We start from the raw sequence: 144,179 nt of genomic DNA on the forward strand, positions 1-144,179 counted from the left end.
TAGTGGCAAAGCAAGCTGACATCGGACACGTTCAAGAGGAGTGGTGGCAAAAACATTTCAACTTTGACCATCTTTTTTGTTTGTTTCAGTAGGAAAGCAAACTGCCATCGTCCACCAACTATACAACAGTAGTGCCAAATCAAGCTGACATCGGCCGCTTTCAAGAGGGGAGGTGGCAAAACATTTCAAATTTGACCATAATTATTGTTTGTTTAATTATTAAAGCAAACTGCCATCGCCCAACTACTATACAACGGTTGTAGCAAATCAAGCTGACATCGGCCACGTTCAATAGGTGTGGTGGCAAAAACATTTCAACTTTGACCATAATTATTGTTTGTTTAATTATTAAAGCAAACTGCCATCGCCCAAATACTATACAACGGTAGTAGCAAATCAAGCTGCCATCGGCCACGTTCAGGAGGGGTGGTGGCAAAAGCATATCAACTTTGACCATATTTTTTTTAGTTCAGTAGCAAAGCAAAGTGCCGTCGTCCACCTACTGTACAACAGTAGTGGCAAATTAAGCTGCCATCGGCCTCGTTCAGGAGTGGTGGTGGCAAAACATATCAACTTTGACCATATTTTTTTTTCGTTCAGTAGCAAAGCAATCTGCCATCGACGCGTCCTATACAACAGTAGTGGCAAATTAAGCTGCCATCGGCCTCGTTCAGGAGGGGTGGTGGCAAAAACATATGAACTTTGACCATATTTTTTTTAGTTCAGTAGCAAAGCAAAGTGCCGTCGTCCACCTACTGTACAACAGTAGTGGCAAATTAAGCTGCCATCGGCCTCGTTCAGGAGTGGTGGTGGCAAAACATATCAACTTTGACCATATTTTTTTTTCGTTCAGTAGCAAAGCAAACTGCCATCGCCCACCTACTATACAACAGTAGTGGCAAATCAAGCTGCCATCGGCCGCTTTCAAGAGGGGTGGTGGCAAAACATTTCAAATTTGACCATATTTTTTTCGGTTCATTTGCAAAACAAACTGCCATCGCCCAACTACTATACAACGGTTGTAGCAAATCAAGCTGACATCGGCCACGTTCAATAGGTGTGGTGGCAAAAACATTTCAACTTTGACTATAATTATTGTTTGTTTAATTATTAAAGCAAACTGCCATCGCCCAAATACTATACAACGGTAGTAGCAAATCAAGCTGCCATCGGCCACGTTCAAGAGGGGTGGTGGCAAAAACATTTCAACTTTGACCATACTTATTTTGGTTCAGTAGCAAAGCAGACTGCCATCGGCCCCGTACTATACAACAGTAGTGGCTAATCAAGCTGCCATCGGCAACGTTTAGGAGGGGTGGCGGCAAAAACATAATAACTTTGAACATATTGTTTTTTTTTTGGTTCAGTAGCAAAGTAAACTGCCGTCGCCCACCTATTATTCAATAGTAGTGGCAAAGCAAGCTGACATCGGCCACGCTCAATAGGGGTGGTGGCAAAAACATATCAACTTTGACCATATTGTTTTTTCGGATCCGTAGGAAAGCAAACTGCCGTCGCCCACCTACTATTCAATAGTAGTGTCAGAGCAAGTTTACATCGGCCTCCTTCAAAAGGTGTTGTGGCAAAGGCATTTCATATTTGAGCATTTTTTTTTCGGTTCAAAGCAAACTGACATCAACCACGTACTATACAACAGTAGTGGCAAAGCAAGATGCTATCGGCCACGTTCAAGAGGTGTGGTAGCAAAAACATTTCAACTTCAACTATTTTTTTTTGGTTCAGTAGCAATGCAAACTGCCGTCGCCCATGCCCATGTACTACAAAATTGTGGTGGCAAAGCAAGCTAATATCGCTCACGTTCAAGAGGTGTGGTGGCAAAAACATTTAAAATTTAATCATTTTTCTTGGCTCAGTAGCAAAGTAAACTGCCATCGCCCACCTACTATACAACAGTAGTGGAAAATCAAGCTGTCATCGGCCCCGTACAGGAGGGGTGGTGGCAAAAACATTTCAACCTTGACCATATATTTTTTTCGGTTCAGTAGCAAAGCAATCTGCCATCGACGCGTCCTATACAACAGTAGTGGCAATTCAAGCCGCCATCGGCCACGTTCAGGAGGGGTGGCGGCAAAAATATATCAACTTTGACCATTTTGTTTTTTTTAGTTCAGTAGCAATGCAAACTGCCGTCGTCTACCAACTATTCAATACTAGTGGCAAAACAAGCTGCCACCGGCCACGTTCAATAGGGGTTGTGGCAAAAACATATCAAATTTGACCATATTGTTTTTTTTCGGTTCAGTAGCAAAGCAAACTGTCGTCGCCCACCTATTATTCAACAGTAGTGGCAAAGCAAGCTGACATCGGCCACATTCAATAGGGGGGGTGGCAAAAACATATCAACTTTGACCATACTGTTTTTTCTGATCCGTATAAAAGCAAACTGCCGTCGCCCAGCTACTATTCAATAGTAGTGTCAGAGCAAGTTGACATCAGCCTCCTTCAATAGGGGTGGTGGCAAAAACATATCAGCTTTGACCATACTGTTTTTTCGGATCCGTATAAAAGCAAACTGCCGTCGCCCACCTACTATTCAATAGTAGTGTCAGAGCAAGTTGACATCGGCCTCCTTCACTAGGGGTTGTGGCAAAAGCATTGCAAATTTGAGCATTTTTTTTCGCTTCAAAGCAAACTGCCATCGGCCCCGTACTATACAATAGTAGTGGCAAATCAAGCTGCCATCGGCAACGTTCAGGAGGGGTGGCGGCAAAAACATATCAACTTTGACCATATTTATTTTGGTTCAGTAGCAAAGCAAACTGCCATCGACCGCATAATATACAACAGTAGTGGCAAAGCAAGCTGTCATCGGCCCCGTACTATACAATAGTAGTGGCAAATCAAGCTGCCATCGGCAACGTTCAAGAGGAGTGGTGGCAAAAACATTTCAACTTTGGCCATAATTTTTGTTTATTTCAGTATCAAAGCAAGCTGCCGTGGTAAGTCTACTATACAATAGTAGTGGCAAAGAAAGCTGCCATCGATCACGTTCAAGAGGGGTGGTGGCAAAAACATTTCAAATTTGACCATTTTTTTTGGTTCATTAGCAAAGCAAACTGCCGTCGCCCACCTATTATTCAATAGTAGTGGCAAAGCAAGCTGACATCGGCCACGTTCAAGGGGTTTGGTGGCAAAAATATTTCAAATGTAATCATTTTTCTTGGCTCAGTAGCAAAGCAAACTGCCATCGCCCACATACTATACAACAGTAGTGCAAAATCATGCGGTCATCGGCCGCTTTCAGGACCGGTTGTGGCAAAAACATTTCAACTTTGACCATATTTATTTTGGTTCAGTAGCAAAGCAAACTGCCATCGACCTCGTACTATACAACAGTAGTGGCAAAGCAAGCTGTCATCGGCCACGTTCAAGAGGAGTGGTGGCAAAAACATTTCAACTTTGACCATAATTTTTGTTTGTTTCAGTATCAAAGCAAGCTGCCGTGGTAAATCTACTATACAATAGTAGTGGCAAAGCAAGCTGTCATCGGCGACGTTCAAGAGGATTGGTGGCAAAAATATTTCAACTTTGACCATAATTTTTGTTTGTTTCAGTATCAAAGCAAGCTGCCATCGTAAATCTACTATACAATAGTAGTAGCAAAGCAAGCTGCCACCGGCCACGTTCTAGAGGTGTGGTGGCAACAACATTTCAAATTTAATCATTTTTTTTGGCTCAGTAGCAATTCAAACTGTCGTCGCCCACCTACTATACAACAGTAGTGGCAATTCAAGCTGCCATCGGCCACGTTCAGGAGGGGTGTTGGCAAAAACTTATCAACTTTGACCATTTTTTTTTAGTTCAGTAGCAAAGCAAACTGCCGTCGTCCACCTATTATTCAATAGTAGTGGCAAAACAAGCTGCCATCGGCCACATTCAATAGGGGTGGTGGCAAAAGCATTTCAACTTTGACCACATTTTTTTTATTTCAGTAGCAAAGCAAACTGCCGTCGTCCATCTACTATACAACAGTAGTGGCAAATTAAGCTGCCATCGGCCTCGTTCAGGAGGGGTGGTGGCAAAAACTTATCAACTTTGACCATATTTTTTTTGGTTCAGTAGCAAAGCAAACTGCCGTCGTCCACCTACTATACAACAGTAGTGGCAAATTAAGTTGCCATCGGCCTCGTTCAGGAGGGGTGGTGGCAAAAACATATCAACTTTGACCATATTTTTGTTTAGTTCAGTAGCAAAGCAAACTGCCGTCGTCCACCTACTATTCAATAGTAGTGGCAATTCAAGCTGCCATCGGCCTCGTTCAAAAGAGGTAGTGGCAAAAACTTATCAACTTTTACCATATTTCTTTTTGGTTCAGTAGAAAAGCATACTGCCATCGGCCACCTACTATTCAATAGAAGTGGCAAAGCAAGCTGCCATCGGCCACGTACAGTAGGGGTATAGACAAAAACCTATCAACTTTGACCATATTGATTTTTTTTTCGGTTCAGCAGCAAAGCAAGCTGCCATAGACTACGTCCAAGGGGGGTGGTGGCAGAAACATTTCAACTTTGACCATATTTTTTTTGGTTCAGTAGCAAAGCAAACTGCCGTCATCCACCTACTATACAACAGTAGTGGCAAATTAAGCTGCCATCGGCCTCGTTCAGGAGGGGTGGTGGCAAAAACATATCAACTTTGACCATATTTCTTTTTAGTTCAGTAGCGAAGCAAACTGCCGTCGTCCACCTACTATTCAATAGTAGTGGCAATTCAAGCTGCCATCGGCCTCGTTCAAAAGGGGTAGTGGCAATAACTTATCAACTTTGACCATATTTCTTTTTGGTTCAGTAGAAAATCAAACTGCCATCGGCCACCTACTATTCAATAGAACTGGCAAAGCAAGCTGCCATCATCCACATTCAGGGGTGTGGTGTCAAAAACATATCAACTTTGACCATATTGTTTTTTTTTAGTTCAGTAGAAAAGCAAACTGCCTTCGTCTACCTACTATTCAATAGTAGTGGCAAAGCAAGCTGACATCGGCCACGTTTAATAGGGGTGGTGGCAAGAACATATCAGCTTAGACCAAATTTTTTTGTTTTGTTTCAGTAGCAAAGCAAACTGTCGTCGCCCACCTATTATTCAATAGTAGTGGCAAAGCAAGCTGACATCGGCAACGTTCAATAGGGGTGGTGGCAAAAACATATCAACTTTGACCATATTGTTTTTTCGGATCCGTAGAAAAGCAAACTGCCGTTGCCCACCTACTATTCAATAGGAATGTCAGAGCAAGTTGATATCGGCCACGTCCAAGAGGTGTGGTGGCAAAAACATTTCAAATTTAATCATTTTTTTGGCTCAGTAACAAAGCAAACTGTCGTCCTCCACCTACTATACAACAGTAGTGGCAAATTAAGCTGCCATCAGCCACGTTCAGGAGGGGTGGTGGCAAAAACATTTCAACTTTGACCATATTTTTTTTTGGTTCAGTAGCAAAGCAAACTGCCATCCTCCACATACTATACAACAGTAGTGGCAAATTAAGCTGCCATCGGCCTCGTTCAGGAGGGGTGTTGGTAAAAACATATCAATTTTGACCATATTTTTTTTAGTTCAGTAGCAAAGCAAACTGCTATCGCCCACCTACTATACAACAGTAGTGGAAAATCAAGCTGTCATCGGCCCCGTTCAGGAGGGTTGGTGGCAAAAACATATCTACTTTAACCATATTGTTTTTTTAGTTCGGTAGCAAAGCAAACTGCCGTCGCCCACCTACTATGCAATAGTAGTGGCAAAGCAAGCTGACATCGGCCACGTCCAAGAGGTGTGGTGGCAAAAACATTTCAACTTTGAACATCTTTTTTTTGGTTCAGTAGAAAAGCAATCTGCCATCGTCTACCTACTATACAACAGTAGTGGCAAAGCAAGCTGACATCGGCCACGTTCAAGAGGTTTGGTGGCAAAAACATATCAACATTGACCGTATTGTTTTTTTTTTTGGTTCAGTAGCAAAGCAAACTGCCGTCGCCCACCTACTATTCAATAGTAGTGGCAATTCAAGCTGCCGCCGGCCACGCTCAAAAGGGGTGGTATCAAAAACATTTCAACTTTGACCATATTTTTTTTGGTTCAGTAGCAAAGCAAACTGCCATCGCCCACCTACTATACAACAGTAGTGGAAAATTAAGTTGCCATCGGCCTCGTTCAGGAGGGGTGGTGGCAAAAACATATCAACTTTGACCATATTTTTTTTTAGTTCAGTAGAAAAGCAAACTGCCGTCGTCCACCTACTATTCAATAGTAGTGGCAAAACAAGCTTCCATCGGCCACGTTCAGTAGGGGTATAGGCAAAAACCTATCAACTTTGACCATAATGATTTTTTTTCGGTTCAGTAGCAAAGCAAGCTGCCATCGACCACGTCCAAGAGGTGTGGTGGCAAAAACATTTCAACTTTGAACATCTTTTGTTTTGGTTCAGTAGAAAAGCAAACTGCCATCGTCCACCTACTATTCAATAGTAGTGGCAAAACAAGCTTCCATCGGCCACGTTCAGTAGGGGTATAGGCAAAAACCTATCAACTTTGACCATATGGATTTTTTTTCGGTTCAGTAGCAAAGCAAACTGTCATCTCCCAAATACTATACAACAGTAGTGGCAAATCAAGCTGCCATCGGCCGCTTTCAAAAGGGGTGGTGGCAAAGACACTTCAACTTTGACCATATTTATTTTTGGTTCAGTAGAAAAGCAAACTGCCATCGGCCCCGTAATATACAACAGTAGTGGCAAATCAAGCTGCCATCGGCAACGTTCAGGAGGGGTGGCGGCAAAAACATATCAACTTTGAACATATTGTTTTTTTTTTGGTTCAGTAGCAAAGCAAACTGCCGTCGCCCACCTACTATTCAATAGTAGTGGCAAAACAAGCTGACACCGGCTACGTACAATAGGGGTGGTAGCAAAAACATATCAACTTTCACCATATTGTTTTTTCGGATCCGTAGAAAAGCAAACTGCCGTCGCCCACCTACTATTCAATAGTAGTGTCAGAGCAAGTTGACATCGGCCTCCTTCAATAGGGGTTGTGGCAAAAGCATTTCAAATTTGAGCATTTTTTTTTCGGTTCAAAGCAAACTGACATCCACCACGTACTCTAGAACAGTAGTGGCAAGGCAAGCTGCTATCGGCCACGTTCAAGAGGTGTGGTGGCAAAAACATTTCAACTTTGACTATTTTTTTTTTGGTTCAGTAACAATGCAGACAGCCGTCGCCCACGTTCTACAAAATAGTGGTGGCAAAGCAAGCTGATATCGCTCACGTTCAAGAGGTGTGGTGGCAAAAACCTTTCATCTTTGACCATATTTTTTTAGGTTCATTAGCAAAGCAATCTGCCATCGCCCACCTACTATACAACAGTAGTGGCAAATCAAGCTGCCATCGGCGGCTTTCAGGAGAGGTGGTGGCAAAAACATTTCAACTTTGACCATATCTATTTAAGTTCAGTAGCAAAGAAAACTGCCATCGACCTCGTACTATACAACAGTAGTGGCAAAGCAAGCTGTCATCGGCCACGTTCAAGAGGATTGGTGGACAAAAACATTTCAACTTTGACCTTAATTTTTGTTTGTTTCAGTATCAAAGCAAGCTGCCATCGTAAATCTACTATACAATAGTAGTAGCAAAGCAAGCTGCCACCCGCCACGTTCAAGAGGTGTGGTGGCAACAACATTTCAAATTTAATCTTTTTTTTGGCTCAGTAGCAATTCAAACTGTCGTCGCCCACCTACTATATAACAGTAGTGGCAATTCAAGCTGCCATCGGCCACGTTCAGGAGGGGTGGTGGCAAAAACATTTCAACTTTGACCATATTTTTTTTGGTTCAGTAGCAAAGCAAACTGCCGTCGTCCACCTACTATACAACAGTAGTGGCAAATTAAGCTGCCATCGGCTTCGTTCAGGAGGGTTGGTACCAAAAACATATCAATTTTGACCATATTCTTTTTTAGTTCAGTAGCAAAGCAAACTGCCGTCGCCCACCTACTATTCAATATTAGTGGCAATTCAAGCTGCCGCCGGCCACGCTCAAGAGGGGTGGTATCAAAAACATTTCAACTTTGACCATATTTTTTTTGGTTCAGTAGCAAAGCAAACTGCCATCGCCCACCTACTATACAACAGTAGTGGAAAATTAAGTTGCCATCGGCCTCGTTCAGGAGGGGTGGTGGCAAAAACATATCAACTTTGACCATATTTTTTTTTAGTTCAGTAGAAAAGCAAACTGCCGTCGTCCACCTACTACTCAATAGTAGTGGCAAAACAAGCTTCCATCGGCCACGTTCAAGAAGAGTGGTGGCAAAAACCTATCAACTTTGACCATATAGATTTTTTTTTCGGTTCAGTAGCAAAGCAAGCCGCCATCGACCACGTCCAAGGGGGTTGGTGGTAAAAACATTTCAACTTTGAACATATTTTTTTAGTACAATAGCAAAGCAAACTGCCGTCTTCCACCTACTATTCAATAGTAGTGGCAATGCAAGCTGACATAGGACAGGTTCAAGAAGATTGGTGACAAAAACATTTCAATTTTGACCATCTTTTTTGTTTGTTTCAGTAGCAAAGCAAACTGTCGTCGCCCACCTACTATGCAATAGTAGTGGCAAAGCAAGCTGACATCGGCCACGTCCAAGAGGTGTGGTGGCAAAAACATTTTAACTTTGAACATCTTTTTTTTTAGTTCAGTAGAAAAGCAAACTGCCATCGCCCACCTACTATATAACAGTAGTGGACAATCAAGCTGTCATCGGCCCCGTTCAGGAGGGGTGGTGGCAAAAACATATCAACTTTGACCATATTGTTTTTTTTTTGGTTCAGTAGCAAAGCAAATTGCCGTCTTCCACCTACTATTCAATAGTAGTAGCAAAGCAAGCTGACATCGGACACGTTCAAGAAGAGTGGTGGCAAAAACATTTCAATTTTGACCATCTTTTTTGTTTATTTCAGTAGCAAAGCAAACTGTCGTCGCCCACTTACTATGCAATAGTAGTGGCAAGGCAAGCTGACATGGGCCACGTTCAATAGGTTTGGTGGCAAAAACATTTCAAATTTATTAATTTTTTTTGGCTCAGTAGCAAAGCAAACTGCCATCGCCCACCTACTATATAACAGTAGTGGACAATCAAGCTGTCATCGGCCCCGTTCAGGAGGATTGGTGGCAAAAACATATCAACTTTGACCATATTTTTTTTTTGGGCTCAGTAGTAAAGCAAACTGCCGTCGCCCGCTTACTATTCAATTGAAGTGGCAAAGCAATCTGATATCGGACACGTTCAAGAGGAGGGGTGGCAAAATATTTCAACTTTGACCATCTGTTTTGTTTGTTTCAGTATCAAAGCAAACTGCCGTCGCCCACCTACTATGCAATAGAAGTGGCAAAACAAGCTGACATCGGAGACGTTCAAGAGGAGAGGTGGCAAAATCATTTCAACTTTGACCATTTTTTTTTTCGGTTCAGTAGCAAAGCAAACTGCCGTCGCCCAACTACTATTCAATAGTAGTGGCAAAACAAGCTTCCATCGGCCACGTTCAGTAGGGGTATAGGCAAAAACCTATCAACTTTGACCATAATGATTTTTTTTCGGTTCAGTAGCAAAGCAAGCTGCCATCGACCACGTCCAAGAGGTGTGGTGGCAAAAACATTTCAACTTTGAACATCTTTTGTTTTGGTTCAGTAGAAAAGCAAACTGCCATCGTCCACCTACTATTCAATAGTAGTGGCAAAACAAGCTTCCATCGGCCACGTTCAGTAGGGGTATAGGCAAAAACCTATCAACTTTGACCATATGGATTTTTTTTCGGTTCAGTAGCAAAGCAAACTGTCATCTCCCAAATACTATACAACAGTAGTGGCAAATCAAGCTGCCATCGGCCGCTTTCAAAAGGGGTGGTGGCAAAGACACTTCAACTTTGACCATATTTATTTTGGTTCAGTAGTAAAGCAAACTGCCATCGACCGCTTACTATACAACAGTAGTGGCAAAGCAAGCTGTTATCGGCCACGTTCAAGAGGAGTGGTGGCAAAAACATATCAACTTAGACCATATTGTTTTTTTCTTTGGTTCAGTAGCAAAGCAAACTGCCGTCGCCCACCTACTATTCAATAGAAGTGGCAAAGCAAGCTGACATCGGACACGTTAAAGAGGAGGGGTGGCAAAAACATTTCAATTTTGACCATTTTTTTTTCGGTTCAGTAGCAAAGCAAGCTGACATCGGACACGTTCAAGAAGAGTGTTGGCAAAAACATTTCAACTTTGACCATCTTTTTTTTTGTTTCAGTAGCAAAGCAAACTGTCGCCGCCCACCTACTATGCAATAGTAGTGGCAAAGCAAGCTGACATCGGCCACGTCCAAGAGGTGTGGTGGCAAAAACATTTCAACTTTGAACATCTTTTTTTTGGTTCAGTAGAAAAGCAAACTGCCATCGTCCACCTACTATACAACAGTAGTGGCAAGGCAAGCTGACATCGGCCATGTTCAAGAGGTTTGGTGGCAAAAACATTTCAAAATTATTAATTTTTTTTGGCTCAGTAGCAAAGCAAACTGCCATCGCCCACCTACTATATAACATTGGTGGAAAATCAAGCTGTCATCGGCCCCGTTCAGGAGGGGTGGTGGCAAAAACATATCAACTTTGACCATATTGTTTTTTTTTGGTTCAGTAGCAAAGCAAACTGCCGTCGCCCACCTACTATTCAATAGAAGTGGCAAAGCAAGCTGACATCGGCCAGGTTCAATAGGGGTGGTGGCAAAAACATATCAACTTTGAACAAATTGTTTTTTTAGTTCAGTAGCAAAGCAAACTGCCGTCGTCTACCTACTATTCAATAGTAGCGGCAAAGCAAGCTGACATCGGCCACGTTCAATAGGGGTGGTGGCAAATACATATCAACTTAGAAAAATTGTTTTTTTTTGGTTCAGTAGCAAAGCAAACTGTCGTCGCCCACCTATTATTCAATAGTAGTGGCAAAGCAAGCTGACATCGGCCACGTTCAATAGGGGTGGTTGCAAGAACATATCAACTTTGACCATATTGTTTTTCCAGATCCGTAGAAAAGCGAACTGCCGTCGCCCACCTACTATTCAATAGTAGTGTCAGATCAAGTTGATATCGGCCTCCTTCAATGGGGGTTGTGGCAAAAGCATTTCAAATTTGAGCATTTTTTTTCGTATCAAAGCGAATTGACATCGACCACGTACTATACAACAGTAGTGGCAAAGCAAGCTGCTATCGGCCACGTTCAAGAGGTGTGGTGGCAAAAACATTTCAACTTTGACTATTTTTTTTTCAGTAGCGATGAAAACTGCCGTCGCCCATGTACTACAAAATAGTGGTGGCAAAGCAAGCTGATATCGCTCACGTTCAAGAGGTGTTGTGGCAAAAACATTTCAACTTTGACCATATTTTTTTTCGGTTCAGTAGCAAAGCAAATTGCCATCGCCCACCTACTATACAACAGTAGTGGCAAATCAAGCTGCCATCGGCCGCTTTCAGGAGGAATGGTGTAAAAAACATTTCAAATTTGACCATATTTTTTTTGGTTCATTAGCAATGCAAACTGCAATCGCCCACCTACTATACAACTTTAGTAGCAAATTAAGCTGCCATCGGCCACGTTCAAGAGGGATGATGGCAAAAACATTACAACTTTGACCATATTTATTTTGGTTCAGTAGCAAAACAAACTGCCATCGGCCCCGTACTATACAACAGTAGTGGCAAATCAAGCTGCCATCGGCAACGCTCAGGAGGGGTGGCGGCAAAAACATATCAACTTTGAACATATTTTTTTTTAGTTCAGTAGCAAAGCAAACTGCCGTCATCTACCTTCTATTCAATAGTAGTGGCAAAGCAAGCTGACATCGGAAACGTTCAATAGGGGTGGTAGCAAAAATATATCAACATAGACCAATTTTTTTTTTGGTTCAGTAGTAAAGCAAACTGTCGTCGCCCACCTATTATTCAATAGTAGTGGCAAAGCAAGCTGACATCGGCCACGTTCAATAGGGGTGGTGGCAAAAATATATCAACTTTGACCATATTGTTTTTTCGGATCCGTAGAAAAGCAAACTGCCTTCGCCCACCTACTATTCAATAGTAGTGTCAGAGCAAGTTGACATCTGCCTCCTTCAATAGGGGTTGTGGCAAAAGCATTTCAAATTTGAGCATTTTTTTTTCGGTTCAAAGCAAACTGACATCGACCACGTACTATACAACACTAGTGGCAAAGCAAGCTGCTATCGGCAACGTTCAAGAGGTGTGGTGGCAAAAACATTTCAACTTTGACTATTTTTTTTGGTTCAGTAGCAATGCAAACTGCCGTCGCCCATGTACTACAAAATAGTTGTGGCAAAGCAAGCTGATATCGCTTACGTTCAAGAGGTGTGGTGGCAAAAATATTTCAACTTTGACCATATTTTTTTTTGGTTCAGTAGCAAAGCAAACTGCCATCGCCCACCTACTATACAACAGTAGTGGCAAATCAAGCTGCCATCGGCCGCTTTCAGGACGGGTGGTGGGAAAAACATTTCAAATTTGACCATATTTTTTTTGGTTCATTAGCAAAGCAAACTGTCATCGCCCACCTACTATACAACGGTAGTAGCAAATTAAGCTGCCATCGGCCACGTTCAAGAGGGATGGTGGCAAAAACATTTAAATTTTGACCATATTTATTTTGGTTCAGTACCAAAGCAAACTGCCATCGACCGCGTACTATTCAACAATAGCGGCAAAGCAAGCTGTCATCGGCCACGTACAAGAGGAGTGGTTTCAAAAACATTTCAACTTTGACCATAATTTTTGTTTGTTTCAGTATCAAAGCAAACTGCAGTGGTAAATCTACTATACAATAGTAGTGGCAATGCAAGCTGTCATCGGCCACGTTCAAGAGGTGTGGTGGCAAAAACATCTCAACTTTGAACATCTTTTGTTTTGGCTCAGTAGCAAAGCAAACTGCCATCGCCCACCTACTATACAACAGTAGTGGGAAATCAAGCTGTCATCGGCCCCGTTCAGGAGGGGTGGTGGCAAAAGCATATCAACTTTGACCATATTGTTTTTTTTTGGTTCAGTAGCAAAGCAAACTGCCGTCGCCCGCCTACTATTCAATAGAAGTGGCAAAGCAAGCTGACATCGGACACGTTCAAGAGGAGGAGTGGCAAAAATATTTCAACTTTGACCATTTTATTTTCGGTTCAGTAGCAAAGCAAACTGCCATCGCCCACCTACTATACAACAGTAGTGGCAAATCAAGCTGCCATCGGCCGCTTTTAAGAGGGGTGGTGGCAAAACATTTCAAATTTGACCATATTTTTTTTGGTTCATTTGCAAAGCAAACTGCCATCGCCCAACTACTATACAACGGTAGTAGCAAATCAAGCTGCCATCGGCCACGTTCAAGAGGGGTGGTGGCAAAACATTTCAACTTTGACCATATATTTTTTTCGGTTCAGTAGCAAAGCAATCTGCCCTCGACGCGTCCTATACAACAGTAGTGGCAAAGCAAGCTGTCATCGGCGACATTCAAGAGGAGTGGTGGCAAAAATATATCAACTTTGACCATATTGTTTCCTTTTTAGTTCAGTAGCAAAGCAAACTGCCGTCGTCTACCTACTATTCAATAGTAGTGGCAAAGCAAGCTGACATCGGCCACGTTCAATAGGGGTATTGGCAAACACATATCAACTTAGACCAAACTTTTTTTTTGGTTCAGTTGTAAAGCACACTGTCGTCGCCCACATATTATTCAATAGTAGTGGCAAAGCAAGCTGACATCGGCCACGTTCAATAGGGGTGGTGGCAAAAAATATCAACTTTGACCATATTGTTTTTTCGGATCCGTAGAAAAGCAAACTGCCTTCGCCCACCTACTATTCAATAGTAGTGTCAGAGCAAGTTGTCATCAGCCTCCTTCAGTAGGGGTTGTGGCAAAAGCATTTCAAATTTGAGCATTTTTTTTTCGGTTCAAGGCAAACTGACATCGACCACGTACTATGCAACAGTAGTGGCAATTCAAGCTGCCATCGGCCACGTTCAGGAGGGGTGGTGGCATAAATATATCAACTTTGACCATTTTTTTTAGTTCAGTAGCAAAGCAAACTGCCGTCATCCACCTACTATTCAATAGTAGTGGCAAAACAAGCTGCCATCGGCCACATTCAAGGAGGGTGGTGGCAAAAACATTTCAACTTTGACCATATTTTTTTTGTTTCAGTAGCAAAGCAAACTGCCGTCGTCCACCTACTATACAACAGTAGTGGCAAATTAACCTGCCATCGGCCCCGTTCAGGTGGTGTGGTGGCAAAAACATATCAACTTTGACCATATTTTTTTTTGGCTCAGTAGCAAAGCAAATTGCCGTCGCCCATCTATTATTCAATAGTAGTGGCAAATCAAGCTGGCATCGGCCACGTTCAATAGGGGTGGTGGCAAAAACATATCAACTTTGACCATATTGTTTTTTCGGTTCCGTAGAAAAGCAAACTGCTATCGGCCACCTACTACTCAATAGTAGTGTCAGAGCAAGTTGACATCGGCCTCCTTCAATAGGGGTTGTGGCAAAAGCATTTCAAAATTGAGCATTTTTTTTTCGGTTCAAAGCAAACTGACATCGACGACGTACTATACAATAGTAGTGGCAAAGCAAGCTGCTATCGGCCACGTTCAAGAGGTGTGGTGGCAAAAACATTTCAAATTTGACTATTTTTTTTTGGTTCAGTAGCAATGCAAACTGCCGTCGCTCATGTACTACAAAATAGTGGTGGCAAAGCAAGCTGATATCGCTCACGTTCACGAGGTGTGGTGGCAAAAACATTTTAACTTTGACCATTTTTTTTTTTTGGTTCAGTGGCAAAGCAAACTGCCATCGTCCACCTACTATTCAATAGTAGTGGCAAAACAAGCTTCCATCGGCCACGTTCAGTAGGGGTATAGGCAAAAACCTATCAACTTTGACCATAATGATTTTTTTTCGGTTCAGTAGCAAAGCAAGCTGCCATCGACCACGTCCAAGAGGTGTGGTGGCAAAAACATTTCAACTTTGAACATCTTTTTTTTTGGTTCAGTAGAAAAGCAAACTGCCATCGTCCACCTACTATTCAATAGTAGTGGCAAAACAAGCTTCCATCGGCCACGTTCAGTAGGGGTATAGGCAAAAACCTATCAACTTTGACCATATGGATTTTTTTTCGGTTCAGTAGCAAAGCAAACTGTCATCTCCCAAATACTATACAACAGTAGTGGCAAATCAAGCTGCCATCGGCCGCTTTCAAAAGGGGTGGTGGCAAAGACACTTCAACTTTGACCATATTTATTTTGGTTCAGTAGTAAAGCAAACTGCCATCGACCGCATACTATACAACAGTAGTGGCAAAGCAAGCTGTTATCGGCCACGTTCAAGAGGAGTGGTGGCAAAAACATATCAACTTAGACCATATTGTTTTTTTCTTTGGTTCAGTAGCAAAGCAAACTGCCGTCGCCCACCTACTATTCAATAGAAGTGGCAAAGCAAGCTGACATCGGACACGTTAAAGAGGAGGGGTGGCAAAAACATTTCAATTTTGACCATTTTTTTTTCGGTTCAGTAGCAAAGCAAGCTGACATCGGACACGTTCAAGAAGAGTATTGGCAAAAACATTTCATCTTTGACCATCTTTTTTTTTTTGTTTCAGTATCAAAGCAAACTGTCGCCGCCCACCTACTATGCAATAGTAGTGGCAAAGCAAGCTGACATCGGCCACGTCCAAGAGGTGTGGTGGCAAAAACATTTCAACTTTGAACATCTTTTTTTTTGGTTCAGTAGAAAAGCAAACTGCCATCGTCCACCTACTATACAACAGTAGTGGCAAGGCAAGCTGACATCGGCCTTGTTCAAGAGGTTTGGTGGCAAAAACATTTCAAAATTATTAATTTTTTTTGGCTCAGTAGCAAAGCAAACTGCCATCGCCCACCTACTATATAACTTTAGTGGAAAATCAAGCTGTCATCGGCCCCGTTCAGGAGGGGTGGTGGCAAAAACATATCAACTTTGACCATATTGTTTTTTTTTGGTTCAGTAGCAAAGCAAACTGCCGTCGCCCACCTACTATTCAATAGAAGTGGCAAAGCAAGCTGACATCGGACACGTTCAAGAGGAGGGGTGGCAAAAACATTTCAATTTTGACCATTTTTTTTTTCGGTTCAGTAGCAAAGCAAACTGCCATCTCCCACCTACTATATAACAATATTGGCAAATCAAGCTGCCATCGGACGCTTTCAAGAGGGGTGGTGGCAAAAACATTTCAAATTTGACCAAATTGTTTTTTTTTATTCAGCAGCAAAGCAAACTGTCGTCGCCCACCTATTATTCAATAGTAGTGGCAAAGCAAGCTGACATCGGCCAGGTTCAATAGGGGTGGTGGCAAAAACATATCAACTTTGAACAAATTGTTTTTTTTAGTTCAGTAGCAAAGCAAACTGCCGTCGTCTACCTACTATTCAATAGTAGCGGCAAAGCAAGCTGACATCGGCCACGTTCAATAGGGGTGGTGGCAAATACATATCAACTTAGAAAAATTGTTTTTTTTGGTTCAGTAGCAAAGCAAACTGTCGTCGCCCACCTATTATTCAATAGTAGTGGCAAAGCAAGCTGACATCGGCCACGTTCAATAGGGGTGGTGGCAAGAACATATCAACTTTGACCATATTGTTTTTTCAGATCCGTAGAAAAGCGAACTGCCGTCGCCCACCTACTATTCAATAGTAGTGTCAGATCAAGTTGATATCGGCCTCCTTCAATGGGGGTTGTGGCAAAAGCATTTCAAATTTGAGCATTTTTTTTCGTATCAAAGCGAATTGACATCGACCACGTACTATACAACAGTAGTGGCAAAGCAAGCTGCTATCGGCCACGTTCAAGAGGTGTGGTGGCAAAAACATTTCAACTTTGACTATTTTTTTTTCAGTAGCGATGAAAACTGCCGTCGCCCATGTACTACAAAATAGTGGTGGCAAAGCAAGCTGATATCGCTCACGTTCAAGAGGTGTTGTGGCAAAAACATTTCAACTTTGACCATATTTTTTTCGGTTCAGTAGCAAAGCAAATTGCCATCGCCCACCTACTATACAACAGTAGTGGCAAATCAAGCTGCCATCGGCCGCTTTCAGGAGGAATGGTGGGAAAAACATTTCAAATTTGACCATATTTTTTTGGTTCATTAGCAATGCAAACTGCATTCGCCCACCTACTATACAACGGTAGTAGCAAATTAAGCTGCCATCGGCCACGTTCAAGAGGGATGGTGGCAAAAACATTTCAACTTTGACCATATTTATTTTGGTTCAGTAGCAAAACAAACTGCCATCGGCCCCGTACTATACAACAGTAGTGGCAAATCAAGCTGCCATCGGCAACGCTCAGGAGGGGTGGCGGCAAAAACATATCAACTTTGAACATATTGTTTTTTTTTGGTTCAGTAGCAAAGCAAATTGCCGTCGCCCACCTACTATGCAATAGTAGTGGCAAAGCAAGCTGACATCGGCCACGTCCAAGAGGTGTGGTGGCAAAAACATTTCAACTTTGAACATCTTTTTTTTGGTTCAGTAGAAAAGCAAGCTGCCATCGTCCACCTACTATACAACAGTAGTGGCAAAGCAAGCTGACATCGGCCACGTTCAGTAGGGGTATAGGCAAAACCTATCAACTTTGACCATATTGATTTTTTTTTCGGATCAGTAGCAAAGCAAGCTGCCATCGACCACGTCCAAGGGGGGCGGTGGCAGAAACATTTCAACTTTGACCATATTTTTTTTAGTTCAGTAGCAAAGCAAACTGCCGTCTTCCACCTACTATTCAATAGTAGTGGCAAAGCAAGCTGACATCGGACACGTTCAAGAGGAGTAATGGCAAAAACATTTCATCTTTGACAATCTCATTTGTTTGTTTCAGTAGCAAAGCAAACTGCCGTCGCCCACATACTATGCAATAGTAGTGGCAAAGCAAGCTGACATCGGCCACGTCCAAGAGGTGTGGTGGCAAGAACATTTCAACTTTGAACATCTTTTTTTTTGGTTCAGTAGAAAAGCAAACTGCCATCGTCCACTTACTATGCAACAGTAGTGGCAAAGCAAGCTGACATCGACCACGTTCAAGAGGTTTGGTGGCAAAAACATTTCAAATTTAATAATTTTTTTTGGCTCAGTAGCAAAGCAAACTGCCATCGCCCACCTACTATACAACAGTAGTGGAAAATCAAGCTGTCATCCGCCCCGTTCAGGAGGGGTGGTGGCAAAAACATATCAACTTTGACCATATTGTTTTTTTTTTTGGTTCAGTAGCAAAGCAAACTGCCGTCGCCCACCTACTACTCAATAGAAGTGGCAAAGCAAGCTGACATCGGACACGTTCAAGAGGAGGGGTGGCAAAAACATTTCAACTTTGACCATATATTTTTTTCGGTTCAGTAGCAAAGCAATCTGCCATCGACGCGTCCTATACAACAGTAGTGGCAAAGCAAGCTGTCATCGGCGACATTCAAGAGGAGTGGTGGCAAAAACATTTCAACTTTGACCAAAATTTTTGTTTGTTTCAGTATTAAAGCAAACTGCCATCGCCCAACTACTATACAGTGGTAGTAGCAAATCAAACTGCCATCAGCCACTTTCAGGAGGGGTGGTGGCAAAAACATTTCAACTTTGACCATATATTTTTTTCGATTCAGTAGCAAAGCAATCTGCCATCGACGCGTCCTATACAACAGTAGTGGCAAAGCAAGCTGTCATCGGCGACATTCAAGAGGAGTGGTGGCAAAAATATATCAACTTTGACCATATTTTTTTTTAGTTCAGTAGCAAAGCAAACTGCCGTCATCTACCTTCTATTCAATAGTAGTGGCAAAGCAAGCTGACATCGGCCACGTTCAATAGGGGTGGTGGCAAAAACATATCAACATAGACCAATTTTTTTTTTTGGTTCAGTAGTAAAGCAAACTGTCGTCGCCCACCTACTATTCAATAGTAGTGTCAGAGCAAGCTGACATCGGCCACGTTCAATAGGGGTGGTGGCAAAAATATATCAACTTTGACCATATTGTTTTTTCGGATCCGTAGAAAAGCAAACTGCCTTCGCCCACCTACTATTCAATAGTAGTGTCAGAGCAAGTTGACATCTGCCTCCTTCAATAGGGGTTGTGGCAAAAGCATTTCAAATTTGAGCATTTTTTTTTCGGTTCAAAGCAAACTGACATCGACCACGTACTATACAACAGTAGTGGCAAAGCAAGCTGCTATCGGCAACGTTCAAGAGGTGTGGTGGCAAAAACATTTCAACTTTGACTATTTTTTTTGGTTCAGTAGCAATGCAAACTGCCGTCGCCCATGTACTACAAAATAGTGGTGGCAAAGCAAGCTGATATCGCTTACGTTCAAGAGGTGTGGTGGCAAAAATATTTCAACTTTGACCATATTTTTTTTTGGTTCAGTAGCAAAGCAAACTGCCATCGCCCACCTACTATACAACAGTAGTGGCAAATCAAGCTGCCATCGGCCGCTTTCAGGACGGGTGGTGGGAAAAACATTTCAAATTTGACCATTTTTTTTTTGGTTCATTAGCAAAGCAAACTGTCATCGCCCACCTACTATACAACGGTAGTAGCAAATTAAGCTGCCATCGGCCACGTTCAAGAGGGATGGTGGCAAAAACATTTAAATTTTGACCATATTTATTTTGGTTCTGTACCAAAGCAAACTGCCATCGACCGCGTACTATACAACAATAGCGGCAAAGCAAGCTGTCATCGGCGACATTCAAGAGGAGTGGTGGCAAAAATATATCAACTTTGACCATATTGTTTCCTTTTTAGTTCAGTAGCAAAGCAATCTGCCCTCGACGCGTCCTATACAACAGTAGTGGCAAAGCAAGCTGTCATCGGCGACATTCAAGAGGAGTGGTGGCAAAAATATATCAACTTTGACCATATTGTTTCCTTTTTAGTTCAGTAGCAAAGCAAACTGCCGTCGTCTACCTACTATTCAATAGTAGTGGCAAAGCAAGCTGACATCGGCCACGTTCAATAGGGGTATTGGCAAACACATATCAACTTAGACCAAACTTTTTTTTTGGTTCAGTTGTAAAGCACACTGTCGTCGCCCACATATTATTCAATAGTAGTGGCAAAGCAAGCTGACATCGGCCACGTTCAATAGGGGTGGTGGCAAAAAATATCAACTTTGACCATATTGTTTTTTCGGATCCGTAGAAAAGCAAACTGCCTTCGCCCACCTACTATTCAATAGTAGTGTCAGAGCAAGTTGACATCAGCCTCCTTCAGTAGGGGTTGTGGCAAAAGCATTTCAAATTTGAGCATTTTTTTTTCGGTTCAAGGCAAACTGACATCGACCACGTACTATGCAACAGTAGTGGCAATTCAAGCTGCCATCGGCCACGTTCAGGAGGGGTGGTGGCATAAATATATCAACTTTGACCATTTTTTTTAGTTCAGTAGCAAAGCAAACTGCCGTCATCCACCTACTATTCAATAGTAGTGGCAAAACAAGCTGCCATCGGCCACATTCAAGGAGGGTGGTGGCAAAAACATTTCAACTTTGACCATATTTTTTTTGTTTCAGTAGCAAAGCAAACTGCCGTCGTCCACCTACTATACAACAGTAGTGGCAAATTAACCTGCCATCGGCCCCGTTCAGGTGGTGTGGTGGCAAAAACATATCAACTTTGACCATATTTTTTTTTGGCTCAGTAGCAAAGCAAATTGCCGTCGCCCATCTATTATTCAATAGTAGTGGCAAATCAAGCTGGCATCGGCCACGTTCAATAGGGGTGGTGGCAAAAACATATCAACTTTGACCATATTGTTTTTTCGGTTCCGTAGAAAAGCAAACTGCTATCGGCCACCTACTACTCAATAGTAGTGTCAGAGCAAGTTGACATCGGCCTCCTTCAATAGGGGTTGTGGCAAAAGCATTTCAAAATTGAGCATTTTTTTTTTCGGTTCAAAGCAAACTGACATCGACGACGTACTATACAATAGTAGTGGCAAAGCAAGCTGCTATCGGCCACGTTCAAGAGGTGTGGTGGCAAAAACATTTCAAATTTGACTATTTTTTTTTGGTTCAGTAGCAATGCAAACTGCCGTCGCTCATGTACTACAAAATAGTGGTGGCAAAGCAAGCTGATATCGCTCACGTTCACGAGGTGTGGTGGCAAAAACATTTCAACTTTGACCATTTTTTTTTTTGGTTCAGTGGCAAAGCAAACTGCCATCGCCCACCTACTATACAACAGTAGTGGCAAATCAAGCTGCCATCGGCCGCTTTCAGGAGGGGTGGTGGGAAAAACATTTCAAATTTGACCATATTTCTTTTGGTTCATTAGCAAAGCAAACTGCAATCGCCCATCTACTATACAAGGGTCGTAGCAAATTAAGCTGCCATTGGCCACGTTCAAGAGGCATGGTGGCAAAAACATTTCAACTTTCACCATATTTATTTTGGTTCAGTACCAAAGCAAACTGCCATCGAACGCGTACTATACAACAGTAGTGGCAAAGCAAGCTGTCATCGGCCACGTACAAGAGGAGTGGTGGCAAAAACATTTCAACTTTGACCATAATTTTTGTTTGTTTCAGTATCAAAGCAAACTGCCGTGGTAAATCTACTATACAATAGTAGTGGCAATGCAAGCTGTCATCGGCCACGTTCAAGAGGATTGGTGGCTAAAACATTTCAACTTTGGCCATAAATTTTGTTTGTTTCAGTATCAAAGCAAGCTGCAGTTGTAAATCTACTATACAATAGTAGTAGCAAGGCAAGCTGCCACCGGCCACGTTCAAGAGGTGTGGTGGCAACAACATTTCAAATTTAATCATTTTTTTTTGGCTCAGTAACAATTCAAACTGTCGTCGCCCACCTACTATACAAGAGTAGTGGCAATTCAAGCTGCTATCGGCCACGTTCAGGAGGGGTGGTGACAAAAATATATCAACTTTGACCATTTTTTTTTAGTTCAGTAGCATAGCAAACTACCGTCGTCCACCTACTATTCAATAGTAGTGGTAAAACAAGCTGCCATCGGCCACATTCAAGGGGGGTGGTGGCAAAAACATTTCAACTTTGACCATATTTTTTTTGATTCAGTAGCAAAGCAAACTGCCGTCGTCCATCTACTATACAACAGTAGTGACAAATTAAGCTGCCATCGGCCCCGTTCAGGACCTGTGGTGGCAAAAACATATCAACTTTGACCATTTTATTTTTGGCTCAGTAGCAAAGCAAACTACCGTCGCCCACCTATTATTCAATAGTAGTGGCAAAGCAAGCTGGCATCGGCCACGTTCAATAGGGGTGGTGGCAAAACATATCAACTTTGACCATATTGTATTTTCGGTTCCGTAGAAAAGCAAACTGCCATCGGCCACCTACTATTCAATAGTAGTGTCAGAGCAAGTTGACATCGGCCTCCTTCAATAACGGTTGTGGCAAAAGCATTTAAAATTTGAGCATTTTTTTTCGGTTCAAAGCAAACTGACATCGACCACGTACTATACAACAGTAGTGACAAAGCAAGCTGCTATCGGCCACGTTCAAGAAGTGTGGTGGCAAAAACATTTCAACTTTGACTATTTTTTTTTGGTTCAGTAGCAATGCAAACTGCCGTCGCCCACGTACTACAAAATAGTGGTGGCAAAGCAAGCTGATATCGCTCACGTTCAAGAGGTGTGGTGGCAAAAACATTTCATCTTTGACCATATTTTTTTTTGGTTCATTAGCAAAGCAAACTGCAATCGCCCACCTACTATACAATAGTTGTGGCAAATCAAGCTGCCATCGGCCACGTTCTGGAGGGGTGGTGGCAAAAACATATCAACATTAACCATATTGTTTTTTAGTTCGGTAGCAAAGCAAACTGCCGTCGCCCTCCTACTATGCAATAGTAGTTGCAAAGCAAGCTGACATCGGCCAGGTCCAAGAGGTGTGGTGGCAAAAACATTTCAACTTTGAACATCTTTTTTTTGGTTCGGTAGAAGAGCAATCTGCCATCGTCCACATACTATACAACAGTAGTGGCAAAGCAAGCTGACATCGGCCACGTTCAAGGGGTTTGGTGGCAAAAATATTTCAAATGTAATCATTTTTCTTGGCTCAGTAGCAAAGCAAACTGCCATCGCCCACATACTGTACAACAGTAGTGCAAAATCATACGGTCATCGGCCGCTTTCAGGAGGGGTGGTGGCAAAAACATTTCATCTTTGACCATATTTTTTTTCGGTTCAGTAGCAAAGCAAACTGCCGTCGTCCACCTACTATACAACAGTAGTGGCAAATTAAGCTGCCATCGGCCCCGTTCAGGAGGTGTGGTGGCAAAAACATATCAACTTTGACCATTTTTTTTTTGGCTCAGTAGCAAAGCAAACTGCCGTCGCCCACCTATTATTCAATAGTAGTGGCAAAGCAAGCTGGCATCGGCCACGTTCAATAGGGGTGGTGGCAAAAACATATCAACTTTGACCATATTGTTTTTTCGGTTCCGTAGAAAAGCAAACTGCCATCGGCCACCTGCTATTCAATAGTAGTGTCAGAGCAAGTTGACATCGGCCTCCTTCAATAGCGGTTGTGGCAAAAGCATTTAAAATTTGAGCATTTTTTTCGGTTCAAAGCAAACTGACATCGACCACGTACTATACAACAGTAATGACAAAGCAAGCTGCTATCGGCCACGTTCAAGAGGTGTGGTGGCAAAACATTTCAACTTTGACTATTTCTTTTTGGTTCAGTAGCAATGCAAACTGCCGTCGCCCACGTACTACAAAATAGTGATGGCAAAGCAAGCTGATATCGCTCACGTTCAAGAGGTGTGGTGGCAAAAACATTTCAACTTTGACCATATTTTTTTTTGGTTCAGTAGCAAAGCAAACTGCCATCCTCCACATACTATACAACAGTAGTGGCAAATTAAGCTGCCATCGGCCTCGTTCAGGAGGGGTGTTGGCAAAAACATATCAATTTTGACCATATTTTTTTTAGTTCCGTAGCAAAGCAAACTGCTATCGCCCACCTACTATACAAGAGTAGTGGAAAATCAAGCCGTCATCGGCCCCGTTCAGGAGGGGTGGTGGCAAAAACATATCAATTTTGACCATATTTTTTTTAGTTCAGTAGCAAAGCAAACTGCCGTCGTCCACCTACTATACAACAGTAGTGGCAAATCAAGCTGCCATCGGCCACGCTCTGGAGGGGTGGTGGCAAAAACATATCTACTTTAACCATATTGTTTTTTAGTTCGGTAGCAAAGTAAACTGCCGTCGCCCACCTACTATGCAATAGTAGTGGCAAAGCAAGCTGACATCGGCCACGTCCAAGAGGTGTGGTGGCAAAAACATTTCAACTTTGAACATCTTTTTTTTGGTTCAGTAGAAAAGCAATCTGCCATCGTCCACCTACTATACAACAGTAGTGGCAAAGCAAGCTGACATCGGCCACGTTCAAGAGGTTTGGTGGCAAAAACATATCAACATTGACCGTATTGTTTTTTTTTTGGTTCAGTAGCAAAGCAAACTGCCGTCGTAAATCTACTATACAATAGTAGTAGCAAAGCAAGCTGCCACCGGCCTCGTTCAATAGGTGTGGTGGCAACAACATTTCAAATTTAATCATTTTTTTTGGCTCAGTAGCAATTCAAACTGTCGTCGCCCAACTACTATACAACGGTAGTGGAAAATCAAGCTGTCATCGGCCCCGTTCAGGAGGGGTGGTGGCAAAAACATATCAACTTTGACCGTATTGTTTTTTTTGGTTCAGTAGCAAAGCAAGCTGTCGTCGCCCACCTACTATTCAATAGAAGTGGCAAAGCAAGCTGACATCGGACTCGTTTAAGAGGAGGGGTGGCAAAAATATTTCAACTTTGACCATTTTTTTTCGGTTCAGTAGCAAAGCAAACTGCCATCGGCCCCGTACTATACAACAGTAGTGGCTAATCAAGCTGCCATCATCAACGTTCAGGAGGGGCGGCGGCAAAAATATATCAACTTTGAACATATTGTTGTTTTTTGGTTCAGTAGCAAAGCAAACTGCCGTCGCCCACCTATTATTCAATAGTAGTGGCAAAGCAAGCTGACATCGGCCATGTTCAATAGGGGTGGTGGCAAAAACATTTCAACTTTGACCATAATTTTTGTTTGTTTCAGTATTAAAGCAAACTGCCGTCTTAAATCTACTATACAACAGTAGTGTCAATTCAAGCTGCCATCGGCCACGTTCAGGAGGGGTGGCGGCAAAAATATATCAACTTTGACCATATTGTTTTTTTTTAGTTCAGTAGCAAAGCAAACTGCCGTCGTCTACCTACTATTCAATACTAGTGGCAAAACAAGCTGCCATCGGCCACGTTCAATAGGGGTTGTGTCAAAAACATATCAACTTTGACCATATTTATATTTGGATCAGTAGAAAAGCAAACTGCCATCGGCCCCGGACTATACAACAGTAGTGGCAAGTCAAGCTGCCATCGGCAAACTTCAGGAGGGGTGGCGGCAAAAACACATCAACTTTGAATATTTTTTTTTTGGTTCAGTAGCAAAGCAAACTGCCGTCGCCCACCTAGTATTCAATAGTAGTGGCAAAGCAAGCTGACATCGGCCACGTTCAATAGTGGTGGTGGCAAAAACATATCAACTTTGACCATATTGCTTTTTCGGATCCGTAGAAAAGCAAACTGCCGTCGCCCACCTACTATTCAATAGTAGTGTCAGAGCAAGTTGACATCGGCTTCCTTCAATAGGGGTTGTGGCAAAAGCATTTCAAATTTGAGCATTTTTTTTCGGTTCAAAGCAAACTGACATCGACCACGTACTACAAAATAGCATAGCAAGCGGATATCGCTCACGTTCAAGAGGTGTGGTGGCATAACATTTCACCTTTGGCCATATTTTTTTCTGTTAAGTAGCAAAGCAAACTGCCATCGCCCACATATTATACAAGAGTAGTGGCAAATCAAGCTGCCATCGGCCGCTTTCAGGAGGGGTGGTGGGAAAAACATTTCAAATTTGACCATATTTTTTTTGGTTCAATAGAAAAGAAAACTGCAGTCGCCCACCTACTATACAACGGTAGTAGCAAATTAAGCTGCCATCGGCCACGTTCAAGAGGGATGGTGGCAAAAACATTTCAACTTTGACCATATTTATTTTGGTTCAGTAGCAAAGCAAACTGCCATCGACTTCGTACTATAGAACAGTACAGGCAAAGCAAGCTGTCATCGGCCACGTTCAAGAGGAGTGGTGGCAAAAACATTTCAAATTTGACCATAATTTTTGTTTGTTTCAGTATCAAAGCAAGCTGCCGTGGTAAATCTACTATACAATAGTAGTGGCAAAGATAGCTGCCATCGATCACGTTCAAGAGGGGTGGTGGCAAAAACATATCAAGTTTGATCACATTGTTTTTTCGCCTCCGTAGAAAAGCAAACTGCCATAGCCCACCTAGAATACAATAGTAGTGGCAAATCAAGTTGCCATCGGCCACGTTCTGGAGGGGTGGTGGCAAAAACATATCAACTTTAACCATATTGTTTTTTTAGTTGGGTTCAAAGCAAACTGACATCGACCACGTACTATACTACAGTAGTGTCAGAGCAAGTTGACATCGGCCTCCTTCAATAGGGGTTGTGGCAAAAGCATTTCAAATTTGAGCATTTTTTTTCGGTTCAAAGCAAACTGACATCGACCACGTACTACAAAATAGTGGTGGCAAAGCAAGCTGCTATCGGCCATGTTCAAGAGGTGTGGTGGCAAAAACATTTCAACTTTGGCATTTTTTTTTGGTTCAGTAGCAATGCAAACTGCCGTCGCCCACGTACTTCAAAATAGTGGTGGCAAAGCAAGCTGATATCGCTCACGTTCAAGAGGTGTGGTGGCAAAACATTTCATCTTTGACCATATTTTTTTCGGTTAAGTAGCAAAGCAAACTGCCATCGCCCACATACTATACAAGAGTAGTGGCAAATTAAGCTGCCATCGGCCGCTTTCAGGAGGGGTGGTGGGAAAAACATTTCAAATTTGACCATATTTTTGTTGGTTCAGTAGCAAAGCAAACTGCCATCGACCGCGTACTATTCAACAGTAGTGGCAAAGCGAGCTGTCATCGGCCACGTTTAAGAGGATTGTTGGCAAAAACATTTCAACTTTGACCATAATTTTTGTTTGTTTCAGTATCAAAGTAAGCTACCGTCGTAAATCTACTATACAATAGTAGTAGCAAAGCAAGCTGCCAATGGCCACGTTCAAGAGGTGTGGTGGCAACAACATTTCAAATTTAATCATTTTTTTGGCTCAGTAGCAATTCAAACTGTCGTCGCCCACCTACTGTACAACAGTAGTGGCAATTCAAGCTGCCATCGGCCACGTTCAGAAGGGGTGGTGGCACAAACATATCAACTTTGACCATATTTTTTTTTGGTACAGTAGAAAATCAAACTGCCATCGGCCCCGTACTATACAACAGTAGTGGCAATTCAAGCTGCCATCGGCCACGTTCAGGAGAGGTGGCGGCAAAAATATATCAACTTTGACCATATTGTTTTTTTTTAGTTCAGTGGCAGAGCAAACTGCCTTCGTCTACCTACTATTTAATACTAGTGGCAAAACAAGCTGCCATCGGCCACGTTCAATAGGTGTTGTGGCAAAAACATATCAACTTTGACCATATTTCTTTTTGGTTCAGTAGAAAAGCAAACTGCCATCGGCCCCGTACTATACAACAGTAGTGGCAATTCAAGCTGCCATCATCAACGTTCAGGAGGGGTGGCGTCAAAAACCTATCAAATTTGAACATATTGATTTTTTTGGATCAGTAGCAAAGCAAACTGCCGTCGCCCTCCTATTATTCAATAGTAGTGGCAAAGCAAGCTGACATCGGACACGTTCAATAGGGGTGGTGGCAAACACATATCAACTTTGACCATATTGTTTTTTCGGATCCGTAGAAAAGCAAACTGCCGTCGCCCACCTACTATGCAATAGTAGTGTCAGAGCAAGTTGACATCGGCCTCCTTCAATAGGGGTTGTGGCAAAAGCATTTCAAATTTGAGCATATTTTTTCGGTTCAAAGCAAACTGACATCGACCACGTACTATACAACAGTAGTGGCAAAGCAAGCTGCTATCGGCCACGTTCAAGAGGTGTGGTGGCAAAAACATTTCAACTTTGACCATATTTTCTTTGGTTTATTAGCAATGCAAACTACCGTCGTCCACCTACTATAAAACAGTAGTGGCAAATTAAGTTGCCATCGGCCTCGTTCAGGAGGGGTGATGGCAAAAACATATCAACTTTGACCATATTTTTTTTTAGTTCAGTAGCAAAGCAAACTGCCGTCGTCCAACTACTATTCAATAGTAGTGGCAATTCAAGCTGCCATCGGGTACGTTCAAAAGGGGTAGTGGCAAAAACTTATCAACTTTGACCATATTTCTTTTGGTTCATTAGCAAAGCAAACAGCAATCGCCCACCTACTATACAACGGTAGTAGCAAATTAAGCTGCCATCGGCCACGTTCAAGAGGAGTGGTGGCAAAAACAATTCAACTTTGACCATATTTATTTTGGTTCAGTAGCAAAGCAAACTGCCGTCGACCGCCTACTATACAACAGTAGTGGCAAAGCAAGCTGTCATCGGTCACGTTCAAGAGGGGTGGTGGCAAAAACATTTCAAATTTGATAATTTTTTTTTTTGGTTCATTAGCAAAGCAAACTGACGTCGCCCACCTTTTATTCAATAGTAGAGGCAAAGCAAGCTGGCATCGGTCACGTCCAATAGGGGTGGTTGCAAAAACATATCAAGTTTGACCATATTGTTTTTTCGGGTCCGTAGAAAAGCAACCTGCCATCGCCCACCTACAATACAATAGTAGTGGCAAATCAAGCTGCCATCGGCCACGTTCTGGAGGGGTGGTGGCTAAAACATAGCAACTTTAACCATATTGTTTTATTAGTTCGGTAGCAAAGCAAACTGCCGTCGTCCACCTACTATTCAATAGTTGTGGCAAAACAAGCTGCCACCGGCCACGTTCAAGGGGGGTGGTGGCAAAAGCATTTCAACTTTGACCATATTTTTTTTGGTTCAGTAGCAAAGCAAACTGCCATCGCCCACCTACTATACAACAGCAGTGGAATATCAAGCTGTCATCGGCCCCGTTCAGGAGGGTTGGTGGCAAAAACATATCAACTTTGACCATATCATTTTTTTTGGCTCAGTAGTAAAGCAAACTACCGTCGCCCACCTACTATTCAATTGAATTGGCAAAGCAATCTGCTATCGGAAACGTTCAAGAGGAGGGGTGGCAGAAATATTTCAACTTTGACCATCTTTTTTATTTGTTTCAGTATCAAAGCAAACTACCATCGCCCACCTACTATTCAATAGTAGTGTCAGAGCAAGTTGACATCGGCCTCCTTCAATAGGGGTTGTGGCAAAAGCATTTCAAATTTGAGCATTTTTTTTTCGGTTCAAAGCAAACTGACATCGACCACGTACTATACAACAGTAGTGGCAAAACAAGCTGCCATCGGCCACGTTCAAGGGGGATGGTGGCAAAAACATTTCAACTTTGACTATTTTTTTTTGGTTCAGTAGCAATGCAAGCTGCCGTCGCCCACGTACTACAAAATAGTGGTGGCAAAGCAAGCTGATATCACTCACGTAAAAGAGGTGTGGTGGCAAAAACATTTCAAATTTGACCATATTTTTTTTCGGTTCAGTAGCAAAGCAAACTGCAATCGCCCACCTACTATACAACAGTAGTAGAAAATCAAGCTGTCATCGGCCCTGTTCAGGAGGTGTGGTGGCAAAAACATATCAACTTTGACCATATTTTTTTTTTTTGGCTCGGTAGCAAAGCAAACTGCGGCCGCCCACCTATTATTCAATAGTAGTGGCAAAGCAAGCTGACATCGGCCACGTTCAACAGGGGTGGTGGCAAAAACATATAAACTTTAACCATATTGTTTTTTTAGTTCGGTAGCAAAGCAAACTGCCGTCGCCCACCTACTATGCAATAGTAGTGGCAAAGCAAGCTGACATCGGCCACGTCCAAGAGTGTGGTGGCAAAAATATTTCAAGTTTGAGCATCATTTTTTTTGGTTCAGTAGAAAAGCAATCTGCCATGGTCCACTTACTATACAATAGTAGTGGCAAAGCAAGCTGACATCGGCCCCGTTCAGGAGGTGTGGTGGCAAAAACATATCAACTTTGACCATATTATTTTTTTTTGGCTCAGTAGCAAAACAAACTGCCGTCGCCCACTTATTATTCAAGAGTAGTGGCTAAGCAAGCTGACATCGGCCACGTTCAATAGGTGTGGTGGCAAAAACATATCAAGTTTGACCATATAGTTTTTTTCGGCTCCGTAGAAAAGCAAACTGCCATCGCCCACCTACTATACAATAGTAGTGGCAAATCAAGCTGCCATCGGCCACGTTCTGGAGGGGTGGTGGCAAAAACATATCAACTTTAACCATATTGTTTTTTAGTTCGGTAGCAAAGAAAACTGCCGTCGTCCACCTACTATTCAATAGTAGTGGCAAAATCAAGCTGTCATCGGCTCCGTTCAGGAGGGGTGGTGGCAAAAACATATCAACTTTGACCATATTTTTTTTTGGCTCAGTAGTAAAGCAAACTGCCGTCGCCCGCTTACTATTCAATTGAAGTGGCAAAGCAATCTGATATCGGACATGTTCAAGATGAGGGGTGGCAAAATATTTCAACTTTGACCATCTGTTTTGTTTGTTTTAGTATCAAAGCAAACTGCAGTCTTCCACCTACTATTCAATAGTAGTGTCAGAGCAAGTTGACACCGGCCTCCTTCAATAGGGGTTGTGGCAAAAGCATTTCTAATTTGAGCATTTTTTTTCGGTTCAAAGCAAACTGATATCGACCACGTACTATACAACAGTAGTGGCAAAACGAGCTGCCATCGGCCACGTTCAAGGGGGGTGGTGGCAAAAACATTTCAACTTTTACCATATTTTTTGTTTGTTTCAGTATCAAAGCAAATTGCCGTCGCCCACCTACTATTCAATAGTAGTGGCAAAGCAAGCTGACATCGGACACGTTCAAGAAGAGTGGTGGCAAAAACATATCAACTTTGACCATATTGTTTTCTTCTTTGGTTCAGTAGCAAAGCAAACTGCCGTCGCCCAACTACTATTCAATAGTAGTGGCAAAACAAGCTTCCATCGGCCACGTTCAGTAGGGGTATAATCAAAAACCTATCAACTTTGACCATATTGATTTTTTTTTTCGGTTCAGTAGCAAAGCAAGCTGCCATCGACCATGTCCAAGGGGGGTGGTGGTAAAAACATTTCAACTTTAACCATTTTTTTTTAGTACAGTAGCAAAGCAAACTGCCGTCTTCCACCTACTATTCAATAGTAGTGACAAAGCAAGCTGACATCGGACACGATCAAGAGGAGTGGTGGCAAAAACATTTCAACTTTGACCATAATTTTTGTTTGTTTCAGTATCAAAGCAAGCTGCCGTGGTAAATCTACTATACAATAGTAGTGGCAAAGCAAGCTGTCATCGGCGACGTTCAAGAGGATTGGTGGCAAAAATATTTCAACTTTGAACATCTTTTTTGTTTGTTTCAGTAGCAAAGCAAACTGCCGTCGTAAATCTACTATACAACAGTAGTGGCAATTCAAGCTGCCATCGGTCACGTTCAGGAGGGGTGGCGGCAAAAACATATCAACTTTGAACATATTGTTTTTTTTTTGGTTCAGTAGCAAAGCAAACTGCCGTCGCCCACCTACTATTCAATAGTAGTGGCAAAACAAGCTGACATCGGCTACGTACAATAGGGGTGGTGGCAAAAACATATCAACTTTGACCATATTGTTTTTTCGGATCCGTAGAAAAGCAAACTGCCGTCGCCCACCTACTATTCAATAGTAGTGTCAGAGCAAGTTGACATCGGCCTCCTTCAATAGGGGTTGTGGCAAAAGCATTTCAAATTTGAGCATTTTTTTTTTCGGTTCAAAGCAAACTGACATCCACCACGTACTATAGAACAGTAGTGGCAAGGCAAGCTGCTATCGGCCACGTTCAAGAGGTGTGGTGGCAAAAACATTTCAACTTTGACTATTTTTTTTTGGTTCAGTAACAATGCAGAGAGCCGTCCCCCACGTACTACGAAATAGTGGTGGCAAAGCAAGCTGATATCGCTCACGTTCAAGGGGGGTGGTGGCAAAAACATTTCAACTTTGACCATATTTTTTTAGGTTCAGTAGCAAAGCAAACTGCCATCGCCCACCTACTATACAACAGTAGTGGAAAATCAAGCTGTCATCGGCCCCGTTCAGGAGGGTTGGTGGCAAAAACATATCAACTTTGACCATATCATTTTTCTTTTGGCTCAGTAGTAAAGCAAACTGCCGTCGCCCACCTACTATTCAATTGAATTGGCAAAGCAATCTGATATCGGACACGTTCAAGAGGAGGGGTGGCGGAAATATTTCAACTTTGACAATCTTTTTTGTTTGTTTCAGTATCAAAGCAAACTACCATCGCCCACCTACTATTCAATAGTAGTGTCAGAGCAAGTTGACATCGGCCTCCTTCAATAGGGCTGGTGGCAAAAACATATCAGCTTTGACCATACTGTTTTTCGGATCCGTATAAAAGCAAACTGCCGTCGCCCACACCTACTATTCAATAGTAGTGTCAGAGCAAGTTGACATCGGCCTCCTTCAATAGGGGTTGTGGCAAAAGCATTGCAAATTTGAGCATTTTTTTTCGGTTCAAAGCAAACTGACATCGACCACGTACTATACAACAGTAGTGGCAAGACAAGCTGCCATCGGCCACGTTCAAGGGGGATGGTGGCAAAAACATTTCAACTTTGACCATATCTTTTTTGGTTCACTAGCGAAGCAAACTGCCATCGACGCGTCCTATACAACAGTAGTGGCAATTCAAGCTGCCATCGGCAACGTTCAGGAGGGATTGTGGCAAAAACATATCAACTTTGATCATATTGTTTTTTTTTGGTTCAGTAGCAAAGCAAACTGTCGTCGCCCACCTATTATTCAATAGTAGAGGCAAAGCAAGCTGACATCGGCCACATTCAATAGGGGTGGTGGCAAAAACATATCAACTTTGACCATATTGTTTTTTTTTAGTTCAGTAGCAATGCAAACTGCCGTCGTCTACCTACTATTCAATACTAGTGGCAAAACAAGCTGCCACCGGCCACGTTCAATAGGTGTTGTGGCAAAAACATATCAACTTTGACCATATTGTTTTTTTTTTGGTTCAGTAGCAAAGCAAACTGTCGTCGCCCACCTATTATTCAATAGTAGTGGCAAAGCAAGCTGACATCGGCCACATTCAATAGGGGTGGTGGCAAAAACATATCAACTTTGGCCATATTGTTTTTTCGGATCCGTATAAAAGCAAACTGCCGTCCCCACCTACTATTCAATAGTAGTGTCAGAGCAAGTTGACATCGGCCTCCTTCAATAGAGGTGGTGGCAAAAACATATCAGCTTTGAAAATACTGTTTTTTCGGATCCGTATAAAAGCAAACTGCCGTCGCCCACCTACTATTCAATAGTAGTGTCAGAGCAAGTTGACATCGGCCTCCTTCAATAGGGGTTGTGGCAAAAGCATTTCAAATTTGAGCATTTTTTTTCGCTTCAAAGCAAACTGACATCGACCACGTACTATACAACAGTAGTGGAAAAGCAAGCTGCTATCGGCCACGTTCAAGAGGTGTGGTGGCAAAAACATTTCAACTTTGACTAATTTTTTTTGGTTCAGTAGCAATGCAAGCTGCCGTCGCCCATGTACTACAAAATAGTGGTGGCAAAGCAAGCTGATATCGCTCACGTTCAAGAGGTGTGGTGGCAAAACATTTCAACTTTGACCATAATTTTTGTTTGTTTCAGTATCAAAGCAAGATGCCGTCGTAAATCTACTATACAATAGTAGTAGCAAAGCAAGCTGCCATCGGCCGCTTTCAGGAGGGGTGGTGGGAAAAACATTTCAAATTTGACCATATTTTTTTGGTTCATTAGCAAAGCAAACTGCAATCGCCCACCTACTATACAACGGTAGTAGCAAATTAAGCTGCCATCGGCCACGTTCAAGAGGGATGGTGGCAAAACCATTTCAACTTTGACCATATTTATTTTGGTTCAGTAGCAAAGCAAATTGCCATCGACCGCGTACTGTACAACAGTAGTGGTAAAACAAGCTGTCATCGGCCACGTTCAAGAGGAGTGGTGGCAAAAACATTTCAACTTTGACCATAATTTTTGTTTGTTTCAGTATCAAAGCAAGCTGCCGTCGTAAATCTACTACACAATAATAGTAGCAAAGCAAGCTGCCACCGGCCACGTTCAAGAGGTGTGGTGGCAAAAACATTTCAAATTTAATCATTTTTTTTGGCTCAGTAGCAATTGAAACTGTCGTCGCCCACCTACTATACAACAGTAGTGGCAATTCAAGCTGCCATCGGCCACGTTCATGAGGGATGGTGGCAAAAATATATCAACTTGGACAATTTTTTTTTAGTTCAGTAGCAAAGCAAACTGCCGTCGTCCAACTACTATTCAAAAGTAGTGGCAAAATAAGCTGCCATCGGCCACATGCAAGGGGGGTGGTGGCAAAAACATTTCAACTTTAACCATATTTTTTTTGGTTCAGTAGCGAAGCAAACTGCCGTCGTCCACCTACTATACAGCAGTAGTGGCAAATTAAGCTGCCATCGGCCTCGTTCAGGAGGGGTGGTGGCAAAAACTTATTAACTTTGACCATATTTTTTTTAGTTCAGTAGCAAAGTAAACTACCGTCGTCCACCTACTATTCAATAGTAGTGGCAATTCAAGCTGCCATCGGCCACGTTCAGGAGGGGTGGTGGCAAAATCATTTCAACTTTGACCATATTTCTTTTGGTTCAGTAGCAAAGCAAACTGCCGTCGTCCACCTACTATACAACAGTAGTGGCAAATTAATCTGCCATCGGCCTGGTTCAGGAGGGATGGTGGCAAAAACATATCAAATTTGACCATATTTTTTTTTAGTTCAGTAGCAAAGCAAACTGCCGTCGCCCACCTACTATGCAATAGTAGTGGCAAAGCAAGCTGACATCGGCCACGTCCAAGAGGTGTGGTGGCAAAAACATTTCAACTTTGAACATCTTTTTTTTGGTTCAGTAGAAAAGCAATCTGCCATCGTCCACCTACTATACAACAGTAGTGGCAAAGCAAGCTGACATCGGCCACGTTCAATAGGTTTGGTGTCAAAAACATTTCAAATTTAATCATTTTTTTTGGCTCAGTAGCAAAGCAAACTGCCATCGCCCATCTACTATACAACAGTAGTGGAAAATCAATCTGTCATCGGCCCCGTTCAGGAGGTGTGGCGGCAAAAACATATCAACTTTGACCATTTTTTTTTTTTTGGCTCAGTAGAAAAGCAAACTGCCGTCGCCCACCTATTATTCAACAGTAGTGGCAAAGCAGGCTGACATCGGCCCCGTTCAGGAGGTGTGGTGGCAAAAACATATCAACTTTGACCATATAATTTTTTTTTGGCTCAGTAGCAAAGCAAACTGCCGTCGCCCACCTATTATTCAATAGTAGTGGCAAAGCAAGCTGACATCGGCCACGTCAAAGAAGTGTGGTGGCAAAAACCTTTCAACCTTGACCATATATTTTTTTCGGTTCAGTAGCAAAGCAATCTGCCATCGACGCGTCCTATACAACAGTAGTGGCAAAGCAAGCTGTCATCGGCGACATTCAAGAGTAGTGGTGGCAAAAACATTTCAAATTTGACCATAATTTTTGTTTGTTTCAGTATTAAAGCAAACTGCCGTCGTAAATCTACTATACAACTGTAGTGGCAATTCAAGCTGCCATCGGCCACGTTCAGGAGGGGTGGCGGCAAAAATATATCAGCTTTGACCATATTGTTTTTTTTTAGTTCAGTAGCAAAGCAAACTGCCGTCGACTATCTACTATTCAATACTAGTGGCAAAACAAGCTGCCATCGGCCACGTCCAATAGGGGTTGTGGCAAAAACATATCAACTTTGACCATATTCCTTTTTGGTTCAGTAGAAAAGCAAATTGCCATCGGCCCCGTACTATACAACAGTAGTGGCAAAGCAAGCTGTCATCGGCCATGTTCAAGGGGAGTGGTGGCAAAAACATTTCAACTTTGACCATAATTTATGTTTATTTCAGTATCAAAGCAAACTGCCGTGATAAATCTACTATACAATAGTAGTAGCAAAGCAAGCTGCCACCGGCCACGTTCAAGAGCTGTGTTGGCAAAAACCTTTCATCTTTGACCATATTTTTTTTCGGTTCAGTAGCAAAGCAAACTGTCATCGTCCACCCACTATACAACAGTAGTGGCAAATCAAGCTGCCATCGGCGGCTTTCAGGAGGGCTTTTGGCAAAAACATTTCAACTTTGGCCATATTTATTTTGGTTCAGTAGCAAAGCAAACTGCCATCGACCCCGTACTGTACAACAGTAGTGGCAAAGCAAGCTGTCATCGGCCAAGTTCAAGAGGATTGGTGGCAAAAATATTTCAACTTTGAACATATTTTTTGTTTGTTTCAGTATTAAAGCAAGCTGCCATCGTAAATCTACTATACAATAGTAGTAGCAAAGCAAGCTGCCACCGGCCACGTTCAAGAGGTGTGGTGGCAACAACATTTCAAATTTAATCATTTTTTTTGGCTCAGTAGCAATTCAAACTGTCGTCGCCCACCTACTATTCAATAGTAGTGGCAATTCAAGCTGCCATCGGTCACGTTCAGGAGGTGTGGTGGCAAAAACATATCAACTTTGACCATTTTTTTTAGTTCCGTAGCAAAGCAAACTGCCGTCGTCCACCTACTATTCAATAGTAGTGGCAAAACAAGCTGCCATCGGCCACATTCAAGGGGGGTGGTGGCAAAAACATTTCAACTTTGACCATATTTTTTTTGGTTCAGTAGCAAGGCAAATTGCCGTCGTCCACCTGCTATACAACAGTAGTGGCAAATTAAGTTGCCATAGGCCTCGTTCAGGAGGGGTGGTGGCAAAAACATATCAACTTTGACCATATTTTTTTTTAGTTCAGTCGCAAAACAAACTGCCGTCGTCCACCTACTATTCAATAGTAGTGGCAATTCAAGCTGCCACCGGCCACGTTCAAATGGGGTAGTGGCAAAAACTTATCAACTTTGACCATATTTCTTTTGGTTAATTAGCAAAGCAAACTGCAATCGCCCACCTACTATACAACGGTAGTAACAAATTAAGCTGCCATCGGCCACGTTCAAGAGGAGTGGTGGCAAAAACATTTCCACTTTGACCATATTTATTTTGCTTCAGTAGCAAAGCAAACTGCCATCGACCGCATACTATACAACAGTAGTGGCAAAGCAAGCTGTCATCGGCCAAGGCCAAGAGGAGTGGTGGCAAAAACATATCAACTTTGGCCATAATTTTTGTTTATTTCAGTATCAAAGCAAGCTGCCGTGGTAAGTCTACTATACAATAGTAGTGGCAAAGAAAGCTGCCATCGATCACGTTCAAGAGGGGTGGTGGCAAAAACATTTCAAATTTGACCATTTTTTTTGGTTCATTAGCAAAGCAAACTGCCGTCGCCCATCTATTATTCAATAATAGTGGCAAAGCAAGCTGACATCGGCCACGTTCAATAGGGGTGGTGGCAAAAACATATCAAGTTTGACCATATTGTTTTTTCGGCTCCGTAGAAAAGCAAACTGCCATCGCCCACCTACAATACAATAGTAGTGGCAAATCAAACTGCCATCGGCCACGTTCAGGAGGGGTGGTGGCAAAAACATATCAACTTTGACCATATTTTTTTTGATTCAGTAGCAAAGCAAACTGCCATCGCCCACCTACTATACAACAGTCATAGAAAATCAAGCTGTCATCGGCCCCGTTCAGGAGGGGTGGTGGCAAAAACATATCAACTTTGACCATATTATTTTTTTTGGGCTCAGTAGTAAAGCAAACTGCCGTCGCCCACCTACTATACAACGATAATGGCAAATTAAGCTGCCATCGGCCACGTTCAAGAGGGATGGTGGCAAGAACATTTCAACTTTGACCATATTTATTTTGGTTCAGTAGCAAAGCAAACTGCCATCGACCGCGTACTATACAACAGTAGTGGCAAAGCAAGCTGTCATCGGCCACGTTCAAGAGGAGTGGTGGCAAAAACATTTCAACTTTGACCATAATTTTTGTTTGTTTCAGTATCAAAGCAAACTGCCGTGATAAATCTACTATACAATATTAGTGGCAAAGCAAGCTGCCATCGGCCACGCTCAATAGGATTGGTGGCAAAAACATTTCAATTTTGATCATAATTTTTGTTTGTTTCAGTATCAAAGCAAACTGCCGTCGCCCACCTATTATTCAATAGTAGTGGCAAAGCAAGCTGACATCGGCCACGTTCAAAAGGGGTGGTGGCAAAAACATATCAAATTTGACCATATTGTTTTTTTCGGCTCCGTATAAAAGCAAACTGCCATCGCCCACCTACTATACAATAGTAGTGGCAAATCAAGCTGCCATCGGCCACGTTCTGTAGGGGTGGTGGCAAAAACATATCAACTTTAACCATATTGTTTTTTTAGTTCGGTAGCAAAGCAAACTGCCGTCGTCCACCTACTATTCAATAGTATTGGCAAAACAAGCTGCCATCGGCCACGTTCAAGGGGGGTGGTGGCAAAAACTTTTCAACTTTGACCATATTATTTTTGGTTCAGTAGCAAAGCAAACAGCCATCGCCCACCTACTATACAACAGTCATAGAAAATCAAGCTGTCATCGGCCCCGTTCAGGATGGGTGGTGGCAAAAACATATCAACTTTGACCATAATATTTTTTTTGGGCTCAGTAGCAAAGCAAACTGCCATTGACCGCGTACTATACAACAGTAGTGGCAAAGCAAGCTGCCATCGGCCACGCTCAAGAGGATTGGTGGCAAAAACATTTCAATTTTGATCATAATTTTTGTTTGTTTCAGTATCAAAGCAAGCTGCCGCCGTAAATCTACTATACAATAGTAGTAGCAAAGCAAGCTGCCACCGGCCACGTTCAAGAGGTGTTGTGACAACAACATTTCAAATTTAATCATTTTTTTTGGCTCAGTAGCAATTCAAACTGTCGTCGCCCACCTACTATACAATAGTAGTGGCAATTCAAGTTGCCATTGGCCATGTTCAGAAGGGGTGGTGGCAAAAATATATCAACTTTGACCATTTTTTTAGTTCAGTAGCAAAGCAAACTGCCGTCGTCCACCTACTATTCAATAGTAGTGGCAAAACAAGCTGCCATCGGCCACATTCAAGGGGTGTGGTGGCAAAAACATTTCAACTTTGACCGTATTTTTTTTGGTTCAGTAGCAAAGCAAACTGCCGTCGTCCACCTACTATACAACAGTAGTGGCAAATTAAACTGCCATCGGCCTAGTTCAGGAGGGGTGGTCTCAAAACATATCAATTTTGACCATATTTTTATTAGTTCAGTAGCAAAACAAACTGCCATCGCCCACCTACTATACAACAGTAGTAGAAAACCAATCTGTCATCAGCCCCGTTCAGGAGGTGTGGTGGCAAAAACATATCAACTTTGACCATTTTTTTTGGCACAGTAGCAAAGCAAACTGTCGTCGCCCACCTATTATTCAATAGTAGTGGCAAAGCAAGCTGTCATCGGCCACGTTCAATAGGGGTGGTGGCAAAAACATATCAAGTTTGACCATATTGTTTTTTTCGGCTCCGTAGAAAAGCAAACTGCCATCGCCCACCTACTATACAACAGTAGTGGCAAAGCAAGCTGACATCGGCCACGTTCAATAGGTTTGGTGGCAAAAACATTTCAAATTTAATCATTTTTTTTGGCTCAGTAGCAAAGCAAACTTCCATCGCCCACATACTATACAACAGTAGTGGAAAATCAAGTTGTCATCGGCCCCGTTCAGGAGGGGTGCTGGTAAAAATATTTCAACCTTGACCATATATTTTTTCGGTTCAGTAGCAAAGCAATCTGCCATCAAAGCGTCCTATACAACAGTAGTGGCAAAGCAAGCTGTCATAGGTGACATTCAAGAGTAGTGGTGGCAAAAACATTTCAACTTTGACCATAATTTTTGTTTGTTTCAGTATTAAAGCAAACTGCCGTTGTAAATCTACTATACAACAGTAGTGGCAATTCAAGCTGCCATCGGCCACGTTCAGGAGGGGTTACGGCAAAAATATATCAACTTTGACCATATTGTTTTTTTTTTAGTTCAGTAGCAAAGCAAACTGCCTTCGTCTACCTACTATTCAATATTAGTGGCAAAACAAGCTGCCATCGGCCACGTTCAATAGGGGTTGTGGCAAAAACATATCAACTTTGACCATATTCCTTTTTGGTTCAGTAGAAAAGCAAACTGCCATCGGCCCCGTACTATACAACAGTAGTGGCAATTCAAGCTGCCATCGGCAACGTTCAGGAGGGGTGGCGGCAAAAACCTATCAACTTTGAACAAATTGATTTTTTTGGATCAGTAGCAAAGCAAACTGCCGTCGCCCACCTATTATTCAATAGTAGTGGCAAAGCAAGCTGACATCGGCCACGTTCAATAGGGGTGGTGGCAAAAACATATCAACTTTGACCATATTGTTTTTTCGGATCCGTAGAAAAGCAAACTGCCGTCGCAAACCTACTATGCAATAGTAGTGTCAGAGCAAGTTGACATCGGCCTCCTTCAATAGGGGTTGTGGCAAAAGCATTTCAAATTTGAGCATTTTTTTTCGGTTCAAAGCAAACTGACATCGACCACGTACTATACAAGAGTAGTGGCAAAGCAAGCTGCTATCGGCCACGTTCAAGAGGTGTGGTGGCAAAAACATTTCAACTTTGACCATATTTTCTTTGGTTTATTAGCAATGCAAACTACCGTCGTCCACCTACTATAAAACAGTAGTGGCAAATTAAGTTGCCATCGGCCTCGATCAGGAGGGGTGATGGCAAAAACATATCAACTTTGACCATATTTTTTTTTAGTTCAGTAGCAAAGCAAACTGCCGTCGTCCACCTACTATTCAATAGTAGTGGCAATTCAAGCTGCCATCGGGTACGTTCAAAAGGGGAAGTGGCAAAAACTTATCAACTTTGACCATATTTCTTTTGGTTCATTAGCAAAGCAAACAGCAATCACCCACCTACTATACAACGGTAGTAGCAAATTAAGCTGCCATTGGCCACGTTCAAGAGGGGTGGTGGCAAAAACAATTCAACTTTGACCATATTTATTTTGGTTCAGTAGCAAAGCAAACTGCTATCGACCGCCTGCTATACAACAGTAGTGGCAAAGCAAGCTGTCATCGGCCACGTTCAAGAGGAGTGGTGGCAAAAACATTTCAACTTTTACCATAATTTATGTTTATTTCAGTATCAAAGCAAGCTGCCGTGGTAAATCTACTATACAATAGTAGTGGCAAAGAAAGCTGCCATCGGTCACGTTCAAGAGGGGTGGTGGCAAAAACATTTCAAATTTGATCATTTTTTTTGGTTCATTAGCAAAGCAAACTGCCGTCGCCCACCTATTATTCAATAGTAGAGGCAAAGCAAGCTGGCATCGGTCACGTCCAATAGGGGTGGTGGCAAAAACATATCAAGTTTGACCACATTGTTTTTTCGGGTCCGTAGAAAAGCAAACTGCCATCGCCCACCTACAATACAATAGTAGTGGCAAATCAAGCTGCCATCGGCCACGTTCTGGAGGAGTGGTGGCTAAAACATAGCAACTTTAACCATATTGTTTTATTAGTTCGGTAGCAAAGCAAACTGCCATCGTCCACCTACTATTCAATAGTTGTGGCAAAACAAGCTGCCATCGGCCACGTTCAAGGGGGGTGGTGGCAAAAACATTTCAACTTTGACCATATTTTTTTTGGTTCAGTAGCAAAGCAAACTGCCATCGCCCACCTACTATACAACAGTAGTGGAAAATCAAGCTGCCATCGGCCACGTTCAAGGGGGGTGGTGGCAAAAACATTTCAACTTTGACCATATTTTTTTTTGGTTCAGTAGTAAAGCAAACTGCCGTCGCCCACCTACTATTCAGTTGAATTGGCAAAGCAATCTGATATCGGACACGTTCAAGAGGAGGGGTGGCAGAAATATTTCAACTTTGACCATCTTTTTTGTTTGTTTCAGTATCAAAGCAAACTGCCATCGCCCACCTACTATTCAATAGTAGTGTCAGAGCAAGTTGACATCGGCCTCCTTCAATAGGGGTTGTGGCAAAAGCATTTCAAATTTGAGCATTTTTTTTCGGTTTAAAGCAAACTGACATCGACCACGTACTATACAACAGTAGTGGCAAAACAAGCTGCCATCGGCCACGTTCAAGGGGGATGGTGGCAAAAACATTTCAAATTTGACTATTTTTTTTGGTTCAGTAGCAATGCAAGCTGCCGTCGCCCACGTACTACAAAATAGTGGTGGCAAAGCAAGCTGATATCACTCACGTTCAAGAGGTGTGGTGGCAAAAACGTTTCAAATTTGACCATATTTTTTTTCGGTTCAGTAGCAAAGCAAACTGCCATCGCCCGCCTACTATACAACAGTAGTAGAAAATCAAGCTGTCATCGGCCCTGTTCAGGAGGTGTGGTGGCAAAAACATATCAACTTTGACCATATTATCTTTTTTTGGCTCGGTAGGAAAGCAAACTGCCGTCGCCCACTTATTATTCAATAGTAGTGGCAAAGCAAGCTGACATCGGCCACGTTCTGGAGGCGTGGTGGCAAAAACATATAAACTTTAACCATATTGTTTTTTTATTTCGGTAGCAAAGCAAACTGCCGTCGCCCACCTACTATGCAATAGTAGTGGCAAAGCAAGCTGACATCGGCCACGTCCAAGAGGTGTGGTGGCAAAAACATTTCAAGTTTGAGCATCTTTTTTTTTGGTTCAGTAGAAAAGCAATCTGCCATGGTCCACCTACTATACAGCAGTAGTGGCAAAGCAAGCTGACATCGGCCCCGTTCAGGAGGTGTGGTGGCAAAAACATATCAACTTTGACCATATTATTTTTTTTTTGGCTCAGTAGCAAAACAAACTGCCGTCGCGTACCTATTATTCAAGAGTAGTGGCAAAGCAAGCTGACATCGCCCACGTTCAATAGGGGTGGTGGCAAAAACATATCAAGTTTGACCATATAGTTTTTTTCGGCTCCGTAGAAAAGCAAACTGCCATCGCCCACCTACTATACAATAGTAGTGGCAAATCAAACTGCCATCGGCCACGTTCTGGAGGGGTGGTGGCAAAAACATATCAACTTTAACCATATTGTTTTTTAGTTCGGTAGCAAAGAAAACTGCCGTCGTCCACCTACTATTCAATAGTAATGGCAAAATCAAGCTGTCATCGGCCCCGTTCAGGAGGGGTGGTGGCAAAAACATATCAACTTTGACCATATTTTTTTTTTGGCTCAGTAGTAAAGCAAACTGCCGTCGCCCGCTTACTATTCAATTGATGTGGCAAAGCAATCTGATATCGGACACGTTCAAGATGAGGGGTGGCAAAATATTTCAACTTTGACCATCTGTTTTGTTTGTTTCAGTATCAAAGCAAACTGTAGTCTTCCACCTACTATTCAATAGTAGTGTCAGAGCAAGTTGACACCGGCCTCCTTCAATAGGGGTTGTGGCAAAAGCATTTCTAATTTGAGCATTTTTTTTCGGTTCAAAGCAAACTGACATCGACCACGTACTATACAACAGTAGTGGCAAAACAAGCTGCCATCGGCCACGTTCAAGGGGGGTGGTGGCAAAAACATTTCAACTTTTACCATATTTTTTGTTTGTTTCAGTATCAAAGCAAATTGCCATCGCCCACCTACTATTCAATAGTAGTGGCAAAGCAAGCTGACATCGGACACGTTCAAGAAGAGTGGTGGCAAAATCATTTCAACTTTGAACATCTTTTTTGTTTGTTTCAGTAGCAAAGCAAACTGCCGTCGTAAATCTACTATACAACAGTAGTGGCAATTCAAGCTGCCATCGGTCACGTTCAGGAGGGGTGGCGGCAAAAATATATCATCTTTGACCATTTTGTTTTTTTTAGTTCAGTAGCAAAGCAAACTGCCGTCGTCAACCTAATATTCAATACTAGTGGCAAAACAAGCTGCCATCGGCCACGTTCAATAGGGGTTGTGGCAAAAACATATCAACTTTGACCATATTTCTTTTTGGTTCAGTAGAAAAGCAAACTGCCATCGGCCCCGTACTATACAACAGTAGTGGCAAATCAAGCTGCCATCGGCAACGTTCAGGAGGGGTGGCGGCAAAAACATATCAACTTTGAACATATTGTTTTTTTTTTGGTTCAGTAGCAAAGCAAACTGCCGTCGCCCACCTACTATTCAATAGTAGTGTCAGAGCAAGTTGACATCGGCCTCCTTCAATAGGGGTTGTGGCAAAGGCATTTCAAATTTAAGCATTTTTTTTCGGTTCAAAGCAAACTGACATCCACCACGTACTATAGAACAGTAGTGGCAAGGCAAGCTGCTATCGGCCACGTTCAAGAGGTGTGGTGGCAAAAACATTTCAACTTTGACTATTTTTTTTTTGGTTCAGTAACAATGCAGACAGCCGTTGCCCGCGTACTACAAAATAGTGGTGGCAAAGCAAGCTGATATGGCTCACGTTCAAGAGGTGTGGTGGCAAAAACCTTTTATCTTTGACCATATTTTTTTTCGGTTCAGTAGCAAAGCAATCTGCTATCGCCCACCTACTATACAACAGTAGTGGCAAATCAAGCTGCCATCGGCGGCTTTCAGGAGGGGTGGTGGCAAAAACATTTCAACTTTGACCATATCTATTTAGGTTCAGTAGCAAAGAAAACTGCCATCGACCTCGTACTATACAACAGTAGTGGAAAAGCAAGCTGTCATCGGCCACGTTCAAGAGGAGTGGTGGCAAAAACATTTCAACTTTGACCATAATTGTTGTTTGTTTCAGTATCAAAGCAAGCTGCCGTGGTAAATCTACTATACAATAGTAGTGGCGGAGCAAGCTGTCATCGGCCACGTTCAAGAGGATTGGTGGCAAAAATATTTCAACTTTGACCATAATTTTTGTTTATTTCAGTATCAAAGCAAGCTGCCATCGTAAATCTACTATAAAATAGTAGTAGCAAAGCAAGCTGCCACCCGCCACGTTCAAGAGGTGTGGTGGCAACAACATTTCAAATTTAATCTTTTTTTTTGGCTCAGAAGCAATTCAAACTGTCGTCGCCCAAATACTATACAACAGTAGTGGCAATTCAAGCAGCCATCGGCCACGTTCAGGAGGGGTGGTGGCAAAAACATAACAACTTTGACCATTTTTTTTAGTTCAGTAGCAAAGCAAACTGCCGTCGTCCACCTACTATTCAATAGTAGTGGCAAAACAAGCTGCCATCGGCCACATTCAAGGGGGGTGGTGGCAAAAACATTTCAACTTTGACCATATTTTTTTGGTTCAGTAGCAAAGCAAACTGCCGTCGTCCACCTACGATACAACAGTAGTGGCAAATTAAGTTGCCATCGGCCTCGTTCAGGAGGGGTGGTGGCAAAAACATATCAACTTTGACCATATTTCTTTTTAATTCAGTAGAAAAGCAAACTGCCGTCGTCCACCTACTATTCAATAGTAGTGGTAATTCAAGCTGCCACCGGCCACGCTCAAAAGGGGTGGTGGCAAAAACATTTCAACTTTGACCATATTTATTTTGGTTCAGTAGCAAAGCAAACTGCCGTCGTCCACCTACTATACAACAGTAGTGGCAAATTAAGCTGCCATCGGCTTCGTTCAGGAGGGTTGGTGGCAAAAACATATCAATTTTGACCATATTTTTTTTTAGTTCAGTAGCAAAGCAAACTGCCCTCGTCCACATACTATTCAATAGTAGTGCCAATTCAAGCTGCCATCGGCCACGCTCAGGGGGGGTGGTGGCAAAAACATATCAACATTGACCATATTTTTTTTGGTTCAGTAGCAAAGCAAACTGCCGTCGTCCACCTACTATACAACAGTAGTGGCAAATTAAGTTGCCATCGGCCTCGTTCAGGAGGGGTGGTGGCAAAAACATATCAACTTTGACCATATTTCTTTTTAGTTCAGTAGAAAAGCAAACTGCCGTCGTCCACCTACTATTCAATAGTAGTGGCAATTCAAGCTGCCACCGGCCACGCTCAAAAGGGGTGGTGGCAAACACATTTCAACTTTGACCATATTTATTTTGGTTCAGTAGCAAAGCAAACTGCCATCGACCGCATACTATACAACAGTAGTGGCAAAGCAAGCTGTCATCGGCCACGTTCAAGAGGAGTGTTGGCAAAAACATATCAACTTTGACCATATTGTTTTCTTCTTTGGTTCAGTAGCAAAGCAAACTGCCGTCGCCCAACTACTATTCAATAGTAGTGGCAAAACAAGCTTCCATCGGCCACGTTCAGTAGGGGTATAGGCAAAAACTTATCAACTTTGACCGTATTGATTTTTTTTTTCGGTTCAGTAGCAAAGCAAGCTGCCATCGACCATGTCCAAGGGGGGTGGTGGTAAAAACATTTCAACTTTGACCATTTTTTTTTAGTACAGTAGCAAAGCAAACTGCCGTCTTCCACCTACTATTCAATAGTAGTGACAAAGCAAGCTGACATCGGACACGATCAAGAAGAGTGGTGGCAAAACATTTCAACTTTGAACATCTTTTTTTTTGGTTCAGTAGAAAATCAAACTGCCATCGTCCACCTACTATACAATAGTAGTGGCAAGGCAAGCTGACATCGGCCACGTTCAAGAGGTTTGGTGGCAAAAACATTTCTAATTTATTAATTTTTTTTTGGCTCAGTAGCAAAACAAACTGCCGTCGCCCACCTACTATACAATAGTAGTGGCAAATCAAGCTGCCATCGGCCACGTTCTGGAGGGGTGGTGGCAAAAACATATCAACTTTAACAATATTGTTTTTTAGTTCGGTAGCAAAGCAAACTGCCGTCGTTCACCTACTATTCAATAGTAGTGGCAAAATCAAGCTGCCTTCGGCCCCGTTCAGGAGGGGTGGTGGCAAAAACATATCAACTTTGACCATATTTTTTTTTTGGGGCTCAGTAGTAAAGCAAACTGCCGTCGCCCGCTTACTATTCAATTGAAGTGGCAAAGCAATCTGATATCGGACACTTTCAAGAGGAGGGGTGGCAAAATATTTCAACTTTGACCATCTGTTTTGTTTGTTTCAGTATCAAAGCAATCTGCCGTCGTCCACCTACTATTCAATAGTAGTGTCAGAGCAAGTTGACACCGGCCTCCTTCAATAGGGGTTGTGGCAAAAGCATTTCTAATTTGAGCATTTTTTTTCGGTTCAAAGCAAACTGACATCGACCACGTACTATACAACAGTAGTGGCAAAACAAGCTGCCATCGGCCACGTTCAAGGGGGGTGGTGGCAAAAACATTTCAACTTTTACCAAATTTTTTGTTTGTTTCAGTATCAAAGCAAATTGCCGTCTTCCACCTACTATTCAATAGTAGTGGCAAAGCAAGCTGGCATCGGACACGTTCAAGAAGAGTGGCAGCAAAAACATTTCAACTTTGAACATCTTTTTTGTTTGTTTCAGTAGCAAAGCAAACTGCCGTCGTAAATCTACTATACAACAGTAGTGGCAATTCAAGCTGCCATCGGTCACGTTCAGGAGGGGTGGCGGTAGAAATATATCCACTTTGACCATTTTGTTTTTTTTTTTAGTTCATTAGCAAAGCAAACTGCCGTCGTCTACCTACTATTCAATACTAGTGGCAAAACAAGCTGCCATCGGCCACGTTCAAGAGGTGTGGTGGCAACAACATTTCAAATTTAATCCTTTTTTTTGGCTCAGTAGCAATTCAAACTGTCGTCGCCCACCTACTATACAACAGTAGTGGCAATTCAAGCTGCCATCGGCCACCTTCAGGAGGGGTGGTGGCAAAAACATAACAACTTTGACCATTTTTTTTAGTTCAGTAGCAAAGCAAACTGCCGTCGTCCACCTACTATTCAATAGAAGTGGCAAAACAAGCTGCCATCGGCCACATTCAAGGGGGGTGGTGGCAAAAACATTTCAACTTTGACCATATTTTTTTTGGTTCAGTAGCAGAGCAAACTGCCGTCGTCCACCTACAGTAGTGGCAAATTAAGCTGCCATCGGCTTCGTTCAGGAGGGTTGGTACCAAAAACATATCAATTTTGACCATATTTTTTTTTAGTTCAGTAGCAAAGCAAACTGCCCTCGTCCACATACTATTCAATAGTAGTGGCATTTCAAGCTGCCATCGGCCACGTTCAGGAGGGGTGATGGCAAAAACATTTCAACTTTGACCATATTTTTTTTGGTTCAGTAGCAAAGCAAACTGCCGTCGTCCACCTACTATACAACAGTAGTGGCAAATTAAGTTGCCATCGGCCTCGTTCTGGAGGGGTGGTGGCAAAAACCTATCAACTTTGACCATATTTTTTTTAGTTCAGTAGAAAAGCAAACTGCCGTCGTCCACCTACTATTCAATAGTAGTGGCAACTCAAGCTGCCACCGGCCACGCTCAAAAGGGGTGGTGGCAAAAACATTTCAACTTTGACCATATTTATTTTGGTTCAGTAGCAAAGCAAACTGCCATCGACCGCATACTATACAACAGTAGTGGCAAAGCAAGCTGTCATCGGTCACGTTCAAGAGGAGTGTTGGCAAAAACATATCAACTTTGACCATATTGTTTTTTTCTTTGGTTCAGTAGCAAAGCAAACTGCCGTCGCCCACCTACTATTCAATAGTAGTGGCAATTCAAGCTGCCGCCGGCCACGCTCAAAAGGGGTGGTGGCAAAAACTTTTCAATTATGACCATATTTATTTTGGTTCAGTAGCAAAGCAAACTGCCATCGACCGCATACTATACAACAGTAGTGGCAAAGCAAGCTGTCATCGGCCACGTTCAAGAGGAGTGGTGGCAAAAACATTTCAATTTTGACCATTTTTTTTTCGGTTCAGTAGCAAAGCAAACTGCCGTCGCCCAACTACTATTCAATAGTAGTGGCAAAACAAGCTTCCATCGGCCACGTTCAGTAGGGGAATAGGCAAAAACCTATCAACTTTGACCATATTGATTTTTTTTCGGTTCAGTAGCAAAGCAAGCTGCCATCGACCACGTCCAAGGGGGGTGGTGATAAAAACATTTCAACATTGAACATATTTTTTTTAGTACAGTAGCAAAGCAAACTGCCGTCTTCCACCTACTATTGAATAGTAGTGGCAAAGCAAGCTGACATCGGACACGTTCAAGAAGAGTGGTGACAAAAACATTTCAATTTTGACCATCTTTTTTGTTTGTTTCAGTAGCAAAGCAAACTGCCGTCGTCCACCTACTATTCAATAGTAGTGGCAAAACAAGCTGCCATCGGCCACATTCAAGGGGGGTGGTGGCAAAAACATTTCAACTTTGACCATATTTTTTTGGTTCAGTAGCAAAGCAAACTGCCGTCGTCCACCTACGATACAACAGTAGTGGCAAATTAAGTTGCCATCGGCCTCGTTCAGGAGGGGTGGTGGCAAAAACATATCAACTTTGACCATATTTCTTTTTAATTCAGTAGAAAAGCAAACTGCCGTCGTCCACCTACTATTCAATAGTAGTGGTAATTCAAGCTGCCACCGGCCACGCTCAAAAGGGGTGGTGGCAAAAACATTTCAACTTTGACCATATTTATTTTGGTTCAGTAGCAAAGCAAACTGCCGTCGTCCACCTACTATACAACAGTAGTGGCAAATTAAGTTGCCATCGGCCTCGTTCAGGAGGGGTGGTGGCAAAAACATATCAACTTTGACCATATTTCTTTTTAGTTCAGTAGAAAAGCAAACTGCCGTCGTCCACCTACTATTCAATAGTAGTGGCAATTCAAGCTGCCACCGGCCACGCTCAAAAGGGGTGGTGGCAAACACATTTCAACTTTGACCATATTTATTTTGGTTCAGTAGCAAAGCAAACTGCCATCGACCGCATACTATATAACAGTAGTGGCAAAGCAAGCTGTCATCGGCCACGTTCAAGAGGAGTGTTGGCAAAAACATATCAACTTTGACCATATTGTTTTCTTCTTTGGTTCAGTAGCAAAGCAAACTGCCGTCGCCCAACTACTATTCAATAGTAGTGGCAAAACAAGCTTCCATCGGCCACGTTCAGTAGGGGTATAATCAAAAACCTATCAACTTTGACCATATTGATTTTTTTTTTCGGTTCAGTAGCAAAGCAAGCTGCCATCGACCATGTCCAAGGGGGGTGGTGGTAAAAACATTTCAACTTTAACCATTTTTTTTTAGTACAGTAGCAAAGCAAACTGCCGTCTTCCACCTACTATTCAATAGTAGTGACAAAGCAAGCTGACATCGGACACGATCAAGAAGAGTGGTGGCAAAACATTTCAACTTTGAACATCTTTTTTTTTGGTTCAGTAGAAAATCAAACTGCCATCGTCCACCTACTATACAATAGTAGTGGCAAGGCAAGCTGACATCGGCCACGTTCAAGAGGTTTGGTGGCAAAAACATTTCTAATTTATTAATTTTTTTTTGGCTCAGTAGCAAAACAAACTGCCGTCGCCCACCTACTATACAATAGTAGTGGCAAATCAAGCTGCCATCGGCCACGTTCTGGAGGGGTGGTGGCAAAAACATATCAACTTTAACAATATTGTTTTTTAGTTCGGTAGCAAAGCAAACTGCCGTCGTTCACCTACTATTCAATAGTAGTGGCAAAATCAAGCTGCCTTCGGCCCCGTTCAGGAGGGGTGGTGGCAAAAACATATCAACTTTGACCATATTTTTTTTTTGGGGCTCAGTAGTAATCTGATATCGGACACTTTCAAGAGGAGTGGTGGCAAAATATTTCAACTTTGACCATCTGTTTTGTTTGTTTCAGTATCAAAGCAATCTGCCGTCGTCCACCTACTATTCAATAGTAGTGTCAGAGCAAGTTGACACCGGCCTCCTTCAATAGGGGTTGTGGCAAAAGCATTTCTAATTTGAGCATTTTTTTTCGGTTCAAAGCAAACTGACATCGACCACGTACTATACAACAGTAGTGGCAAAACAAGCTGCCATCGGCCACGTTCAAGGGGGGTGGTGGCAAAAACATTTCAACTTTTACCAAATTTTTTGTTTGTTTCAGTATCAAAGCAAATTGCCGTCTTCCACCTACTATTCAATAGTAGTGGCAAAGCAAGCTGGCATCGGACACGTTCAAGAAGAGTGGCAGCAAAAACATTTCAACTTTGAACATCTTTTTTGTTTGTTTCAGTAGCAAAGCAAACTGCCGTCGTAAATCTACTATACAACAGTAGTGGCAATTCAAGCTGCCATCGGTCACGTTCAGGAGGGGTGGCGGTAAAAATATATCCACTTTGACCATTTTGTTTTTTTTTAGTTCATTAGCAAAGCAAACTGCCGTCGTCTACCTACTATTCAATACTAGTGGCAAAACAAGCTGCCATCGGCCACGTTCAAGAGGTGTGGTGGCAACAACATTTCAAATTTAATCCTTTTTTTTGGCTCAGTAGCAATTCAAACTGTCGTCGCCCACCTACTATACAACAGTAGTGGCAATTCAAGCTGCCATCGGCCACCTTCAGGAGGGGTGGTGGCAAAAACATAACAACTTTGACCATTTTTTTTAGTTCAGTAGCAAAGCAAACTGCCGTCGTCCACCTACTATTCAATAGAAGTGGCAAAACAAGCTGCCACCGGCCACATTCAAGGGGGGTGGTGGCAAAAACATTTCAACTTTGACCATATTTTTTTTGGTTCAGTAGCAAAGCAAACTGCCGTCGTCCACCTACTATACAACAGTAGTGGCAAATTAAGTTGCCATCGGCCTCGTTCTGGAGGGGTGGTGGCAAAAACATAACAACTTTGACCATTTTTTTTAGTTCAGTAGCAAAGCAAACTGCACTCGTCCACATACTATTCAATAGTAGTGGCATTTCAAGCTGCCATCGGCCACCTTCAGGAGGGGTGATGGCAAAAACATTTCAACTTTGACCATTTTTTTTAGTTCAGTAGCAAAGCAAACTGCACTCGTCCACATACTATTCAATAGTAGTGGCATTTCAAGCTGCCATCGGCCACGTTCAGGAGGGGTGATGGCAAAAACATTTCAACTTTGACCATATTTTTTTTGGTTCAGTAGCAAAGCAAACTGCCGTCGTCCACCTACTATACAACAGTAGTGGCAAATTAAGTTGCCATCGGCCTCGTTCTGGAGGGGTGGTGGCAAAAACCTATCAACTTTGACCATATTTTTTTTAGTTCAGTAGAAAAGCAAACTGCCGTCGTCCACCTACTATTCAATAGTAGTGGCAACTCAAGCTGCAACCGGCCACGCTCAAAAGGGGTGGTGGCAAAAACATTTCAACTTTGACCATATTTATTTTGGTTCAGTAGCAAAGCAAACTGCCATCGACCGCATACTATACAACAGTAGTGGCAAACCAAGCTGTCATCGGTCACGTTCAAAAGGAGTGTTGGCAAAAACATATCAACTTTGACCATATTGTTTTTTTCTTTGGTTCAGTAGCAAAGCAAACTGCCGTCGCCCACCTACTATTCAATAGTAGTGGCAATTCAAGCTGCCGCCGGCCACGCTCAAAAGGGGTGGTGGCAAAAACATTTCAATTATGACCATATTTATTTTGGTTCAGTAGCAAAGCAAACTGCCATCGACCGCATACTATACAACAGTAGTGGCAAAGCAAGCTGTCATCGGCCACGTTCAAGAGGAGTGGTGGCAAAAACATTTCAATTTTGACCATTTTTTTTTCGGTTCAGTAGCAAAGCAAACTGCCGTCGCCCAACTACTATTCAATAGTAGTGGCAAAACAAGCTTCCATCGGCCACGTTCAGTAGGGGAATAGGCAAAAACCTATCAACTTTGACCATATTGATTTTTTTTCGGTTCAGTAGCAAAGCAAGCTGCCATCGACCACGTCCAAGGGGGGTGGTGATAAAAACATTTCAACATTGAACATATTTTTTTTAGTACAGTAGCAAAGCAAACTGCCGTCTTCCACCTACTATTGAATAGTAGTGGCAAAGCAAGCTGACATCGGACACGTTCAAGAAGAGTGGTGACAAAAACATTTCAATTTTGACCATCTTTTTTGTTTGTTTCAGTAGCAAAGCAAACTGTCGTCGCCCACCTACTATGCAATAGTAGTGGCAAAGCAAGCTGACATCGGCCACGTCCAAGAGGTGTGGTGGCAAAAACATTTCAACTTTGAACATCTTTTTTTTTGGTTCAGTAGAAAAGCAAACTGCCATCGTCCACCTACTATACAATAGTAGTGGCAAGGCAAGCTGACATCGGCCACGTTCAAGAGGTTTGGTGGCAAAAACATTTCAAATTTATTAATTTTTTTTGGCTCAGTAGCAAAGCAAACTGCCATCGCCCACCTACTATATAACAGTAGTGGAAAATCAAGCTGTCATCGGCCCCGTTCAGGAGGGGTGGTGGCAAAAACATATCAACTTTGACCATATTGTTTTTTTTTTGGTTCAGTAGCAAAGCAAATTGCCGTCTTCCACATACTATTCAATAGTAGTAGCAAAGCAAACTGCCATCTCCCACCTACTGTACAACAGTAGTGGCAAATCAAGCTGCCATCGGCCTCTTTCAAGAAGGGTTGTGGCAAAACATTTCAAATTTGATCATATTTTTTTGGTTCATTTGCAAAGCAAACTGCCATCGCCCAACTACTATACAACGGTAGTAGCAAATCAAGCTGCCATCGGCCACGTTCAAGAGGGGTGGTGGCAAAAACATTTCAACTTTGACCATATATTTTTTTCGGTTCAGTAGCAAAGCAATCTGCCATCGACGCGTCCTATACAACAGTAGTGGCAAAGCAAGCTGTCATCGGCGACATTCAAGAGGAGTGGTGGCAAAAACATTTCAACTTTGACCATAATTTTTGTTTGTTTCAGTATTAAAGCAAACTGCCATCGCCCAACTACTATACAACGGTAGTAGCAAATCAAGCTGCCATCAGACACTTTCAGGAGGGGTGGTGGCAAAAACATTTCAACTTTGACCATATATTTTTTTCGATTCAGTAGCAAAGCAATCTGCCATCAACGCGTCCTATACAACAGTAGTGGCAAAGCAAGCTGTCATCGGCGACATTCAAGAGGAGTGGTGGCAAAAATATATCAACTTTGACCATATTTTTTTTTTTAGTTCAGTAGCAAAGCAAACTGCCGTCATCTACCTACTATTCAATAGTAGTGGCAAAGCAAGTTGACATCGGCCACGTTCAATAGGGGTGGTGGCAAAAACATATCAACATAGACCAAATTTTTTTTTTTTGGTTCAGTAGTAAAGCAAACTGTCGTCGCCCACCTATTATTCAATAGTAGTGGCAAAGCAAGCTGACATCGGCCACGTTCAATAGGGGTGGTGGCAAAAATATATCAACTTTGACCATATTTTTTTTTTCGGATCCGTAGAAAAGCAAACTGCCTTCGCCCACCTACTATTCAATAGTAGTGTCAGAGCAAGTTGACATCGGCCTCCTTCAATAGGGATTGTGGCAAAAGCATTTCAAATTTGAGCATTTTTTTTTCGGTTCAAAGCAAACTGACATCGACCACGTACTATACAACAGTAGTGGCAAAGCAAGCTGCTATCGGCCAAGTTCAAGAGGTGTGGTGGCAAAAACATTTCAACTTTGACTATTTTTTTTGGTTCAGTAGCAATGCAAACTGCCGTCGCCCGCCTATTCAATAGAAGCGACAAAGCAAGCTGACATCGGATACGTTCAAGAGGAGGGGTGGCAAAAACATTTCAACTTTGACCATTTTTTTTTTGGTTCAGTAGCAAAGCAAACTGCCATCGCCCACCTACTATACAACAGTAGTGGCAAATCAAGCTGCCATCGGCCGCTTTCAGGAGGGGTGGTGGGAAAAACATTTCAAATTTGACCATATTTTTTTTGGTTCATTAGCAAAGCAAACTGTCATCGCCCACCTACTATACAACGGTAGTAGCAAATTAAGCTGCCATCGGCCACGTTCAGGAGGGATGGTGGCAAAAACATTTAAACTTTGACCATATTTATTTTGGTTCAGTACCAAAGCAAACTGCCATCGACCGCGTACTATACAACGGTAGTAGCAAATTAAGCTGCCATCGGCCACTTTCAGGAGGAGTGGTGGCAAAAACATTTCAACTTTGACCATAATTTTTGTTTGTTTCAGTATCAAAGCAAACTGCCGTGGTAAATCTACTATACAATAGTAGTGGCAATGCAAGCTGTCATCGGCCACGTTCAAGAGGTGTGGTGGCAAAAACATCTCAACTTTGAACATCTTTTGTTTTGGCTCAGTAGCAAAGCAAACTGCCATCGCCCGCCTATTCAATAGAAGCGGCAAAGCAAGCTGACATCGGATACGTTCAAGAGGAGGGGTGGCAAAAATATTTCAACTTTGACCATTTTTTTTTCGGTTCAGTAGCAAAGCAAACTGCCATCGCCCACCTACTATACAACAGTAGTGGCAAATCAAGCTGCCATCGGCCGCTTTCAAGAGGGGTGGTGGCAAAACATTCCAAATTTGACCATATTTTTTTTGGTTCATCTGCAAAGCAAACTGCCATCGCCCAACTACTATACAACGGTAGTAGCAAATCAAGCTGCCATCGGCCACGTTCAAGAGGGGTGGTGGCAAAAACATTTCAACTTTGACCATATATTTTTTTCGGTTCAGTAGCAAAGCAATCTGCCGTCGACGCGTCCTATTCAATAGTAGTGGCAAAGCAAGCTGACATCGGCCACGTTCAATAGGGTTATTGGCAAAAACATATCAACTTAGACCAAATTTTTTTTTGGTTCAGTTGTAAAGCAAACTGTCGTCGCCCACCTATTATTCAATAGTAGTGGCAAAGCAAGCTGACATCGGCCACGTTTAATAGGGGTGGTGGCAACAACATTTCAAATTTAATCTTTTTTTTGGCTCAGTAGCAATTCAAACTGTCGTCGCCCACCTACTATACAAGAGTAGTGGCAATTCAAGCTGCTATCGGCCACGTTCAGGAGGGGTGGTGGCAAAAATATATCAATTTTGACCATTTTTTTTTAGTTCAGTTGCAAAGCAAACTGCCGTCGTCCACCTACTATTCAATAGTAGTGGCAAAACAAGCTGCCATCGGCCACATTCAAGGGGGGTGGTGGCAAAAACATTTCAACTTTGGCCATATTTTTTTTGATTCAGTAGCAAAGCAAACTGCCGTCGTCCATTTACTATACAACAGTAGTGGCAAATTAAGCTGCCATCGGCCCCGTTCAGGACCTGTGGTGGCAAAAACATATCAACTTTGACCCTTTTTTTTGCCTCAGTAGCAAAGCAAACTGCCGTCGCCCACCTATTATTCAATAGTAGTGGCAAAGCAAGCTGGCATCGGCCACATTCAATAGGGGTGGTGGCAAAAACATATCAACTTTGACCATATTGTTTTTTCGGTTCCGTAGAAAAGCAAACTGCCATCGGCCACCTACTATTCAATAGTAGTGTCAGAGCATGTTGACATCGGCCTCCTTCAATAGGGGTTGTGGCAAAAGAGCATTTTTTTTGGGTTCAAAGCAAACTGACATCGACCACGTACTATACAACAGTAGTGGCAAAGCAAGCTGCTATCGGCCACGTTCAAGAGGTGTGGTGGCAAAAACATTTCAACTTTGACTATTATTTTTGGTTCAGTAGCAATGCAAACTGCCATCTCCCACCTACTGTACAACAGTAGTGGCAAATCAAGCTGCCATCGGCCTCTTTCAAGAAGGGTTGTGGCAAAACATTTCAAATTTGATCATATTTTTTTGGTTCATTTGCAAAGCAAACTGCCATCGCCCAACTACTATACAACGGTAGTAGCAAATCAAGCTGCCATCGGCCACGTTCAAGAGGGGTGGTGGCAAAACATTTCAACTTTGACCATATATTTTTTTCGGTTCAGTAGCAAAGCAATCTGCCATCGACGCGTCCTATACAACAGTAGTGGCAAAGCAAGCTGTCATCGGCGACATTCAATAGGAGTGGTGGCAAAAACATTTCAACTTTGACCATAATTTTTGTTTGTTTCAGTATTAAAGCAAACTGCCATCGCCCAACTACTATACAACGGTAGTAGCAAATCAAGCTGCCATCAGACACTTTCAGGAGGGGTGGTGGCAAAAACATTTCAACTTTGACCATATATTTTTTTCGATTCAGTAGCAAAGCGATCTGCCATCAACGCGTCCTATACAACATTAGTGGCAAAGCAAGCTGTCATCGGCGACATTCAAGAGAAGTGGTGACAAAAATATATCAACTTTGACCATATTTTTTTTTTAGTTCAGTAGCAAAGCAAACTGCCGTCATCTACCTACTATTCAATAGTAGTGGCAAAGCAAGTTGACATCGGCCACGTTCAATAGGGGTGGTGGCAAAAACATATCAACATAGACCAAAATTTTTTTTTTGGTTCAGTAGTAAAGCAAACTGTCGTCGCCCACCTATTATTCAATAGTAGTGGCAAAGCAAGCTGACATCGGCCACGTTCAATAGGGGTGGTGGCAAAAATATATCAACTTTGACCATATTTTTTTTTTCGGATCCGTAGAAAAGCAAACTGCCTTCGCCCACCTACTATTCAATAGTAGTGTCAGAGCAAGATGACATCGGCCTCCTTCAGTAGGGGTTGTGGCAAAAGCATTTCAAATTTGAGCATTTTTTTTTCGGTTCAAAGCAAACTGACATCGACCACGTACTATACAACAGTAGTGGCAAAGCAAGCTGCTATCGGCCACGTTCAAGAGGTGTGGTGGCAAAAACATTTCAACTTTGACTATTTTTTTGGTTCAGTAGCAATGCAAACTGCCGTCGCCCGCCTATTCAATAGAAGCGGGAAAGCAAGCTGACATCGGATACGTTCAAGAGGAGGGGTGGCAAAAATATTTCAACTTTGACCATTTTTTTTTTGGTTCAGTAGCAAAGCAAACTGCCATCGCCCACCTACTATAGAACGGTAGTGGCAAATCAAGCTGCCATCGGCCGCTTTCAGGAGGGGTGGTGGGAAAAACATTTCAAATTTGACCATATTTTTTTTGGTTCATTAGCAAAGCAAACTGTCATCGCCCACCTACTATACAACAGGAGGGATGGTGGCAAAAAAATTTAAACTTTGACCATATTTATTTTGGTTCAGTACCAAAGCAAACTGCCATCGACCGCGTACTATACAACGGTAGTAGCAAATTAAGCTGCCATCGGCCACGTTCAGGAGGAGTGGTGGCAAAAACATTTCAACTTTGATCATAATTTTTGTTTGTTTCAGTATCAAAGCAAATTGCCGTGGTAAATCTACTATACAATAGTAGTGGCAATGCAAGCTGTCATCGGCCACGTTCAAGAGGTGTGGTGGCAAAAACATCTCAACTTTGAACATCTTTTGTTTTGGCTCAGTAGCAAAGCAAACTGCCGTCGTCCACCTACTATTCAATAGTAGTGGCAAAACAAGCTGCCATCGGCCACATTCAAGGGGGGTGGTGGCAAAAACATTTCAACTTTGACCATATTTTTTTGGTTCAGTAGCAAAGCAAACTGCCGTCGTCCACCTACGATACAACAGTAGTGGCAAATTAAGTTGCCATCGGCCTCGTTCAGGAGGGGTGGTGGCAAAAACATATCAACTTTGACCATATTTCTTTTTAATTCAGTAGAAAAGCAAACTGCCGTCGTCCACCTACTATTCAATAGTAGTGGTAATTCAAGCTGCCACCGGCCACGCTCAAAAGGGGTGGTGGCAAAAACATTTCAACTTTGACCATATTTATTTTGGTTCAGTAGCAAAGCAAACTGCCGTCGTCCACCTACTATACAACAGTAGTGGCAAATTAAGCTGCCATCGGCTTCGTTCAGGAGGGTTGGTGGCAAAAACATATCAATTTTGACCATATTTTTTTTTAGTTCAGTAGCAAAGCAAACTGCCCTCGTCCACATACTATTCAATAGTAGTGCCAATTCAAGCTGCCATCGGCCACGCTCAGGGGGGGTGGTGGCAAAAACATATCAACATTGACCATATTTTTTTTGGTTCAGTAGCAAAGCAAACTGCCGTCGTCCACCTACTATACAACAGTAGTGGCAAATTAAGTTGCCATCGGCCTCGTTCAGGAGGGGTGGTGGCAAAAACATATCAACTTTGACCATATTTCTTTTTAGTTCAGTAGAAAAGCAAACTGCCGTCGTCCACCTACTATTCAATAGTAGTGGCAATTCAAGCTGCCACCGGCCACGCTCAAAAGGGGTGGTGGCAAACACATTTCAACTTTGACCATATTTATTTTGGTTCAGTAGCAAAGCAAACTGCCATCGACCGCATACTATACAACAGTAGTGGCAAAGCAAGCTGTCATCGGCCACGTTCAAGAGGAGTGTTGGCAAAAACATATCAACTTTGACCATATTGTTTTCTTCTTTGGTTCAGTAGCAAAGCAAACTGCCGTCGCCCAACTACTATTCAATAGTAGTGGCAAAACAAGCTTCCATCGGCCACGTTCAGTAGGGGTATAGGCAAAAACTTATCAACTTTGACCATATTGATTTTTTTTTTCGGTTCAGTAGCAAAGCAAGCTGCCATCGACCATGTCCAAGGGGGGTGGTGGTAAAAACATTTCAACTTTGACCATTTTTTTTTAGTACAGTAGCAAAGCAAACTGCCGTCTTCCACCTACTATTCAATAGTAGTGACAAAGCAAGCTGACATCGGACACGATCAAGAAGAGTGGTGGCAAAACATTTCAACTTTGAACATCTTTTTTTTTGGTTCAGTAGAAAATCAAACTGCCATCGTCCACCTACTATACAATAGTAGTGGCAAGGCAAGCTGACATCGGCCACGTTCAAGAGGTTTGGTGGCAAAAACATTTCTAATTTATTAATTTTTTTTTGGCTCAGTAGCAAAACAAACTGCCGTCGCCCACCTACTATACAATAGTAGTGGCAAATCAAGCTGCCATCGGCCACGTTCTGGAGGGGTGGTGGCAAAAACATATCAACTTTAACAATATTGTTTTTTAGTTCGGTAGCAAAGCAAACTGCCGTCGTTCACCTACTATTCAATAGTAGTGGCAAAATCAAGCTGCCTTCGGCCCCGTTCAGGAGGGGTGGTGGCAAAAACATATCAACTTTGACCATATTTTTTTTTTGGGGCTCAGTAGTAAAGCAAACTGCCGTCGCCCGCTTACTATTCAATTGAAGTGGCAAAGCAATCTGATATCGGACACTTTCAAGAGGAGGGGTGGCAAAATATTTCAACTTTGACCATCTGTTTTGTTTGTTTCAGTATCAAAGCAATCTGCCGTCGTCCACCTACTATTCAATAGTAGTGTCAGAGCAAGTTGACACCGGCCTCCTTCAATAGGGGTTGTGGCAAAAGCATTTCTAATTTGAGCATTTTTTTTCGGTTCAAAGCAAACTGACATCGACCACGTACTATACAACAGTAGTGGCAAAACAAGCTGCCATCGGCCACGTTCAAGGGGGGTGGTGGCAAAAACATTTCAACTTTTACCAAATTTTTTGTTTGTTTCAGTATCAAAGCAAATTGCCGTCTTCCACCTACTATTCAATAGTAGTGGCAAAGCAAGCTGGCATCGGACACGTTCAAGAAGAGTGGCAGCAAAAACATTTCAACTTTGAACATCTTTTTTGTTTGTTTCAGTAGCAAAGCAAACTGCCGTCGTAAATCTACTATACAACAGTAGTGGCAATTCAAGCTGCCATCGGTCACGTTCAGGAGGGGTGGCGGTAGAAATATATCCACTTTGACCATTTTGTTTTTTTTTTAGTTCATTAGCAAAGCAAACTGCCGTCGTCTACCTACTATTCAATACTAGTGGCAAAACAAGCTGCCATCGGCCACGTTCAAGAGGTGTGGTGGCAACAACATTTCAAATTTAATCCTTTTTTTGGCTCAGTAGCAATTCAAACTGTCGTCGCCCACCTACTATACAACAGTAGTGGCAATTCAAGCTGCCATCGGCCACCTTCAGGAGGGGTGGTGGCAAAAACATAACAACTTTGACCATTTTTTTTAGTTCAGTAGCAAAGCAAACTGCCGTCGTCCACCTACTATTCAATAGAAGTGGCAAAACAAGCTGCCATCGGCCACATTCAAGGGGGGTGGTGGCAAAAACATTTCAACTTTGACCATATTTTTTTTGGTTCAGTAGCAGAGCAAACTGCCGTCGTCCACCTACAGTAGTGGCAAATTAAGCTGCCATCGGCTTCGTTCAGGAGGGTTGGTACCAAAAACATATCAATTTTGACCATATTTTTTTTTAGTTCAGTAGCAAAGCAAACTGCCCTCGTCCACATACTATTCAATAGTAGTGGCATTTCAAGCTGCCATCGGCCACGTTCAGGAGGGGTGATGGCAAAAACATTTCAACTTTGACCATATTTTTTTTGGTTCAGTAGCAAAGCAAACTGCCGTCGTCCACCTACTATACAACAGTAGTGGCAAATTAAGTTGCCATCGGCCTCGTTCTGGAGGGGTGGTGGCAAAAACCTATCAACTTTGACCATATTTTTTTTAGTTCAGTAGAAAAGCAAACTGCCGTCGTCCACCTACTATTCAATAGTAGTGGCAACTCAAGCTGCCACCGGCCACGCTCAAAAGGGGTGGTGGCAAAAACATTTCAACTTTGACCATATTTATTTTGGTTCAGTAGCAAAGCAAACTGCCATCGACCGCATACTATACAACAGTAGTGGCAAAGCAAGCTGTCATCGGTCACGTTCAAGAGGAGTGTTGGCAAAAACATATCAACTTTGACCATATTGTTTTTTTCTTTGGTTCAGTAGCAAAGCAAACTGCCGTCGCCCACCTACTATTCAATAGTAGTGGCAATTCAAGCTGCCGCCGGCCACGCTCAAAAGGGGTGGTGGCAAAAACTTTTCAATTATGACCATATTTATTTTGGTTCAGTAGCAAAGCAAACTGCCATCGACCGCATACTATACAACAGTAGTGGCAAAGCAAGCTGTCATCGGCCACGTTCAAGAGGAGTGGTGGCAAAAACATTTCAATTTTGACCATTTTTTTTTCGGTTCAGTAGCAAAGCAAACTGCCGTCGCCCAACTACTATTCAATAGTAGTGGCAAAACAAGCTTCCATCGGCCACGTTCAGTAGGGGAATAGGCAAAAACCTATCAACTTTGACCATATTGATTTTTTTTCGGTTCAGTAGCAAAGCAAGCTGCCATCGACCACGTCCAAGGGGGGTGGTGATAAAAACATTTCAACATTGAACATATTTTTTTTAGTACAGTAGCAAAGCAAACTGCCGTCTTCCACCTACTATTGAATAGTAGTGGCAAAGCAAGCTGACATCGGACACGTTCAAGAAGAGTGGTGACAAAAACATTTCAATTTTGACCATCTTTTTTGTTTGTTTCAGTAGCAAAGCAAACTGCCGTCGTCCACCTACTATTCAATAGTAGTGGCAAAACAAGCTGCCATCGGCCACATTCAAGGGGGGTGGTGGCAAAAACATTTCAACTTTGACCATATTTTTTTGGTTCAGTAGCAAAGCAAACTGCCGTCGTCCACCTACGATACAACAGTAGTGGCAAATTAAGTTGCCATCGGCCTCGTTCAGGAGGGGTGGTGGCAAAAACATATCAACTTTGACCATATTTCTTTTTAATTCAGTAGAAAAGCAAACTGCCGTCGTCCACCTACTATTCAATAGTAGTGGTAATTCAAGCTGCCACCGGCCACGCTCAAAAGGGGTGGTGGCAAAAACATTTCAACTTTGACCATATTTATTTTGGTTCAGTAGCAAAGCAAACTGCCGTCGTCCACCTACTATACAACAGTAGTGGCAAATTAAGTTGCCATCGGCCTCGTTCAGGAGGGGTGGTGGCAAAAACATATCAACTTTGACCATATTTCTTTTTAGTTCAGTAGAAAAGCAAACTGCCGTCGTCCACCTACTATTCAATAGTAGTGGCAATTCAAGCTGCCACCGGCCACGCTCAAAAGGGGTGGTGGCAAACACATTTCAACTTTGACCATATTTATTTTGGTTCAGTAGCAAAGCAAACTGCCATCGACCGCATACTATATAACAGTAGTGGCAAAGCAAGCTGTCATCGGCCACGTTCAAGAGGAGTGTTGGCAAAAACATATCAACTTTGACCATATTGTTTTCTTCTTTGGTTCAGTAGCAAAGCAAACTGCCGTCGCCCAACTACTATTCAATAGTAGTGGCAAAACAAGCTTCCATCGGCCACGTTCAGTAGGGGTATAATCAAAAACCTATCAACTTTGACCATATTGATTTTTTTTTTCGGTTCAGTAGCAAAGCAAGCTGCCATCGACCATGTCCAAGGGGGGTGGTGGTAAAAACATTTCAACTTTAACCATTTTTTTTTAGTACAGTAGCAAAGCAAACTGCCGTCTTCCACCTACTATTCAATAGTAGTGACAAAGCAAGCTGACATCGGACACGATCAAGAAGAGTGGTGGCAAAACATTTCAACTTTGAACATCTTTTTTTTTGGTTCAGTAGAAAATCAAACTGCCATCGTCCACCTACTATACAATAGTAGTGGCAAGGCAAGCTGACATCGGCCACGTTCAAGAGGTTTGGTGGCAAAAACATTTCTAATTTATTAATTTTTTTTTGGCTCAGTAGCAAAACAAACTGCCGTCGCCCACCTACTATACAATAGTAGTGGCAAATCAAGCTGCCATCGGCCACGTTCTGGAGGGGTGGTGGCAAAAACATATCAACTTTAACAATATTGTTTTTTAGTTCGGTAGCAAAGCAAACTGCCGTCGTTCACCTACTATTCAATAGTAGTGGCAAAATCAAGCTGCCTTCGGCCCCGTTCAGGAGGGGTGGTGGCAAAAACATATCAACTTTGACCATATTTTTTTTTTGGGGCTCAGTAGTAAAGCAAACTGCCGTCGCCCGCTTACTATTCAATTGAAGTGGCAAAGCAATCTGATATCGGACACTTTCAAGAGGAGGGGTGGCAAAATATTTCAACTTTGACCATCTGTTTTGTTTGTTTCAGTATCAAAGCAATCTGCCGTCGTCCACCTACTATTCAATAGTAGTGTCAGAGCAAGTTGACACCGGCCTCCTTCAATAGGGGTTGTGGCAAAAGCATTTCTAATTTGAGCATTTTTTTTCGGTTCAAAGCAAACTGACATCGACCACGTACTATACAACAGTAGTGGCAAAACAAGCTGCCATCGGCCACGTTCAAGGGGGGTGGTGGCAAAAACATTTCAACTTTTACCAAATTTTTTGTTTGTTTCAGTATCAAAGCAAATTGCCGTCTTCCACCTACTATTCAATAGTAGTGGCAAAGCAAGCTGGCATCGGACAGGTTCAAGAAGAGTGGCAGCAAAAACATTTCAACTTTGAACATCTTTTTTGTTTGTTTCAGTAGCAAAGCAAACTGCCGTCGTAAATCTACTATACAACAGTAGTGGCAATTCAAGCTGCCATCGGTCACGTTCAGGAGGGGTGGCGGTAAAAATATATCCACTTTGACCATTTTGTTTTTTTTTAGTTCATTAGCAAAGCAAACTGCCGTCGTCTACCTACTATTCAATACTAGTGGCAAAACAAGCTGCCATCGGCCACGTTCAAGAGGTGTGGTGGCAACAACATTTCAAATTTAATCCTTTTTTTTGGCTCAGTAGCAATTCAAACTGTCGTCGCCCACCTACTATACAACAGTAGTGGCAATTCAAGCTGCCATCGGCCACCTTCAGGAGGGGTGGTGGCAAAAACATAACAACTTTGACCATTTTTTTTAGTTCAGTAGCAAAGCAAACTGCCGTCGTCCACCTACTATTCAATAGAAGTGGCAAAACAAGCTGCCACCGGCCACATTCAAGGGGGGTGGTGGCAAAAACATTTCAACTTTGACCATATTTTTTTTGGTTCAGTAGCAAAGCAAACTGCCGTCGTCCACCTACTATACAACAGTAGTGGCAAATTAAGTTGCCATCGGCCTCGTTCTGGAGGGGTGGTGGCAAAAACATAACAACTTTGACCATTTTTTTTAGTTCAGTAGCAAAGCAAACTGCACTCGTCCACATACTATTCAATAGTAGTGGCATTTCAAGCTGCCATCGGCCACCTTCAGGAGGGGTGATGGCAAAAACATTTCAACTTTGACCATTTTTTTTAGTTCAGTAGCAAAGCAAACTGCACTCGTCCACATACTATTCAATAGTAGTGGCATTTCAAGCTGCCATCGGCCACGTTCAGGAGGGGTGATGGCAAAAACATTTCAACTTTGACCATATTTTTTTTGGTTCAGTAGCAAAGCAAACTGCCGTCGTCCACCTACTATACAACAGTAGTGGCAAATTAAGTTGCCATCGGCCTCGTTCTGGAGGGGTGGTGGCAAAAACCTATCAACTTTGACCATATTTTTTTTAGTTCAGTAGAAAAGCAAACTGCCGTCGTCCACCTACTATTCAATAGTAGTGGCAACTCAAGCTGCAACCGGCCACGCTCAAAAGGGGTGGTGGCAAAAACATTTCAACTTTGACCATATTTATTTTGGTTCAGTAGCAAAGCAAACTGCCATCGACCGCATACTATACAACAGTAGTGGCAAACCAAGCTGTCATCGGTCACGTTCAAAAGGAGTGTTGGCAAAAACATATCAACTTTGACCATATTGTTTTTTTCTTTGGTTCAGTAGCAAAGCAAACTGCCGTCGCCCACCTACTATTCAATAGTAGTGGCAATTCAAGCTGCCGCCGGCCACGCTCAAAAGGGGTGGTGGCAAAAACATTTCAATTATGACCATATTTATTTTGGTTCAGTAGCAAAGCAAACTGCCATCGACCGCATACTATACAACAGTAGTGGCAAATCAAGCTGTCATCGGCCACGTTCAAGAGGAGTGGTGGCAAAAACATTTCAATTTTGACCATTTTTTTTTCGGTTCAGTAGCAAAGCAAACTGCCGTCGCCCAACTACTATTCAATAGTAGTGGCAAAACAAGCTTCCATCGGCCACGTTCAGTAGGGGAATAGGCAAAAACCTATCAACTTTGACCATATTGATTTTTTTTCGGTTCAGTAGCAAAGCAAGCTGCCATCGACCACGTCCAAGGGGGGTGGTGATAAAAACATTTCAACATTGAACATATTTTTTTTAGTACAGTAGCAAAGCAAACTGCCGTCTTCCACCTACTATTGAATAGTAGTGGCAAAGCAAGCTGACATCGGACACGTTCAAGAAGAGTGGTGACAAAAACATTTCAATTTTGACCATCTTTTTTGTTTGTTTCAGTAGCAAAGCAAACTGTCGTCGCCCACCTACTATGCAATAGTAGTGGCAAAGCAAGCTGACATCGGCCACGTCCAAGAGGTGTGGTGGCAAAAACATTTCAACTTTGAACATCTTTTTTTTTGGTTCAGTAGAAAAGCAAACTGCCATCGTCCACCTACTATACAATAGTAGTGGCAAGGCAAGCTGACATCGGCCACGTTCAAGAGGTTTGGTGGCAAAAACATTTCAAATTTATTAATTTTTTTTGGCTCAGTAGCAAAGCAAACTGCCATCGCCCACCTACTATATAACAGTAGTGGAAAATCAAGCTGTCATCGGCCCCGTTCAGGAGGGGTGGTGGCAAAAACATATCAACTTTGACCATATTGTTTTTTTTTTGGTTCAGTAGCAAAGCAAATTGCCGTCTTCCACATACTATTCAATAGTAGTAGCAAAGCAAACTGCCATCTCCCACCTACTGTACAACAGTAGTGGCAAATCAAGCTGCCATCGGCCTCTTTCAAGAAGGGTTGTGGCAAAACATTTCAAATTTGATCATATTTTTTTGGTTCATTTGCAAAGCAAACTGCCATCGCCCAACTACTATACAACGGTAGTAGCAAATCAAGCTGCCATCGGCCACGTTCAAGAGGGGTGGTGGCAAAAACATTTCAACTTTGACCATATATTTTTTTCGGTTCAGTAGCAAAGCAATCTGCCATCGACGCGTCCTATACAACAGTAGTGGCAAAGCAAGCTGTCATCGGCGACATTCAAGAGGAGTGGTGGCAAAAACATTTCAACTTTGACCATAATTTTTGTTTGTTTCAGTATTAAAGCAAACTGCCATCGCCCAACTACTATACAACGGTAGTAGCAAATCAAGCTGCCATCAGACACTTTCAGGAGGGGTGGTGGCAAAAACATTTCAACTTTGACCATATATTTTTTTCGATTCAGTAGCAAAGCAATCTGCCATCAACGCGTCCTATACAACAGTAGTGGCAAAGCAAGCTGTCATCGGCGACATTCAAGAGGAGTGGTGGCAAAAATATATCAACTTTGACCATATTTTTTTTTTTAGTTCAGTAGCAAAGCAAACTGCCGTCATCTACCTACTATTCAATAGTAGTGGCAAAGCAAGTTGACATCGGCCACGTTCAATAGGAGTGGTGGCAAAAACATATCAACATAGACCAAATTTTTTTTTTTTGGTTCAGTAGTAAAGCAAACTGTCGTCGCCCACCTATTATTCAATAGTAGTGGCAAAGCAAGCTGACATCGGCCACGTTCAATAGGGGTGGTGGCAAAAATATATCAACTTTGACCATATTTTTTTTTTCGGATCCGTAGAAAAGCAAACTGCCTTCGCCCACCTACTATTCAATAGTAGTGTCAGAGCAAGTTGACATCGGCCTCCTTCAATAGGGATTGTGGCAAAAGCATTTCAAATTTGAGCATTTTTTTTTCGGTTCAAAGCAAACTGACATCGACCACGTACTATACAACAGTAGTGGCAAAGCAAGCTGCTATCGGCCAAGTTCAAGAGGTGTGGTGGCAAAAACATTTCAACTTTGACTATTTTTTTTGGTTCAGTAGCAATGCAAACTGCCGTCGCCCGCCTATTCAATAGAAGCGGCAAAGCAAGCTGACATCGGATACGTTCAAGAGGAGGGGTGGCAAAAACATTTCAACTTTGACCATTTTTTTTTTGGTTCAGTAGCAAAGCAAACTGCCATCGCCCACCTACTATACAACAGTAGTGGCAAATCAAGCTGCCATCGGCCGCTTTCAGGAGGGGTGGTGGGAAAAACATTTCAAATTTGACCATATTTTTTTTGGTTCATTAGCAAAGCAAACTGTCATCGCCCACCTACTATACAACGGTAGTAGCAAATTAAGCTGCCATCGGCCACGTTCAGGAGGGATGGTGGCAAAAACATTTAAACTTTGACCATATTTATTTTGGTTCAGTACCAAAGCAAACTGCCATCGACCGCGTACTATACAACGGTAGTAGCAAATTAAGCTGCCATCGGCCACTTTCAGGAGGAGTGGTGGCAAAAACATTTCAACTTTGACCATAATTTTTGTTTGTTTCAGTATCAAAGCAAACTGCCGTGGTAAATCTACTATACAATAGTAGTGGCAATGCAAGCTGTCATCGGCCACGTTCAAGAGGTGTGGTGGCAAAAACATCTCAACTTTGAACATCTTTTGTTTTGGCTCAGTAGCAAAGCAAACTGCCATCGCCCGCCTATTCAATAGAAGCGGCAAAGCAAGCTGACATCGGATACGTTCAAGAGGAGGGGTGGCAAAAATATTTCAACTTTGACCATTTTTTTTTCGGTTCAGTAGCAAAGCAAACTGCCATCGCCCACCTACTATACAACAGTAGTGGCAAATCAAGCTGCCATCGGCCGCTTTCAAGAGGGGTGGTGGCAAAACATTTCAAATTTGACCATATTTTTTTTGGTTCATTTGCAAAGCAAACTGCCATCGCCCAACTACTATACAACGGTAGTAGCAAATCAAGCTGCCATCGGCCACGTTCAAGAGGGGTGGTGGCAAAAACATTTCAACTTTGACCATATATTTTTTTCGGTTCAGTAGCAAAGCAATCTGCCGTCGACGCGTCCTATTCAATAGTAGTGGCAAAGCAAGCTGACATCGGCCACGTTCAATAGGGTTATTGGCAAAAACATATCAACTTAGACCAAATTTTTTTTTGGTTCAGTTGTAAAGCAAACTGTCGTCGCCCACCTATTATTCAATAGTAGTGGCAAAGCAAGCTGACATCGGCCACGTTTAATAGGGGTGGTGGCAACAACATTTCAAATTTAATCTTTTTTTTGGCTCAGTAGCAATTCAAACTGTCGTCGCCCACCTACTATACAAGAGTAGTGGCAATTCAAGCTGCTATCGGCCACGTTCAGGAGGGGTGGTGGCAAAAATATATCAATTTTGACCATTTTTTTTTAGTTCAGTTGCAAAGCAAACTGCCGTCGTCCACCTACTATTCAATAGTAGTGGCAAAACAAGCTGCCATCGGCCACATTCAAGGGGGGTGGTGGCAAAAACATTTCAACTTTGGCCATATTTTTTTTGATTCAGTAGCAAAGCAAACTGCCGTCGTCCATTTACTATACAACAGTAGTGGCAAATTAAGCTGCCATCGGCCCCGTTCAGGACCTGTGGTGGCAAAAACATATCAACTTTGACCCTTTTTTTTGCCTCAGTAGCAAAGCAAACTGCCGTCGCCCACCTATTATTCAATAGTAGTGGCAAAGCAAGCTGGCATCGGCCACATTCAATAGGGGTGGTGGCAAAAACATATCAACTTTGACCATATTGTTTTTTCGGTTCCGTAGAAAAGCAAACTGCCATCGGCCACCTACTATTCAATAGTAGTGTCAGAGCATGTTGACATCGGCCTCCTTCAATAGGGGTTGTGGCAAAAGAGCATTTTTTTTGGGTTCAAAGCAAACTGACATCGACCACGTACTATACAACAGTAGTGGCAAAGCAAGCTGCTATCGGCCACGTTCAAGAGGTGTGGTGGCAAAAACATTTCAACTTTGACTATTATTTTTGGTTCAGTAGCAATGCAAACTGCCATCTCCCACCTACTGTACAACAGTAGTGGCAAATCAAGCTGCCATCGGCCTCTTTCAAGAAGGGTTGTGGCAAAACATTTCAAATTTGATCATATTTTTTTGGTTCATTTGCAAAGCAAACTGCCATCGCCCAACTACTATACAACGGTAGTAGCAAATCAAGCTGCCATCGGCCACGTTCAAGAGGGGTGGTGGCAAAACATTTCAACTTTGACCATATATTTTTTTCGGTTCAGTAGCAAAGCAATCTGCCATCGACGCGTCCTATACAACAGTAGTGGCAAAGCAAGCTGTCATCGGCGACATTCAATAGGAGTGGTGGCAAAAACATTTCAACTTTGACCATAATTTTTGTTTGTTTCAGTATTAAAGCAAACTGCCATCGCCCAACTACTATACAACGGTAGTAGCAAATCAAGCTGCCATCAGACACTTTCAGGAGGGGTGGTGGCAAAAACATTTCAACTTTGACCATATATTTTTTTCGATTCAGTAGCAAAGCGATCTGCCATCAACGCGTCCTATACAACATTAGTGGCAAAGCAAGCTGTCATCGGCGACATTCAAGAGAAGTGGTGACAAAAATATATCAACTTTGACCATATTTTTTTTTTAGTTCAGTAGCAAAGCAAACTGCCGTCATCTACCTACTATTCAATAGTAGTGGCAAAGCAAGTTGACATCGGCCACGTTCAATAGGGGTGGTGGCAAAAACATATCAACATAGACCAAAATTTTTTTTTTGGTTCAGTAGTAAAGCAAACTGTCGTCGCCCACCTATTATTCAATAGTAGTGGCAAAGCAAGCTGACATCGGCCACGTTCAATAGGGGTGGTGGCAAAAATATATCAACTTTGACCATATTTTTTTTTTCGGATCCGTAGAAAAGCAAACTGCCTTCGCCCACCTACTATTCAATAGTAGTGTCAGAGCAAGATGACATCGGCCTCCTTCAGTAGGGGTTGTGGCAAAAGCATTTCAAATTTGAGCATTTTTTTTTCGGTTCAAAGCAAACTGACATCGACCACGTACTATACAACAGTAGTGGCAAAGCAAGCTGCTATCGGCCACGTTCAAGAGGTGTGGTGGCAAAAACATTTCAACTTTGACTATTTTTTTGGTTCAGTAGCAATGCAAACTGCCGTCGCCCGCCTATTCAATAGAAGCGGGAAAGCAAGCTGACATCGGATACGTTCAAGAGGAGGGGTGGCAAAAATATTTCAACTTTGACCATTTTTTTTTTTGGTTCAGTAGCAAAGCAAACTGCCATCGCCCACCTACTATAGAACGGTAGTGGCAAATCAAGCTGCCATCGGCCGCTTTCAGGAGGGGTGGTGGGAAAAACATTTCAAATTTGACCATATTTTTTTTGGTTCATTAGCAAAGCAAACTGTCATCGCCCACCTACTATACAACAGGAGGGATGGTGGCAAAAAAATTTAAACTTTGACCATATTTATTTTGGTTCAGTACCAAAGCAAACTGCCATCGACCGCGTACTATACAACGGTAGTAGCAAATTAAGCTGCCATCGGCCACGTTCAGGAGGAGTGGTGGCAAAAACATTTCAACTTTGATCATAATTTTTGTTTGTTTCAGTATCAAAGCAAATTGCCGTGGTAAATCTACTATACAATAGTAGTGGCAATGCAAGCTGTCATCGGCCACGTTCAAGAGGTGTGGTGGCAAAAACATCTCAACTTTGAACATCTTTTGTTTTGGCTCAGTAGCAAAGCAAACTGCCGTCGTCCACCTACTATTCAATAGTAGTGGCAAAACAAGCTGCCATCGGCCACATTCAAGGGGGGTGGTGGCAAAAACATTTCAACTTTGACCATATTTTTTTGGTTCAGTAGCAAAGCAAACTGCCGTCGTCCACCTACGATACAACAGTAGTGGCAAATTAAGTTGCCATCGGCCTCGTTCAGGAGGGGTGGTGGCAAAAACATATCAACTTTGACCATATTTCTTTTTAATTCAGTAGAAAAGCAAACTGCCGTCGTCCACCTACTATTCAATAGTAGTGGTAATTCAAGCTGCCACCGGCCACGCTCAAAAGGGGTGGTGGCAAAAACATTTCAACTTTGACCATATTTATTTTGGTTCAGTAGCAAAGCAAACTGCCGTCGTCCACCTACTATACAACAGTAGTGGCAAATTAAGCTGCCATCGGCTTCGTTCAGGAGGGTTGGTGGCAAAAACATATCAATTTTGACCATATTTTTTTTTAGTTCAGTAGCAAAGCAAACTGCCCTCGTCCACATACTATTCAATAGTAGTGCCAATTCAAGCTGCCATCGGCCACGCTCAGGGGGGGTGGTGGCAAAAACATATCAACATTGACCATATTTTTTTTGGTTCAGTAGCAAAGCAAACTGCCGTCGTCCACCTACTATACAACAGTAGTGGCAAATTAAGTTGCCATCGGCCTCGTTCAGGAGGGGTGGTGGCAAAAACATATCAACTTTGACCATATTTCTTTTTAGTTCAGTAGAAAAGCAAACTGCCGTCGTCCACCTACTATTCAATAGTAGTGGCAATTCAAGCTGCCACCGGCCACGCTCAAAAGGGGTGGTGGCAAACACATTTCAACTTTGACCATATTTATTTTGGTTCAGTAGCAAAGCAAACTGCCATCGACCGCATACTATACAACAGTAGTGGCAAAGCAAGCTGTCATCGGCCACGTTCAAGAGGAGTGTTGGCAAAAACATATCAACTTTGACCATATTGTTTTCTTCTTTGGTTCAGTAGCAAAGCAAACTGCCGTCGCCCAACTACTATTCAATAGTAGTGGCAAAACAAGCTTCCATCGGCCACGTTCAGTAGGGGTATAGGCAAAAACTTATCAACTTTGACCATATTGATTTTTTTTTTCGGTTCAGTAGCAAAGCAAGCTGCCATCGACCATGTCCAAGGGGGGTGGTGGTAAAAACATTTCAACTTTGACCATTTTTTTTTAGTACAGTAGCAAAGCAAACTGCCGTCTTCCACCTACTATTCAATAGTAGTGACAAAGCAAGCTGACATCGGACACGATCAAGAAGAGTGGTGGCAAAACATTTCAACTTTGAACATCTTTTTTTTTGGTTCAGTAGAAAATCAAACTGCCATCGTCCACCTACTATACAATAGTAGTGGCAAGGCAAGCTGACATCGGCCACGTTCAAGAGGTTTGGTGGCAAAAACATTTCTAATTTATTAATTTTTTTTTGGCTCAGTAGCAAAACAAACTGCCGTCGCCCACCTACTATACAATAGTAGTGGCAAATCAAGCTGCCATCGGCCACGTTCTGGAGGGGTGGTGGCAAAAACATATCAACTTTAACAATATTGTTTTTTAGTTCGGTAGCAAAGCAAACTGCCGTCGTTCACCTACTATTCAATAGTAGTGGCAAAATCAAGCTGCCTTCGGCCCCGTTCAGGAGGGGTGGTGGCAAAAACATATCAACTTTGACCATATTTTTTTTTTGGGGCTCAGTAGTAAAGCAAACTGCCGTCGCCCGCTTACTATTCAATTGAAGTGGCAAAGCAATCTGATATCGGACACTTTCAAGAGGAGGGGTGGCAAAATATTTCAACTTTGACCATCTGTTTTGTTTGTTTCAGTATCAAAGCAATCTGCCGTCGTCCACCTACTATTCAATAGTAGTGTCAGAGCAAGTTGACACCGGCCTCCTTCAATAGGGGTTGTGGCAAAAGCATTTCTAATTTGAGCATTTTTTTTCGGTTCAAAGCAAACTGACATCGACCACGTACTATACAACAGTAGTGGCAAAACAAGCTGCCATCGGCCACGTTCAAGGGGGGTGGTGGCAAAAACATTTCAACTTTTACCAAATTTTTTGTTTGTTTCAGTATCAAAGCAAATTGCCGTCTTCCACCTACTATTCAATAGTAGTGGCAAAGCAAGCTGGCATCGGACACGTTCAAGAAGAGTGGCAGCAAAAACATTTCAACTTTGAACATCTTTTTTGTTTGTTTCAGTAGCAAAGCAAACTGCCGTCGTAAATCTACTATACAACAGTAGTGGCAATTCAAGCTGCCATCGGTCACGTTCAGGAGGGGTGGCGGTAGAAATATATCCACTTTGACCATTTTGTTTTTTTTTTAGTTCATTAGCAAAGCAAACTGCCGTCGTCTACCTACTATTCAATACTAGTGGCAAAACAAGCTGCCATCGGCCACGTTCAAGAGGTGTGGTGGCAACAACATTTCAAATTTAATCCTTTTTTTTGGCTCAGTAGCAATTCAAACTGTCGTCGCCCACCTACTATACAACAGTAGTGGCAATTCAAGCTGCCATCGGCCACCTTCAGGAGGGGTGGTGGCAAAAACATAACAACTTTGACCATTTTTTTTAGTTCAGTAGCAAAGCAAACTGCCGTCGTCCACCTACTATTCAATAGAAGTGGCAAAACAAGCTGCCATCGGTCACATTCAAGGGGGGTGGTGGCAAAAACATTTCAACTTTGACCATATTTTTTTTGGTTCAGTAGCAGAGCAAACTGCCGTCGTCCACCTACAGTAGTGGCAAATTAAGCTGCCATCGGCTTCGTTCAGGAGGGTTGGTACCAAAAACATATCAATTTTGACCATATTTTTTTTTAGTTCAGTAGCAAAGCAAACTGCCCTCGTCCACATACTATTCAATAGTAGTGGCATTTCAAGCTGCCATCGGCCACGTTCAGGAGGGGTGATGGCAAAAACATTTCAACTTTGACCATATTTTTTTTGGTTCAGTAGCAAAGCAAACTGCCGTCGTCCACCTACTATACAACAGTAGTGGCAAATTAAGTTGCCATCGGCCTCGTTCTGGAGGGGTGGTGGCAAAAACCTATCAACTTTGACCATATTTTTTTTAGTTCAGTAGAAAAGCAAACTGCCGTCGTCCACCTACTATTCAATAGTAGTGGCAACTCAAGCTGCCACCGGCCACGCTCAAAAGGGGTGGTGGCAAAAACATTTCAACTTTGACCATATTTATTTTGGTTCAGTAGCAAAGCAAACTGCCATCGACCGCATACTATACAACAGTAGTGGCAAAGCAAGCTGTCATCGGTCACGTTCAAGAGGAGTGTTGGCAAAAACATATCAACTTTGACCATATTGTTTTTTTCTTTGGTTCAGTAGCAAAGCAAACTGCCGTCGCCCACCTACTATTCAATAGTAGTGGCAATTCAAGCTGCCGCCGGCCACGCTCAAAAGGGGTGGTGGCAAAAACTTTTCAATTATGACCATATTTATTTTGGTTCAGTAGCAAAGCAAACTGCCATCGACCGCATACTATACAACAGTAGTGGCAAAGCAAGCTGTCATCGGCCACGTTCAAGAGGAGTGGTGGCAAAAACATTTCAATTTTGACCATTTTTTTTTCGGTTCAGTAGCAAAGCAAACTGCCGTCGCCCAACTACTATTCAATAGTAGTGGCAAAACAAGCTTCCATCGGCCACGTTCAGTAGGGGAATAGGCAAAAACCTATCAACTTTGACCATATTGATTTTTTTTCGGTTCAGTAGCAAAGCAAGCTGCCATCGACCACGTCCAAGGGGGGTGGTGATAAAAACATTTCAACATTGAACATATTTTTTTTAGTACAGTAGCAAAGCAAACTGCCGTCTTCCACCTACTATTGAATAGTAGTGGCAAAGCAAGCTGACATCGGACACGTTCAAGAAGAGTGGTGACAAAAACATTTCAATTTTGACCATCTTTTTTGTTTGTTTCAGTAGCAAAGCAAACTGCCGTCGTCCACCTACTATTCAATAGTAGTGGCAAAACAAGCTGCCATCGGCCACATTCAAGGGGGGTGGTGGCAAAAACATTTCAACTTTGACCATATTTTTTTGGTTCAGTAGCAAAGCAAACTGCCGTCGTCCACCTACGATACAACAGTAGTGGCAAATTAAGTTGCCATCGGCCTCGTTCAGGAGGGGTGGTGGCAAAAACATATCAACTTTGACCATATTTCTTTTTAATTCAGTAGAAAAACAAACTGCCGTCGTCCACCTACTATTCAATAGTAGTGGCAACTCAAGCTGCAACCGGCCACGCTCAAAAGGGGTGGTGGCAAAAACATTTCAACTTTGACCATATTTATTTTGGTTCAGTAGCAAAGCAAACTGCCATCGACCGCATACTATACAACAGTAGTGGCAAACCAAGCTGTCATCGGTCACGTTCAAAAGGAGTGTTGGCAAAAACATATCAACTTTGACCATATTGTTTTTTTCTTTGGTTCAGTAGCAAAGCAAACTGCCGTCGCCCACCTACTATTCAATAGTAGTGGCAATTCAAGCTGCCGCCGGCCACGCTCAAAAGGGGTGGTGGCAAAAACATTTCAATTATGACCATATTTATTTTGGTTCAGTAGCAAAGCAAACTGCCATCGACCGCATACTATACAACAGTAGTGGCAAATCAAGCTGTCATCGGCCACGTTCAAGAGGAGTGGTGGCAAAAACATTTCAATTTTGACCATTTTTTTTTCGGTTCAGTAGCAAAGCAAACTGCCGTCGCCCAACTACTATTCAATAGTAGTGGCAAAACAAGCTTCCATCGGCCACGTTCAGTAGGGGAATAGGCAAAAACCTATCAACTTTGACCATATTGATTTTTTTTCGGTTCAGTAGCAAAGCAAGCTGCCATCGACCACGTCCAAGGGGGGTGGTGATAAAAACATTTCAACATTGAACATATTTTTTTTAGTACAGTAGCAAAGCAAACTGCCGTCTTCCACCTACTATTGAATAGTAGTGGCAAAGCAAGCTGACATCGGACACGTTCAAGAAGAGTGGTGACAAAAACATTTCAATTTTGACCATCTTTTTTGTTTGTTTCAGTAGCAAAGCAAACTGTCGTCGCCCACCTACTATGCAATAGTAGTGGCAAAGCAAGCTGACATCGGCCACGTCCAAGAGGTGTGGTGGCAAAAACATTTCAACTTTGAACATCTTTTTTTTTGGTTCAGTAGAAAAGCAAACTGCCATCGTCCACCTACTATACAATAGTAGTGGCAAGGCAAGCTGACATCGGCCACGTTCAAGAGGTTTGGTGGCAAAAACATTTCAAATTTATTAATTTTTTTTGGCTCAGTAGCAAAGCAAACTGCCATCGCCCACCTACTATATAACAGTAGTGGAAAATCAAGCTGTCATCGGCCCCGTTCAGGAGGGGTGGTGGCAAAAACATATCAACTTTGACCATATTGTTTTTTTTTTGGTTCAGTAGCAAAGCAAATTGCCGTCTTCCACATACTATTCAATAGTAGTAGCAAAGCAAACTGCCATCTCCCACCTACTGTACAACAGTAGTGGCAAATCAAGCTGCCATCGGCCTCTTTCAAGAAGGGTTGTGGCAAAACATTTCAAATTTGATCATATTTTTTTGGTTCATTTGCAAAGCAAACTGCCATCGCCCAACTACTATACAACGGTAGTAGCAAATCAAGCTGCCATCGGCCACGTTCAAGAGGGGTGGTGGCAAAAACATTTCAACTTTGACCATATATTTTTTTCGGTTCAGTAGCAAAGCAATCTGCCATCGACGCGTCCTATACAACAGTAGTGGCAAAGCAAGCTGTCATCGGCGACATTCAAGAGGAGTGGTGGCAAAAACATTTCAACTTTGACCATAATTTTTGTTTGTTTCAGTATTAAAGCAAACTGCCATCGCCCAACTACTATACAACGGTAGTAGCAAATCAAGCTGCCATCAGACACTTTCAGGAGGGGTGGTGGCAAAAACATTTCAACTTTGACCATATATTTTTTTCGATTCAGTAGCAAAGCAATCTGCCATCAACGCGTCCTATACAACAGTAGTGGCAAAGCAAGCTGTCATCGGCGACATTCAAGAGGAGTGGTGGCAAAAATATATCAACTTTGACCATATTTTTTTTTTTAGTTCAGTAGCAAAGCAAACTGCCGTCATCTACCTACTATTCAATAGTAGTGGCAAAGCAAGTTGACATCGGCCACGTTCAATAGGGGTGGTGGCAAAAACATATCAACATAGACCAAATTTTTTTTTTTTGGTTCAGTAGTAAAGCAAACTGTCGTCGCCCACCTATTATTCAATAGTAGTGGCAAAGCAAGCTGACATCGGCCACGTTCAATAGGGGTGGTGGCAAAAATATATCAACTTTGACCATATTTTTTTTTTCGGATCCGTAGAAAAGCAAACTGCCTTCGCCCACCTACTATTCAATAGTAGTGTCAGAGCAAGTTGACATCGGCCTCCTTCAATAGGGATTGTGGCAAAAGCATTTCAAATTTGAGCATTTTTTTTTCGGTTCAAAGCAAACTGACATCGACCACGTACTATACAACAGTAGTGGCAAAGCAAGCTGCTATCGGCCAAGTTCAAGAGGTGTGGTGGCAAAAACATTTCAACTTTGACTATTTTTTTTGGTTCAGTAGCAATGCAAACTGCCGTCGCCCGCCTATTCAATAGAAGCGGCAAAGCAAGCTGACATCGGATACGTTCAAGAGGAGGGGTGGCAAAAACATTTCAACTTTGACCATTTTTTTTTTGGTTCAGTAGCAAAGCAAACTGCCATCGCCCACCTACTATACAACAGTAGTGGCAAATCAAGCTGCCATCGGCCGCTTTCAGGAGGGGTGGTGGGAAAAACATTTCAAATTTGACCATATTTTTTTTGGTTCATTAGCAAAGCAAACTGTCATCGCCCACCTACTATACAACGGTAGTAGCAAATTAAGCTGCCATCGGCCACGTTCAGGAGGGATGGTGGCAAAAACATTTAAACTTTGACCATATTTATTTTGGTTCAGTACCAAAGCAAACTGCCATCGACCGCGTACTATACAACGGTAGTAGCAAATTAAGCTGCCATCGGCCACTTTCAGGAGGAGTGGTGGCAAAAACATTTCAACTTTGACCATAATTTTTGTTTGTTTCAGTATCAAAGCAAACTGCCGTGGTAAATCTACTATACAATAGTAGTGGCAATGCAAGCTGTCATCGGCCACGTTCAAGAGGTGTGGTGGCAAAAACATCTCAACTTTGAACATCTTTTGTTTTGGCTCAGTAGCAAAGCAAACTGCCATCGCCCGCCTATTCAATAGAAGCGGCAAAGCAAGCTGACATCGGATACGTTCAAGAGGAGGGGTGGCAAAAATATTTCAACTTTGACCATTTTTTTTTCGGTTCAGTAGCAAAGCAAACTGCCATCGCCCACCTACTATACAACAGTAGTGGCAAATCAAGCTGCCATCGGCCGCTTTCAAGAGGGGTGGTGGCAAAACATTTCAAATTTGACCATATTTTTTTTGGTTCATTTGCAAAGCAAACTGCCATCGCCCAACTACTATACAACGGTAGTAGCAAATCAAGCTGCCATCGGCCACGTTCAAGAGGGGTGGTGGCAAAAACATTTCAACTTTGACCATATATTTTTTTCGGTTCAGTAGCAAAGCAATCTGCCGTCGACGCGTCCTATTCAATAGTAGTGGCAAAGCAAGCTGACATCGGCCACGTTCAATAGGGTTATTGGCAAAAACATATCAACTTAGACCAAATTTTTTTTTGGTTCAGTTGTAAAGCAAACTGTCGTCGCCCACCTATTATTCAATAGTAGTGGCAAAGCAAGCTGACATCGGCCACGTTTAATAGGGGTGGTGGCAACAACATTTCAAATTTAATCTTTTTTTTGGCTCAGTAGCAATTCAAACTGTCGTCGCCCACCTACTATACAAGAGTAGTGGCAATTCAAGCTGCTATCGGCCACGTTCAGGAGGGGTGGTGGCAAAAATATATCAATTTTGACCATTTTTTTTTAGTTCAGTTGCAAAGCAAACTGCCGTCGTCCACCTACTATTCAATAGTAGTGGCAAAACAAGCTGCCATCGGCCACATTCAAGGGGGGTGGTGGCAAAAACATTTCAACTTTGGCCATATTTTTTTTGATTCAGTAGCAAAGCAAACTGCCGTCGTCCATTTACTATACAACAGTAGTGGCAAATTAAGCTGCCATCGGCCCCGTTCAGGACCTGTGGTGGCAAAAACATATCAACTTTGACCCTTTTTTTTGCCTCAGTAGCAAAGCAAACTGCCGTCGCCCACCTATTATTCAATAGTAGTGGCAAAGCAAGCTGGCATCGGCCACATTCAATAGGGGTGGTGGCAAAAACATATCAACTTTGACCATATTGTTTTTTCGGTTCCGTAGAAAAGCAAACTGCCATCGGCCACCTACTATTCAATAGTAGTGTCAGAGCATGTTGACATCGGCCTCCTTCAATAGGGGTTGTGGCAAAAGAGCATTTTTTTTGGGTTCAAAGCAAACTGACATCGACCACGTACTATACAACAGTAGTGGCAAAGCAAGCTGCTATCGGCCACGTTCAAGAGGTGTGGTGGCAAAAACATTTCAACTTTGACTATTATTTTTGGTTCAGTAGCAATGCAAACTGCCATCTCCCACCTACTGTACAACAGTAGTGGCAAATCAAGCTGCCATCGGCCTCTTTCAAGAAGGGTTGTGGCAAAACATTTCAAATTTGATCATATTTTTTTGGTTCATTTGCAAAGCAAACTGCCATCGCCCAACTACTATACAACGGTAGTAGCAAATCAAGCTGCCATCGGCCACGTTCAAGAGGGGTGGTGGCAAAACATTTCAACTTTGACCATATATTTTTTTCGGTTCAGTAGCAAAGCAATCTGCCATCGACGCGTCCTATACAACAGTAGTGGCAAAGCAAGCTGTCATCGGCGACATTCAATAGGAGTGGTGGCAAAAACATTTCAACTTTGACCATAATTTTTGTTTGTTTCAGTATTAAAGCAAACTGCCATCGCCCAACTACTATACAACGGTAGTAGCAAATCAAGCTGCCATCAGACACTTTCAGGAGGGGTGGTGGCAAAAACATTTCAACTTTGACCATATATTTTTTTCGATTCAGTAGCAAAGCGATCTGCCATCAACGCGTCCTATACAACATTAGTGGCAAAGCAAGCTGTCATCGGCGACATTCAAGAGAAGTGGTGACAAAAATATATCAACTTTGACCATATTTTTTTTTTAGTTCAGTAGCAAAGCAAACTGCCGTCATCTACCTACTATTCAATAGTAGTGGCAAAGCAAGTTGACATCGGCCACGTTCAATAGGGGTGGTGGCAAAAACATATCAACATAGACCAAAATTTTTTTTTTGGTTCAGTAGTAAAGCAAACTGTCGTCGCCCACCTATTATTCAATAGTAGTGGCAAAGCAAGCTGACATCGGCCACGTTCAATAGGGGTGGTGGCAAAAATATATCAACTTTGACCATATTTTTTTTTTCGGATCCGTAGAAAAGCAAACTGCCTTCGCCCACCTACTATTCAATAGTAGTGTCAGAGCAAGATGACATCGGCCTCCTTCAGTAGGGGTTGTGGCAAAAGCATTTCAAATTTAAGCATTTTTTTTTCGGTTCAAAGCAAACTGACATCGACCACGTACTATACAACAGTAGTGGCAAAGCAAGCTGCTATCGGCCACGTTCAAGAGGTGTGGTGGCAAAAACATTTCAACTTTGACTATTTTTTTGGTTCAGTAGCAATGCAAACTGCCGTCGCCCGCCTATTCAATAGAAGCGGGAAAGCAAGCTGACATCGGATACGTTCAAGAGGAGGGGTGGCAAAAATATTTCAACTTTGACCATTTTTTTTTTTGGTTCAGTAGCAAAGCAAACTGCCATCGCCCACCTACTATAGAACGGTAGTGGCAAATCAAGCTGCCATCGGCCGCTTTCAGGAGGGGTGGTGGGAATAACATTTCAAATTTGACCATATTTTTTTTGGTTCATTAGCAAAGCAAACTGTCATCGCCCACCTACTATACAACAGGAGGGATGGTGGCAAAAAAATTTAAACTTTGACCATATTTATTTTGGTTCAGTACCAAAGCAAACTGCCATCGACCGCGTACTATACAACGGTAGTAGCAAATTAAGCTGCCATCGGCCACGTTCAGGAGGAGTGGTGGCAAAAACATTTCAACTTTGATCATAATTTTTGTTTGTTTCAGTATCAAAGCAAATTGCCGTGGTAAATCTACTATACAATAGTAGTGGCAATGCAAGCTGTCATCGGCCACGTTCAAGAGGTGTGGTGGCAAAAACATCTCAACTTTGAACATCTTTTGTTTTGGCTCAGTAGCAAAGCAAACTGCCGTCGTCCACCTACTATTCAATAGTAGTGGCAAAACAAGCTGCCATCGGCCACATTCAAGGGGGGTGGTGGCAAAAACATTTCAACTTTGACCATATTTTTTTGGTTCAGTAGCAAAGCAAACTGCCGTCGTCCACCTACGATACAACAGTAGTGGCAAATTAAGTTGCCATCGGCCTCGTTCAGGAGGGGTGGTGGCAAAAACATATCAACTTTGACCATATTTCTTTTTAATTCAGTAGAAAAGCAAACTGCCGTCGTCCACCTACTATTCAATAGTAGTGGTAATTCAAGCTGCCACCGGCCACGCTCAAAAGGGGTGGTGGCAAAAACATTTCAACTTTGACCATATTTATTTTGGTTCAGTAGCAAAGCAAACTGCCGTCGTCCACCTACTATACAACAGTAGTGGCAAATTAAGCTGCCATCGGCTTCGTTCAGGAGGGTTGGTGGCAAAAACATATCAATTTTGACCATATTTTTTTTTAGTTCAGTAGCAAAGCAAACTGCCCTCGTCCACATACTATTCAATAGTAGTGCCAATTCAAGCTGCCATCGGCCACGCTCAGGGGGGGTGGTGGCAAAAACATATCAACATTGACCATATTTTTTTTGGTTCAGTAGCAAAGCAAACTGCCGTCGTCCACCTACTATACAACAGTAGTGGCAAATTAAGTTGCCATCGGCCTCGTTCAGGAGGGGTGGTGGCAAAAACATATCAACTTTGACCATATTTCTTTTTAGTTCAGTAGAAAAGCAAACTGCCGTCGTCAACCTACTATTCAATAGTAGTGGCAATTCAAGCTGCCACCGGCCACGCTCAAAAGGGGTGGTGGCAAACACATTTCAACTTTGACCATATTTATTTTGGTTCAGTAGCAAAGCAAACTGCCATCGACCGCATACTATACAACAGTAGTGGCAAAGCAAGCTGTCATCGGCCACGTTCAAGAGGAGTGTTGGCAAAAACATATCAACTTTGACCATATTGTTTTCTTCTTTGGTTCAGTAGCAAAGCAAACTGCCGTCGCCCAACTACTATTCAATAGTAGTGGCAAAACAAGCTTCCATCGGCCACGTTCAGTAGGGGTATAGGCAAAAACTTATCAACTTTGACCATATTGATTTTTTTTTCGGTTCAGTAGCAAAGCAAGCTGCCATCGACCATGTCCAAGGGGGGTGGTGGTAAAAACATTTCAACTTTGACCATTTTTTTTTAGTACAGTAGCAAAGCAAACTGCCGTCTTCCACCTACTATTCAATAGTAGTGACAAAGCAAGCTGACATCGGACACGATCAAGAAGAGTGGTGGCAAAACATTTCAACTTTGAACATCTTTTTTTTTGGTTCAGTAGAAAATCAAACTGCCATCGTCCACCTACTATACAATAGTAGTGGCAAGGCAAGCTGACATCGGCCACGTTCAAGAGGTTTGGTGGCAAAAACATTTCTAATTTATTAATTTTTTTTTGGCTCAGTAGCAAAACAAACTGCCGTCGCCCACCTACTATACAATAGTAGTGGCAAATCAAGCTGCCATCGGCCACGTTCTGGAGGGGTGGTGGCAAAAACATATCAACTTTAACAATATTGTTTTTTAGTTCGGTAGCAAAGCAAACTGCCGTCGTTCACCTACTATTCAATAGTAGTGGCAAAATCAAGCTGCCTTCGGCCCCGTTCAGGAGGGGTGGTGGCAAAAACATATCAACTTTGACCATATTTTTTTTTTGGGGCTCAGTAGTAAAGCAAACTGCCGTCGCCCGCTTACTATTCAATTGAAGTGGCAAAGCAATCTGATATCGGACACTTTCAAGAGGAGGGGTGGCAAAATATTTCAACTTTGACCATCTGTTTTGTTTGTTTCAGTATCAAAGCAATCTGCCGTCGTCCACCTACTATTCAATAGTAGTGTCAGAGCAAGTTGACACCGGCCTCCTTCAATAGGGGTTGTGGCAAAAGCATTTCTAATTTGAGCATTTTTTTTCGGTTCAAAGCAAACTGACATCGACCACGTACTATACAACAGTAGTGGCAAAACAAGCTGCCATCGGCCACGTTCAAGGGGGGTGGTGGCAAAAACATTTCAACTTTTACCAAATTTTTTGTTTGTTTCAGTATCAAAGCAAATTGCCGTCTTCCACCTACTATTCAATAGTAGTGGCAAAGCAAGCTGGCATCGGACACGTTCAAGAAGAGTGGCAGCAAAAACATTTCAACTTTGAACATCTTTTTTGTTTGTTTCAGTAGCAAAGCAAACTGCCGTCGTAAATCTACTATACAACAGTAGTGGCAATTCAAGCTGCCATCGGTCACGTTCAGGAGGGGTGGCGGTAGAAATATATCCACTTTGACCATTTTGTTTTTTTTTTAGTTCATTAGCAAAGCAAACTGCCGTCGTCTACCTACTATTCAATACTAGTGGCAAAACAAGCTGCCATCGGCCACGTTCAAGAGGTGTGGTGGCAACAACATTTCAAATTTAATCCTTTTTTTTGGCTCAGTAGCAATTCAAACTGTCGTCGCCCACCTACTATACAACAGTAGTGGCAATTCAAGCTGCCATCGGCCACCTTCAGGAGGGGTGGTGGCAAAAACATAACAACTTTGACCATTTTTTTTAGTTCAGTAGCAAAGCAAACTGCCGTCGTCCACCTACTATTCAATAGAAGTGGCAAAACAAGCTGCCATCGGCCACATTCAAGGGGGGTGGTGGCAAAAACATTTCAACTTTGACCATATTTTTTTTGGTTCAGTAGCAGAGCAAACTGCCGTCGTCCACCTACAGTAGTGGCAAATTAAGCTGCCATCGGCTTCGTTCAGGAGGGTTGGTACCAAAAACATATCAATTTTGACCATATTTTTTTTTAGTTCAGTAGCAAAGCAAACTGCCCTCGTCCACATACTATTCAATAGTAGTGGCATTTCAAGCTGCCATCGGCCACGTTCAGGAGGGGTGATGGCAAAAACATTTCAACTTTGACCATATTTTTTTTGGTTCAGTAGCAAAGCAAACTGCCGTCGTCCACCTACTATACAACAGTAGTGGCAAATTAAGTTGCCATCGGCCTCGTTCTGGAGGGGTGGTGGCAAAAACCTATCAACTTTGACCATATTTTTTTTAGTTCAGTAGAAAAGCAAACTGCCGTCGTCCACCTACTATTCAATAGTAGTGGCAACTCAAGCTGCCACCGGCCACGCTCAAAAGGGGTGGTGGCAAAAACATTTCAACTTTGACCATATTTATTTTGGTTCAGTAGCAAAGCAAACTGCCATCGACCGCATACTATACAACAGTAGTGGCAAAGCAAGCTGTCATCGGTCACGTTCAAGAGGAGTGTTGGCAAAAACATATCAACTTTGACCATATTGTTTTTTTCTTTGGTTCAGTAGCAAAGCAAACTGCCGTCGCCCACCTACTATTCAATAGTAGTGGCAATTCAAGCTGCCGCCGGCCACGCTCAAAAGGGGTTGTGGCAAAAACTTTTCAATTATGACCATATTTATTTTGGTTCAGTAGCAAAGCAAACTGCCATCGACCGCATACTATACAACAGTAGTGGCAAAGCAAGCTGTCATCGGCCACGTTCAAGAGGAGTGGTGGCAAAAACATTTCAATTTTGACCATTTTTTTTTCGGTTCAGTAGCAAAGCAAACTGCCGTCGCCCAACTACTATTCAATAGTAGTGGCAAAACAAGCTTCCATCGGCCACGTTCAGTAGGGGAATAGGCAAAAACCTATCAACTTTGACCATATTGATTTTTTTTCGGTTCAGTAGCAAAGCAAGCTGCCATCGACCACGTCCAAGGGGGGTGGTGATAAAAACATTTCAACATTGAACATATTTTTTTTAGTACAGTAGCAAAGCAAACTGCCGTCTTCCACCTACTATTGAATAGTAGTGGCAAAGCAAGCTGACATCGGACACGTTCAAGAAGAGTGGTGACAAAAACATTTCAATTTTGACCATCTTTTTTGTTTGTTTCAGTAGCAAAGCAAACTGCCGTCGTCCACCTACTATTCAATAGTAGTGGCAAAACAAGCTGCCATCGGCCACATTCAAGGGGGGTGGTGGCAAAAACATTTCAACTTTGACCATATTTTTTTGGTTCAGTAGCAAAGCAAACTGCCGTCGTCCACCTACGATACAACAGTAGTGGCAAATTAAGTTGCCATCGGCCTCGTTCAGGAGGGGTGGTGGCAAAAACATATCAACTTTGACCATATTTCTTTTTAATTCAGTAGAAAAGCAAACTGCCGTCGTCCACCTACTATTCAATAGTAGTGGTAATTCAAGCTGCCACCGGCCACGCTCAAAAGGGGTGGTGGCAAAAACATTTCAACTTTGACCATATTTATTTTGGTTCAGTAGCAAAGCAAACTGCCGTCGTCCACCTACTATACAACAGTAGTGGCAAATTAAGTTGCCATCGGCCTCGTTCAGGAGGGGTGGTGGCAAAAACATATCAACTTTGACCATATTTCTTTTTAGTTCAGTAGAAAAGCAAACTGCCGTCGTCCACCTACTATTCAATAGTAGTGGCAATTCAAGCTGCCACCGGCCAAGCTCAAAAGGGGTGGTGGCAAACACATTTCAACTTTGACCATATTTATTTTGGTTCAGTAGCAAAGCAAACTGCCATCGACCGCATACTATATAACAGTAGTGGCAAAGCAAGCTGTCATCGGCCACGTTCAAGAGGAGTGTTGGCAAAAACATATCAACTTTGACCATATTGTTTTCTTCTTTGGTTCAGTAGCAAAGCAAACTGCCGTCGCCCAACTACTATTCAATAGTAGTGGCAAAACAAGCTTCCATCGGCCACGTTCAGTAGGGGTATAATCAAAAACCTATCAACTTTGACCATATTGATTTTTTTTTTCGGTTCAGTAGCAAAGCAAGCTGCCATCGACCATGTCCAAGGGGGGTGGTGGTAAAAACATTTCAACTTTAACCATTTTTTTTTTAGTACAGTAGCAAAGCAAACTGCCGTCTTCCACCTACTATTCAATAGTAGTGACAAAGCAAGCTGACATCGGACACGATCAAGAAGAGTGGTGGCAAAACATTTCAACTTTGAACATCTTTTTTTTTGGTTCAGTAGAAAATCAAACTGCCATCGTCCACCTACTATACAATAGTAGTGGCAAGGCAAGCTGACATCGGCCACGTTCAAGAGGTTTGGTGGCAAAAACATTTCTAATTTATTAATTTTTTTTTGGCTCAGTAGCAAAACAAACTGCCGTCGCCCACCTACTATACAATAGTAGTGGCAAATCAAGCTGCCATCGGCCACGTTCTGGAGGGGTGGTGGCAAAAACATATCAACTTTAACAATATTGTTTTTTAGTTCGGTAGCAAAGCAAACTGCCGTCGTTCACCTACTATTCAATAGTAGTGGCAAAATCAAGCTGCCTTCGGCCCCGTTCAGGAGGGGTGGTGGCAAAAACATATCAACTTTGACCATATTTTTTTTTTGGGGCTCAGTAGTAAAGCAAACTGCCGTCGCCCGCTTACTATTCAATTGAAGTGGCAAAGCAATCTGATATCGGACACTTTCAAGAGGAGGGGTGGCAAAATATTTCAACTTTGACCATCTGTTTTGTTTGTTTCAGTATCAAAGCAATCTGCCGTCGTCCACCTACTATTCAATAGTAGCGTCAGAGCAAGTTGACACCGGCCTCCTTCAATAGGGGTTGTGGCAAAAGCATTTCTAATTTGAGCATTTTTTTTCGGTTCAAAGCAAACTGACATCGACCACGTACTATACAACAGTAGTGGCAAAACAAGCTGCCATCGGCCACGTTCAAGGGGGGTGGTGGCAAAAACATTTCAACTTTTACCAAATTTTTTGTTTGTTTCAGTATCAAAGCAAATTGCCGTCTTCCACCTACTATTCAATAGTAGTGGCAAAGCAAGCTGGCATCGGACACGTTCAAGAAGAGTGGCAGCAAAAACATTTCAACTTTGAACATCTTTTTTGTTTGTTTCAGTAGCAAAGCAAACTGCCGTCGTAAATCTACTATACAACAGTAGTGGCAATTCAAGCTGCCATCGGTCACGTTCAGGAGGGGTGGCGGTAAAAATATATCCACTTTGACCATTTTGTTTTTTTTTAGTTCATTAGCAAAGCAAACTGCCGTCGTCTACCTACTATTCAATACTAGTGGCAAAACAAGCTGCCATCGGCCACGTTCAAGAGGTGTGGTGGCAACAACATTTCAAATTTAATCCTTTTTTTTTGGCTCAGTAGCAATTCAAACTGTCGTCGCCCACCTACTATACAACAGTAGTGGCAATTCAAGCTGCCATCGGCCACCTTCAGGAGGGGTGGTGGCAAAAACATAACAACTTTGACCATTTTTTTTAGTTCAGTAGCAAAGCAAACTGCCGTCGTCCACCTACTATTCAATAGAAGTGGCAAAACAAGCTGCCACCGGCCACATTCAAGGGGGGTGGTGGCAAAAACATTTCAACTTTGACCATATTTTTTTTGGTTCAGTAGCAAAGCAAACTGCCGTCGTCCACCTACTATACAACAGTAGTGGCAAATTAAGTTGCCATCGGCCTCGTTCTGGAGGGGTGGTGGCAAAAACATAACAACTTTGACCATTTTTTTTAGTTCAGTAGCAAAGCAAACTGCACTCGTCCACATACTATTCAATAGTAGTGGCATTTCAAGCTGCCATCGGCCACCTTCAGGAGGGGTGATGGCAAAAACATTTCAACTTTGACCATTTTTTTTAGTTCAGTAGCAAAGCAAACTGCACTCGTCCACATACTATTCAATAGTAGTGGCATTTCAAGCTGCCATCGGCCACGTTCAGGAGGGGTGATGGCAAAAACATTTCAACTTTGACCATATTTTTTTTGGTTCAGTAGCAAAGCAAACTGCCGTCGTCCACCTACTATACAACAGTAGTGGCAAATTAAGTTGCCATCGGCCTCGTTCTGGAGGGGTGGTGGCAAAAACCTATCAACTTTGACCATATTTTTTTTAGTTCAGTAGAAAAGCAAACTGCCGTCGTCCACCTACTATTCAATAGTAGTGGCAACTCAAGCTGCAACCGGCCACGCTCAAAAGGGGTGGTGGCAAAAACATTTCAACTTTGACCATATTTATTTTGGTTCAGTAGCAAAGCAAACTGCCATCGACCGCATACTATACAACAGTAGTGGCAAACCAAGCTGTCATCGGTCACGTTCAAAAGGAGTGTTGGCAAAAACATATCAACTTTGACCATATTGTTTTTTTCTTTGGTTCAGTAGCAAAGCAAACTGCCGTCGCCCACCTACTATTCAATAGTAGTGGCAATTCAAGCTGCCGCCGGCCACGCTCAAAAGGGGTGGTGGCAAAAACATTTCAATTATGACCATATTTATTTTGGTTCAGTAGCAAAGCAAACTGCCATCGACCGCATACTATACAACAGTAGTGGCAAAGCAAGCTGTCATCGGCCACGTTCAAGAGGAGTGGTGGCAAAAACATTTCAATTTTGACCATTTTTTTTTCGGTTCAGTAGCAAAGCAAACTGCCGTCGCCCAACTACTATTCAATAGTAGTGGCAAAACAAGCTTCCATCGGCCACGTTCAGTAGGGGAATAGGCAAAAACCTATCAACTTTGACCATATTGATTTTTTTTCGGTTCAGTAGCAAAGCAAGCTGCCATCGACCACGTCCAAGGGGGGTGGTGATAAAAACATTTCAACATTGAACATATTTTTTTTAGTACAGTAGCAAAGCAAACTGCCGTCTTCCACCTACTATTGAATAGTAGTGGCAAAGCAAGCTGACATCGGACACGTTCAAGAAGAGTGGTGACAAAAACATTTCAATTTTGACCATCTTTTTTGTTTGTTTCAGTAGCAAAGCAAACTGTCGTCGCCCACCTACTATGCAATAGTAGTGGCAAAGCAAGCTGACATCGGCCACGTCCAAGAGGTGTGGTGGCAAAAACATTTCAACTTTGAACATCTTTTTTTTTGGTTCAGTAGAAAAGCAAACTGCCATCGTCCACCTACTATACAATAGTAGTGGCAAGGCAAGCTGACATCGGCCACGTTCAAGAGGTTTGGTGGCAAAAACATTTCAAATTTATTAATTTTTTTTGGCTCAGTAGCAAAGCAAACTGCCATCGCCCACCTACTATATAACAGTAGTGGAAAATCAAGCTGTCATCGGCCCCGTTCAGGAGGGGTGGTGGCAAAAACATATCAACTTTGACCATATTGTTTTTTTTTTGGTTCAGTAGCAAAGCAAATTGCCGTCTTCCACATACTATTCAATAGTAGTAGCAAAGCAAACTGCCATCTCCCACCTACTGTACAACAGTAGTGGCAAATCAAGCTGCCATCGGCCTCTTTCAAGAAGGGTTGTGGCAAAACATTTCAAATTTGATCATATTTTTTTGGTTCATTTGCAAAGCAAACTGCCATCGCCCAACTACTATACAACGGTAGTAGCAAATCAAGCTGCCATCGGCCACGTTCAAGAGGGGTGGTGGCAAAAACATTTCAACTTTGACCATATATTTTTTTCGGTTCAGTAGCAAAGCAATCTGCCATCGACGCGTCCTATACAACAGTAGTGGCAAAGCAAGCTGTCATCGGCGACATTCAAGAGGAGTGGTGGCAAAAACATTTCAACTTTGACCATAATTTTTGTTTGTTTCAGTATTAAAGCAAACTGCCATCGCCCAACTACTATACAACGGTAGTAGCAAATCAAGCTGCCATCAGACACTTTCAGGAGGGGTGGTGGCAAAAACATTTCAACTTTGACCATATATTTTTTTCGATTCAGTAGCAAAGCAATCTGCCATCAACGCGTCCTATACAACAGTAGTGGCAAAGCAAGCTGTCATCGGCGACATTCAAGAGGAGTGGTGGCAAAAATATATCAACTTTGACCATATTTTTTTTTTTAGTTCAGTAGCAAAGCAAACTGCCGTCATCTACCTACTATTCAATAGTAGTGGCAAAGCAAGTTGACATCGGCCACGTTCAATAGGGGTGGTGGCAAAAACATATCAACATAGACCAAATTTTTTTTTTTTGGTTCAGTAGTAAAGCAAACTGTCGTCGCCCACCTATTATTCAATAGTAGTGGCAAAGCAAGCTGACATCGGCCACGTTCAATAGGGGTGGTGGCAAAAATATATCAACTTTGACCATATTTTTTTTTTCGGATCCGTAGAAAAGCAAACTGCCTTCGCCCACCTACTATTCAATAGTAGTGTCAGAGCAAGTTGACATCGGCCTCCTTCAATAGGGATTGTGGCAAAAGCATTTCAAATTTGAGCATTTTTTTTTCGGTTCAAAGCAAACTGACATCGACCACGTACTATACAACAGTAGTGGCAAAGCAAGCTGCTATCGGCCAAGTTCAAGAGGTGTGGTGGCAAAAACATTTCAACTTTGACTATTTTTTTTGGTTCAGTAGCAATGCAAACTGCCGTCGCCCGCCTATTCAATAGAAGCGGCAAAGCAAGCTGACATCGGATACGTTCAAGAGGAGGGGTGGCAAAAACATTTCAACTTTGACCATTTTTTTTTTGGTTCAGTAGCAAAGAAAACTGCCATCGCCCACCTACTATACAACAGTAGTGGCAAATCAAGCTGCCATCGGCCGCTTTCAGGAGGGGTGGTGGGAAAAACATTTCAAATTTGACCATATTTTTTTTGGTTCATTAGCAAAGCAAACTGTCATCGCCCACCTACTATACAACGGTAGTAGCAAATTAAGCTGCCATCGGCCACGTTCAGGAGGGATGGTGGCAAAAACATTTAAACTTTGACCATATTTATTTTGGTTCAGTACCAAAGCAAACTGCCATCGACCGCGTACTATACAACGGTAGTAGCAAATTAAGCTGCCATCGGCCACTTTCAGGAGGAGTGGTGGCAAAAACATTTCAACTTTGACCATAATTTTTGTTTGTTTCAGTATCAAAGCAAACTGCCGTGGTAAATCTACTATACAATAGTAGTGGCAATGCAAGCTGTCATCGGCCACGTTCAAGAGGTGTGGTGGCAAAAACATCTCAACTTTGAACATCTTTTGTTTTGGCTCAGTAGCAAAGCAAACTGCCATCGCCCGCCTATTCAATAGAAGCGGCAAAGCAAGCTGACATCGGATACGTTCAAGAGGAGGGGTGGCAAAAATATTTCAACTTTGACCATTTTTTTTTCGGTTCAGTAGCAAAGCAAACTGCCATCGCCCACCTACTATACAACAGTAGTGGCAAATCAAGCTGCCATCGGCCGCTTTCAAGAGGGGTGGTGGCAAAACATTTCAAATTTGACCATATTTTTTTTGGTTCATTTGCAAAGCAAACTGCCATCGCCCTACTACTATACAACGGTAGTAGCAAATCAAGCTGCCATCGGCCACGTTCAAGAGGGGTGGTGGCAAAAACATTTCAACTTTGACCATATATTTTTTTCGGTTCAGTAGCAAAGCAATCTGCCGTCGACGCGTCCTATTCAATAGTAGTGGCAAAGCAAGCTGACATCGGCCACGTTCAATAGGGTTATTGGCAAAAACATATCAACTTAGACCAAATTTTTTTTTGGTTCAGTTGTAAAGCAAACTGTCGTCGCCCACCTATTATTCAATAGTAGTGGCAAAGCAAGCTGACATCGGCCACGTTTAATAGGGGTGGTGGCAACAACATTTCAAATTTAATCTTTTTTTTGGCTCAGTAGCAATTCAAACTGTCGTCGCCCACCTACTATACAAGAGTAGTGGCAATTCAAGCTGCTATCGGCCACGTTCAGGAGGGGTGGTGGCAAAAATATATCAATTTTGACCATTTTTTTTTAGTTCAGTTGCAAAGCAAACTGCCGTCGTCCACCTACTATTCAATAGTAGTGGCAAAACAAGCTGCCATCGGCCACATTCAAGGGGGGTGGTGGCAAAAACATTTCAACTTTGGCCATATTTTTTTTGATTCAGTAGCAAAGCAAACTGCCGTCGTCCATTTACTATACAACAGTAGTGGCAAATTAAGCTGCCATCGGCCCCGTTCAGGACCTGTGGTGGCAAAAACATATCAACTTTGACCCTTTTTTTTGCCTCAGTAGCAAAGCAAACTGCCGTCGCCCACCTATTATTCAATAGTAGTGGCAAAGCAAGCTGGCATCGGCCACATTCAATAGGGGTGGTGGCAAAAACATATCAACTTTGACCATATTGTTTTTTCGGTTCCGTAGAAAAGCAAACTGCCATCGGCCACCTACTATTCAATAGTAGTGTCAGAGCATGTTGACATCGGCCTCCTTCAATAGGGGTTGTGGCAAAAGAGCATTTTTTTTGGGTTCAAAGCAAACTGACATCGACCACGTACTATACAACAGTAGTGGCAAAGCAAGCTGCTATCGGCCACGTTCAAGAGGTGTGGTGGCAAAAACATTTCAACTTTGACTATTATTTTTGGTTCAGTAGCAATGCAAACTGCCATCTCCCACCTACTGTACAACAGTAGTGGCAAATCAAGCTGCCATCGGCCTCTTTCAAGAAGGGTTGTGGCAAAACATTTCAAATTTGATCATATTTTTTTGGTTCATTTGCAAAGCAAACTGCCATCGCCCAACTACTATACAACGGTAGTAGCAAATCAAGCTGCCATCGGCCACGTTCAAGAGGGGTGGTGGCAAAACATTTCAACTTTGACCATATATTTTTTTCGGTTCAGTAGCAAAGCAATCTGCCATCGACGCGTCCTATACAACAGTAGTGGCAAAGCAAGCTTTCATCGGCGACATTCAATAGGAGTGGTGGCAAAAACATTTCAACTTTGACCATAATTTTTGTTTGTTTCAGTATTAAAGCAAACTGCCATCGCCCAACTACTATACAACGGTAGTAGCAAATCAAGCTGCCATCAGACACTTTCAGGAGGGGTGGTGGCAAAAACATTTCAACTTTGACCATATATTTTTTTCGATTCAGTAGCAAAGCGATCTGCCATCAACGCGTCCTATACAACATTAGTGGCAAAGCAAGCTGTCATCGGCGACATTCAAGAGAAGTGGTGGCAAAAATATATCAACTTTGACCATATTTTTTTTTTAGTTCAGTAGCAAAGCAAACTGCCGTCATCTACCTACTATTCAATAGTAGTGGCAAAGCAAGTTGACATCGGCCACGTTCAATAGGGGTGGTGGCAAAAACATATCAACATAGACCAAAATTTTTTTTTTGGTTCAGTAGTAAAGCAAACTGTCGTCGCCCACCTATTATTCAATAGTAGTGGCAAAGCAAGCTGACATCGGCCACGTTCAATAGGGGTGGTGGCAAAAATATATCAACTTTGACCATATTTTTTTTTTCGGATCCGTAGAAAAGCAAACTGCCTTCGCCCACCTACTATTCAATAGTAGTGTCAGAGCAAGATGACATCGGCCTCCTTCAGTAGGGGTTGTGGCAAAAGCATTTCAAATTTGAGCATTTTTTTTTCGGTTCAAAGCAAACTGACATCGACCACGTACTATACAACAGTAGTGGCAAAGCAAGCTGCTATCGGCCACGTTCAAGAGGTGTGGTGGCAAAAACATTTCAACTTTGACTATTTTTTTGGTTCAGTAGCAATGCAAACTGCCGTCGCCCGCCTATTCAATAGAAGCGGGAAAGCAAGCTGACATCGGATACGTTCAAGAGGAGGGGTGGCAAAAATATTTCAACTTTGACCATTTTTTTTTTTGGTTCAGTAGCAAAGCAAACTGCCATCGCCCACCTACTATAGAACGGTAGTGGCAAATCAAGCTGCCATCGGCCGCTTTCAGGAGGGGTGGTGGGAAAAACATTTCAAATTTGACCATATTTTTTTTGGTTCATTAGCAAAGCAAACTGTCATCGCCCACCTACTATACAACAGGAGGGATGGTGGCAAAAAAATTTAAACTTTGACCATATTTATTTTGGTTCAGTACCAAAGCAAACTGCCATCGACCGCGTACTATACAACGGTAGTAGCAAATTAAGCTGCCATCGGCCACGTTCAGGAGGAGTGGTGGCAAAAACATTTCAACTTTGATCATAATTTTTGTTTGTTTCAGTATCAAAGCAAATTGCCGTGGTAAATCTACTATACAATAGTAGTGGCAATGCAAGCTGTCATCGGCCACGTTCAAGAGGTGTGGTGGCAAAAACATCTCAAATTTGAACATCTTTTGTTTTGGCTCAGTAGCAAAGCAAACTGCCATCGCCCACCTACTATACAACAGTAGTGGAAAATCAAGCTGTCATCGGCCCCGTTCAGGAGGGGTGGTGGCAAAAACATATCAACTTTGACCATATTGTTTTTTTTTTGGTTCAGTAGCAAAGCAAACTGCCGTCGCCCGCCTATTCAATAGAAGCGGCAAAGCAAGCTGACATCGGATACGTTCAAGAGGAGGGGTGGCAAAAATATTTCAACTTTGACCATTTTTTTTTCGGTTCAGTAGCAAAGCAAACTGCCATCGCTCACCTACTATACAACAGTAGTGGCAAATCAAGCTGCCATCGGCCGCTTTCAAGAGGGGTGGTGGCAAAAACATTTCAACTTTGACCATATATTTTTTTCGGTTCAGTAGCAAAGCAATCTGCCGTCGACGCGTCCTATACAACAGTAGTGGCAAAGCAAGCTGTCATCGGCGACATTCAAGAGGAGTGGTGGCAAAAATATATCAACTTTAACCATATTGTTTACTTTTTAGTTCAGTAGCAAAGCAAACTGCCGTCGCCCGCCTATTCAATAGAAGCGGCAAAGCAAGCTGACATCGGATACGTTCAAGAGGAGGGGTGGCAAAAATATTTCAACTTTGACCATTTTTTTTTCGGTTCAGTAGCAAAGCAAACTGCCATGGCCCAACTACTATACAACGGTAGTAGCAAATCAAGCTGCCATCGGCCACGTTCAAGAGGTGTGGTGGCAAAAACATTTCAACTTTGACCATATATTTTTTTCGGTTCAGTAGCAAAGCAATCTGCCGTCGACGCGTCCTATACAACAGTAGTGGCAAAGCAAGCTGTCATCGGCGACATTCAAGAGGAGTGGTGGCAAAAATATATCAACTTTAACCATATTGTTTACTTTTTAGTTCAGTAGCAAAGCAAACTGCCGTCGTCTACCTACTATTCAATAGTAGTGGCAAAGCAAGCTGACATCGGCCACGTTCAATAGGGGTATTGGCAAAAACATATCAACTTAGACCAAATTTTTTTTTTGGTTCAGTTGTAAAGCAAACTGTCTTCGCCCACCTATTATTCAATAGTAGTGGCAAAGCAAGCTGACATCGGCCACGTTCAATAGGGGTGGTGGCAACAACATTTCAAATTTAATCTTTTTTTTGGCTCAGTAGCAATTCAAACTGTCGTCGCCCACCTACTATACAAGAGTAGTGGCAATTCAAGCTGCTATCGGCCACGTTCAGGAGGGGTGGTGGCAAAAATATATCAACTTTGACCATTTTTTTTTAGTTCAGTAGCAAAGCAAACTGCCGTCGTCCACCTACTATTCAATAGTAGTGGCAAAACAAGCTGCCATCGGCCAGATTCAAGGGGGGTGGTGGCAAAAACATTTCAACTTTGGCCATATTTTTTTTGATTCAGTAGCAAAGCAAACTGCCGTCGTCCATCTACTATACAACAGTAGTGGCAAATTAAGCTGCCATCGGCCCCGTTCAGGACCTGTGGTGGCAAAAACATATCAACTTTGACCCTTTTTTTTGGCTCAGTAGCAAAGCAAACTGCCGTCGCCCACCTATTATTCAATAGTAGTGGCAAAGCAAGCTGGCATCGGCCACATTCAATAGGGGTGGTGGCAAAAACATATCAACTTTGACCATATTGTTTTTTCGGTTCCGTAGAAAAGCAAACTGCCATCGGCCACCTACTATTCAATAGTAGTGTCAGAGCATGTTGACATCGGCCTCCTTCAATAGGGGTTGTGGCAAAAGAGCATTTTTTTTCGGTTCAAAGCAAAGTGACATCGACCACGTACTATACAACAGTAGTGGCAAAGCAAGCTGCTATCGGCCACGTTCAAGAGGTGTGGTGGCAAAAACATTTCAACTTTGACTATTATTTTTGGTTCAGTAGCAATGCAAACTGCCGTCGCCCACGTACTACAAAATAGTGGTGGCAAAGCAAGCTGATATCGCTCACGTTCAAGAGGTGTGGTGGCAAAAACATTTCATCTTTGACCATATTTTTTTTTTGTTCAGTAGCAAAGCAAACTGCCATCGCCCACCTACTATACAACAGTAGTGGCAAATCAAGCTGCCATCGGCCGCTTTCATGAGGGGTGGTGGGAAAAACATTTCAAATTTGACCATATTTTTTTTGGTTCATTAGCAAAGCAAACTGCAATCGCCCACCTACTATACAATAGTTGTGGCAAATCAAGCTGCCATCGGCCACGTTCTGGAGGGGTGGTGGCAAAAACATATCAACATTAACCATATTGTCTTTTAGTTCGGTAGCAAAGCAAACTGCCGTCGCCCTCCTACTATGCAATAGTAGTTGCAAAGCAAGCTGACATCGGCCAGGTCCAAGAGGTGTGGTGGCAAAAACATTTCAACTTTGAACATCTTTTTTTTTGGTTCGGTAGAAGAGCAAACTGCCATCGCCCACCTACTATACAACAGTAGTGGCAAATCAAGCTGCAATCGGCCGCTTTCATGAGGGGTGGTGGGAAAAATATTTCAAATTTGACCATATTTTTTTTGGTTCATTAGCAAAGCAAACTGCCATCGTCCACATACTGTACAACAGTAGTGGCAAATCAAGCTGCCATCGGCCGCTTTCATGAGGGGTGGTGGGAAAAACATTTCAAATTTGACCATATTTTTCTTGGCTCAGTAGCAAAGCAAACTGCCATCGCCCACATACTATACAACAGTAGTGCAAAATCATGCTGTCATCGGCCGCTTTCAGGAGGGGTTGTGGCAAAACATTTCAAGTTTGACCATATTTATTTTGGTTCAGTAGCAAAGCAAACTGCCATCGACCTCGTACTATACAACAGTAGTGGCAAAGCAAGCTGTCATCGGCCACGTTCAAGAGGAGTGGTGGCAAAAACATTTCAACTTTGACCATAATTTTTTTTTGTTTCAGTATCAAAGCAAGCTGCCGTGGTAAATCTACTATACATTAGTAGTGGCAAAGCAAGCTGCCATCGGCGACGTTCAAGAGGATTGGTGGCAAAAATATTTCAACTTTGACCATAATTTTTGTTTGTTTCAGTATCAAAGCAAGCTGCCATCGTAAATCTACTATACAATAGTAGTAGCAAAGCAAGCTGCCACCGGCCACGTTCAAGAGGTGTGGTGGCAACAACATTTCAAATTTAATCATTTTTTTTGGCTCAGTAGCAATTCAAACTGTCGTCGCCCACCTACTATACAACAGTAGTGGCAATTCAAGCTGCCATCGGCCACGTTCAGGAGGGGTGGTGGTAAAAACTTATCAACTTTGACCACATTTTCTTTGCTTCAGTAGCAAAGCAAACTGCCGTCGTCCACCTACTATACAACAGTAGTGGCAAATTAAGCTGCCATCGGCCTCGTTCAGGAGGGGTGGTGGCAAAAACTTATCAACTTTGACCATATTTTTTTTAGTTCAGTAGCAAAGCAAACTGCCGTCGTAAATCTACTATACAACAGTAGTCGCAATTCAAGCTGCCATCGGTCACGTTCAGGAGGGGTGGCGGCAAAAATATATCCACTTTGACCATTTTGTTTTTTTTTAGTTCAGTAGCAAAGCAAACTGCCGTCGTCTACCTACTATTCAATACTAGTGGCAAAACAAGCTGCCATCGGCCACGTTCAAGAGGTGTGGTGGCAACAACATTTCAAATTTAATCCTTTCTTTTGCCTCAGTAGCAATTCAAACTGTCTTCGCCCACCTACTATACAACAGTAGTGGCAATTCAAGCTGCCATCGGCCACCTTCAGGAGGGGTGGTGGCAAAAACATAACAACTTTGACCATTTTTTTTAGTTCAGTAGCAAAGCAAACTGCCGTCGTCCACCTACTATTCAATAGTAGTGGCAAAACAAGCTGCCATCGGCCACATTCAAGGGGGGTGGTGGCAAAAACATTTCAACTTTGACCATATTTTTTTTGGTTCAGTAGCAAAGCAAACTGCCGTCGTCCACTTACAGTAGTGGCAAATTAAGCTGCAATCGGCTTCGTTCAGGAGGGTTGGTACCAAAAACATATCAATTTTGACCATATTTTTTTTTAGTTCAGTAGCAAAGCAAACTGCCCTCGTCCACATACTATTCAATAGTAGTGGCAACTCAAGCTGCCACCGGCCACGCTCAAAAGGTGTGGTGGCAAAAACATTTCAACTTTGACCATATTTATTTTGGTTCAGTAGCAAAGCAAACTGCCATCGACCGCATACTATACAACAGTAGTGGCAAAGCAAGCTGTCATTGGTCACGTTCAAGAGGAGTGTTGGCAAAAACATATCAACTTTGACCATATTTTTTTTAGTTCAGTAGAAAAGCAAACTGCCGTCGTCCACCTACTATTCAATAGTAGTGGCAACTCAAGCTGCCACCGGCCACGCTCAAAAGGGGTGGTGGCAAAAACATTTCAACTTTGACCATATTTATTTTGGTTCAGTAGCAAAGCAAACTGCCATCGACCGCATATTATACAACAGTAGTGGCAAAGCAAGCTGTCATCGGCCACGTTCAAGAGGAGTGGTGGCAAAAACATTTCAACTTTGACCATAATTGTTGTTTGTTTCAGTATCAAAGCAAGCTGCCGTGGTAAATCTACTATACAATAGTAGTGACGAAGCAAGCTGTCATCGGCCACGTTCAAGAGGATTAGTGGCAAAAATATTTCAACTTTGACCATAATTTTTGTTTATTTCAGTATCAAAGCAAGCTGCCATCGTAAATCTACTATAAAATAGTAGTAGCAAAGCAAGCTGCCACCCGCCACGTTCAAGAGGTGTGGTGGCAACAACATTTCAAATTTAATCTTTTTTTTTGGCTCAGAAGCAATTCAAACTGTCGTCGCCCAAATACTATACAACAATAGTGGCAATTCAAGCTGCCATCGGCCACGTTCAGGAGGGGTGGTGGCAAAAACATAACAACTTTGACCATTTTTTTTAGTTCAGTAGCAAAGCAAACTGCCGTCGTCCACCTACTATTCAATAGTAGTGGCAAAACAAGCTGCCATCGGCCACATTCATGGAGGGTGGTGTTAAAAACATTTCAACTTTGATCATATTTTTTTGGTTCAGTAGCAAAGCAAACTGCCGTCGTCCACCTACTATACAACAGTAGTGGCAAATTAAGTTGCCATCGGCCTCGTTCAGGAGGGGTGGTGGCAAAAACATATCAACTTTGACCATATTTCTTTTTAGTTCAGTAGAAAAGCAAACTGCCGTCGTCCACCTACTATTCAATAGTAGTGGTAATTCAAGCTGCCACCGGCCACGCTCAAAAGGGGTGGTGGCAAAAACATTTCAACTTTGACCATATTTATTTTGGTTCAGTAGCAAAGCAAACTGCCGTCGTCCACCTACTATACAACAGTAGTGGCAAATTAAGCTGCCATCGGCTTCGTTCAGGAGGGTTGGTGGCAAAAACATATCAATTTTGACCATATTTTTTTTTAGTTCAGTAGCAAAGCAAACTGCCCTCGTCCACATACTATTCAATAGTAGTGCCAATTCAAGCTGCCATCGGCCACGTTCCGGAGGGGTGGTGGCAAAAACATATCAACATTGACCATATTTTTTTTGGTTCAGTAGCAAAGCAAACTGCCGTCGTCCACCTACTATACAACAGTAGTGGCAAATTAAGTTGCCATCGGTCTCGTTCAAAAGGGGTGGTGGCAAACACATTTCAACTTTGACCATATTTATTTTGGTTCAGTAGCAAAGCAAACTGCCATCGACCGCATATTATACAGCAGTAGTGGCAAAGCAAGCTGCCATCGGCCACGTTCAAGAGGAGTGTAGGCAAAAACATATCAACTTTGACCATATTGTTTTCTTCTTTGGTTCAGTAGCAAAGCAAACTGCCGTCGCCCAACTACTATTCAATAGTAGTGGCAAAACAAGCTTCCATCGGCCACGTTCAGTAGGGGTATAGGCAAAAACCTATCAACTTTGACCATATTGATTTTTTTTTCGGTTCAGTAGCAAAGCAAGCTGCCATCGACCACGTCCAAGGGGGGTGGTGGTAAAAACATTTCAACTTTGACCATATTTTTTTTAGTACAGTAGCAAAGCAAACTGCCGTCTTCCACCTACCATTCAATAGTAGTGACAAAGCAAGCTGACATCGGACACGATCAAGAAGAGTGGTGGCAAAAACATTTCAACTTTGAACATCTTTTTTTTTGGTTCAGTAGAAAATCAAACTGCCATCGTCCACCTACTATAGAATAGTAGTGGCAAGGCAAGCTGACATCGGCCACGTTCAAGAGGTTTGGAGGCAAAAACATTTCTAATTTATTAATTTTTTTTTGGCTCAGTAGCAAAACAAACTGCCGTCGCCCACCTACTATACAATAGTAGTGGCAAATCAAGCTGCCATCGGCCACGTTCTGGAGGGGTGGTGGCAAAAACATATCAACTTTAACAATATTGTTTTTTAGTTCGGTAGCAAAGCAAACTGCCGTCGTCCACCTACTATCCAATAGTAGTGGCAAAATCAAGCTGCCATCGGCCCCGTTCAGGAGGGGTGGTGGCAAAAACATATCAACTTTGACCATATTTTTTTTTTGGGTCTCAGTAGTAAAGCAAACTGCCGTCGCCCGCTTACTATTCAATTGAAGTGGCAAAGCAATCTGATATCGGACACGTTCAAGAGGAGGGGTGGCAAAATATTTCAACTTTGACCATCTGTTTTGTTTGTTTCAGTATCAAAGCAAACTGCCGTCGTCCACCTACTATTCAATAGTAGTGTCAGAGCAAGTTGACACCGGCCTCCTTCAATAGGGGTTGTGGCAAAAGCATTTCTAATTTGAGCATTTTTTTTCGGTTCAAAGCAAACTGACATCGACCACGTACTATACAACAGTAGTGGCAAAACAAGCTGACATCGGCCAGGTCCAAGAGGTGTGGTGGCAAAAACATTTCAACTTTTACCAAATTTTTTGTTTGTTTCAGTATCAAAGCAAATTGCCGTCTTCCACCTACTATTCAATAGTAGTGGCAAAGCAAGCTGGCATCGGACACGTTCAAGAAGAGTGGCGGCAAAAACATTTCAACTTTGAACATCTTTTTTGTTTGTTTCAGTAGCAAAGCAAACTGCCGTCGTAAATCTACTATACAACAGTAGTGGCAATTCAAGCTGCCATCGGTCACGTTCAGGAGGGGTGGCGGCAAAAATATATCCACTTTGACCATTTTGTTTTTTTTTAGTTCAGTAGCAAAGCAAACTGCCGTCGTCTACCTACTATTCAATACTAGTGGCAAAACAAGCTGCCATCGGCCACGTTCAAGAGGTGTGGTGGCAACAACATTTCAAATTTAATCCTTTTTTTTGGCTCAGTAGCAATTCAAACTGTCGTCGCCCACCTACTATACAACAGTAGTGGCAATTCAAGCTGCCATCGGCCACCTTCAGGAGGGGTGGTGGCAAAAACATAACAACTTTGACCATTTTTTTTAGTTCAGTAGCATCTGCCATCGCCCACCTACTATACAACAGTAGTGGAAAATCAAGCTGTCATCGGCCCCGTTCAGGAGGGGTGGTGGCAAAAACATATCAACTTTGACCATATTGTTTTTTTTTGGTTCAGTAGCAAAGCAAACTGCCGTCGCCCGCCTATTCAATAGAAGCGGCAAAGCAAGCTGACATCGGATACGTTCAAGAGGAGGGGTGGCAAAAATATTTCAACTTTGACCATTTTTTTTTCGGTTCAGTAGCAAAGCAAACTGCCATCGCCCACCTACTAAACAATAGTAGTGGCAAATCAAGCTGCCATCGGCCGCTTTCAAGAGGGGTGGTGGCAAAACATTTCAAATTTGACCATATTTTTTTTGGTTCATTTGCAAAGCAAACTGCCATCGCCCAACTACTATACAACGGTAGTAGCAAATCAAGCTGCCATCGGCCACGTTCAAGAGGGGTGGTGGCAAAAACATTTCAACTTTGACCATATATTTTTTTCGGTTCAGTAGCAAAGCAATCTGCCGTCGACGCGTCCTCTCCAACAGTAGTGGCAAAGCAAGCTGTCATCGGCGACATTCAAGAGGAGTGGTGGCAAAAATAAATCAACTTTAACCATATTGCTTACTTTTTAGTTCAGTAGCAAAGCAAACTGCCGTCGTCTACCTACTATTCAATAGTAGTGGCAAAGCAAGCTGACATCGGCCACGTTCAATAGGGGTGGTGGCAACAACATTTCAAATTTAATCTTTTTTTTGGCTCAGTAGCAATTCAAACTGTCGTCGCCCACCTACTATACAAGAGTAGTGGCAATTCAAGCTGCTATCGGCCACGTTCAGGAGGGGTGGTGGCAAAAATATATCAACTTTGACCATTTTTTTTAGTTCACTAGCAAAGCAAACTGCCGTCGTCCACCTACTATTCAATAGTAGTGGCAAAACAAGCTGCCATCGGCCACATTCAAGGGGGGTGGTGGCAAAAACATTTCAACTTTGGCCATATTTTTTTTGATTCAGTAGCAAAGCAAACTGCCGTCGTCTATCTACTATACAACAGTAGTGGCAAATTAAGCTGCCATCGGCCCCGTTCAGGACCTGTGGTGGCAAAAACATATCAACTTTGACCCTTTTTTTTGGCTCAGTAGCAAAGCAAACTGCCGTCGCCCACCTATTATTTAATAGTAGTGGCAAAGCAAGCTGGCATCGGCCACATTCAATAGGGGTGGTGGCAAAAACATATCAACTTTGACCATATTGTTTTTTCGGTTCCGTAGAAAAGCAAACTGTTATCGGCCACCTACTATTCAATAGTAGTGTCAGAGCATGTTGACATCGGCCTCCTTCAATAGGAGTTGTGGCAAAAGCATTTCAAATTTGAGCATTTTTTTTCGGTTCAAAGCAAACTGACATCGACCACGTACTATACAACAGTAGTGGCAAAGCAAGCTGCTATCGGCCACGTTCAAGAGGTGTGGTGGCAAAAACATTTCAACTTTGACTATTATTTTTGGTTCAGTAGCAATACAAACTGCCGTCGCCCACGTACTACAAAATAGTGGTGGCAAAGCAAGCTGATATCGCTCACGTTCAAGAGGTGTGGTGGCAAAAACATTTCATTTTTGACCATATTTTTTTTTTGTTCAGTAGCAAAGCAAACTGCCATCGCCCACCTACTATACAACAGTAGTGGCAAATCAAGCTGCCATCGGCCGCTTTCATGAGGGGTGGTGGGAAAAACATTTCAAATTTGACCATATTTTTTTTGGTTCATTAGCAAAGCAAACTGCAATCGCCCACCTACTATACAATAGTAGTGGCAAATCAAGCTGCCATCGGCCACGTTCTGGAGGGGTGGTGGCAAAAACATATCAACATTAACCATATTGTTTTTTAGTTCGATAGCAAAGCAAACTGCCGTCGCCCTCCTACTATGCAATAGTAGTTGCAAAGCAAGCTGACATCGGCCAGGTCCAAGAGGTGTGGTGGCAAAAACATTTCAACTTTGAACATCTTTTTTTTTGGTTCGGTAGAAGAGCAAACTGCCATCGCCCACCTACTATACAACAGTAGTGGCAAATCAATCTGCCATCGGCCGCTTTCATGAGGGGTGGTGGGAAAAACATTTCAAATTTGACCATATTTTTTTTGGTTCATTAGCAAAGCAAACTGCCATCGTCCACATACTATACAACAGTAGTGGCAAATCTAGCTGCCATCGGCCGCTTTCATGAGGGGTGGTGGGAAAAACATTTCAAATTTGACCATATTTTTCTTGGCTCAGTAGCAAAGCAAACTGCCATCGCCCACATACTATACAACAGTAGTGGCAAATCAAGCTGCCATCGGCCGCTTTCATGAGGGGTGGTGGGAAAAACATTTCAAATTTGACCATATTTTTCTTGGCTCAGTAGCAAAGCAAACTGCCATCGACCTCGTACTATACAACAGTAGTGACAAAGCAAGCTGTCATCGGCGACGTTCAAGAGGATTGGTGGCAAAAATATTTCAACTTTGACCATAATTTTTGTTTGTTTCAGTATCAAAGCAAGCTGCCATCGTAAATCTACTATACAATAGTAGTAGCAAAGCAAGCTGCCATCGGTCACGTTCAGGAGGGGTGGTGGCAAAAACTTATCAACTTTGACCACATTTTCTTTGCTTCAGTAGCAAAGCAAACTGCCGTCGTCCACCTACTATACAACAGTAGTGGCAAATTAAGCTGCCATCGGCCTCGTTCAGGAGGGGAGGTGGCAAAAACTTATCAACTTTGACCATATTTTTTTTTAGCTCAGTTGCAAAGCAAACTGCCGTCGTAAATCTACTATACAACAGTAGTGGCAATTCAAGCTGCCATCGGTCACGTTCAGGAGGGGTGGCGGCAAAAATATATCCACTTTGACCATTTTGTTTTTTTTTTAGTTCAGTAGCAAAGCAAACTGCCGTCGTCTACCTACTATTCAATACTAGTGGCAAAACAAGCTGCCATCGGCCACGTTCAAGAGATGTGGTGGCAACAACATTTCAAATTTAATCATTTTTTTTGGTTCAGTAGCAATTCAAACTGTCGTCGCCCACCTACTATACAACAGTAGTGGCAATTCAAGCTGCCATCGGCCACGTTCAGGAGGGGTGGTGGCAAAAACTTATCAACTTTGACCATTTTTTTTTAGTTCAGTAGCAAAGCAAACTGCCGTCGTCCACCTATTATTCAATAGTAGTGGCAAAACAAGCTGCCAACGGCCACATTCAAGAGGGGTGGTGGCAAAAACATTTCAACTTTGACCACATTTTCTTTGCTTCAGTAGCAAAGCAAACTGCCGTCGTCCACCTACTATACAACAGTAGTAGCAAATTAAGCTGCCATCGGCCTCGTTCAGGAGGGGTGGTGGCAAAAACTTATCAACTTTGACCATATTTTTTTTTTCGTTCAGTAGCAAAGCAAACTGCCCTCGTCCACCTACTATTCAATAGTAGTGGCAATTCAAGCTGCCATCGGCCACGTTCAAAAGAGGTAGTGGCAAAAACTTATCAACTTTTACCATATTTCTTTTTGGTTCAGTAGAAAAGCATACTGCCATCGGCCACCTACTATTCAATAGAAGTGGCAAAGCAAGCTGCCATCGGCCACGTTCAGTAGGGGTATAAACAAAAACCTATCAACTTTGACCATATTGATTTTATTTTCGGTTCAGTAGCAAGGCAAGCTGCCATCGACTACGTCCAAGGGGGGTGGTGGCAGAAACATTTCAACTTTGACCTTATTTTTTTTTGGTTCAGTAGCAAAGCAAACTGCCGTCTTCCACCTACTATTCAATAGTAGTTGCAAAGCAAGCTGACGTCGGACACGTTCAAGAGGAGTGGTGGCAAAAACATTTCAACTTTGACCATCTTTTTTGTTCGTTTCAGTAGCAAAGCAAACTGCCGTCGCCCACCTACTACGCAATAGTAGTAGCAAAGCAGGCTGACATCGGCCACGTCTAAGAGGTGTGGTGGCAAAAACATTTCAACATTGAACAACTTTTTTTTTGGTTCAGTAGCAAAGCAAACTGCCATCGCCCACCTACTATACAACAGTAGAGGAAAATCAAGCTGCCATCGGCCGTTTTCAAGAGGGGTGGTGGCAAAACATTTCAAATTTGACCATATTTTTTTTGGTTCATTTGCAAAGCAAACTGCCATCGCCCAACTACTATACAACGGTAGTAGCAAATCAAGCTGCCATCGGCCACGTTCAAGAGGGGTGTTGGCAAAAACATTTCAACATTGACCATATATTTTTTTCGGTTCAGTAGCAAAGCAATCTGCCATCGACGCGTCCTATACAACAGTAGTGGCAAAGCAAGCTGTCATCGGCGACATTCAAGAGGAGTGGTGGCAAAAATATATCAACTTTGACCATATTGTTTTTTTAGTTCGGTAGCAAAGCAAACTGCCGTCGTCCACCTACTATTCAATAGTATTGGCAAAACAAGCTGCCATCGGCCACGTTCAAGGGGGGTGGTGGCAAAAACTTTTCAACTTTGACCATATTTTTTTTGGTTCAGTAGCAAAGCAAACAGCCATCGCCCACCTTCTATACAACAGTCATAGAAAATCAAGCTGTCATCGGCCCCGTTCAGGAGGGGTGGTGGCAAAAACATATCAACTTTGACCATAATATTTTTTTTGGGCTCAGTAGCAAAGCAAACTGCCTTCGACCGCGTTCTATACAACAGTAGTGGCAAAGCAAGCTGTCATCGGCCACGTTCAAGAGGAGTGGTGGCAAAAACATTTCAACTTTGACCATAATTTTTGTTTGTTTCAGTATCAAAGCAAACTGCCGTGGTAAATCTACTATACAATAGTAGTGGCAAAGCAAGCTGCCATCGGCCACGCTCAAGAGGATTGGTGGCAAAAACATTTCAATTTTGATCATAATTTTTGTTTGTTTCAGTATCAAAGCAAACTGCCGTCGTAAATCTACTATACAATAGTAGTAGCAAAGCAAGCTGCCACCGGCCACGTTCAAGAGGTGTGGTGGCAACAACATTTCAAATTTAATCATTTTTTTTGGCTCAGTAGCAATTCAAACTGTCGTCGCCCACCTACTATACAACAGTAGTGGCAATTCAAGCTGCCATCGGCCACGTTCAGAAGGGGTGGTGGCAAAAATATATCAACTTTGACCATTTTTTTTAGTTCAGTAGCAAAGCAAACTGCTGTCGTCCAACTACTATTCAATAGTAGTGGCAAAACAAGCTGCCATCGGCCACATTCAAGGGGTGTGGTGGCAAAAACATTTCAACTTTGACCGTATTTTTTTTGGTTCAGTAGCAAAGCAAACTGCCGTCGTCCACCTACTATACAACAGTAATGGAAAATTAAGCTGCCATCGGCCTAGTTCAGGAGGTGTGGTGGTCTCAAAACATATCAACTTTGACCATATTTTTTTTAGTTCAGTAGCAAAACAAACTGCCATCGCCCACCTACTATACAACAGTAGTAGAAAACCAAGCTGTCATCAGCCCCGTTCAGGAGGTGTGGTGGCAAAAACATATCAAATTTGACCATATTTTTTTTTCGGCTCCGTAGAAAAGCAAACTGCCATCGCCCACCTACTATACAACAGTAGTGGCAAAGCAAGCTGACATCGGCCACGTTCAAGAGGTTTGGTGGCAAAAACCTTTCAAATTTAATCATTTTTTTTTGGCTCAGTAGTAAAGCAAACTTCCATCGTCCACATACTATACAACAGTAGTGGAAAATCAAGTTGTCATTGGCCCCGTTCAGGAGGGGTGGTGGCAAAAACATTTCAACCTTGACCATATATTTTTTCGGTTCAGTAGCAAAGCAATCTGCCATCAAAGCGTCCTATACAACAGTAGTGGCAAAGCAAGCTGTCATCGGTGACATTCAAGAGTAGTGGTGGCAAAAACATTTCAACTTTGACCATAATTTTTGTTTGTTTCAGTATTAAAGCAAACTGCCGTCGTAAATCTACTATACAACAGTAGTGGCAATTCAAGCTGCCATCGGCCACGTTCAGGAGGGGTGGCGGCAAAAATATATCAACTTTGACCATATTGTTTTTTTTTAGTTCAGTAGCAAAGCAAACTGCCTTCGTCTACCTACTATTCAATACTAGTGGCAAAACAAGCTGCCATCGGCCACGTTCAATAGGGGTTGTGGCAAAAACATATCAACTTTGACCATGTTTCTTTTTGGTTCATTAGAAAAGCAAACTGCCATCGGCCCCGTACTATACAACAGTAGTGGCAATTCAAGCTGCCATCGGCAACGTTCAGGAGGGGTGGCGGCAAAAACCTATCAACTTTGAACATATTGATTTTTTTGGATCAGTAGCAAAGCAAACTGCCGTCGCCCACCTATTATTCAATAGTAGTGGCAAAGCAAGCTGACATCGGCCACGTTCAATAGGGGTGGTGGCAAAAACATATCAACTTTGACCATATTGTTTTTTCGGATCCGTAGAAAAGCAAACTGCCGTCGCCCACCTACTATGCAATAGTAGTGTCAGAGCAAGTTGACATCGGCCTCCTTCAATAGGTGTTGTGGCAAAAGCATTTCAAATTTGAACATTTTTTTTTCCGTTCAAAGCAAACTGACATCGACCACGTACTATACAAGAGTAGTCGCAAAGCAAGCTGCTATCGGCCACGTTCAAGAGGTGTGGTGGCAAAAACATTTCAACTTTGACCATATTTTCTTTGGTTTATTAGCAATGCAAACTACCGTCGTCCACCTACTATAAAACAGTAGTGGCAAATTAAGTTGCCATCGGCCTCGTTCAGGAGGGGTGATGGCAAAAACATATAAACTTTGACCATAATTTTTTTAGTTCAGTAGCAAAGCAAACTGCCGTCGTCCACCTACTATACAATAGTAGTGGCAATTCAAGCTGCCATCGGGTACGTTCAAAAGGGGAAGTGGCAAAAACTTATCAACTTTGACCATATTTCTTTTGGTTCATTAGCAAAGCAAACAGCAATCGCCCACCTACTATACAACGGTAGTAGCAAATTAAGCTGCCATCGGCCACGTTCAAGAGTGGTGGTGGCAAAATCAATTCAACTTTGACCATATTTATTTTGGTTCAGTAGCAAAGCAAACTGCCATCGACCGCCTACTATACAACAGTAGTGGCAAAGCAAGCTGTCATCGGCCACGTTCAAGAGGAGTGGTGGCAAAAACATTTCAACTTTGACCATAATTTATGTTTATTTCAGTATCAAAGCAAGCTGCCGTGGTAAATCTACTATACAATGGTAGTGGCAAAGAAAGCTGCCATCGGTCACGTTCAAGAGGGGTGGTGGCAAAAACATTTCAAATTTGATCATTTTTTTTTGGTTCATTAGCAAAGCAAACTGCCGTCGCCCACCTATTATTCAATAGTAGAGGCAAAGCAAGCTGGCATCGTTCACGTCCAATAGGGGTGGTGGCAAAAACATATCAAGTTTGACCATATTGTTTTTTCGGGTCCGTAGAAAAGCAAACTGCCATCGCCCACCTACAATACAATAGTAGTGGCAAATCAAGCTGCGATCGGCCACGTTCTGGAGGAGTGGTGGCTAAAACATAGCAACTTTAACCATATTGTTTTATTAGTTCTGTAGCAAAGCAAACTGCCGTCGTCCACCTACTATTCAATAGTTGTGGCAAAACAAGCTGCCATCGGCCACATTCAAGGGGGGTGGTGGCAAAAACATTTCAACTTTGACCATATTTTTTTTGGTTCAGTAGCAAAGCAAACTGCCATCGCCCACCTATTATACAACAGTAGTGGAAAATCAAGCTGTCATCGGCCCCGTTCAGGAGGGTTGGTGGCAAAAACATATCAACTTTGACCATATCATTTTTTTTTTGGCTCAGTAGTAAAGCAAACTGCCGTCGCCCACCTACTATTCAATTGAATTGGCAAAGCAATCTGATATCGGACACGTTCAAGTGGAGGGGTGGCAGAAATATTTCAACTTTGACCATCTTTTTTGTTTGTTTCAGTATCAAAGCAAACTGCCATCGCCTACCTACTATTCAATAGTAGTGTCAGAGCAAGCTGACATTGGCCACGCTCAAGAGGGGTGGTGGCAAAAACATATCAAGTTTGACCATATTATTTTTTTTTTTTTGGCTCAGTAGCAAAACAAACTGCCGTCGCGCACCTATTATTCAAGAGTAGTGGCAAAGCAAGCTGACATCGGCCACGTTCAATAAGGGTGGTGGCAAAAACATATCAAGTTTGACCATATAGTTTTTTTCGGCTCCGTAGAAAAGCAAACTGCCATCGCCCACCTACTATACAATAGTAGTGGCAAATCAAGCTGCCATCGGCCACGTTCTGGAGGGGTGGTGGCAAAAACATATAAACTTTAACCATATTGTTTTATTATTTCGGTAGCAAAGCAAACTGCCGTCGCCCACCTACTATGCAATAGTAGTGGCAAAGCAAGCTGACATCGGCCACGTCCAAGAGGTGTGGTGGTAAAAACATTTCAAGTTTGAGCATCTTTTTTTTTGGTTCAGTAGAAAAGCAATCTGCCATGGTCCACCTACTATGCAGCGGTAGTGGCAAAGCAAGCTGACATCGGCCCCGTTCAGGAGGTGTGGTGGCAAAAACATATCAACTTTGACCATATTATTTTTTTTTTTTGGCTCAGTAGCAAAACAAACTGCCGTCGCGCACCTATTATTCAAGAGTAGTGGCAAAGCAAGCTGACATCGGCCACGTTCAATAAGGGTGGTGGCAAAAACATATCAAGTTTGACCATATAGTTTTTTTCGGCTCCGTAGAAAAGCAAACTGCCATCGCCCACCTACTATACAATAGTAGTGGCAAATCCAGCTGCCATCGGCCACGTTCTGGAGGGGTGGTGGCAAAAACATATCAACTTTAACCATATTGTTTTTTAGTTCGGTAGCAAAGAAAACTGCCGTCGTCCACCTACTATTCAATAGTAGTGGCAAAATCAAGCTGTCATCGGCCCCGTTCAGGAGGGGTTGTGGCAAAAACATATCAACTTTGACCATATTTTTTTTGTGGCTCAGTAGTAAAGCAAATTGCCGTCGCCCGCTTACTATTCAATTGAAGTGGCAAAGCAATCTGATATCGGACACGTTCAAGATGAGTTGTGGCAAAATATTTCAACTTTCACCATCTGTTTTGTTTGTTTCAGTACCAAAGCAAACTGCAGTCTTCCACCTACTATTCAATAGTAGTGTCAGAGCAAGTTGACACCGGCCTCCTTCAATAGAGGTTGTGGCAAAAGCATTTCTAATTTGAGCATTTTTTTTCGGTTCAAAGCAAACTCACATCGACCTCGTACTATACAACAGTAGTGGCAAAACAAGCTGCCATCGGCCACGTTCAAGGGGGGTGGTGGCAAAAACATTTCAACTTTTACCATATTTTTTGTTTGTTTCAGTATCAAAGCAAATTGCCGTCGCCCACCTACTATTCAATAGTAGTGGCAAAGCAAGCTGACATCGGACACGTTCAAGAAGAGTGGTGGCAAAATCATTTCAACTTTGAACATCTTTTTTGTTTGTTTCAGTAGCAAAGCAAACTGCCGTCGTAAATCTACTATACAACAGTAGTGGCAATTCAAGCTGCCATCATTCACGTTCAGGAGGGGTGGCGGCAAAAATATATCAACTTTGACCATTTTGTTTTTTTTTAGTTCAGTAGCAAAGCAAACTGCCGTCGTCTACCTAATATTCAATACTAGTGGCAAAACAAGCTGCCATCGGCCACGTTCAATAGGGGTTGTGGCAAAAACATATCAACTTTGACGATATTTCTTTTTGGTTCAGTACAAAAGCAAACTGCCATCGGCCCCGTACTATACAACAGTAGTGGCAAATCAAGCTGCCATCGGCAACGTTCTGGAGGGGTGGCGGCAAAAACATATCAACTTTGAACATATTGTTTTTTTTTTTGGTTCAGTAGCAAAGCAAACTGCCGTCGCCCACCTACTATTCAATAGTAGTGGCAAAACAAGCTGACATCGGCTACGTACAATAGGGGTGGTGGCAAAAACATATCAACTTTGACCATATTGTTTTTTCGGATCCGTAGAAAAGCAAACTGCCGTCGCCCACCTACTATTCAATAGTAGTGTCAGAGCAAGTTGACATCGGCCTCCTTCAATAGGGGTTGTGGCAAAAGCATTTCAAATTTGAGCATTTTTTTTTCGGTTCAAAGCAAACTGACATCCACCACGTACTATAGAACAGTAGTGGCAAGGCAAGCTGCTATCGGCCACGTTCAAGAGGTGTGGTGGCAAAAACATTTCAACTTTGACTATTTTTTTTTGGTTCAGTAACAATGCAGACAGCCGTCGCCCGCGTACTACAAAATAGTGGTGGCAAAGCAAGCTGATATCGCTCACGTTCAAGAGGTGTGGTGGCAAAAACATTTCATCTTTGACCATCTTTTTGGTTCGGTAGAAGAGCAAACTGCCATCGCCCACCTACTATACAACAGTAGTGGCAAATCAAGCTGCCATCGGCCGCTTTCAGGAGGGGTGGTGGCAAAACATTTCAACTTTGACCATATTTATTTTGGTTCAGTAGCAAAGCAAACTGCCATCGACCTCGTACTATACAACAGTAGTGGCAAAGCAAGCTGTCATCGGCCACGTTCAAGAGGAGTGGTGGCAAAAACATTTCAACTTTGACCATAATTTTTTTTTGTTTCAGTATCAAAGCAAGCTGCCGTGGTAAATCTACAATACATTAGTAGTGGCAAAGCAAGCTGTCATCGGCGACGTTCAAGAGTATTGGTGGCAAAAATATTTCAACTTTGACCATAATTTTTGTTTGTTTCAGTATCAAAGCAAGCTGCCATCGTAAATCTACTATACAATAGTAGTAGCAAAGCAAGCTGCCACCGGCCACGTTCAAGAGGTGTGGTTTCAACAACATTTCAAATTTAATCATTTTTTTTGGTTCAGTAGCAATTCAAACTGTCGTCGCCCACCTACTATACAACAGTAGTGGCAATTCAAGCTGCCATCGGCCACGTTCAGGAGGGGTGGTGGCAAAAACTTATCAACTTTGACCATTTTTTTTTAGTTCAGTAGCAAAGCAAACTGCCGTCGTCCACCTATTATTCAATAGTAGTGGCAAAACAAGCTGCCATCGGCCACATTCAAGAGGGGTGGTGCCAAAAAAATTTCAACTTTGACCACATTTTCTTTGCTTCAGTAGCAAAGCAAACTGCCGTCGTCCACCTACTATACAACAGTAGTGGCAAATTAAGCTGCCATCGGCCTCGTTCAGGAGGGGTGGTGGCAAAAACTTATCAACTTTGACCATATTTTTTTTTTTCGTTCAGTAACAAAGCAAACTGCCCACGTCCACCTACTATTCAATAGTAGTGGCAATTCAAGCTGCCATCGGCCACGTTCAAAAGAGGTAGTTTCAAAAACTTATCAACTTTTACCATATTTCTTTTTGGTTCAGTAGAAAAGCATACTGCCATCGGCCACCTACTATTCAATAGAAGTGGCAAAGCAAGCTGCCATCGGCCACGTTCAGTAGGGGTATAAACAAAAACCTATCAACTTTGACCATATTGATTTTATTTTCGGTTCAGTAGCAAGGCAAGCTGCCATCGACTACGTCCAAGGGGGGTGGTGGCAGAAACATTTCAACTTTGACCTTATTTTTTTTGGTTCAGTAGCAAAGCAAACTGCCATCGCCCACCTACTATACAACAGTAGTAGAAAACCAAGCTGTCATCAGCCCCGTTCAGGAGGTGTGGTGGCAAAAACATATCAACTTTGACCATATTTTTTTTTGGCTCAGTAGCAAAGCAAACTGTCGTCGCCCACCTATTATTCAATAGTAGTGGCAAAGCAAGCTGTCATCGGCCACGTTCAATAAGGATGGTGGCAAAAACATATCAAGTTTGACCATATTGTTTTTTTCGGCTCCGTAGAAAAGCAAACTGCCATCGCCCACCTACTATACAACAGTAGTGGCAAAGCAAGCTGACATCGGCCACGTTCAAGAGGTTTGGTGGCAAAAACATTTCAAATTTAATCATTTTTTTTTGGCTCAGTAGTAAAGCAAACTTCCATCGCCCACATACTATACAACAGTAGTGGAAAATCAAGTTGTCATCGGCCCCGTTCAGGAGGGGTGGTGGCAAAAACATTTCAACCTTGACCATATATTTTTTCGGTTCAGTAGCAAAGCAATCTGCCATCAAAGCGTCCTATACAACAGTAGTGGCAAAGCAAGCTGTCATCGGTGACATTCAAGAGTAGTGGTGGCAAAAACATTTCAACTTTGACCATAATTTTTGTTTGTTTCAGTATTAAAGCAAACTGCCGTCGTAAATCTACTATACAACAGTAGTGGCAATTCAAGCTGCCATCGGCCACGTTCAGGAGGGGTGGCGGCAAAAATATATCAACTTTGACCATATTGTTTTTTTTTAGTTCAGTAGCAAAGCAAACTGCCTTCGTCTACCTACTATTCAATACTAGTGGCAAAACAAGCTGCCATCGGCCACGTTCAATAGGGGTTGTGGCAAAAACATATCAACTTTGACCTTATTTCTTTTTGGTTCATTAGAAAAGCAAACTGCCATCGGCCCCGTACTATACAACAGTAGTGGCAATTCAAGCTGCCATCGGCAACGTTCAGGAGGGGTGGCGGCAAAAACCTATCAACCTTGAACATATTGATTTTTTTGGATCAGTAGCAAAGCAAACTGCCGCCGCCCACCTATTATTCAATAGTAGTGGCAAAGCAAGCTGACATCGGCCACGTTCAATAGGGGTGGTGGCAAAAACATATCAACTTTGACCATATTGTTTTTTCGGATCCGTAGAAAAGCAAACTGCCGTCGCCCACCTATTATTCAATAGTAGTGGCAAAGCAAGCTGCTATCGGCCACGTTCAAGAGGTGTGGTGGCAAAAACATTTCAACTTTGACCATATTTTCTTTGGTTTATTAGCAATGCAAACTACCGTCGTCCACCTACTATAAAACAGTAGTGGCAAATTAAGTTGCCATCGGCCTCGTTCAGGAGGGGTGATGGCAAAAACATATCAACTTTGACCATTTTTTTTTTCAGTAGCAAAGCAAACTGCCGTCGTCCACCTACTATTCAATAGTAGTGGCAATTCAAGCTGCCATCGGGTACGTTCAAAAGGGGAAGTGGCAAAAACTTATCAACTTTGACCATATTTCTTTTGGTTCATTAGCAAAGCAAACAGCAATCGCCCACCTACTATACAACGGTAGTAGCAAATTAAGCCGCCATCGGCCACGTTCAAGAGGGGTGGTGGCAAAATCAATTCAACTTTGACCATATTTATTTTGGTTCAGTAGCAAAGCAAACTGCCATCGACCGCCTACTATACAACAGTAGTGGCAAAGCAAGCTGTCATCGGCCACGTTCAAGAGGAGTGGTGCCAAAAACATTTCAACTTTGACCATAATTTATGTTTATTTCAGTATCAAAGCAAGCTGCCGTGGTAAATCTACTATACAATGGTAGTGGCAAAGAAAGCTGCCATCGGTCACGTTCAAGAGGGGTGGTGGCAAAAACATTTCAAATTTGATCATTTTTTTTTGGTTCATTAGCAAAGCAAACTGCCGTCGCCCACCTATTATTCAATAGTAGAGGCAAAGCAAGCTGGCATCGGTCACGTCCAATAGGGGTGGTGGCAAAAACATATCAAGTTTGACCATATTGTTTTTTCGGGTCCGTAGAAAAGCAAACTGCCATCGCCCACCTACAATACAATAGTAGTGGCAAATCAAGCTGCCATCGGCCACGTTCTGGAGGAGTGGTGGCTAAAATATAGCAACTTTAACCATATTGTTTTATTAGTTCGGTAGCAAAGCAAACTGCCGTCGTCCACCTACTATTCAATAGTTGTGGCAAAACAAGCTGCCATCGGCCACGTTCAAGGGGGGTGGTGGCAAAAACATTTCAACTTTGACCATATTTTTTTTGGTTCAGTAGCAAAGCAAACTGCCATCGCCCACCTACTATACAGCAGTAGTGGAAAATCAAGCTGTCATCGGCCCCGTTCAGTAGGGTTGGTGGCAAAAACATATCAACTTTGACCATATCATTTTTTTTTGGCTCAGTAGTAAAGCAAACTGCCGTCGCCCACCTACTATTCAATTGAATTGGCAAAGCAATCTGATATCGGACACGTTCAAGAGGAGGGGTGGCAGAAATATTTCAACTTTGACCATCTTTTTTGTTTGTTTCAGTATCAAAGCAAACTGCCATCGCCCACCTACTATTCAATAGTAGTGTCAGAGCAAGCTGACATCGGCCACGCTCAAGAGGGGTGGTGGCAAAAACATATCAAGTTTGACCATATTGTTTTTTTCGGCTCCGTATAAAACCAAACTGCCATTGCCCACCTACTATACAATAGTAGTGGCAAATCAAGCTGCCATCGGCCACGTTCTGGAGGGGTGGTGGCAAAAACATATCAACTATAACCATATTGTTTTTTAGTTCGGTAGCAAAGAAAACTGCCTTCGTCCACCTACTATTCAATATTAGTGGCAAAATCAAGCTGTCATCGGCCCCGTTCAGGAGGGGTGGTGGCAAAAACATATCAACTTTGACCATATTTTTTTTTTGGCTCAGTAGTAAAGCAAACTGCCGTCGCCCGCTTACTATTCAATTGAAGTGGCAAAGCAATCTGATATCGGACACGTTCAAGATGAGTTGTGGCAAAATATTTCAACTTTCACCATCTGTTTTGTTTGTTTCAGTATCAAAGCAAACTGCAGTCTTCCACCTACTATTCAATAGTAGTGTCAGAGCAAGTTGACACCGGCCTCCTTCAATAGAGGTTGTGGCAAAAGCATTTCTAATTTGAGCATTTTTTTTCGGTTCAAAGCAAACTCACATCGACCACGTACTATACAACAGTAGTGGCAAAACAAGCTGCCATCGGCCACGTTCAAGAAGAGTGGTGGCAAAATCATTTCAACTTTGATCATCTTTTTTGTTTGTTTCAGTAGCAAAGCAAACTGCCGTCGTAAATCTACTATACAACAGTAGTGGCAATTCAAGCTGCCATCTTTCACGTTCAGGAGGGGTGGCGGCAAAAATATATCAACTTTGACCATTTTGTTTTTTTTTAGTTCAGTAGCAAAGCAAACTGCCGTCGTCTACCTAATATTCAATACTAGTGGCAAAACAAGCTGCCATCGGCCACGTTCAATAGCGGTTGTGGCAAAAACATATCAACTTTGACCATATTTCTTTTTGGTTCAGTAGAAAAGCAAACTGCCATCGGCCCCGTACTATACAACAGTAGTGGCAAATCAAGCTGCCATCGGCAACGCTCAGGAGGGGTGGCGGCAAAAACATATCAACTTTGAACATATTGTTTTTTTTTTGGTTCAGTAGCAAAGCAAACTGCCGTCGCCCACCTACTATTCAATAGTAGTGGCAAAACAAGCTGACATCGGCTACGTACAATAGGGGTGGTGGCAAAAACATATCAACTTTGACCATATTGTTTTTTCGGATCCGTAGAAAAGCAAACTGCCGTCTTCCACCTACTATTCAATAGTAGTGGCAAAGCAAGCTGACATCGGACACGTTCAAGAAGAGTGGTGACAAAAACATTTCAATTTTGACCATCTTTTTTGTTTGTTTCAGTAGCAAAGCAAACTGTCGTCGCCCACCTACTATGCAATAGTAGTGGCAAAGCAAGCTGACATCGGCCACGTCCAAGAGGTGTGGTGGCAAAAACATTTCAACTTTGAACATCTTTTTTTTTTGGTTCAGTAGAAAAGCAAACTGCCATCGTCCACCTACTATACAATAGTAGTGGCAAGGCAAGCTGACATCGGCCACGTTCAAGAGGTTTGGTGGCAAAAACATTTCAAATTTATTAATTTTTTTTGGCTCAGTAGCAAAGCAAACTGCCATCGCCCACCTACTATATAACAGTAGTGGAAAATCAAGCTGTCATCGGCCCCGTTCAGGAGGGGTGGTGGCAAAAACATATCAACTTTGACCATATTGTTTTTTTTTTGGTTCAGTAGCAAAGGAAATTGCCGTCTTCCACATACTATTCAATAGTAGTAGCAAAGCAAACTGCCATCTCCCACCTACTGTACAACAGTAGTGGCAAATCAAGCTGCCATCGGCCTCTTTCAAGAAGGGTTGTGGCAAAACATTTCAAATTTGATCATATTTTTTTGGTTCATTTGCAAAGCAAACTGCCATCGCCCAACTACTATACAACGGTAGTAGCAAATCAAGCTGCCATCGGCCACGTTCAAGAGGGGTGGTGGCAAAAACATTTCAACTTTGACCATATATTTTTTTCGGCTCAGTAGCAAAGCAATCTGCCATCGACGCGTCCTATACAACAGTAGTGGCAAAGCAAGCTGTCATCGGCGACATTCAAGAGGAGTGGTGGCAAAAACATTTCAACTTTGACCATAATTTTTGTTTGTTTCAGTATTAAAGCAAACTGCCATCGCCCAACTACTATACAACGGTAGTAGCAAATCAAGCTGCCATCAGGCACTTTCAGGAGGGGTGGTGGCAAAAACATTTCAACTTTGACCATATATTTTTTTCGATTCAGTAGCAAAGCAATCTGCCATCAACGCGTCCTATACAACAGTAGTGGCAAAGCAAGCTGTCATCGGCGACATTCAAGAGGAGTGGTGGCAAAAATATATCAACTTTGACCATATTTTTTTTTTAGTTCAGTAGCAAAGCAAACTGCCGTCATCTACCTACTATTCAATAGTAGTGGCAAAGCAAGTTGACATCGGCCACGTTCAATAGGGGTGGTGGCAAAAACATATCAACATAGACCAAATTTTTTTTTTTTGGTTCAGTAGTAAAGCAAACTGTCGTCGCCCACCTATTATTCAATAGTAGTGGCAAAGCAAGCTGACATCGGCCACGTTCAATAGGGGTGGTGGCAAAAATATATCAACTTTGACCATATTTTTTTTTCGGATCCGTAGAAAAGCAAACTGCTTTCGCCCACCTACTATTCAATAGTAGTGTCAGAGCAAGTTGACATCGGCCTCCTTCAATAGGGGTTGTGGCAAAAGAATTTCAAATTTGAGCATTTTTTTTTCGGTTCAAAGCAAACTGACATCGACCACGTACTATACAACAGTAGTGGCAAAGCAAGCTGCTATCGGCCACGTTCAAGAGGTGTGGTGGCAAAAATATTTCAACTTTGACTATTTTTTTTGGTTCAGTAGCAATGCAAACTGCCGTCGCCCGCCTATTCAATAGAAGCGGCAAAGCAAGCTGACATCGGATACGTCCAAGAGGAGGGGTGGCAAAAATATTTCAACTTTGACCATTTTTTTTTTGGATCAGTAGCAAAGCAAACTGCCATCGCCCACCTACTATACAACAGTAGTGGCAAATCAAGCTCTCATCGGCCGCTTTCAGGAGGGGTGGTGGGAAAAACATTTCAAATTTGACCATATTTTTTTTGGTTCATTAGCAAAGCAAACTGTCATCGCCCACCTACTATACAACGGTAGTAGCAAATTAAGCTGCCATCGGCCACGTTCAGGAGGGATGGTGGCAAAAACATTTAAACTTTGACCATATTTACTTTGGTTCAGTACCAAAGCAAACTGCCATCGACCGCGTACTATACAACGGTAGTAGCAAATTAAGCTGCCATCGGCCACGTTCAGGAGGAGTGGTGGCAAAAACATTTCAACTTTGACCATAATTTTTGTTTGTTTCAGTATCAAAGCAAACTGCCGTGGTAAATCTACTATACAATAGTAGTGGCAATACAAGCTGTCATCGGCCACGTTCAAGAGGTGTGGTGGCAAAAACATCTCAACTTTGAACATCTTTTGTTTTGGCTCAGTAGCAAAGCAAACTGCCATCGCCCACCTACTATACAACAGTAGTGGAAAATCAAGCTGTCATCGGCCCCGTTCAGGAGGGGTGGTGGCAAAAACATATCAACTTTGACCATATTGTTTTTTTTTGGTTCAGTAGCAAAGCAAACTGCCGTCGCCCGCCTATTCAATAGAAGCGGCAAAGCAAGCTGACATCGGATACGTTCAAGAGGAGGGGTGGCAAAAATATTTCAACTTTGACCATTTTTTTTTCGGTCCAGTAGCAAAGCAAACTGCCATCGCCCACCTACTATACAACAGTAGTGGCAAATCAAGCTGCCATCGGCCGCTTTCAAGAGGGGTTGTGGCAAAACATTTCAAATTTGACCATATTTTTTTTGGTTCATTTGCAAAGCAAACTGCCATCGCCCAACTACTATACAACGGTAGTAGCAAATCAAGCTGCCATCGGCCACGTTCAAGAGGGGTGGTGGCAAAAACATTTCAACTTTGACCATATATTTTTTTCGGTTCAGTAGCAAAGCAATCTGCCGTCGACGCGTCCTATACAACAGTAGTGGCAAAGCCCGCTGTCATCGGCGACATTCAAGAGGAGTGGTGGCAAAAATATATCAACTTTAACCATATTGTTTACTTTTTAGTTCAGTAGCAAAGCAAACTGCCGTCGTCTACCTACTATTCAATAGTAGTGGCAAAGCAAGCTGACATCGGCCACGTTCAATAGGGTTATTGGCAAAAACATATCAACTTAGACCAAATTTTTTTTTTGGTTCAGTTGTAAAGCAAACTGTCGTCGCCCACCTATTATTCAATAGTAGTGGCAAAGCAAGCTGACATCGGCCACGTTCAATAGGGGTGGTGGCAACAACATTTCAAATTTAATCTTTTTTTTGGCTCAGTAGCAATTCAAACTGTCGTCGCCCACCTACTATACAAGAGTAGTGGCAATTCAAGCTGCTATCGGCCACGTTCAGGAGGGGTGGTGGCAAAAATATATCAACTTTGACCATTTTTTTTTAGTTCAGTTGCAAAGCAAACTGCCGTCGTCCACCTACTATTCAATAGTAGTGGCAAAACAAGCTGCCCTCGGCCACATTCAAGGGGGGTGGTGGCAAAAACATTTCAACTTTGGCCATATTTTTTTTGATTCAGTAGCAAAGCAAACTGCCGTCGTCCATCTACTATACAACAGTAGTGGCAAATTAAGCTGCCATCGGCCCCGTTCAGGACCTGTGGTGGCAAAAACATATCAACTTTGACCCTTTTTTTTGCCTCAGTAGCAAAGCAAACTGCCGTCGCCCACCTATTATTCAATAGTAGTGGCAAAGCAAGCTGGCATCGGCCACATTCAATAGGGGTGGTGGCAAAAACATATCAACTTTGACCATATTGTTTTTTCGGTTCCGTAGAAAAGCAAACTGCCATCGGCCACCTACTATTCAATAGTAGTGTCAGAGCATGTTGACATCGGCCTCCTTCAATAGGGGTTGTGGCAAAAGAGCATTTTTTTTGGGTTCAAAGCAAACTGACATCGACCACGTACTATACAACAGTAGTGGCAAAGCAAGCTGCTATCGGCCACGTTCAAGAGGTGTGGTGGCAAAAACATTTCAACTTTGACTATTATTTTTGGTTCAGTAGCAATGCAAACTGCCATCTCCCACCTACTGTACAACAGTAGTGGCAAATCAAGCTGCCATCGGCCTCTTTCAAGAAGGGTTGTGGCAAAACATTTCAAATTTGATCATATTTTTTTGGTTCATTTGCAAAGCAAACTGCCATCGCCCAACTACTATACAACGGTAGTAGCAAATCAAGCTGCCATCGGCCACGTTCAAGAGGTGTGGTGGCAAAAACATTTCAACTTTGACCATATATTTTTTTCGGTTCAGTAGCAAAGCAATCTGCCATCGACGCGTCCTATACAACAGTAGTGGCAAAGCAAGCTGTCATCGGCGACATTCAAGAGGAGTGGTGGCAAAAACATTTCAACTTTGACCATAATTTTTGTTTGTTTCAGTATTAAAGCAAACTGCCATCGCCCAACTACTATACAACGGTAGTAGCAAATCAAGCTGCCATCAGACACTTTCAGGAGGGGTGGTGGCAAAAACATTTCAACTTTGACCATATATTTTTTTCGATTCAGTAGCAAAGCGATCTGCCATCAACGCGTCCTATACAACAGTAGTGGCAAAGCAAGCTGTCATCGGCGACATTCAAGAGAAGTGGTGGCAAAAATATATCAACTTTTACCATATTTTTTTTTTAGTTCAGTAGCAAAGCAAACTGCCGTCATCTACCCACTATTCAATAGTAGTGGCAAAGCAAGTTGACATCGGCCACGTTCAATAGGGGTGGTGGCAAAAACATATCAACATAGACCAAAATTTTTTTTTTGGTTCAGTAGTAAAGCAAACTGTCGTCGCCCACCTATTATTCAATAGTAGTGGCAAAGCAAGCTGACATCGGCCACGTTCAATAGGGGTGGTGGCAAAAATATATCAACTTTGACCATATTTTTTTTTTCGGATCCGTAGAAAAGCAAACTGCCTTCGCCCACCTACTATTCAATAGTAGTGTCAGAGCAAGATGACATCGGCCTCCTTCAATAGGGGTTGTGGCAAAAGCATTTCAAATTTGAGCATTTTTTTTTCGGTTCAAAGCAAACTGACATCGACCACGTACTATACAACAGTAGTGGCAAAGCAAGCTGCTATCGGCCACGTTCAAGAGGTGTGGTGGCAAAAACATTTCAACTTTGACTATTTTTTTTGGTTCAGTAGCAATGCAAACTGCCGTCGCCCGCCTATTCAATAAAAGCGGGAAAGCAAGCTGACATCGGATACGTTCAAGAGGAGGGGTGGCAAAAATATTTCAACTTTGACCATTTTTTTTTTTGGTTCAGTAGCAAAGCAAACTGCCATCGCCCACCTACTATACAACGGTAGTGGCAAATCAAGCTGCCATCGGCCGCTTTCAGGAGGGATGGTGGGAAAAACATTTCAAATTTGACCATATTTTTTTTGGTTCATTAGCAAAGCAAACTGTCATCGCCCACCTACTATACAACAGGAGGGATGGTGGCAAAAACATTTAAACTTTGACCATATTTATTTTGGTTCAGTACCAAAGCAAACTGCCATCGACCGCGTACTATACAACGGTAGTAGCAAATTAAGCTGCCATCGGCCACGTTCAGGAGGAGTGGTGGCAAAAACATTTCAACTTTGATCATAATTTTTGTTTGTTTCAGTATCAAAGCAAATTGCCGTGGTAAATCTACTATACAATAGTAGTGGCAATGCAAGCTGTCATCGGCCACGTTCAAGAGGTGTGGTGGCAAAAACATCTCAACTTTGAATATCTTTTGTTTTGGCTCAGTAGCAAAGCAAACTGCCATCGCCCACCTACTATACAACAGTAGTGGAAAATCAAGCTGTCATCGGCCCCGTTCAGGAGGGGTGGTGGCAAAAACATATCAACTTTGACCATATTGTTTTTTTTTGGTTCAGTAGCAAAGCAAACTGCCGTCGCCCGCCTATTCAATAGAAGCGACAAAGCAAGCTGACATCGGATACGTTCAAGAGGAGGGGTGGCAAAAATATTTCAACTTTGACCATTTTTTTTTCGGTTCAGTAGCAAAGCAAACTGCCATCGCCCACCTACTATACAACAGTAGTGGCAAATCAAGCTGCCATCGGCCGCTTTCAAGAGGGGTGGTGGCAAAACATTTCAAATTTGACCATATTTTTTTTGGTTCATTTGCAAAGCAAACTGCCATCGCCCAACTACTATACAACGGTAGTAGCAAATCAAGCTGCCATCGGCCACGTTCAAGAGGGGTGGTGGCAAAAACATTTCAACTTTGACCATATATTTTTTTCGGTTCAGTAGCAAAGCAATCTGCCGTCGACGCGTCCTATACAACAATAGTGGCAAAGCAAGCTGTCATCGGCCACGTTCAAGAGGATTGGTGGCAAAAATATATCAACTTTAACCATATTGTTTACTTTTTAGTTCAGTAGCAAAGCAAACTGCCGTCGTCTACCTACTATTCAATAGTAGTGGCAAAGCAAGCTGACATCGGCCACGTTCAATAGGGGTATTGGCAAAAACATATCAACTTAGACCAAATTTTTTTTTTGGTTCAGTTGTAAAGCAAACTGTCGTCGCCCACCTATTATTCAATAGTAGTGGCAAAGCAAGCTGACATCGGCCACGTTCAATAGGGGTGGTGGCAACAACATTTCAAATTTAATATTTTTTTTGGCTCAGTAGCAATTCAAACTGTCGTCGCCCACCTACTATACAAGAGTAGTGGCAATTCAAGCTGCTATCGGCCACGTTCAGGAGGGGTGGTGGCAAAAATATATCAACTTTGACCATTTTTTTTTAGTTCAGTAGCAAAGCAAACTGCCGTCGTCCACCTACTATTCAATAGTAGTGGCAAATTAAGCTGCCATCGGCCCCGTTCAGGACCTGTGGTGGCAAAAACATATCAACTTTGACCCTTTTTTTTGGCTCAGTAGCAAAGCAAACTGCCGTCGCCCACCTATTATTCAATAGTAGTGGCAAAGCAAGCTGGCATCGGCCACATTCAATAGGGGTGGTGGCAAAAACATATCAACTTTGACCATATTGTTTTTTCGGTTCCGTAGAAAAGCAAACTGCCATCGGCCACCTACTATTCAATAATAGTGTCAGAGCATGTTGACATCGGCCTCCTTCAATAGGGGTTGTGGCAAAAGCATTTCTAATTTGAGCATTTTTTTTCGGTTCAAAGCAAACTGACATCGACCACGTACTATACAACAGTAGTGGCAAAACAAGCGGCCATCGGCCACGTTCAAGGGGGGTGGTGGCAAAAACATTTCAACTTTGACTATTATTTTTGGTTCAGTAGCAATGCAAACTGCCGTCGCCCACGTACTACAAAATAGTGGTGGCAAAGCAAGCTGATATCGCTCAGGTTCAAGAGGTGTGGTGGCAAAAACATTTCATCTTTGACCATATTTTTTTTTTGTTCAGTAGCAAAGCAAACTGCCATCGCCCACCTACTATACAACAGTAGTGGCAAATCAAGCTGCCATCGGCCGCTTTCATGAGGGGTGGTGGGAAAAACATTTCAAATTTGACCATAATTTTTTTGGTTCATTAGCAAAGCAAACTGCAATCGCCCACCTACTATACAATAGTAGTGGCAAATCAAGCTGCCATCGGCCACGTTCTGGAGGGGTGGTGGCAAAAACATATCAACATTAACCATATTGTCTTTTAGTTCGGTAGCAAAGCAAACTGCCGTCGCCCTCCTACTATGCAATAGTAGTTGCAAAGCAAGCTGACATCGGCCAGGTCCAAGAGGTGTGGTGGCAAAAACATTTCAACTTTGAACATCTTTTTTTTTTGGTTCGGTAGAAGAGCAAACTGCCATCGCCCACCTACTATACAACAGTAGTGGCAAATCAAGCTGCAATCGGCCGCTTTCATGGGGGGTGGTGGGAAAAACATTTCAAATTTGACCATATTTTTTTTGGTTCATTAGCAAAGCAAACTGCCATCGTCCACATACTATACAACAGTAGTGGCAAATCAAGCTGCCATCGGCCGCTTTCATGAGGGGTGGTGGGAAAAACATTTCAAATTTGACCATATTTTTCTTGGCTCAGTAGCAAAGCAAACTGCCATCGCCCACATACTATACAACAGTAGTGCAAAATCATGCTGTCATCGGCCGCTTTCAGGAGGGGTTGTGGCAAAACATTTCAACTTTGACCATATTTATTTTGGTTCAGTAGCAAAGCAAACTGCCATCGACCTCGTACTATACAACAGTAGTGGCAAAGCAAGCTGTCATCGGCCACGTTCAAGAGGAGTGGTGGCAAAAACATTTCAACTTTGACCATAATTTTTTTTTGTTTCAGTATCAAAGCAAGCTGCCGTGGTAAATCTACTATACATTAGTAGTGGCAAAGCAAGCTGTCATCGGCGACGTTCAAGAGGATTGGTGGCAAAAATATTTCAACTTTGACCATAATTTTTGTTTGTTTCAGTATCAAAGAAAGCTGCCATCGTAAATCTACTATACAATAGTAGTAGCAAAGCAAGCTGCCACCGGCCACGTTCAAGAGGTGTGGTGGCAACAACATTTCAAATTTAATCATTTTTTTTGGCTCAGTAGCAATTCAAACTGTCGTCGCCCACCTACTATACAACAGTAGTGGCAATTCAAGCTGCCATCGGCCACGTTCAGGAGGGGTGGTGGTAAAAACTTATCAACTTTGACCACATTTTCTTTGCTTCAGTAGCAAAGCAAACTGCCGTCGTCCACCTACTATACAACAGTAGTGGCAAATTAAGCTGCCGTCGGCCTCGTTCAGGAGGGGTGGTGGCAAAAACTTATCAACTTTGACCATATTTTTTTTTAGTTCAGTAGCAAAGCAAACTGCCGTCGTAAATCTACTATACAACAGTAGTGGCAATTCAAGCTGCCATCGGTCACGTTCAGGAAGGGTGGCGGCAAAAATATATCCACTTTGACCATTTTGTTTTTTTTTAGTTCAGTAGCAAAGCAAACTGCCGTCGTCTACCTACTATTCAATACTAGTGGCAAAACAAGCTGCCATAGGCCACGTTCAAGAGGTGTGGTGGCAACAACATTTCAAATTTAATCCTTTTTTTTGCCTCAGTAGCAATTCAAACTGTCTTCGCCCACCTACTATACAACAGTAGTGGCAATTCAAGCTGCCATCGGCCACCTTCAGGAGGGGTGGTGGCAAAAACATAACAACTTTGACCATTTTTTTTAGTTCAGTAGCAAAGCAAACTGCCGTCGTCCACTTACAGTAGTGGCAAATTAAGCTGCAATCGGCTTCGTTCAGGAGGGTTGGTACCAAAAACATATCAATTTTGACCATATTTTTTTTGGTTCAGTAGCAAAGCAAACTGCCGTCGTCCACCTACTATACAACAGTAGTGGCAAATTAAGTTGCCATCGGCCTCGTTCAGGAGGGGTGGTGGCAAAATTATATCAACTTTGACCATATTTTTTTAGTTCAGTAGAAAAGCAAACTGTCGTCGTCCACCTACTATTCAATAGTAGTGGCAACTCAAGCTGCCACCGGCCACGCTCAAAAGGGGTGGTGGCAAAAACATTTCAATTTTGACCATATTTATTTTGGTTCAGTAGCAAAGCAAACTGCCATCGACCGCATAATATACAACAGTAGTGGCAAAGCAAGCTGTCATTGGTCACGTTCAAGAGGAGTGTTGGCAAAAACATATCAACTTTGACCATATTTTTTTTAGTTCAGTAGAAAAGCAAACTGCCGTCGTCCACCTACTATTCAATAGTAGTGGCAACTCAAGCTGCCACCGGCCACGCTCAAAAGGGGTGGTGGCAAAAACATTTCAACTTTGACCATATTTATTTTGGTTCAGTAGCAAAGCAAACTGCCATCGACCGCATACTATAAAACAGTAGTGGCAAAGCAAGCTGTCATCGGCCACGTTCAAGAGGAGTGGTGGCAAAAACATTTCAACTTTGACCATAATTGTTGTTTGTTTCAGTATCAAAGCAAGCTGCCGTGGTAAATCTACTATACAATAGTAGTGGCGAAGCAAGCTGTCATCGGCCACGTTCAAGAGGATTAGTGGCAAAAATATTTCAACTTTGACCATAATTTTTGTTTATTTCAGTATCAAAGCAAGCTGCCATCGTAAATCTACTATAAAATAGTAGTAGCAAAGCAAGCTGCCACCCGCCACGTTCAAGAGGTGTGGTGGCAACAACATTTCAAATTTAATCTTTTTTTTTTGGCTCAGAAGCAATTCAAACTGTCGTCGCCCAAATACTATACAACAATAGTGGCAATTCAAGCTGCCATCGGCCACGTTCAGGAGGGGTGGTGGCAAAAACATAACAACTTTGACCATTTTTTTCAGTTCAGTAGCAAAGCAAACTGCCGTCGTCCACCTACTATTCAATAGTAGTGGCAAAACAAGCTGCCATCGGCCAAATTCAAGGGGGGTGGTGTCAAAAACATTTCAACTTTGATCATATTTTTTTGGTTCAGTAGCAAAGCAAACTACCGTCGTCCACCTACTATACAACAGTAGTGGCAAATTAAGTTGCCATCGGCCTCGTTCAGGAGGGGTGGTGGCAAAACATATCAATTTTGACCATATTTCTTTTTAGTTCACTAGAAAAGCAAACTGCCGTCGTCCACCTACTATTCAATAGTAGTGGTAATTCAAGCTGCCACCGGCCACGCTCAAAAGGGGTGGTGGCAAAAACATTTCAACTTTGACCATATTTATTTTGGTTCAGTAGCAAAGCAAACTGCCGTCGTCCACCTACTATACAACAGTAGTGGCAAATTAAGCTGCCATCGGCTTCGTTCAGGAGGGTTGGTGGCAAAAAACATATCAATTTTGACCATATTTTTTTTTAGTTCAGTAGCAAAGCAAACTGCCCTCGTCCACATACTATTCAATAGTAGTGCCAATTCAAGCTGCCATCGGCCACGTTCAGGAGGGGTGGTGGCAAAAACATATCAACATTGACCATATTTTTTTTGGTTCAGTAGCAAAGCAAACTGCCGTCGTCCACCTACTATACAACAGTAGTGGCAAATTAAGTTGCCATCGGCCTCGTTCAAAAGGGGTGGTGGCAAACACATTTCAACTTTGACCATATTTATTTTGGTTCAGTAGCAAAGCAAACTGCCATCGACCGCATACTATACAACAGTAGTGGCAAAGCAAGCTGCCATCGGCCACGTTCAAGAGGAGTGTTGGCAAAAACATATCAACTTTGACCATATTGTTTTCTTCTTTGGTTCAGTAGCAAAGCAAACTGCCGTCGCCCAACTACTATTCAATAGTAGTGGCAAAACAAGCTTCCATCGGTCACGTTCAGTAGGGGTATAGGCAAAAACCTATCAACTTTGACCATATTGATTTTTTTTTCGGTTCAGTAGCAAAGCAAGCTGCCATCGACCACGTCCAAGGGGGGTGGTGGTAAAAACATTTCAAGTTTGACCATATTTTTTTTAGTACAGTAGCAAAGCAAACTGCCGTCTTCCACCTACAATTCAATAGTAGTGACAAAGCAAGCTGACATCGGCCACGTTCAAGAGGAGTGGTGGCAAAAACATTTCAACTTTGAACATCTTTTTTTTTTGGTTCAGTAGAAAATCAAACTGCCATCGTCCACCTACTATACAATAGTAGTGGCAAGGCAAGCTGACATCGGCCACGTTCAAGAGGTTTGGTGGCAAAAACATTTCTAATTTATTAATTTTTTTTTGGCTCAGTAGCAAAACAAACTGCCTTCGCCCACCTACTATACAATAGTAGTGGCAAATCAAGCTGCCATCGGCCACGTTCTGGAGGGGTGGTGGCAAAAACATATCAACTTTAACAATATTGTTTTTTAGTTCGGTAGCAAAGCAAACTGCCGTCGTCCACCTACTATTCAATAGTAGTGGCAAAATCAAGCTGCCATCGGCCCCGTTCAGGAGGGGTGGTGGCAAAAACATTTCAACTTTGACCATATTTATTTTGGTTCAGTAGCAAAGCAAACTGCCATCGACCGCATACTATACAACAGTAGTGGCAAAGCAAGCTGTCATCGGTCACGTTCAAGAGGAGTGTTGGCAAAAACATATCAACTTTGACCATATTATTTTTTTCTTTGGTTCAGTAGCAAAGCAAACTGCCGTCGCCCACCTACTATGCAATAGTAGTGGCAAAGCAAGCTGACATCGGCCACGTCCAAGAGGTGTGGTGGCAAAAACATTTCAACTTTGAACATCTTTTTTTTTGGTTCAGTAGAAAAGCAAACTGCCATCGTCCACCTACTATACAATAGTAGTGGCAAGGCAAGCTGACATCGGCCACGTTCAAGAGGTTTGGTGGCAAAAACATTTCAAATTTATTAATTTTTTTTTTGGCTCAGTAGCAAAGCAAACTGCCATCGCCCACCTACTATATAACAGTAGTGGAAAATCAAGCTGTCATCGGCCCCGTTCAGGAGGGGTGGTGGCAAAAACATATCAACTTTGACCATATTGTTTTTTTTTGGTTCAGTAGCAAAGCAAATTGCCGTCTTCCACCTACTATTCAATAGTAGTATCAAAGCAAGCTGACATCGGACACGTTCAAGAAGAGTGGTGGCAAAAACATTTCACTTTTGACCATCTTTTTTGTTTATTTCAGTAGCAAAGCAAACTGCCGTCGCCCACCTACTATTCAATAGTAGTGGCAAAGCAAGCTGACATCGGACACGTTCAAGAGGAGGGGTGGCAAAAATATTTCAATTTTGACCATTTTTTTTTTCGGTTCAGTAGCAAAGCAAACTGCCATCTCCCACCTACTGTACAACAGTAGTGGCAAATCAAGCTGCCATCGGCCTCTTTCAAGAAGGGTTGTGGCAAAACATTTCAAATTTGATCATATTTTTTTGGTTCATTTGCAAAGCAAATTGCCATCGCCCAACTACTATACAACGGTAGTAGCAAATCAAGCTGCCATCGGCCACGTTCAAGAGGGGTGGTGGCAAAAACATTTCAACTTTGACCATATATTTTTTTCGGTTCAGTAGCAAAGCAATCTGCCATCGACGCGTCCTATACAACAGTAGTGGCAAAGCAAGCTGTCATCGGCGTCATTCAAGAGGAGTGGTGGCAAAAACATTTCAACTTTGACCATAATTTTTGTTTGTTTCAGTATTAAAGCAAACTGCCATCGCCCAACTACTATACAACGGTAGTAGCAAATCAAGCTGCCATCAGACACTTTCAGGAGGGGTGGTGGAAAAAACATTTCAACTTTGACCATATATTTTTTTCGATTCAGTAGCAAAGCAATCTGCCATCAACGCGTCCTATACAACAGTAGTGGCAAAGCAAGCTGTCATCGGCGACATTCAAGAGGACTGGTGGCAAAAATATATCAACTTTGACCATATTTTTTTTTTAGTTCAGTAGCAAAGCAAACTGCCGTCATCTACCTACTATTCAATAGTAGTGGCAAAGCAAGTTGACATCGGCCACGTTCAATAGGGCTGGTGGCAAAAACATATCAACATAGACCAAATTTTTTTTTTGGTTCAGTAGTAAAGCAAACTGTCGTCGCCCACCTATTATTCAATAGTAGTGGCAAAGCAAGCTGACATCGGCCACGTTCAATAGGGGTGGTAGCAAAAATATATCAACTTTGACCATTTTTTTTTTCGGATCCGTAGAAAAGCAAACTGCCTTCGCCCACTTACTATTCAATAGTAGTGTCAGAGCAAGTTGACATCGGCCTCCTTCAATAGGGGTTGTGGCAAAAGCATTTCAAATTTGAGCATTTTTTTTTTCGGTTCAAATCAAACTGACATCGACCACGTACTATACAACAGTAGTGGCAAAGCAAGCTGCTATCGGCCACGTTCAAGAGGTGTGGTGGCAAAAACATTTCAACTTTGACTATTTTTTTTGGTTCAGTAGCAATGCAAACTGCCGTCGCCCATGTACTACAAAATAGTGGTGGCAAAGCAAGCTGATATCGCTCACGTTCAAGAGGTGTGGTGGCAAAAATATTTCAACTTTGACCATTTTTTTTTTGGTTCAGTAGCAAAGCAAACTGCCATCGCCCACCTACTATACAACAGTAGTGGCAAATCAAGCTGCCATCGGTCGCTTTCAAGAGGGGTGGTGGGAAAAACATTTCAAATTTGACCATATTTTTTTTGGTTCATTAGCAAAGCAAACTGTCATCGCCCACCTACTATACAACGGTAGTAGCAAATTAAGCTGCCATCGGCCACGTTCAGGAGGGATGGTGGCAAAAACATTTAAACTTTGACCATATTTATTTTGGTTCAGTACCAAAGCAAACTGCCATCGACCGCGTAATATACAACAATAGCGGCAAAGCAAGCTGTCATCGGCCACGTACAAGAGGAGTGGTGGCAAAAACATTTCAACTTTGACCATAATTTTTGTTTGTTTCAGTATCAAAGAAAACTGCCGTGGTAAATCTACTATACAATAGTAGTGGCAATGCAAGCTGTCATCGGCCACGTTCAAGAGGTGTGGTGGCAAAAACATCTCAACTTTGAACATCTTTTGTTTTGGCTCAGTAGCAAAGCAAACTGCCATCGCCCACCTACTATACAACAGTAGTGGAAAATCAAGCTGTCATCGGCCCCGTTCAGGAGGGGTGGTGGCAAAAACATATCAACTTTGACTATATTGTTTTTTTTTGGTTCAGTAGCAAAGCAAACTGCCGTCGCCCGCCTATTCAATAGAAGCGGCAAAGCAAGCTGACATCGGATACGTTCAAGAGGAGGGGTGGCAAAAATATTTCAACTTTGACCATTTTTTTTTCGGTTCAGTAGCAAATCAAACTGCCATCGCCCACCTACTAAACAACAGTAGTGGCAAATCAAGCTGCCATCGGCCGCTTTCAAGAGGGGTGGTGGCAAAACATTTCAAATTTGACCATATTTTTTTTGGTTCATTTGCAAAGCAAACTGCCATCGCCCAACTACTATACAACGGTAGTAGCAAATCAAGCTGCCATCGGCCACGTTCAAGAGGGGTGGTGGCAAAAACATTTCAACTTTGACCATATATTTTTTTCGGTTCAGTAGCAAAGCAATCTGCCGTCGACGCGTCCTATACAACAGTAGTGGCAAAGCAAGCTGTCATCGGCGACATTCAAGAGGAGTGGTGGCAAAAATATATCAACTTTAACCATATTGTTTACTTTTTAGTTCAGTAGCAAAGCAAACTGCCGTCATCTACCTACTATTCAATAGTAGTGGCAAAGCAAGCTGACATCGGCCACGTTCAATAGGGGTGGTGGCAACAACATTTCAAATTTAATCTTTTTTTGGCTCAGTAGCAATTCAAACTGTCGTCGCCCACCTACTATACAAGAGTAGTGGCAATTCAAGCTGCTATCGGCCACGTTCAGGAGGGGTGGTGGCAAAAATATATCAACTTTGACCATTTTTTTTAGTTCAGTAGCAAAGCAAACTGCCGTCGTCCACCTACTATTCAATAGTAGTGGCAAAACAAGCTGCCATCGGTCACATTCAAGGGGGGTGGTGGCAAAAACATTTCAACTTTGGCCATATTTTTTTTTGATTCAGTAGCAAAGCAAACTGCCGTCGTCCATCTACTATACAACAGTAGTGGCAAATTAAGCTGCCATCGGCCCCGTTCAGGACCTGTGGTGGCAAAAACATATCAACTTTGACCATATTTCTTTTTAGTTCAGTAGAAAAGCAAACTGCCGTCGTCCACCTACTATTCAATAGTAGTGGTAATTCAAGCTGCCACCGGCCACGCTCAAAAGGGGTGGTGGCAAAAACATTTCAACTTTGACCATATTTATTTTGGTTCAGTAGCAAAGCAAACTGCCGTCGTCCACCTACTATACAACAGTAGTGGCAAATTAAGCTGCCATCGGCTTCGTTCAGGAGGGTTGGTGGCAAAAACATATCAATTTTGACCATATTTTTTTTTAGTTCAGTAGCAAAGCAAACTGCCCTCGTCCACATACTATTCAATAGTAGTGCCAATTCAAGCTGCCATCGGCCACGTTCAGGAGGGGTGGTGGCAAAAACATATCAACATTGACCATATTTTTTTTGGTTCAGTAGCAAAGCAAACTGCCGTCGTCCACCTACTATACAACAGTAGTGGCAAATTAAGTTGCCATCGGCCTCGTTCAAAAGGGGTGGTGGCAAACACATTTCAACTTTGACCATATTTATTTTGGTTCAGTAGCAAAGCAAACTGCCATCGACCGCATACTATACAACAGTAGTGGCAAAGCAAGCTGCCATCGGCCACGTTCAAGAGGAGTGTTGGCAAAAACATATCAACTTTGACCATATTGTTTTCTTCTTTGGTTCGGTAGCAAAGCAAACTGCCGTCGCCCAACTACTATTCAATAGTAGTGGCAAAACAAGCTTCCATCGGCCACGTTCAGTAGGGGTATAGGCAAAAACCTATCAACTTTGACCATATTGATTTTTTTTTCGGTTCAGTAGCAAAGCAAGCTGCCATCGACCACGTCCAAGGGGGGTGGTGGTAAAAACATTTCAACTTTGACCATATTTTTTTTAGTACAGTAGCAAAGCAAACTGCCGTCTTCCACCTACCATTCAATAGTAGTGACAAAGCAAGCTGACATCGGACACGATCAAGAAGAGTGGTGGCAAAATCATTTCAACTTTGAACATCTTTTTTTTTGGTTCAGTAGAAAATCAAACTGCCATCGTCCACCTACTATACAATAGTAGTGGCAAGGCAAGCTGACATCGGCCACGTTCAAGAGGTTTGGTGGCAAAAACATTTCTAATTTATTAATTTTTTTTTGGCTCAGTAGCAAAACAAACTGCCGTCGCCCACCTACTATACAATAGTAGTGGCAAATCAAGCTGCCATCGGCCACGTTCTGGAGGGGTGGTGGCAAAAACATATCAACTTTAACAATATTGTTTTTTAGTTCGGTAGCAAAGCAAACTGCCGTCGTCCACCTACTATTCAATAGTAGTGGCAAAATCAAGCTGCCATCGGCCCCGTTCAGGAGGGGTGGTGGCAAAAACATATCAACTTTGACCATATTTTTTTTTGGGGCTCAGTAGTGAAGCAAACTGCCGTCGCCCGCTTACTATTCAATTGAAGTGGCAAAGCAATCTGATATCGGACACGTTCAAGAGGAGGGGTGGCAAAATATTTCAACTTTGACCATCTGTTTTGTTTGTTTCAGTATCAAAGCAAACTGCCGTCGTCCACCAACTATTCAATAGTAGTGTCAGAGCAAGTTGACACCGGCCTCCTTCAATAGGGGTTGTGGCAAAAGCATTTCTAATTTGAGCATTTTTTTTCGGTTCAAAGCAAACTGACATCGACCACGTACTATACAACAGTAGCGGCAAAACTAACTGCCATCGGCCACGTTCAAGGGGGGTGGTGGCAAAAACATTTCAACTTTTACCAAATTTTTTGTTTGTTTCAGTATCAAAGCAAATTGCCGTCTTCCACCTACTATTCAATAGTAGTGGCAAAGCAAGCTGGCATCGGACACGTTCAAGAAGAGTGGCGGCAAAAACATTTCAACTTTGAAAATCTTTTTTGTTTGTTTCAGTAGCAAAGCAAACTGCCGTCGTAAATCTACTATACAACAGTAGTGGCAATTCAAGCTGCCATCGGTCACGTTCAGGAGGGGTGGCGGCAAAAATATATCCACTTTGACCATTTTTTTTTTTTAGTTCAGTAGCAAAGCAAACTGCCGTCGTCTACCTACTATTCAATACTAGTGGCAAAACAAGCTGCCATCGGCCACGTTCAAGAGGTGTGGTGGCAACAACATTTCAAATTTAATCCTTTTTTTTGGCTCAGTAGCAATTCAAACTGTCGTCGCCCACCTACTATACAACAGTAGTGCAAAATCATGCTGTCATCGGCCGCTTTCAGGAGGGGTTGTGGCAAAACATTTCAACTTTGACCATATTTATTTTTGTTCAGTAGCAAAGCAAACTGCCATCGACCTCGTACTATACAACAGTAGTGGCAAAGCAAGCTGTCATCGGCCACGTTCAAGAGGAGTGGTGGCAAAAACATTTCAACTTTGAACATCTTTTTTTTTGGTTCAGTAGAAAATCAAACTGCCATCGTCCACCTACTATACAATAGTAGTGGCAAGGCAAGCTGACATCGGCCACGTTCAAGAGGTTTGGTGGCAAAAACATTTCTAATTTATTAATTTTTTTTTGCCTCAGTAGCAAAACTAACTGCCGTCGCCCACCTACTATACAATAGTAGTGGCAAATCAAGCTGCCATCGGCCACGTTCTGGAGGGGTGGTGGCAAAAACATATCAACTTTAACAATATTGTTTTTTAGTTCGGTAGCAAAGCAAACTGCCGTCGTCCACCTACTATTCAATAGTAGTGGCAAAATCAAGCTGCCATCGGCCCCGTTCAGGAGGGGTGGTGGCAAAAACATATCAAATTTGACCATATTTTTTTTTTGGGGCTCAGTAGTAAAGCAAACTGCCGTCGCCCGCTTACTATTCAATTGAAGTGGCAAAGCAATCTGATATCGGACACGTTCAAGAGGAGGGGTGGCAAAATATTTCAACTTTGACCATCTGTTTTGTTTGTTTCGGTATCAAAGCAAACTGCCGTCGTCCACCTACTATTCAATAGTAGTATCAGAGCAAGTTGACACCGGCCTCCTTCAATAGGGGTTGTGGCAAAAGCATTTCTAATTTGAGCATTTTTTTTCGGTTCAAAGCAAACTGACATCGACCACGTACTATACAACAGTAGTGGCAAAACAAGCTGCCATCGGCCACGTTCAAGGGGGGTGGTGGCAAAAATATTTCAACTTTTACCAAATTTTTTGTTTGTTTCAGTATCAAAGCAAATTGCCGTCTTCCACCTACTATTCAATAGTAGTGGCAAAGCAAGCTGGCATCGGACACGTTCAAGAAGAGTGGCGGCAAAAACATTTCAACTTTGAACATCTTTTTTGTTTGTTTCAGTAGCAAAGCAAACTGCCGTCGTAAATCTACTATACAACAGTAGTGGCAATTCAAGCTGCCATCGGTCACGTTCAGGAGGGGTGGCGGCAAAAATATATCCACTTTGACCATTTTGTTTTTTTTTAGTTCAGTAGCAAAGCAAACTGCCGTCGTCTACCTACTATTCAATACTAGTGGCAAAACAAGCTGCCATCGGCCACGTTCAAGAGGTGTGGTGGCAACAACATTTCAAATTTAATCCTTTTTTTTGGCTCAGTAGCAATTCAAACTGTCGTCGCCCACCTACTATACAACAGTAGTGGCAATTCAAGCTGCCATCGGCCACCTTCAGGAGGGGTGGTGGCAAAAACATAACAACTTTGACCATTTGTTTTAGTTCAGTAGCAAAGCAAACTGCCGTCGTCCACCTACTATTCAATAGTAGTGGCAAAACAAGCTGCCATCGGCCACATTCAAGGGGGGTGGTGGCAAAAACATTTCAACTTTGACCATATTTTTTTTGGTTCAGTAGCAAAGCAAACTGCCGTCGTCCACCTACAGTAGTGGCAAATTAAGCTGCCATCGGCTTCGTTCAGGAGGGGTGATGGCAAAAACCTTTCAACTTTGACCATATTCTTTTTGGTTCAGTAGCAAAGCAAACTGCCGTCGTCCACCTACTATACAACAGTAGTGGCAAATTAAGTTGCCATCGGCCTCGTTCAGGAGGGGTGGTGGCAAAAACATATCAACTTTGACCATATTTTTTTTAGTTCAGTAGAAAAGCAAACTGCCATCGTCCACCTACTATTCAATAGTAGTGGCAACTCAAGCTGCCATCGGCCACGTTCAGGAGGGGTGATGGCAAAAACCTTTCAACTTTGACCATATTTTTTTTGGTTCAGTAGCAAAGCAAACTGCCGTCGTCCACCTACTATACAACAGTAGTGGCAAATTAAGTTGCCATCGGCCTCGTTCAGGAGGGGTGGTGGCAAAAACATATCAACTTTGACCATATTTTTTTTAGTTCAGTAGAAAAGCAAACTGCCATCGTCCACCTACTATTCAATAGTAGTGGCAACTCAAGCTGCCACCGGCCACGCTCAAAAGGGGTGGTGGCAAAAACATTTCAACTTTGACCATATTTATTTTGGTTCAGTAGCAAAGCAAACTGCCATCGACCGCATACTATACAACAGTAGTGGCAAAGCAAGCTGTCATCGGTCACGTTCAAGAGGAGTGTTGGCAAAAACATATCAACTTTGACAATATTGTTTTTTTCTTTGGTTCAGTAGCAAAGCAAACTGCCGTCGCCCACCTACTATTCAATAGTAGTGGCAATTCAAGCTGCCGCCGGCCACGCTCAAAAGGGGTGGTGGCAAAAACATTTCAATTTTGACCATATTTACTTTAGTTCAGTAGCAAAGCAAACTGTCGTCGCCCACCTACTATGCAATAGTAGTGGCAAAGCAAGCTGACATCGGCCACGTCCAAGAGGTGTGGTGGCAAAAACATTTCAACTTTGAACATCTTTTTTTTTGGTTCAGTAGAAAAGCAAACTGCCATCATCCACCTACTATACAATAGTAGTGGCAAGGCAAGCTGACATCGGCCACGTTCAAGAGGTTTGGTGGCAAAAACATTTCAAATTTATTAATTTTTTTTTGGCTCAGTAGCAAAGCAAACTGCCATCGCCCACCTACTATATAACAGTAGTGGAAAATCAAGCTGTCATCGGCCCCGTTCAGGAGGGGTGGTGGCAAAAACATATCAACTTTGACCATATTGTTTTTTTTTTGGTTCAGTAGCAAAGCAAATTGCCGTCTTCCACCTACTATTCAATATTAGTAGCAAAGCAAGCTGACATCGGACACGTTCAAGAAGAGTGGTGGCAAAAACATTTCACTTTTGACCATCTTTTTTGTTTATTTCAGTAGCAAAGCAAACTGTCCTCGCCCACCTACTATGCAATAGTAGTGGCAAGGCAAGCTGACATCGGCCACGTTCAATAGGTTTGGTGGCAAAAACATTTCAAATTTATTAATTTTTTTGGCTCAGTAGCAAAGCAAACTGCCATCGCCCACCTACTATACAACAGTAGTGGACAATCAAGCTCTCATCGGCCCCGTTCAGGAGGGGTAGTGGCAAAAACATATCAACTTTGACCATATTATTTTTTTTTGGTTCAGTAGCAAAGCAAACTGCCGTCGCCCACCTACTATTCAATAGTAGTGGCAAAGCAAGCTGACATCGGACACGTTCAAGAGGAGGGGTGGCAAAAACATTTCAATTTTGACCATTTTTTTTTTCGGTTCAGTAGCAAAGCAAACTGCCATCTCCCACCTTCTGTACAACAGTAGTGGCAAATCAAGCTGCCATCGGCCTCTTTCAAGAAGGGTTGTGGCAAAACATTCCAAATTTGATCATATTTTTTTGGTTCATTTGCAAAGCAAATTGCCATCGCCCAACTACTATACAACGGTAGTAGCAAATCAAGCTGCCATCGGCCACGTTCAAGAGGGGTGGTGGCAAAAACATTTCAACTTTGACCATATATTTTTTTCGGTTCAGTAGCAAAGCAATCTGCCATCGACGCGTCCTATACAACAGTAGTGGCAAAGCAAGCTGTCATCGGCGACATTCAAGAGGAGTGGTGGTAAAAACATTTCAACTTTGACCATAATTTTTGTTTGTTTCAGTATTAAAGCAAACTGCCATCGCCCAACTACTATACAACGGTAGTAGCAAATCAAGCTGCCATCAGACACTTTCAGGAGGGGTGGTGGAAAAAACATTTCAACTTTGACCATATATTTTTTTCGATTCAGTAGCAAAGCAATCTGCCATCAACGCGTCCTATACAACAGTAGTGGCAAAGCAAGCTGTCATCGGCGACATTCAAGAGGACTGGTGGCAAAAATATATCAACTTTGACCATATTTTTTTTTTAGTTCAGTAGCAAAGCAAACTGCCGTCATCTACCTACTATTCAATAGTAGTGGCAAAGCAAGTTGACATCGGCCACGTTCAATAGGGGTGGTGGCAAAAACATATCAACTTTGACCATTTTTTTTTTCGGATCCGTAGAAAAGCAAACTGCCTTCGCCCACTTACTATTCAATAGTAGTGTCAGAGCAAGTTGACATCGGCCTCCTTCAATAGGGGTTGTGGCAAAAGCATTTCAAATTTGAGCATTTTTTTTCGGTTCAAAGCAAACTGACATCGACCACGTACTATACAACAGTAGTGGCAAAGCAAGCTGCTATCGGCCACATTCAAGGGGGGTGGTGGCAAAAACATTTCAACTTTGGCCATATTTTTTTTGATTCAGTAGCAAAGCAAACTGCCGTCGTCCATCTACTATACAACAGTAGTGGCAAATTAAGCTGCCATCGGCCCCGTTCAGGACCTGTGGTGGCAAAAACATATCAACTTTGACCCTTTTTTTTGGCTCAGTAGCAAAGCAAACTGCCGTCGCCCACCTATTATTCAATAGTAGTGGCAAAGCAAGCTGGCATCGGCCACATTCAATAGGGGTGGTGGCAAAAACATATCAACTTTGACCATATTGTTTTTTCGGTTCCGTAGAAAAGCAAACTGCCATCGGCCACCTACTATTCAATAGTAGTGTCAGAGCATGTTGACATCGGCCCCCTTCAATAGGGGTTGTGGCAAAAGCATTTCAAATTTGAGCATTTTTTTTTCGGTTCAAAGCAAACTGACATCGACCACGTACTATACAACAGTAGTGGCAAAGCAAGCTGCTATCGGCCACGTTCAAGAGGTGTGGTGGCAAAAACATTTCAACTTTGACTATTATTTTTGGTTCAGTAGCAATACAAACTGCCGTCGCCCACGTACTACAAAATAGTGGTGGCAAAGCAAGCTGATATCGCTCACGTTCAAGAGGAGTGGTGGCAAAAACATTTCAACTTTGACCATAATTTTTGTTTGTTTCAGTATCAAAGCAGGCTGCCGTGGTAAATCTACTATACAATAGTAGTGGCGAAGCAAGCTGTCATCTGCCACTTTCAAGAGGAGTGGTGGCAAAAACATTTCAACTTTGACCATAATTTTTGTTTGTTTCAGTATCAAAGCAAGCTGCCGTGGTAAATCTACTATACAATAATAGTGGCGAAGCAAGCTGTCATCGGCCACTTTCAAGAGGATTGGTGGCAAAAATATTTCAACTTTGACCACAATTTTTGTTTGTTTCAGTATCAAAGCAAGCTGCCATCGTAAATCTACTATAAAATAGTAGTAGCAAAGCAAGCTGCCACCCGCCACGTTCAAGAGGTGTGGTGGCAACAACATTTCAAATTTAATCTTTTTTTTTGGCTCAGAAGCAATTCAAACTGTCGTCGCCCACCTACTATACAACAGTAGTGGCAATTCAAGCTGCCATCGGCCACGTTCAGGAGGGGTAGTGGCAAAAACATAACAACTTTGACCATTTTTTTTAGTTCAGTAGCAAAGCAAACTGCCGTCGTCCACCTACTATACAACAGTAGTGGCAAATTAAGTTGCCATCGGCCTCGTTCAGGAGGGGTGGTGGCAAAAACATATCAACTGTGACCACATTTTTTTTGGTTCAGTAGCAAAGCAAACTGCCGTCGTCCACCTACTATACAACAGTAGTGGCAAATTAAGTTGCCATCGGCCTCGTTCAGGAGGGGTGGTGGCAAAAACATATCAACTGTGACCATATTTCTTTTTAGTTCAGTAGAAAAGCAAACTGCCGTCGTCCACCTACTATACAACAGTAGTGGCAATTTAAGTTGCCATCGGCCTCGTTCAGGAGGGGTGGTGGCAAAAACATATCAACTTTGACCATATTTCTTTTTAGTTCAGTAGAAAAGCAAACTGCCGTCGTCCACCTACAATTCAATAGTAGTGGCAATTCAAGCTGCCACCGGCCACGCTCAAAAGGGGTGGTGGCAAAAACATTTCAACTTTGACCATATTTATTTTGGTTCAGTAGCAAAGCAAACTGCCATCGACCGCATACTATACAACAGTAGTGGCAAAGCAAGCTGTCATCGGCCACGTTCAAGAGGAGTGTTGGCAAAAACATATCAACTTTGACCATATTGTTTTCTTCTTTGGTTCAGTAGCAAAGCAAACTGCCGTCGCCCAACTACTATTCAATAGTAGTGGCAAAACAAGCTTCCATCGGCCACGTTCAGTAGGGGTATAGGCAAAAACCTATCAACTTTCACCATATTGATTTTTTTTCGGTTCAGTAGCAAAGCAAGCTGCCATCGACCACGTCCAAGGGGGGTGGTGGTAAAAACATTTCAACTTTGACCATATTTTTTTTAGTACAGTAGCAAAGCAAACTGCCGTCTTCCAAATACTATTCAATAGTAGTGGCAAAGCAAGCTGACATCGGACACGTTCAAGAAGAGTGGTGGCAAAAACATTTCAATTTTGACCATCTTTTTTGTTTGTTTCAGTAGCAAAGCAAACTGTCATCGCCCAACTACTATGCAATAGTAGTGTCAGAGCAAGTTGACACCGGCCTCCTTCAATAGGGTTTGTGGCAAAAGCATTTCTAATTTGAGCATTTTTTTTCGGTTCAAAGCAAACTGACATCGACCACGTACTATACAACAGTAGTGGCAAAACAAACTGCCATCGGCCACGTTCAAGGGGGGTGGTGGCAAAAACATTTCAACTTTTACCAAATTTTTTGTTTGTTTCAGTATCAAAGCAAATTGCCGTCTTCCACCTACTATTCAATAGTAGTGGCAAAGCAAGCTGGCATCGGACACGTTCAAGAAGAGTGGTGGCAAAAACATTTCAAATTTGAACATCTTTTTTGTTTGTTTCAGTAGCAAAGCAAACTGCCGTCGTAAATCTACTATACAACAGTAGTGGCAATTCAAGCTGCCATCGGTCACGTTCAGGAGGGGTGGCGGCAAAAATATATCCACTTTGACCATTTTGTTTTTTTTTAGTTCAGTAGCAAAGCAAACTGCCGTCGTCTACCTACTATTCAATAGTAGCGGCAAAGCAAGCTGACATCGGCCACGTTCAATAGGGGTGGTGGCAAAAACATATCAACTTTGACCATATTGTTTTTTCGGATCCGTAGGAAAGCAAACTGCCGTCGCCCACCTACTATTCAATAGTAGTGTCAGAGCAAGTTGACATCGGCCTCCTTCAATAGGGGTTGTTTCAAAAGCATTTCAAATTTGAGCATTTTTTTTCGGTTCAAAGCAAACTGACATCCACCACGTACTATAGAACAGTAGTGGCAAGGCAAGCTGCTATCGGCCACGTTCAAGAGGTGTGGTGGCAAAAACATTTCAACTTTGACTAATTTTTTTTTTGGTTCAGTAACAATGCAGACAGCCGTTGCCCACGTACTACAAAATATTGGTGGCAAAGCAAGCTGATATCGCTCACGTTCAAGAGGTGTGGTGGGAAAAACCTTTCATCTTTGACCATATTTTTTTTCGGTTCAGTAGCAAAGCAATCTACCATCGCCCACCTACTATACAACAGTAGTGGCAAATCAAGCTGCCATCGGCGGCTTTCAGGAGGGGTGGTGGCAAAAACATTTCAACTTTGACCATATCTATTTAAGTTCGGTAGCAAAGAAAACTGCCATCGACCTCGTACTATACAACAGTAGTGGCAAAGCAAGCTGTCATCGGCCACGTTCAAGAGGAGTGGTGGCAAAAACATTTCAACTTTGACCATAATTTTTGTTTGTTTCAGTATCAAAGCAAGCTGCCGTGGTAAATCTACTATACAATAGTAGTGGCGAAGCAAGCTGTCATCGGCCACGTTCAAGAGGATTGGTGGCAAAAATATTTCAACTTTGACCATAATTTTTGTTTGTTTCAGTATCAAAGCAAGCTGCCATCGTAAATCTACTATACAATAGTAGTAGCAAAGCAAGCTGACACCCGCCACG

This window comes from Rhynchophorus ferrugineus, unplaced genomic scaffold (assembly GCF_030347505.1).
Source record: "Rhynchophorus ferrugineus isolate W39M unplaced genomic scaffold, kcgeb_rfMv2 rfM12, whole genome shotgun sequence".
NCBI classification, from domain to species: Eukaryota; Metazoa; Arthropoda; class Insecta; order Coleoptera; family Curculionidae; genus Rhynchophorus; species Rhynchophorus ferrugineus.